This window comes from Pholcus phalangioides, unplaced genomic scaffold (assembly GCF_987345545.1).
Source record: "Pholcus phalangioides strain wild (caught in Gottingen) unplaced genomic scaffold, Ppha-v1.0 ptg000008l_1, whole genome shotgun sequence".
Taxonomy (NCBI): domain Eukaryota; kingdom Metazoa; phylum Arthropoda; class Arachnida; order Araneae; family Pholcidae; genus Pholcus; species Pholcus phalangioides.
The window spans coordinates 61654861-61799039 of record NW_028301601.1 but is presented as its reverse complement, the minus strand read 5'-3'; the positions used below and the strand labels follow the sequence as shown (position 1 = coordinate 61799039).

At 39.1% G+C, this 144179-nt stretch overlaps 1 protein-coding gene across 1 annotated transcript; it reads left to right on the top strand.

Moving 5' to 3' along the window:
* Positions 1–27470: 27470 nt before the first annotated feature.
* LOC149084714 (uncharacterized) lies at positions 27471–96213 on the top strand. The gene is made up of 3 exons (XM_089235522.1): positions 27471–28147; positions 89285–89445; positions 95288–96213. The coding sequence occupies exons 1-3, from the start codon at positions 27697–27699 to the stop codon at positions 95720–95722; spliced, it is 1047 nt and encodes a 348-aa protein (XP_089091648.1). The 5' UTR covers positions 27471–27696; the 3' UTR covers positions 95723–96213.
* The last annotated feature ends 47966 nt before the right edge of the window (positions 96214–144179 follow it).

Here is a 144179-nt window from a genome sequence, read left to right as displayed (position 1 = left end):
CCGTTACTATTGTCAACTTGATGCAACTGAACCACATTTTGATTAAATCAGAAAAAAAAAAAAAACATTTTTTAGTGATTCAATAAACGATAACTTATTATACGGGGGTGGCCCCCCCCCATTCCCCCTGTATCGCCAAGTTCGCTGTTTGGGAGACCCCCCCCCCCATTCCCGTGCATCTGACAATTTGTGGTGAATTATAATATAATAAATCATGTTTATCCCGTGCAACGGTTAAAAGAAAAAAATTAAATGTGATAAGAAATTAAACTTTTCAAACGAAGATGCTAGAAAAAAAAAAAAAAAATTGGATTTTTACGAAGGGACTCGAGCTCATAACCTTTGTTTTAAGCGTCTCGTGAACTTCCCACTGCATCAATCTTGGTTGCCGAACTGAAGTTAAATTTAGAATATCCATTATTAAATGTCGCTAGGGAATATGGTGGCGCCAAATGGATCAAAAGTTACGGTAGCCTCGCGGTCTACTCGCTTGAAAAAAAAATAGCGCCAAAGCCACATGCAAAAGGTTACAAGGAAGAAAATCCTGATTTTACGTCTATGATCACGCACGTCCAATCAAATTCGACACTAGAACAGAGTCGGACAAGGATTGAGGTGCTTTCCGTAAATTAGCGCTATTGCGGTGGTAAGCACGTGTAGAAGTTAGTTGTCTGTTTCAATGAGTATCGTGATGGCTGACAACACGAACGAGGAATACGCTGATATGCATCTGATTTACGGTAGAGCAGATGGCAAAGGGTGCATGTCACAGCGGATGTACCAACAGCCTGTGGACACACCGGAGGATCTCATACTTGTCGCTGCGGCAGACATCAAAAGCATACCTGGTATCTTCGAGCGTGTCCGGGAATCGTTTTTACGTCATTGTAGACGGCACAGTGCCGTCTTAAGGCATGGGCCCACCCTGTCACCTCACAAAAATGAGATCGGGTTGAAATTTTCGAGAATTTGGCTGGTAGGGCCTCAGAAAAATCATTTGGCCCGGGATCCCCATGATGCTCTTAAGACGGCCCTGACTGTGCAATGACGTCATCGGCCTCCACTTCCAACAACTCTTGTAATAATTATTGAAATAAATCTTTTTGTAGTTATTATATTGTACTTTTTGTTGTTCCAGCGTGACGTCGAAACCTGCATGCGTTTTTCGCGATTTTCACCCTCTCAACGTGGTCTGCGGCATCATGTTCCATTAGAATTTTTGTTCCTCTTGATGTCAAAGCATTTTCAAAAATTGTCAAAAGCATTTTATTTTATGTTACGATAATAATCTAATTTTTTTTTTCTAAATCTCAAGTAAGCCTCGTTGAAAAGGTGAAAAAACGGGACATTTCATGAAAATGTCCCAACAAAAATTATTGGAATGTCCCGTAAAATAACGTCAAATGGTCACTCTATACGGCGAAATGAATAGGGTGCGACCCGATCATCTTTTATTATTTTTCATACTCATGTGCGCCATCTGTCGCCGCTAAGAGGAAACTCTCCGGTGATGAATTGAATAAATAAAATGCACTCTATATAATTATTACACACACATACGTATTTACAATGTCGCACGCGACCTTAAATGGACGCTTTTTGCGACGACGTCGGGAACGCGCCTCGAGGACACGTGTCTCGCCTCAAATTGAGTGCCAACTAATTTTCGTGGTACATAATCGACGCGTGGCCGCGTCACGCGCCACGTCCTAGGTTTTCTCTCTCTCTGTCCCTTATGCACTTAAGTCGTGCGACGCGAAATCGACACCGCGCGCACTTGATGGAACATCCGTGCCGCCCACGATTACGACCGTTCGGGTATTATTTTCCGATCTTTTCCTTGGAAATACGATCCTCTTAAAGGCGAGTTGAAGTGGGCACCAAAAAAACGCCGGGATCTTTGTTTGGCGCCTTTCATGCTGTGAATTGGTTGAAAATAACACTGGTATATATAGATCATTCATTTAAAACATAGTGTTACAGGAATAATTCATTCAAAGTATTGTTGGAATGATGTTCATGGCGAAACAGGTGTCTTTGAGATAATAATCAACTTCCATAATTATTTATTTGACACTTACTTTGGTCTGCCATTAATAATAAACGTAGGTACAGTATTTATCAAACTCCAAAAACTTTATATGGCAAAATAATTGCTGGAAAATGATTATAGCTTTAATGATTATAGATTCTCGGCCACCTCGCTGGGCATTTTGCCTGTTGTGGTGTTGTATTTGTATAAAAAAAAAAATTGCATCCAACTCCAATGATGCACCCAAATACAAATTCTTAAAAAATATGTATTCACTTGAAGAAATAAAAATGCGTATCTCTACCATAAGGGGCCATTCAAGTATTACGCCAGCATCGATGGGGGGGAAGGGGTTTCCGATTTGCTGACTTTTGATGACAAGGGAGTGGGGGGGGGGGGTTTGGATAATGCTTACGTCATCAGCTACGCTTTATGAAAATACGGAATATTCTTAATGGCATCTTACTCGGTGAGCCAAAAACGAGAAAAACCTTTCGATAGTTTGTGGGCACTTGAAGTAACATCCCACCCATTAATAGTGTGATAGGGCACCCATAATTTAGTGATCCCTAAAGTTTTCGCTGATCTAAGTGATCTAGAAATGTGTCCGAGCCGCTTAAGTGCTCTAGAACTGTGCCACGAATCACTCAAGTGATCCGGGGGGGGGCACTTAAGTGCTCTAAAACTACGTCATATGTCGCTCAACGGATCTCTAAATGTGTCACGGACCGCTTAACTGTTCTGGTACAGTGTCCCGGGTCATTTAAGTGATCTGAAAATGTGCCACGGGCCGCTTAAATGTTCTGGAATTGCACCACGGGACATTTAAGCGATCTGTAAATGTGCCGCTTAATTCATTTTTACAAAATTAGGTTTGAGGAGGACAGGGCCGCATCTGATAACCCCCAGGACCATATTTGGTCCGTGGGCCAAGGGCCTTTATACGATGTATCATTATATGGCTTAGAGGGTGGTTCGCAATGAATTTATTAAAGAGAAATTTTGAGTTCATAGCCTCCAAATAACATTGAAATTAACAGAAATTGATTATAATAACATATAAAGGTATTTTCTTCCGAAATTTCAATTTTAAAAAAATATTTTTTTGCATTAAAAAAATAAATTTTTGACTGTCGGGGGGGGGGGGGGGGGTTTGGGGTAAAAAAATTACCCCCAAAGAATGTACTTGGATGAAAGACATGCTTTTTCGGTTTCAATCCTCCGAAATGACGTCACAAGTAATGTAAATTGTCACCATTTGCGTCAAATAACAAAAAAAAAATTATTTCATTTTCGGGGGGGGGGGGGGAGAAATAGACAAAATTCGCTAAATAGCCTGCGTCGATTCGGCCTTGTGGCATCCAAAATTGGCGATATGACATGTATTGGCTTTGACCGTATGTCCCGTTGAGACCGCGTCCCGTTTGCAGCCGATGTCAATTGTTTTGTTGGCGTGATTTGATTGGAAAAGTAGTAATGACAGGTAATTTAATGGTCGGCGATGATCAGCGACTCGGCGTGATATCTTTGCACTATGTCACGTTTTTGGCAAAAGGGGAAAATCCCTACAATTTTACTTTCATTAATGAAAAATCCCTAACATTGTTTCCAAAAAAAATCCTTTTATACTGATTTTTATACAGAATTTGGACCTTGCGTAAAAACCTCCCTAATTCTAATTCTCCAAAGTTGGCAGCATTTAACAAAAATTCCTTCCATAACAACTTATCCAATTAGATGATATAAAACCGAAGTATACAAAAAAAAATTTTTTTACAGAAAATGTGTATCTCCGGCAATACCTTGATGTGAAAAATTGTGTGTGAATGATTCAGCCAATTATGAATTCTTAAGAAATGTGTATCCAGTTATAACTTTGAAAGTAAAAATGTAGGCTATATACAACAATCTATCTACTATATAGAATTGATTTTCTGTCTGTGTGTGTGTATGTTCTCTATACAAATCTATAATTTTAAATCGATCGTCGCCAAATTTCGCATATAAATACCAAATGGGACCCGACTTGAACGATAGGCTACTTTACAATTTCGTCAGAGCCGGATAAATGCCCCAAACAGGCAAAAAAACTGTCGGGCAACAATGATTTCTCGGCCTCAACAATCACTTTCCGAACGTTTACTTTGGTTACCGTGGTTCCCTAGCAATGCGTTTAAGACGTGTATATGCCTTTAAAATGGTTTGTCATTTCTCCAATGCTGTACGTATATGTATGCCTTTATAATGGTTTGCCGCTTTATTCAATCCTCCCAGTAATGAGGGCTTTTTGAATAGACACCATCATCAGCATCATTTTGAGGGTAAGGCAAAGGATGATCCCCCCCCATAGAAATCAGTGTTAAAATTGCCGATTTCAATGTAGAAATGCGGAAATTTAGTGGAGTTTTCTGTCGCATCAATAATTTTAAAAATTGTATTAAATACTCGATTTTTGAAATATTGAGTTCGCTTAGAGATATATGAAGCCCAGAAAATTAAATATGAAGTAATTAAACCGGACCTACTTTCGAGTTGGATATTCATGCAATAACATTGACTTCAAATTTTCATTTATACGAGTATCTTCTCAAGCATGAAAATTAATGTCTCCGTTATTGTCTTTTGATATTCAACTGCATAAATATATCTTTCATATCAATTTATCCAATTACGGTATGAAATTAATTTAAAGAAAACACATTATTATTATTTTAGAAAATGTGCATCCAACAATAGTTTGGCGTAAGAAATTAAACAGAAATGTTATACAGGGTGATTCAGAAAAGATGAGGAAAAACTTTAAGAGATGATAGTGCAAACCAATTACAAACAATTGTCATTAAACAATGCATGGTCTAGCATGAAACGCACACACGCTTGCGCGTTTTGAAACGGCCGCTCAGCAAACGTTTTCAACGGCATCCGTGTTGAAATTTATCGAGAGAAAAACAACACCATGCATATATTATATCATGTATGCAAATGTAACCTGGGGAAGAAGAAACCGTATGCAAATCTGCGTCGTGGTGAATAAGAGGTGCGGACGCCAGCCCAATGAAGTTATTCCAGCGTGCAATAGAGTTCTAACAGTTGTAACGTACGGGATAACTTCACAGAGCTGGCGGTCCGCGCCTCTTATTCACTGCGACGCAGATTTGCATACGGTATCTTCTTCTTTCCTAGGTTGCATTTGCAATAATATAATATGCACGGTGTTCTTTTTCTCCCGGCAATTTTCAACAGGAACGCCGTTTTAACGTTTGCGGAGCGGCGGTTTCGAAACGCGCCAGAGCGTTTGCTCTTTATGTTAGGCCATGCATTCTTTGATGACAATTGTTTGTACTATCACCTCTTAAAGTTTTTCCCCCATCTTTTCTGAATCACTCTGTATTTAACAATAACTTCTTGAAAAACGATGCAGTCAAAAATTGTTTCTTAAAAGTGTTTTGTGCCCGTGAATCTACTTTCTGTGTAGTACACAAAAGGGTTGTGCGGTAAACTACTTTACAGGGTGGGAAAAAAAACAACTGAATTTTATTCAATTAAATCAATTAGGGGTCATTCAAGTATTATATCAGCATCGATGGGGGGGGGGGGTCCGATTTGCTGACTTTTGATGACAAGGGGGAGAGGGGTTCGGATGATGTTTACGTCATCAACCACCTTTTATGAGTAATTATTAATATGAAATATTGTTAATGGCATTTTATTCGGTGCACCAAAATAGAGAAAAACCTTTCAATAGTTTGTGGGCACCTCAACTAACATTACCCCCTATTGATAAGTCCCCTGCAGAGCCACTTTAGTGAGCTCTAAATGTTTCGCGGATCCAAGTGATATGGAAATATGTCCGTGCCGCTTAAGTGCTCTGGAACTGTGCCACGCATCACTTAAGTAATCTGGGAATGTGCCGAGGGTAACTGTAGTGATGTAGAACTGCACTGGGGGGGGGGGCGCTGAAGTGCTCTTAAACTGTGTCACATGTCACTCAAGGGATCTCTAAATGTGCCACGGATCGCTTACGTTTCTGGAACTGTGTCGCGGGTAAACTAAGTGATCTGTGAATGTGCACGGGCCTTCTTGAGTAACCTGAAAATGTGCCAGGGCCGCTTAAATGTTCTGGAATTGTGCCATTGGTCACTTAAGCGATCTGTAAATGTGCCACTTATTTCATTTTTATAAAATTAGGTTTGGAGGGGGGGGGGGGGGAGAGCAGGCAAATTTTGAGAGTTCATCAAAAAAATTAATTTTTACGAAGGTTTTTAACACGTGGCTATTGCGAAGATAAATTTTTTGGAAAAAGGGGAAATTCAACTGCCTTTGCGGAGAATCGAACCCAAGTCATTTCACTTTCCGGGTGAATGCCCAAGGCCACTAGACTACAAAAGCAACGAATCCCTCAATCTTTCCTTGGAGCTCGTGTGCACTGAACGGGGCCGTACATGGCCTAGCGCGGACCGCTTATAAACAATTCCTACGTTTCTAGCTACATTGTAGAAATTTTGCACATCGTGATTGGCCGAAATGAGTGATTAACCATTACGTCACTCCTGGTGAAATTTTTGCTGGCGACGTTTATCAATAGGTACATTTAATTGTGCTGGAGTCTAACATCCATGTTTCATTTTGGCTTCTCCGGCTGAAATATGTGGCGGAGAAATAAGTACAGGAACACCGCGCCCCGTGGTGGCAATTGTCGCGAGTGCGGCCATAGGACAACAAGATTGTATAAATTGTAATTTTCACTGAATAAATAAAAAATTTTCCGGGGGACTTTTGGGGTCGGGTCTTGGGTGGGGGTGCCCCGGGCTATCGCTCGAGTTTGTGGCCCCTCCCGGTGGCTGGATGGCTGCCCGAGTGGGGGGGGGGTGCTACCGTAGATCGAAGAACACCCTAAAGACCAGGGCTTGCGCTTGCAGCTAGGGTCTTAGACTGAGGGTTGGGGTGCCGGGAGGGGGCGTCTTCCGGACATTCTCTGGGAGGCGCCTCGGCCTGGCACTGGCACCCCTAACTCTCCCCAGCACGACTCAATCCACACGGGTGAAAGGCTTATATCCCTGGAGGGACAGAGCCTGGGTCATGTCTGGTCTGTCGGAGTCTAACATCCACCGCTGGAGTAATGGTTATAATACGAGACTCACGTACCGAAGGCTGTGTGGTCGATTCGATCTAAAACCCATCCGAATCTTTTTTTCCCCATCCTTCCATCTTTGCTGTCATTAACTGATTTACTAAAAAATGTTTCCATTTTTGTTTCTGATTCAATCAAATGCGGTTCATGTGTATCGAGAAGACAATAATAACTGCTCGCGAAGCTGGGCCCAACCATCATTTACTGATCCAATAAAAAATGCTTCCGTTTTTCGTCAATGAACTTTGAAATTCAGTTTCACCCAAAAACTCCGCCTCTCGTGACGTCTTGCAAGCTTTTTTGCTCGCAGTAACCAATCACCGGTGTGCTAATGCTTCCTGTGTTACTAAGAGAGTAGGGATTGTAATTACGCGGCCGGACCTGACTCAGGCCAAGCTCACAACTGCTGACGCTGCCACCAGATGGCGACTTATACAAGGATGACGTTCAGTGCACACGAGCTCCAAGGAAGGATAGCGAGATTCGTTACCTTTGTAGTCTAGTGCGTTCACCCGGAAGGTGAAAGAACGTGGGTTCGATTCCCCGCAAAGGCAGTTGAATTTTCTCTATTTCCAGATAAATTCATCTTCGCAACAGCCAGTTGTTAAAAAACCTTCGTATGGTAGCGGAGAGTGACGTCATCCTTGTATAGAACAATTTTTGTTGAAAAAAATATGTAAATGCAAAACAATGCTTTTCTGGTGCAAAAACCTGACTACATATTTCCACCGAGAGATGGCAGCACAATTTTCGGAATACGTGGGGGGGATTTAGTCAAAAGGGAAATTTTGCTTGACGAGGCTACCATTATTGAGTGGGGATGCTTTCTCATCCATAGGGGTGTTGAGAGTTCCTCTGCCTTTTGATAAGGAGGTCGTCGGGTTGCTCTAAAATTCTGAATATCGTTTTCTAACCGATCCGTAACGGGATCGTCTAGCACAGTGATTCCCAACGTGGGCGTTAACGCCCCCTGGAATTTTCCAGGGGGGCGGTAGAAGCTACGGGTATAGCATAAGATTCTATGGGTTAGATTGCGTTAGGGGACACTGGGAGAAAAAAAAAATTCCGAAGAAGGGGACGATGGGACAAAAAAGGTTGGGCAACTATGGTGTAGCAGAATCCGAATCCAGCGTGCACTATTACTGAACTGCGACCAGCCAGCAGGATCAGCTCGCCGATTGTACTCGTGGGTAACCTACGGAGAGGGACGTATAATGCGGAAACCATTAACTTGCCACAAATGACAGCTAACCCACAACACTTATATCAGGGGACAGAGACTACACATTTTCAATACTAAATTTTTTTTCATATAAAAATTTACTTTTATAAATATTCAAAGGGTAAGAGAAACATGAAATTGAAGAAATATTTTCTCGTTTTTAATCAAAAATTATGTAATTCTACTTACGAAATATTTTTCTAGAATTATCTAATAACTACACAGATATGCACATTTATGTCAATAAATATTATTAATGATTGAAGAGTAAGATTTTTTCATGAATTGAAAAAATATAATGTAGATGTCGCGCAACAAAAGTATCGAGATAATGAATATTGCAGGGGGTTCCCAAATTTTTTCCTCACCCGCGGCCTCCCAGACAGAGCAGTGTAACATGCGGTCTCTTCAATAAACCTTTGTCGCTGCCATTGCTTTGCGGTGCACGGTTTGAGGACCGTTGAAATATTGGGTCGTTTCGCAGGTTTCTGGAGGCAAATTTCTTTCATCAGTTGTTAAGCGAAAACACACACACACACAATTTCAAGACTTAACATATTTATTCTTTCAAGTGTTTTCTCTTCGCACATTACTGCGGTGACCATACGTCTCGTATTTCCCGGGACAGTCCCGACATTTTTTTGCAAAAATGTCCCGATTTTTCACGTGTTTTCAACGAAGCCAACTTGACTTTTTATTCTTCAAACGAACGTTTAAAATTATCTTTTCAAACTCAGAAATTACATTACGATTATTACAATGATGCGCTTCATTTCCCGTCATTGGTGACTTTTCTGCAATTTTAGCGTGAGTTGGCTACTTTGCTTTTCTTTGGCATCATTTTGGGCGATAACTGTCCATGTCCCGTATTTTTCCCGTGTTTTGCGAAGCTCAATTTCCCGTATTTTTCTCGAGTAAATATGTTAGCCTAACACATTACGATATTTTTTATATTTTTTTGTTTGTTTTTTACTTATACTTTACGTTCTTATATAAATGAGGTATTCGGAGGGAGTCGAATACATTGGTTGCATAAATGTTGAAAATGCACCAAGTATGATGAATTCAAGAATGAACATCTCCGCCGTTTTTCAACTGTCCGTATTGTATCTTATACAACTTTCTATGGTTATTTATTATCCGTGCACTTTGACTTTAAATTGATTAATTTGATTCTTCGTTTTACATAATTTTTAATTTCCTTGCGCTATAGATACATAGATAGATAGAACCGCTTCCACCCCCGGACTGATGCAAAGCACCTTATTTCCGTTACCTCAAAAGAGGCAGAGTTGTGTCGGAAAAGTTAGCAAAGATTTAAAGTGGTGGCTCCCCTTGCCCCGTGCTCGCAAGTTTCGAATCACTCGTGTCGTTCTCCCCATGAAGACAGCCATCAACTCGATGCAACGTACAAGCCATTTGACAAAAATGGGTGACTGAATCCAATGACTGGGGAGAAAGATTGCACGTGCGCGCGCAGTGGCATATAAGGGCCGGAGACCGCAGCCTGGGATTTCGAAGGAAGTGTGGAAAAGACTTGTGGGCAAGAAAGAAGAAGCTTCCTTGCGCGCTATATGTAATCTTTAACGTATCAGTAAATATTGGTTCGGCCGGAGATGCCCGGGGGGGGGGGGGGCGAAGAGCTTACGTTGCTTCTTGCGACAGAGCCTGGGTGTCTAGCGGTTCCTCCAGTTCTGTCCGTATTGTGAGCTAAAATCGCGTAAACGACAGAGCCTAGTCGTGCTCGATCTGTTCTGTTCCGTCCACATTTCCATATACGTAAATTTGATAGAAAGTCTCACCAGTCGCTTTAGATGAAACAAGATCTTGTTTCATAAGTCAAACAATACAACGTAGATGTGGCGGAAGAAAACTATCAGCCAATACATATTGGATCGTTCTGAAAGTTTCTGTGGATGTGATTTCTTTCATCAGTTTTTAAGACAAAATAATAATAATAATAATAATAATGACACAGAATTTGAAGACCTGGCATTTATTTTTTTCAAGCATTTTTCTCTTCACACATAGCATATTCAAAATTTTCAACGGGATGCATAGGATGGACCATGAACTAATTATACGGCGTCAGTCGACTGCTGAAGCTCTCTGTCGATACTTAGAATAAGACAACCATAAGTATTCTACATATATGGGCATTGTATAATATTTTTATCATGTATATATATTGTTTGTAATTGCATTTTTAATTGGGTTGCTTTTTTTTTTAAATACATGACATCCATATTTGTTATGGGCATCTTTTTCTCAGCCACCTCGTTGGGCATTTTGCCTGTTGTGGCGTTGTATTTGGTCCACGGGCCAAGGGTATACCATACATGGCTCAGAGAGTGTGGGTCGCAATGAATTTCTTAAAAATAAATTTTGAGTTCTTAGCCTTCAAATATCATTGAAATTAACAGAAATTTATTATAATGACATATAAAGGCATTTTTTTTTCGAAACTTTAATTTAAAAAAAAAATTTTTTTTTGGGGGGGGGGGGAATGATCTCCCCTATGCCCCCCTCCCCAGCCCTGTGTACGTCTCCGATTCCACCAATATGCGTTAGGAGGTGGGGCAGAGTTGACGAAATTTTGCTGACAAGTGATGGGGGGAGGGAGTGCGTCAAAATTGGCTGACGTAATACTTGAACGGCCCCTTACATTCTTTTGCTCTGATATTAAACGCATTTCATCGTGGTACTAACAACGCCAATTCAGAAGAGATGCCAACAACTGTATAAATACAGCGGCGTCTGATGATAATACTACGAACTCGATAAAACGATAATTCCTCTGCAACGATATGTTCTCTTAGCAGAATGCCGTTGCATCGTGGTTTCACTGTATATTGATGCTTATCGAGTGGTTTTTTAAGTGCTTCCAAAAAAATAAGACCAACACGTCCAAGAGATAGTTACACCGAAGTGACCACCCATATAACTAGACATTTCCTCATCTGTACAATGATCCCTAAGTCCCCCCCCCCCCCCCCCGCTACGCCCTTGTTCACTTGTTCAGAATCATTGAAAGAAATCATTTCACAATTAATGAAAGAAATAATTTCAGATTTCATGAAATTTTACCATGGGGAGGCAGGGCCGTCTTAAGAGGATCATGGGCCCCCGGGCCAAGTGGTTTTTCCGAGGCCCTATTGACAAATTCTGGAAAATTTCAACCAGATCTAACTTCTGTGAGGATCCCCTTTTCTCTTGAGTGCCCGGGTGGGTCCATGCGTTAAGGCGGCACTGTGGGGGAGGGGGCATATGGTCCCAATTTGAGAACCACTGATCTACAGGGGGGGGGGGGGGTTCCCAGCAACCTGGAAAGACAGGGAAATGAAAAACGGCCCCGAAAAGTGAGGGAAAATGTAAAATGTTTGACAAAAGTCAGGGAAAAATTTAGTGAAGGGGGAAAAAAAAAAAGATCTCTAAAAACATTTTTGGAGGGTTGAGATTTTGAGAAATATTTCTTACGTGTATACGGAACCCCTTGTTGCCAAAAAACTGGGTCCTGAAAATAGGGGGGGGGGGGGTTCTTACACATAGACAGTATTTTATGGATATGAACTTTTCAACTTTTTTTCCAAGTTTTTAGCCAAGAAAATCAGGGGAATTAATGAAATGTTTCTGACCATATTGCAGGTACATGCCACCAGGGCCGCAACTGGAGGAAGCGGGTGGGTCTAGTATCCCGTGCGCTGGACAACAGGGGGCGCAAATTTCACTGTTCAACTTCTCCTTCAACATAACAAGGGGGAATGCCAATATGTGTTATTGCCCCGGCTCAAATGTTGCGGCCCTGCAGGCTTTCACCGATGACAGACACTGCCTAGAAAGGGCCAGTTGGAAAATAAAAAGACGAACCAATTGTTGTCCGTATATAACTGACGAGTCCTTTAATTTACATGCATTACTAATGCAAATATGGGCGGCCTTGACTTACTGTAGTTTCTTTCGAAAGCTGCGGCTTTGAGCTATTAAATTTAGAAATAGCTCAAAGCCAGAAAATATCTAATATCCCACCGTCGCCATAGTTGTGGTCGGCTGAAGTTGGTTTTTTGTGGTTCAAGGCGCGAATGCGAACCGATCTCCCCGTTGAAAAAAGTCTCGCCACAGAGAGCAACAGAGCTACAAACAGCACAAATGTATAATTCAATCATAACACATCACTCACTTCACTTCCGAAGTATAGAATGCAGCGCAGAAAAATCAAACACAACATATGCGCTCAAGACTGTTAGGTATACACACAGTTACACTTCCGGCGCAACCCACTAGGTAGTAAATCGCTCATAAATGGTGATAGACCTGAGTTGTGCTCGGTTTGCATATACGGGGCAAGTTGTCACACGACATTAATTAGGTATTCACTCATTATATAACATTGAGAAAATGGTAGAACCAAATAAGCTTTATAAAATTGATCGTGAATATTTTATTGTCAACTTGACTATCAAAATGGGGGAGAAAAAGCTGAAATAATTGATTACTTTTAGGTTCTTATATGGATATTTTTTATGTATATTCCACTTCTCTTGCTTGTTACACTCGAAAATTATGAATGTTGAGAACGAGAATTATATGGCCGTTTATTACTTATGGCCGTTTTTGAACAGTGATCTTGGCTATTGTGCTAAGCTAGGGGTCTTCAACCCGTGGCCCGCCGTCGCTATTTTGGTGGCCCGCCAAAACATTTGGATCGATTGACGCAATATCATTCAAAAATGGGGTAAAATGCAGATTTTTCAAAAAAAAAAAGTGACCCAGCTTCATATAGACAAGGACAGACTGATCAGTGTACAGTATTTAGCTTTTTAATAAAGCCTTTAACGCAAAAGAAACCACACCATTCACTCAGGGCCGTCTTAAGAGTATCATGGGCCCCCGGGCAAAGTGGTTTTTCGGAGGCTCCACTTGGTATATCTTGGAGAATTTCAACCAGATCTCATTTTTGTGAAGCCCCTCTTCTCTTGAGGCCCCATGGCCGTGCCCGGCTGGGCCCATGCGTTAAGACGGCACTGCATTCACTTCTTCGCCATGAATAACTTTGAGTACACCTTGAGTGGGAGAAAGCAGAAATGAACGGAATTTCCCTGGTACCGTATTTTTTTGGTGTATAAAATATGTAGTACGCGTCGCATTTTAATTTGTCGTATCTGAGCGTACGTGGGATCAACCTTTGGCAGGGGGTGGGGCAAACTGAGATTGACTGGAGGCACAAGAAATCTCTGAGTAAAATCTAGATTTAACAACTTTCGAAAGCATTTTCAAGTAACAGAAACGTATTAATGTAGCAAAAAAGGCATTTTTGACACTATAATTTGAAATGTTTTTTAAATCATTGGAAAAATTAATATTTGTTAAAATTGATTGAATGTTTAAAATTTTTAAAATATTTTGAAATATATTTAGTTTGTGATCGTATCTAGTGGGGGACCCCCCCCCCCCACGCCGGCCCGCGGAACGCGACAAATTTTTTTTGTGGCCCTCGAGCTTAAAACGTTGAAGACCCCTATGCTTAGCGTTGTCACTTGTGCACAGTGGCATCTTAACACAAAAGTGGCGGGGGGGGGGGGGGTGTGGCAACGGGTCCCATACCCCACAGAGTGAAATAAAAGTCTCCAAATTATTGAGAATTTTTATTAATACACATACGCAGCATTTTAGATAAATTAATTCAAGGAGAATCCAAAAAAAAAAGAGAGATGGAATCCCCGTGCCCCCAAACTTAATCCTGGAACCAACGCTGAGGGCATATATCGGAATATTCTCTGAAATTGTAATTTCTCAGGCCATTGAAATAAAATTGACGCGAATTCACTATAATATATTATTATACTTTAATATTTCATACACAGTGAAATATGAAGCCCAAATTAACACACTGTAATTCCCTTAGGCAGGGGCGTAGCCAGAAATTTCGTTCGGGGGGGGGACCACTTTCATTTCGGGGGGGGGGGAACCAAAGTGACAGAACAATGGATTTGGCCATCTTTTTCCCCTTTTTCGGTCGTTTTCTCACATTTCGGGGGGGGGGGGCGGACCCCCCAAGTCCCCCCCCCCCCTCGCTACGCCCTTGCCCTTAGATCTTTTTTTAGTTCTTTTCGTTGTCTCGGTTTTTGCTTTATTTCAACACGGCATGCCTTTATTAATCGATTTTATCGAGTATGTATATTATAAAGTAATGTATAGGCTATTATTTTGCAGAGTTGTAAACTTCCTTGTTAACAAAAAAATCATTTTTGGATTTAAATTTTTTAGACATGTGGACCTGGGGCTGGTTGTTCCAGACGAAACGGGGTCAGTTGGCAAAAATCTTTCTAAAAATTTACGGAAGTGTCCGAAGCGGATGAATACTATAGGAAGAAGAAGAATCTCCCCTTAAAACAAGATGCACAAACTGTACCATAATGGACAGTGGGCACCGTCTACACTCAGAGAAATCAATTGAGCGTGTGGCAACTTATACCCGTGTGACGAAAATGCCCGGCCGGTCTCCCCCTAAAACCTGTCTTCAACGGATTCTCAGGATTCCGTTCACAACAGAGGTTATATTGATATAATGTGTAAAATTGTGTAACGATCTCGAAAAAATAGAAATGACAATAAATGAATTGAAAATGAAGTAAGTAATTTAAAAATAAATAAAGTAATTATTAATTGGTAATTATTAAAATTTATCACTTGATATGATGCATACATAGGCGTACGCAGAGTTTTCTCGAGGGGGGATTTTTAGATTTTTTTTCCCTTCTGGAGGGGGGGAGGGTTACGTTTATTCCTGTAAAATAACACTACAATCTTGGCTCAAGGGACGGGGTTAGAACCCCCAACCCCCCCCCCTTTGTGTACGCCAATGGATGCATACATACTGTATTTACTTCAACATTACACTATATACAGTCCATGGCGTACGTTAACTATTCGCGGAGAAAAAACTCGAAAATTTTAAAATTGAATTCTAATTTACTGTGTGTGTAAGTAAATTTAAATTTTTGCTCTGGCTCCCTCTCTCTCAATTATACAGAGTTTTCTGTACGCAGTTCAACCCCTTTGCTGCCTGAGTTTCAGTAAACAGTTTGTTTCAGACATCGTACAAAAAATGCCCAAATAGAGTCATTCGAGTATTACGTAAGCAAATTTGTAGCCATTTTTGACCCCGTCCCCCTTGTCAGAAAGAATTCGTCATCAGCTCTGCCCCTCTGAATCCTAACGCATATTTGTGGGATCAGAGACGTATACAGGTGGAGGGAGGGAATAAAGGGGGATGTTCGTGTCCCCCTCCCCCCCGATAAAAAATTTATTTTTTAATGCAAAAAATATTCTTTTAATTGAAATTTCGGAAGAAAATACCTTTATATGTTATTATAATCAATTTCTGTTAATTTCAATGTTATTTGGAGGTTATGAACTCGAAATTTATCTTTAATAAATTCATTGCGACCCACCCTCTAATCCATATGATAAACCGCATAAAGGTCCTTGGCCCACGGACCAAATATGGCCCGGGGGGTTATCTGATGCGGCCTGCCCTCCTGAAACCCAATTTTGTGAAAATGAACTAAGCAGCATATCTACAGATCGCTTAAGTGTCTCGTGGTGCAATTCCAGAGCATTTAAGCTGCCCGTGGCGCATTTTCAGATCACTTAAATGACCCGGGACACAGTTCCAGAACACTTAAGCGCTTCGTGACACATTTAGACACATTAACCTGCAGCAGTTTGCGTTTATCATGACGCATGATTGCACGGCATCCTGAGGAAGGATCGCAACTAGATACTTGGTCAGTACATAGTTAGATACTTGGTCTCAACAATACGTACTTGGAAAGTATGCATTTATGCGCCTCCCCCCCCCCCCGGAATGCTGAAAGAGAGGTTAATGGTTAAAAATTTGTACCCCCCCCCTTTTTGTCCTGCGCGGGGGGCACTAGATCCGCCTGCTTCCCGTTACTAGGTGGTATATCCCTCTTCTAAATGACAATACAGTCGGTCCCACTTATAACGTTTTCCCGCTTATTAGGCACTACGTCTTATTTTTCGTGGTCTCAACTTCTCATTAAGATTTCCCGTTTAAAGCGTTTTCCTGCTTCACAATGTTTTTTCCATAACGGTTTTTTGAAAAACGTTATAAGCGGGATCCACTGCATATTTAGGAAAATGATTATTATTATTGTTAATAAGAGATTTTTTTTTTTCGTTTAGCGGACCACTCATGATGTCTGCGGACCAGTAGGGGTTCTCGTATTCACAGGGTCCGTGGGACACACAAGTGACTTTTATCTTTCAATTCTAACGCTGCTGCCTATACATTCATTTCACGAATAAGACCATCTGTTGATCGTATATCAAAGAGAATCACGATTATTATTATTACTTATTATGGAATTCGCGTTGCCTTTCGGAAGAAGAGATTATAGACGAAACAAAGAAAAGAATCAGGAGAAAAAAAAAATCAAAGGAAAGCCCCTTTTTTCTCAAGGCTTTTTATCTCCTTTTTCTCCTAAAAAAAGCATTAAAGGAAGAAAAAAAAAGCGCTCTATTACTCACTTCCATGTCACGAAGTGTCAGGAGCATGTAGCTAAGAGAGAGAGAGAGAGAAAAAAAGAGGTGTGACGTCATAAAATGTGGGCGGAGAAAGTATTTTCGCTCCTCTCCATTCGCCAATATCACCGCGAGCAGGCGTGGCTACAGACCACGCCCACACACACGCTTGACGCTTGATCGGCGTTGAATAAAAATTGGGAAGAATAAGGAGTCTCTATGTTTTGTGTGTGAGGGGGGGAAGAGATGAGGATGGCAAGAAACTGTCATGGCGCTTAGAGATGAGGGAAAAGAGATAAATTTCTCTTTCTCTTTCCCCCCCCCTCTCCGAAATATATATAAATTTTATCTATATTCTCCTCCTCCTTCTCCAGTTGTGATTTTTCCTGTATTTCACCGGCGTTATTTGTTTTTTGATGGTAAGCGATCGCCGTTTACGCTGATCAAAACATATGACGGGTGATGCGTGAGCGATTGGCCAGTGGCGTAGACATAGGAGCGGAGGAGAAAATAAAAATGGAATATAAAAATAAACAACAGTGACCGGAAAATATATCGATTTCCATGGGAGAGAGAAAGAGAAGGTATAAAACATATATAATAGTATATAGTAGGGGGGGGGGCCCTACGCCACTGTATGAAAGAAAAGAGAGAAATCGACTGGATTCAGCCGCCGCCACTGGATATGGACGTGACCAGCCATTACAAATAGGATCTCTCTCTCTCTTCAGGTTTATTTTTATATATGGATCTAGCATTACAGAGAAATCCGAGTAATCACGGGATGAGCCGTTTTTGATTAATGGTGGATATTCTCTGCACTCCGATCTGATTGATGGCTTTGGCTGGATCCTACGTGATGGGATCCATATCACGATTCCGACAATGCTGAGAGGGATTTCATAGTGTGATGCAACAATCACTGTGCGATTACGGCTCGGGGGAATGAATAACAGTGAGAGAGAAGAAGAACCCGCAACGATACAAACATTCAATCATTGCACTTCACTCATAGTTAGAAAAATTGATGGCAGATGGCAGCGCTACGCATATATAACAAGTGTTACGCAGGAACAAATTTCGCGAAGAACGGTCCAGAACACGTACACGCACATTCCAACATTTACGTTAGAAGTTCCGCAGAGGAATATGGGTGAGTTGCATGTATATACATGTTCAGCAGTGGTGGTGGTGGTGGTGGTCATGGCCCCCAATAGGGGGGGGGCTGACAGGGCTCTAGCCTTGGGGCCCAGGACGGTTATCATCATTTTTTTACTTTTTCATGCTATAAATTAACTACAGAAGGGGCCCGCAAAGGATCCCAGCCTGGGGGGGGGGGGGGGTATTTAACGCATATGTGCTCAACCATGACCCGTAGGCCAAATATTTCCTTTGGAGTCACGTTACGTGGCCCGTGACTTGAAACCTTATTTCGGAAAAAAGAAAACCACTCAAGCGGCCTGCTGCACATCACTTGATAAACCCATGGCATATTCATAGATCCATGGCCTCCACATCCTGGAGTAGGGCCCCAGGCTGGGATTTTTTGCGGCCCCCCCCGACCAGACTTTCACGGGCCCCTTTATGGTGGGTTTACAGCGTGAAAAACAAAAAACATAATGAAAATCATCCCGGGCCCCAGGGCTAGAGCCTTGCCAGCCCACCCCTTGTGGGGGCCATGCATAGATCACTTGAGTGACCTGCGGCACAGTTCCACTCACTTAAGGGACATTCGGTGCAGTTCCACATTACTCACGTTACCCGCGGCACAGTTCCAGATCACTCAAGTGGGGCTGGCGGTACATTTCCAGCTCACTAATGTCATTCATGCTCCACTAAAGGCACTTGGGGGGGGGGGGCAAATGTGGTCCTCAGAGCCGCCTCACGTGGCCCGCGAGCTCAAACTTAATTTGGTAACAATGATCTAAACGATTATTCATGCAACTATTCTATGTAAAATTCAAAATTAGGAATTTCTCCTCCCCCATCTCTCTTGAAATCAGCCTAATTTTTCGTTTAGAGGGGGGGGGGCAGTGAGGGGGGGTGGCAACTGCCCCGAGCGGCAGTTTTAAGGTGGGAGCAAAAGAACACCATTAGAAAATTATCGAGTTTTAAAGCTCTGGGGGGCGGGGGCGGTGGCAAAAAATAATGTTTGCCCCGGGCGTAGCTGCAAAAATCCTAGTTACGGCCTGTTATTTTACTCTTGCTATCTAATTTTTCCAAAAACAGCGTGTAGAGCGGGTATCTTCAACAACCCGTTGAGATACTGAGAGTGCTCGACGCTTGTGTCGAATTTCGTGCTCGCGAGCACTCTTGATCAACGTTCCAATTAAACACCTTGAAGAAATTGCACTCAAGTTTTGTGACATCATCGTCATTTCATGCATGTTAAAGTTGCCGTAAGGGTGCTCTTCTTTTGATGATGGGTACAGGGGGCAGTGCTCACGATTGGAAAAAGGTTGAAACGTATATACATACCCAACCCATGGCTCGCGTTCCAAATATAGCCCCCGAGTCCAGTGCCGTCTTAACGTATGGGCCCACCCAAGCACGGCCCGGGGGCCCTCAAGAGAAGAGGGGGGCCTCACAAAAATGAGATTCGGTGGAAATATAGAATTTACCAGGAATTTACCATAGAATTTACCCTTAGAAAAAACAATTTTCCCGGGGGCCCATGATGCTCTTAAGACGGCCCTGCCTGAGTCATCTGATGTGTGGCCCATGACCTGTTTGCAAAAAAGAACCAAGCGGAATACATCTCCTGAGTACTTGTGTTACTCACGGCACAATTCCAGGGCACTTAAGCGGCTCATTTCCAGATCAAGGGGTGGCAGTTTCTCATCACTAAGGTAGGTAGCCCGCGGCACATTCCCAGATTACTTTAAGTGACCAGAGTCACAGTTCCAGAGCACTTGAGCGGCTCGCAGCACATTTAGAGATCACTCAAGTGGCCCGTGGCGAATTTATAGATCATTAAGTGACCAGCGACGGCCACATTCCGGCCACTGTTCTTGGAATTTAATTCTTCGCGCACATAATTGCAATGATGTATGTATGGTATATGCTTTCATGACCTTTTTGAAGTTTCGAAAAATGAGGCCGCGGTAGCATTAGATTTTTCCCACCGCGATTCGAGCAGAAGTGAGAGAGAAAGAGAATGAAAGATGGGAAAGCGAGAAGCTCTGAGTTTTTAGAGCAGAAGTCTTTTCCCTCCTAGTCGCGAGCACTGCCTGTACCCTGCATCGAAAGAAGAGCACCCTCACGGCAAGTTTGGCATACGTATATACGTGACAAATCAGTAGGCTATGATTTTCCCATCCTTGAATAACATCTATACAAGGTGTTTAATTGGGACGTTGTGATCGAGTGCTCGAAGAATTCGCAATCATCGAGGGCTCTAGGGTACTTCAGGGAGCACCGTCGTGCTCGCGAGTAGCAGGCTCAAGATGGCTGGTTTAGCGGAGAGAGGGTGGGGGGGGGGGTTGAAATCACAAACCCTTGAATTTTTTCATTGACAAAAATCATTTGATTTCGAGAGTTGCAGCAGCAGCAGCAAATTTCAACTGGTCCTTGGCGCCATCATTCAAACCAAGAGATGCCTTGTTCAAACGGTTCCCAATTACAAAAGCGTTTCGATTTTCAATCCAGAAACTTCAGATAAAAGATGCACCTACTGCGAAGCAGCACCTACAACTACGGTGGGGGCTTTAATTTCTAGAGTTTTAGGGAGGGGGGGGGGGCTTCGTACGTATATTTTTTCGCCTCAAGAGGGGAGGTGGTAGGTGTTATTTAGTTTCCTACTCGGGTGCAAAAATAAACCCACCATAATCTCACCCTTGCGTAGGAGTACCACAGTTGTTTTTCAACCGTTCTTATCTCTCGGCCCACTTCGACCCACAGTTGAACTTCCGCGGCACGCTTGAAGTTATAAAATGATGTCCGGATTTCTTTGGAACATTCCCGCATGTACCGATTCGTTGGGGGTTCCGCGGGGGTGGGGGGTGCATGTGTGGTGTAGCAGTAGTAAGTAGGGCCTCCAAAAAATGGCTCGGGGATCTATTATGTTCTTAAGTCAGCCATCTCGTTGGGCAATTTGCCTGTTGTGGCGTGGTATTTGTATTTGTATTAAGCTTACATAATGGTCAGTGATATAATCCTTTAACCCTTTATAAGCGGTTGAAGGGTTATAATAACTGCGAAGTTTTAACAACTGGATGTTGCGAAGATATATTTTGGAAAGAGAGAAAATTCAACTGCCCCTGCGGGGAATCTCTTTTCACTTTCCGGGTGAACGACCTAGACCACTAGACTACGGCGGCACCAAATCTCTCAATCTTTCCTTGTTGAAGCTTGGCCGTGTTCAAACAAGCAGTTGTGAGCTTGGCTCAAGTCTGATCCGGCCGTCCATGTACTGTCCCTTTCAGTGTACACGAGCTCCAAGGAAAGATTGAGAGATTCGGTGCCTCTGTAGTCTAGGGCGTTCACCCGGAAAGTGAAAGGATGTGGGTTCGATTCCCCGCAGGGGCAGTTGAATTTTCTCTCTTTCCAAAATATATCTTCGCAACATCCAGTTGTTAAAAAACCTTCGTATGGTAGCGGAGAGTGACGTCGTCCTTGTATAATAACTGCCACTGAAAGAAAAGGAAAAACAACATACGCACAATCTATTTTTCCCGCATTTTCACTTATCTAACCGTTAACAAAAGCTGACTCCACCCACTGACGTTTGATTGGTTGGGTGGGGGTGGGGGGGGAAATGGAAAACGTGTTTCACGGTAAAAAATACCTTCAATGCGTTTTTAAAAGACGAACTATTTCGGGGTGGCTGAAATAAAGCAGATCAAGGTTGGTGAGACATCTCGTGATTGTCGCCGAAAGGGGTTGAAATTTTTTTGTAGTACACCAACGATCTTCTCACGACACAGCGGTAGAAAAACCCTTGAAGCAACCCCCCCTGGTCACTCTCGCAATCTTGACAAGGGTATTAGAATAGCTTCAAAAGATGAATAGCCAACTTTGTTGACATAAATTTACTTATTTAAAAAAAAAATTATCAAAACATTGAATTTTAAAAAGCTATCAATCATTATAATAAATTTTTCCTGAAATGTATATTTTTAAATTTATTGATGTATTTTTCATTATGCATGATTGATATTTTGAATTGCATTATTTTGGCCGCTGTGGTGGTCGAGTGGTTATAGTGACGGACTCGCGATGCGAGGATCCGGGTTCGAACCCCACAGTGGTGGTCGGCTGAAGTTGGTTTTCTGTGGTTCCCAACTTCAAGGCGCAAATGCGAGCCGATCTCCCCGTTAAAAAGTCTCGCCACAGAGAGCAACAGTCCTACAACGATAAATCATTTAATCATAACACTTCACTCATAGTTAGAAAAACTGGTGGCAGATGGCAGCACTACACATAACAAGCATTACAAAAAACTTCACGTCAGGTTTCACTACACGTACACGCACATTCCCGCATGTACCGATTCGTTGGGGGTTCCGCGGGGGGGGGGTGTGCATGTGTGGTGTAGCAGTAGTAGGTAGGGCCTCCAAAAAATGGCTCGGGGATCCATGATGTTCTTAAGTCAGCCACCTCGTTGGGCAATTTGCCTGTTGTGGCGTTGTACTGTATTGTATTGTAATGAACACCAACCTTGGAAATATGGAATTTTTTTGGCATCAAAAGAGAAACAGGGAAGAAACTTTCTAATTGGGTTTTTTGGGCACAGGGTTGTCCGTATGAAAAGTTAATTTTTTTTTATTTTTTTTTCATAACAAAACTTGCAACACGAATGACGTATCTGAGTTCTACACGTCACTTGGGTAATTTTTCTTATTGTAGGCATGACCTCCAGTGTCAACGAGGGCTAAAATGCATCGAGGGGAATTAAGTAACCACCGTTTGTAATAACACTTCGTATGAAAAGTAAGCTGTGTAATAAATGAACAATTTTCGACATGTTCACGCTCTTCGGAGCAATTTGCTAAAATTGTGCAATCGGCAGACCTGACCGTTTCCGGTAACAGGGCTGCAACTAGTTGCTGGGGCAAGCACACATTTTGGCTCTTTAAAATGCAATTATTATTATTATCAATTATTATAATATTGCAGTGTCAATATAACCATACATTCTAATGTAATCTATATACAGCGTGGGCAAAAAGTCGTAGGTACTTTATAAATGAGTGAAAACCGGAAAAATAATCGAAATAAAAAACTGTCTGCAGGGTTAGCATCGCTAGGTCACGGGAATTTTTTTAAGGGGGGGGGGGAACCCCAAAATCTCAAAAACAGCCGATAGGTGGCGCTGGTACGAGAAATTAATGTTAATTAATGTTACAAGGGTTAGAACCCCGAAACCCTCCTTTGCGTACGCCAATGGAGAGAGCCATATGTAAATACCTTAAATTCTTTCTCCTCTTCCTCTCTCGAATTCCATTTCTAAATGCTAAATTTTGTATTGCTAAAAATGCTAATTTTTCAAATTTCTCTCACTTCTTAAAACTTCGACTTAAAGAAAAAAGTGCGGGAGTTGATAGAAAATTTAACACTAAAATTCAGAAAAAAGAGTTCTGGGGCTGAGTGAAAACTCTGACTTAAACAGATATTCGAGTTATCGGAGTTCGACTTATCGACTGTATTTGAGGAGTAGGCCTATATTCATTTTTTTAGCACAAACTTTTACTGTTAGAATAGCTATACATATTTGTTACTAACAGGTATCTCACTATTTAGCTTTAGACCAGCGTTTCTCAACCTTTCCTCAACCCAACGACCACTAAAATGTCCAAAACAATTCAACGGACCACTAACTTGCAGTATGAGGGGGTGAGACCATATGCTCCGTGATACGGGACGTTCAAATTCAGGAATGAAATACATACCATGCGAGAATGTGCTGTGTTTTCAGTGATTTTCGTATTTTTGGTAATCCTCTGTTTCGTAGATTTGTCCCGTTTTTTTTTCAACGAAGCATATTGGATTTGCAATCTTTACTGAAAACTACGATTGAAAATAATTTCACCACACATAATATAATTCACATAAAATAATTATAACATGATAATTACGAGATGTATGATTCATGTGAACATATTTGTCATTAAGTTCTTATCCGTGAACTGCATTTTTTTAAAAATTCATTGCGATTTCCAGTAATTCTTCATTACCCACTAGCTGATACTTTTTTAGCAATAACTGGCGATTTCGTCGACTTATGGCAACAGTTTTAGTGAAAATTGCCAATGTTCCATCTTTTAACGTATTTGAGCTCCCATTTTCCGTGTTTTTCTGAATGAAATATGGTCACGCAAGTCATAATGAAATCAATTCCATTCTTTTTATTGAAATTTGCGCACAGCACAGTTCTCTTTATTTCTTCCTCTTTCAGCAATTTCGGTAATAATTAGCAAATTAGTCGTATAAATTGCACTTTTTTGCCTACAACTATAGGTCTATCCCGTATTTAGTATCACAATTTACCGTATTTTTCTATTTGATATATGGTTGCCCTAAAAACGAAGGTCTAACTTTCTATTTTAAACCATAAAGATACAATCAAATCCCGTTTTAACGAATACCGTGATAACGAAAACCCCGTTTCAACGAACACTTTTCTAATCCCCCAAATAAGTTTGCATAGGAACAATGCAAAAACTTTGAATTCCTTTTCCAACGAAATTTCGTTATAACGAAGTTCATTATAACGGGATTCGACTGTATTACTGCACTTATTTATATTCATTACAAGAATTCTATAATTTTTCGGTCAGTTATGAAGTCAATTACCAAGCCTGTCTGCGGACCACCTGCGCCATCGTTTCGACCGTAGGGTGAGAAACACCGCTGTAGACCAGTGTTTCTCAACCTGGGGCCATATAGCCTCCTGGTGGCTCTGGGATGTTCTATGGGATCATGGGTGAAAATCACATAAAAGGTGAGCCACGACAAGTGCTGAAGTGGCCACAAAGCAGTGTGAAATATGGTGGACAGAAATGTGACTTCTTTCAGAATCTACCAGAGCTGTCTTCGGTACCAGAGCAACTTCAATCCATGTGTCCATAGTCTGGGGTTTCGTGTCCATCGGGCCTACAACACTATTTCCCAAAGTGGGCAATATCGCCATCTAGATGGAATGGATCGGGGGGGGGGGGATAGAAGTTATATAGAATACATAGAATCCCATGGGTTCCCTTGAGTTGGGGGAAGGGCGATGAGAGAAAAAATTTTCTGATGAAAGGGCGATGGAACGAAAAGTTTGGGAAACTATGGTCTGTACATGACAAAATCTGGTACTATGATTTTCGAGGGAAGTATGCAAAGATGTGAGCTTTTACCCAGATAAGTATGGGCCACAAGAACATCACTCTACCTGGGCACCTATGGTATTGAGAATGCCATGCTTACAACCCTACATGAAGGATGCTCACCGAACTCTAGCTCAGGGTAGGCACGGATCCAGGCTGAGGACCTAACGTGTCGGGAGGATTGATTTATTGCGTAGGTTCGTTCCGTATTTTACAGATACCTATTTTTCCCATACATAGGCGTACGCAGAATTTGCTCGATGGTGGTTTTCAGATTTTTTTGCCCTTCTGAGGGGAAGGGGGGGGGGAGGTTTACGTTTGTTCCTGCAAAATAACACTATAATCTTGGCTCGGGGGGGGGGAAGGGGATTAGAACCCCAAAACCCCCCTGTGCGTACGCCAATGTTCCCATACAATTAGACTATTAGGTGGGATCAAAAGTGGGCCTGTGCTTGGCCAAGGGTTCCAGAGATAGACTCTTCAAAAAAAAAATGTTCATTTTAAATTTAGTTCTGACGGAATTCAATCCAATAAGCCGAAAAAGTCTCAAATGAGAATGATGGGGGGGGGGGGGGGTAGATAAGACTAGGGGGGGTCATAAGAAGAAAATATGGGTCAAAGGGGCCACGCATGGCCTCCCACCTCTTGGAGCAGGGCCCCTAGGCTAGGATCTTTCACGGGCCCCTTTATGATGAATTTATTACGTGAAAAGGCAAAAAAAAAATGGTGAAAATCGTCCCGGACCCCAGGGCTGGAGCCTTGTCAGCCCACCCCTCGCCCTCGTGGTGGGGGGGCCACAGACTGTGTGAAAAAGGTTGAGGAAACACTGCTGTAGACACCATTACAGTACTATCTGTCCACACTAATGTTAAATGGCCGTAATCATTTCGACCTCTATCGAGTGTCTACCACTCTCCGAAAAGCCGGTTCACGCGGAGAGAGAGAGAGTTATTTACCTGTAGACTATATCATCATTATTATTATTATTATTGAAAATCGATTGTTTATCGAGAAAAACGGAAATTAATTGGTGAACAAAATGGATAGACAATAAATAAATTATTACAACGTTAAAAAACAAAACCGTCAACATCATACCAAAACCGCTCCTCCATCACACACCAATCATCCTTCAGACGGCAAAGAGCGAGAGAGGGAGCCATATGTAAATGCCTTAAATTCTTTCTCCTCTCTCACTCTCTCGAGCAGGTCTTTTAAAATTAAGCTCCGCAAATTAATTACAGCTATTTTTTTAACTAATTATCTATCCACTCGGTAATAAGCAGGTAGTTACTTAAAATCAGTATATTCTATTTGGTTAATTAGTGCCTTTTCAAGTGTAAATATTCTTAAATTGCCTCTTTCTCTCTCTCTCAAGGTCTGTTTGAAGGCGCCTCTTGATTTTAGCGCTCTTTTCCTTCTCCTCTTTACTCCTTCAAGCTGCTCTCTCTCTCTCTCTCTCCCCCATTATCGAAGGTGAGGGCGGAGGAGATTGTTAAAAAGAATTAATTAGTCACCAAAATGTGCAATTAGTGAAAAAGAATTTAAGCTCTTTCTCCGAGCGGAGAGAGAGAGAGAGAGAGAGAGAATTGTTGTACGCGGAGCGGGTAATGATTTTTCCTATCGAATTTTTAGTCTCCTCCGAACAAAAAAAAGAAGAGGAGAGCAATGTGAGCAATGTTGATGGAGGTTTTTCGGAGGAGAGAGAGAGAGAGAGATGGAGAGACTTGGGTCGATTTATAACAGTGCGTGTATAGTTCGAAAGCGCTGTCCACAGTAAATCGATTTCAGACCCATTTCGAACCATTCTCCTCCGTTGTTCTTGGACACATTAGTTGGATAACGGGTCTCGTTTCCCTCCCCTCCCCCTCCGCTACGTTTCCCCACACCTCTTTTACCACACCCCTTCCCTCGCTTCGAGGGAATAGGGAAAGTGCTAGAGGTGGGCGTGGTTAGAGTGCTGAGTGGGCGTCACCGTTACCCTCGTTTCTGGCACTTTTTTCCCCACCTCCTCCCGCCGTGTTATCTAACCCCGTCTCTGATTCTCCGTGACCCTCCTCTTCCTCCTCCGGCTCTGATAGCTGACGACCCCTCCCTCTCTCCTCCGTGCGGGAAGAGAGGACGGGGGTCGCTCTCTCTCTTTCTCGCCTCCTCCTCCTCTTCCGTCTTTTGCTCTCTGGGAAAACAAGGAGCGCGAAAAACATTAAACCGCAATTGCCTTTTCTCAGAGTTGCCGTGCTTTTAAAGGGGGGAGCAAGCAGTCGCTCTCTGTCGCTCCTTTTTCCACGATATTTATAAACTTTTAGTAAAAAAGAGGGGTGCGACGACCCCCCCTTCCTACTCCTCATCATCATCATCCTACCTTCAATGTTTGTTACTACTCACACATAATGGCGATATACGGAGAAGCAGCACCTGCCGCGTCGTCGACGGCCGACCGACGACCGTAGTGATGCCGGCGATGGCCGGCACGAAGGCCGCCGAACCGAAATCGTTTTGCATTGAGGCCCTGCTGAGGGAGGAAAATCACCATCACCATCATAACCACCATAACAGCAGCAATAACGGTTCCAACTCGGCCACGGCGGCCGGCGAGAGGCGCTCGACGCCTCCGCCCGACTGCGACCGGTGTCCCGCGGCGGCGCCGGCGAGGCCGCCGCTCCTGGGCATGGGGCTTCCGATTTCGGCGCACGTGGCCGCCGCGTTGCCCATTTTTTCGCCTCACCCGCTGTACCAGTACCACCACGGTTCGCACCCGCAGCTGTCCGTGCACCCGCACGGGCTGCCCGTCATGACCAGTGCTTTCCACCAGCCGATGGCCGAACAGCCCGGACTGAAAGCCGGACATTTCGAGTGGCTTGCCAGGAGTGGAATGTTCTACCCGAGGCCCGGAGACCCTCAAGGTAAGAGGAAAAATTCCAATTTCCTGAAAATTTCATTTTTGTTATTGTATTATTGACGAAGGGACAGAGAAATCACTGTTTAAAAAACTATTAGTGAGGAAAAGTATTGTTAAAAACACCATTAGTCACATGTTGAAATTAGGGAAATCATTGTTCAAAAAACCTATGTCAGGGAAATCATTATTAAAAAACCCATTATAGCCATGGAAATCATTGTTTAAAAAACTATTTGTCTTGGAAAGTATTGTTAAAAACCATTGAGAGAGAATCGGAGAAGCATGTATTTGTATTATGAAGTATTTCGATTGTTATCTCGATAAATGACACTTCAGCAGTGAAATTTATAGTGACGTGGGCCCGGCTGACAAGGCTCTAACCCATAGTTTCCCAACCCTTTTTGTCCCATCGCCCCCATCTTCAGAAATTTTTTCTCCCATTGCCCCCCCCCCTCCCAACGCTATCTAACCCATAGGATCATATGTTATACCTGTAGCATCTACCACCCCCTGGAACTTTCCATCGCCCACGTTGGGAATCACTGCTCTAACCCAACATTTCTGAAGCCCTTTATGTTTTTGTATAACCTACATTCATCAGAAAATACCCATGGGAAATCCTGTCTTCGAAGGCTTTCAAGAGATCCCGGCCAAGGAACCCCCGTTCCATGCTGTAAGGGCCCCTTTTACCACTTTATATTGTTGGAAAAAAAAACCGCTGGAATATATTTTGAATGGAATTATTGCAAGGAAAGGTTTCGGTTATAAATTCTTTCAGCATTCCGATTGTTATTCATTGGTTTGTAATTCATTGTTACCAAGCGTTTGTCAGCAAACAAAACTAGAAATATCAGACTTTCACAGGATACCTATCTGGAAATATTGTTGTCAAAAGCACCGTTTCAGGAAAAAACAAAAGAAAGTTCCCATAAAGTTGGCCCAAACTTTCAATGAATCATTTTAGATGAACGCATTGTTGAACGCATAGTTGAGAGAAATTGTTCTGATACATTCTTAATTGACTCGACAAAAATAATCATTGTCGTTGTAAAAAAAAAGTAGCCAAAAAAGGGGGTTGTTTTTGGAGCATTGTTTGTTCTAACCAAGAAAATGAAATGCTTCTCAAGATATAATAAAAATGTACTAAAAATAGTTGTTATAAAAATAACAATTGAAAAAAAAACAACAACAACAATCGCCTGGAAGCTTTTATTTTCTTTTGATTATTATATGTAAAATAAGAAAAGGTTTGTTGTTTTGCTGTTGCGGGAACTGAAATTATTCAACAGTCATTCTTATTTGCAACAATTGTTTGTGTGAGAAATAATTTTGTTTATGCGAAATTGTTGTGTTTTTTAAACGTCAGTCACACAAAGCATTGTAGAAAATAACAAACATCAGAAAATAATGTTGGGAAATTGTTAGTTACGGTAAAAAAATCACTAAAAATTAATGTCCTGGAAATCATTGTTAAAAATAAGTCATCAATCATTGCAATCATTATTAAAAAGAAAAAAAACCATTAGTTATAGAAGTCATATTGTTAAAAAAGTCACTAAAATCATTGTCAAAAAACATTAGTCATAGAAATCGTTGTTAAAAAAGCAATGTCATGGAAATCATTGTAAAGAAAACCCTTATATTCATGAAAATCATTATCGAAAAACAATGGGCCATTGAAATCATTGTTAAAAACACTAGTTGTGGAAGTCAGTATTAAAAGCAATGCCCGAGTGGCGTGGTGGTAAGATGCTCGTCTGCCATTGTGCAGGTTGTTGTCAGGGTCCCGGGTTCGAACCCAAGGGAGGATATAGATAAGATATTTTCCCTAACGAACTCGAGCCGACCACCGATAGACAGCGCCTGCTGTAAATTGCAATATAGCGATATGGCCAGAATCGATGTTTGGTGAAGTAGTAGCATTAAAAACACTTGTCATGAAAGTTATTATTAAACAATATTGGCTATTGAAATCATTATAAAAGAAAGCAATGTCATAGAAATCATTGTTAAAAAACACTATTCATAGAAACATAGGCGTACTCAGAATTTTCTCACGGGGGTTCAGTATCTTTCCCTTCTCAAGGGGGGGGGTTACTTTTTCCCTGCAAAATAACATAATCTCGGCTTGGGGGGGCGGGGTTAGAACCCCAAGCACCTTCCTCCCCCCCCCCCCGCTTTTCGTACGCCAATGCATAGAAATCATTATTAAAAAATTACGTCATAGAAATCATTGTTAACAATATTTGTCATGAAAATTATTGTTAAGGGAACAATTGGCTATTGAAATTATTATCAAAAAGCAATGTCATGGAAATCGTAAAAAAAACCATTATTCATAGAATCATTGTTAAAAAAAAACTATTAATAGAAATCATTGTTAAAAAAAACTATTAATAGAAATCATTGTTAAAAAAACACGTCATGGAAATATTTGTTAAAAAACATTAGTCATAGAAATCAGTGTTAAAAACATTTGTCATGAAAGTTATTGTTAAGAAAACCCTAAGTCATTGAAATCCATTGTTAAAAAAACACTATTCTTATAGAAATCAGTTTAAAACAACCACTATTCATAGAAATCATTGTTATCAAGAAAACACTTGTCATCAATGCATAGAAATTATTTTTCATCAAAAAATGTGTATCCCATGATTCTTGTTTCACTGATGCAAGTTTCTAGATAATTCGAGACAATATATTTCCAGAATTATTGGAAGAAATATTTCCAGAATTATTGGAAGAAATATTTCCAGAATTATTGGAAGAAATATTTCCAGAATTATTGGAAGAAATATTTCCAGAATTATTGGAAGAAATATTTCCAGAATTATTGGAAGAAATATTTCCAGAATTAATGAAGATTCACATTTAATGAGAGAAATGTTTACGGAATTAATGGAAAATCATATTTAATGGGAAAAAACAATGTATTAATGAATGTTGAAGGGGAAAATATTTTCACAATATTGATGGAAGCTCACATTTAATGAAAGCATTAATTTCATATATATTCTCAGAACGCATAAAAACATAAAATTCTACATTAATATAAGGCCCCTGTTTGACTCGGAGCCCTGGGGTCCGTTGGGCCCACCTGTTAAGACGCCAAAATGCGAATCTACACACTGCAGTATGACTTATTGACCCTTGGGGTTCATGGGAATTTTTTCCTGCCCGCAGTATCTGAATGTTGTAGATAGGGTTCCATGAGTTCAGGACCCTGGGTAAATATGAATTTTCTGCACTAGACACGTGCCCCGTTTGCCCATGCGAGAAATGGCTCTGGTTGTTGACCCCTTTCCCCCTAGGCTAGACCCGTTAGGACGGAACAAAACACTAGACTGCTTCAAATTGGAAACCTATCCTGCGGTCTGATGAGTCTCAGTTTAGTCTTATAACAAGGGTTCTTAACTTTTCGTGTTCCACGGACCCTTTGTGCCAACAAGAAGAAGGCCGGGGAACACCCCCCCCCCCACATTATCAATAAGATGAAGGATTCGGGGTCCCTGTAAAGAATAATATTCAGTTCATAATAATATAAAGCAATAAGTTAATCGTTTTCTATCCAAGCTCACGGACCCTCTGGACCAAAATGTCCGTGGACCCCTTGTTAAAAACCACTATAACACGATATGTAATTTAATGTGACTATTTTTACGGATTATTAAATCTCCGGCTCATGAAATCACGTTCTCCATGATGCCGTCAACGCTCGTTATAACAACTATTCCATTACAATGACCGGTGGGATAAGTACCAAATGTTTTCGTGTATGTTTTGTTTTCGATATAACGACCCTCCCAATATAAGGTCCGTTTTCGACTGGACGAGGGGAGGGGGTCGTTATATCGAGCGCCGACTGTATTAGGGAAATACATGAATGTAACCAAATATTCATTCAAGACGGACGTAGCTTGGTATGACTTTCTGGGGTGACATTGTGAAGGAGAAATATCCCTGGAGCAGTGGTTCTTAACTAGGATAGTGGAACTTTTGGGGGTCCTTGGAGAGGTTTTAAGGGGTCCCTTAGCTTTGATGGCATAACAATTAACTTATTGTTTTTAAACTATCGTGTGCTTTATTTATACGGTATAGCCTATATGGTTACGCTCGGTAAATGTAATAAATCCGGTAATTATGCATAATCACCGACCATTTTGGTAAGGTTTGATAAATTTCCCTACATTTATCACCTTCACCGTTGATTATGCATAACACCCAAGCGTCGCTCATTTTGATCATTTTTATCGCACCACGGTCATTTTCTGCACACGAGGGCTAATTAGACCGGGACCTACAATTTATTGCCGATTCCGAACGGCAGGCTTGTTTTTTATACTCATCGAGAGGTTGGCGCGCTAACCACTCGATGGGGGACTCCCTGCGGTAGCAACTTTATGCTGCGGTCAAATCGCCGTTTTTTGTTGTACCCCTGTGTCAGGAAAGTTTTCTGACAAGGATGAACCGGGTATCGAACTCGCGACACCTCTATACATCCTTTGGTACTTTAGGCAAGCATCTTACCGACCGGGCTACCGCGCCCTCCCAAGCGTCGCGTTGGTAAATTTGGTGAATCGTATTATATTGATGAATCGATAAATTGATCACAGTTGGCTGTTACCATGCATAATCACCATTTTCTATTGGTAAGTACTGTTTATCATTTAGATGACCGTACTTGCGAGCAGAGTCCGAACCGGATATAACAAGCTCTGAATCAACGAAATTTTTCGAAAAACCCTCGAAATAACTCCTATTTGATGAATTCTGAAATCGGACCTCGATATCAACACCTCCTATATGACTAATTTTCTGATCGTATCCCGATATAATATATCTATATTATATAGTCTCTCATTTGCACATTCTATCATCGCACCCGGATATAACGAATTCCAATTGAAAAAATTCTTTGATCGGATTTTTGCAAGTTTTTTCTGTGTGTAGGACTTTATACATATAGATCCCGATATAACAAACTCCTATTCAACGAATTCTACAATCGAACCTCGATATAGCTAAACCCCCTATTTGACAAATTTTACGATTCTGCCCCGATATAATGTTAATTCTCACTTAATTATCTTAACTATAACAATCAGGGCTTGGAAATATTTCACTATAACCAACGATGCTTGGGGGGTGTTAAGCGTAATCATCGGTAAAAGTGATAAATTAATCAAAGTTACCGAGACGGTTGGTGATTATACAAAATAACCGGTTATTGTGTATAATAACCGATTGATCAGATATATATATATATACAGTCGAATCCCGTTTCAACGAATACCGTCATAGCGAAAATCTCGTTTTAACGAACGCTTTTCTAATCCTCCAGATAAGTTTTCATAGGAGCAATGCAAAAAAACCTGGAATTCCTTTATAACGAAATTTCGTAATAGCATAGTGAAGTGATTTCTCCGGTCTCTTGGAGTTCGTTATAACGAGATTCGACTGCATATATATATATATGCTTTGGCCCCGGAACTTTGGAGCTGAGGCTGTTTGAGACCCTTCCCCTCCAATACATTTTACGGGTAGGAGTGACCTTCCCAAATAATTAATGAATATACAGAGCAACGTACACCCCCCCCCCCGTTCCGTTGCATAAGGGCTTGAGGCCCGTACGTACGGGACAACTGGCAACTTTCAGCCCCCCTCAATGTTTTCTTCATTTCGGCACCAGAGACTGTGTTGGCTGCGTGGTGTTCACCTTACATGCGAGGACGGGCGAACAGGGTCCGTGGAAGGCAAAAAAGGTTAAGAACCTCTCTCTCTCTAGGGACACAAATGCGGCCGCAAAATGAACGATCCCGGCTCTTTATCTTCACATTCCCGTCCGATATTCACAAAGTTCTAGAGAACTTAAGAACTTAAATTGCCATCGAATTTGTTAATGGAAATTCGATTTGGTCAAAATTCATGGAAATATATTGGCAAGCAATAGTTGATCTTGAAATTACGAAATTTGACTGTTTCGGACGAATATCAGATTGTGATTAGATGCAACAATAACACCAAAGTATCGAACAATAATAGGTCTGAACAAATCGCAAAAAAAATCTAGGCGCAGGAAAAAATTTTTAGGTGCCAAAAATTTTTTACCGGAAGAAAAAAGGTAATACAAAATAACGCTTCTTTTAAATTTTTAACAGGGCAAAGTGACCCTCTTTCATGTTGGCAGATATGATAGGGCAGTAACTAGAGGGAGGCGGGCAACTGCTTCAGGTGAGAACAAAGAACACCGTTACAAAATCATATGCGGAGGAGGGGGCGACAAAAATCCCAGCTATTACGGCCCTGACTATACTGCTATAAATTCCAAACATTTTGGACTGCTTTCAGCCTGCAATTTAGTAAATACACGAAGGAATTTTTAGTCGCCATGGTGCCTGGGATTTATCCATCCCCCTTAAAGATATTGGTTTTCTGACCACGTGCACGCAAATTGTGACGACATTGGAATTCATACCCATTCTTAGAGAGTTGCCTTGGTGAGAGTTTTAGCTTAACTCAATCTTAAATCGGATTATTTTCACATAAACTAACTACTGTATGATAACATTAACTGATAAATTTGTTCCACCAAAGATATCAAAAATGAAACAATGAATAAACAATATGCTCATTTAAATCATAACTATTCTAGACTCGACGGAAAACTATACAATTTTGTTGATGATTTGATAAAAACTAACAGTTAATATAAACTGTCGCTAGATGGCAGACTGAAATTACGAAGTTATAATGGTATTATGCAGAATTGTTTTTTTTTTCAAAAAAAAAATTTGTTTGTTGTTTTTGTTCAAAAAGTTTTTTTTGATCATTTTCAGTAGAGGCTACTTATAAACGCCACTGGGAGCAGCAGGCTTACAACGGTACAATTAGTCAATCATTACACTTCACTCATATTTAGACAAATTGATGGCAGATAGCAGCATTTAACATATAACAAGCGTTACACAAAAACAGACTTCATGTTAGGTTCACAACACGTACATGCTCATTCCAACACATACTAATTCGTTAGAAGTTCCGCAGAGGAATATGGACGAGGTGCATGTGTGGTTCAGTAGTAGTAGTAGTAGTACTTATTTCCGCTTTTCGAGGTTTAGTTCGTCCTGGACTGGAGTATGCTCTAAGGTTTTGGAGACCATACCTACAGAGGGACATAGACTTGGTTGAAGGGGTGCAGAGAAGAGCTACGCGTGTCCTTATTGGCACACAGGGCTTGAGTTATGAAGAGAGACTTCAATTTTTGAATATGTTTACATTGGATGAACGCAGGTGTCGAGGAGATATGATCGAAGTGTTCAAAATTTTCAATGGGATGGATAGGATGGACCGTGAACTTTTAGTACACTGCCAATCGACTGCTTTTACAAGGGGACACCAGTATTGATTGGTGAGGGACAATAATGCAAGGTTATGGTGTCGCAGGGAATTTTTCTCTAATAGGGTTGTTAATAAATGGAATAGCTTAGCCATTTTTGACCCCCCCCCCTTGTCAGCAAAATTTCGTCATCAGCTCTGCCCCTCTGAATCCTAACTCATATTTTCATAAAGGGTAGTTGCTGACGTAAGCATTATCCAAACCGCCCCTTGTCATCAAAAGTCAGCAAATCGGAACCCCCCCCCCCCCCATTGATGATGACGTAATACTTGAACGGCCCCTTACCCCCGGAGGTAGTAAATTGTAACACAATTGACACGTTTAAAAAGAAATACGATAAACATGTTGTGGTAAATCAAGAAGCTATCCATTCTTAGAATAAGACAACCATAAGTATTCTTTATGGGCATTGTATAATATTTTATCACGTGTATATATATTGTTTATAATTTGTGTTAATTGCATTTTTAATTGGGTTGCTGTATTTTTGAAATATATGACATCCATATTATTATGGGCATCTTTTTATCAGCCACCTCGTTGGGCATTTTGCCTGTTGTGGCGTTGTATTTGTATTTATAATCGCACAAATTTTAACCTTTGCAGTACACGGGTGAGGAAAATGTTCCACGAGTGCACGGGTTGAGTCTCGCAGACCCACAAACTGAATTACATATTACATAAAACATAAACAGTATTGCAACTTTTTGTTGTTGATGTTTTAGATTTGAAAGCTGATATAAACTTGATATAACTGAAACAACTGATAGCAAAATTGATGATGGCAAGATACATAATTGGGAGGTCGAGTGCTTTGTTTGGCATGGCTCAAGCGCCCCCAGAATCGTTTTGCGTCCGGTCAGGGTAGGGGTTTATCCCCCCTTCTTCCCTAATGAAGAACCCAGGCGCAGGCTTTGATTATTTTCAAGAGTTTTTAAGTTCGTAAATATTCATATTCTGCTAAAAACTATTGATTCAAAATTTTGCGTAAAAATTCTATGTTTTATCGTCAATTTTGCCATCATTTATATCAAGTTTGTATCAGCTTCCAAATCTAAAATTTAAACAAAAATTACAATTTAGGCCTATATGTATTGTACTATACACAGGATGTTGTCTTAAAGTAGAGACAAACTCAAGAGCGGTGATATTAGGCATCAAGAGGAACAGAAATTGCCATAGGACATGGTATCGCAAACTACGTTTAGTCGGTGAAAATCGCAAAAGTGCTTATGAAGTGTGACTTCAAGTGGGACAAAATAAAGAAAACAATATGTAGAAAAACATTTCTTTGACAGCGTGATTATTACAACACAGCCTGTGGTGTACAAAACAAAGTGCAATAATGAGTTCAAAATCTCCTGTAATCATTTCACTTCGCCTACTCTCCGACATTGAACGGTGCTGCACAGGCCGTATTGTAATCATGCTGTCAAGTGTGTGTGAATGGTTTTTGCACTTATTTATTTTACTTTTCTGTATTCATTATTGCAGTTTATTTTGTACCACACAGGCTGTGTTGTGATCTCAAGCTGTCACATAAATGTTTTTTATACTTATTATTGACCTGTTTATCTCGCCCTTAATAGGCATTTTTGCGATTTTCACCGACTAAACGTGGTTTGCGATACAATATTCTATGGCAATTTTTGTTCCTCTTGATGCCTAATATCACCCCTGTGAGTTTGTCGACACTTCAAAGCAACACCCCCGTGTATTTCAGCTGCCTGTGGTACCGGTATTGGTGCGATTAGACAATTATTACATGATCCGCTATTATTTTCAACTTTCAAGTTCATTTTCAACATTAATGTATTACATAAAATAATACAATAATAATAATATAATAACGAAAAATAAAAATGATAGGCCTGTAGTAAAAATATATATTTATAACATTTTTTTTATTACATTTATGAAAAACATCGTTATAGCTACAACATGAACATAAAATGAACGTAATCAACCATTGTTGTACTATTTTATAGTACATTTCCAAATTAACAGTTCTGAATTACTCCCAACGTCATTCTGAAACAGAAACTCAATGATTAAAACAATAAAATGATTTTTTTTTAAATGTATGTAGAAAAAAACCCTTGTAATAATGAAAATATCTCAACAGTCATATGTCATCTTAACAGTGATTTTAAAATTGCCATATCAGTTAGCATTGAAACAAAAAATGTTGCTTGACTGCACCGGATGGGTCTCACAGACCCCGATACAGATAAAGCGTTCAACAGTTCCGGGGGCGGGGGTCACAGCCGGCGCCCAAAGTTGGAATAGTGAGTTTCAATACGAAATTAGCGAGAGAACCTGATGAAAATTGTTCCTCCCAGTCAGCAAATGAGAGAAATACATGTGCCAACCGGAATACATGTGCACGAAATCCATGCACTGAAGGGTTGTAAATAGAGCCCAGAGGGGTCCAGGCGAAATGCCATAAATGCCTTTTATTGCCTATTTGTGAAAAAATGCGTTTCTTTTTAACTTTTCCTGCGCATAAATGACTATTTTAATTTTAGTTTTAAGTTTATCAGCGAATTTCAGACGCCATAATCTTGAATGTGACCCCATATTACATACTTCTGCGTATTTTTACATACGGAATTTACACATTAAAAAAAAAAAAAAATTGAAATTTCTTATCGCGAATGAACAGAAATTTTTTTTCCTCAAGAGAAATTGAAATAAAAATTAAAATTTTTAAATGCAATTACCTAATTTACCAAATGTATAATTTTTAAATCACTTATCGATATCGTACAATAGAAAAAAAAATTCTGTAAAGAAACGTGGCCAATAAACCATTCTATTCAAGATTTCATTACTGGTGAAACAAAGGCGCCGACACGAAGAAAACATTGGAGGGTCTGGGAGTTGCTGGTCGTCCCGTATATACGGGACTCAAACGTTTATGTAGGAGAGAGGGGGGGGGAGGGTACATATATTGCATTGTTTCTTCCTAAATTATTGAAGGGGCATTCACAACATAGGAGCCGGCTGAGGCCCCTATGTTCCGTCTCCTATGTTGGTGAACGAAATTCGCATTTGCGGACGATAACATTTTTCTCCTCAATTAGCTGAATTCGCATTTTGGCGCAGGAAATTACGACGATTTGTGATTTTACCATTTCACCTTCACAACACAGACGTTTTATGCGTTTTTTCGGGGATGTTATCCCTATACTAGGACCATCTCCAAGCTAAATTTGAACAGATATTGTTCCATTCTATCATTCATCAGACTTTATATATATAGCGGGCTATACCCTAGAGCGGCAAGTTCAGGGGGGCGGGGTGGCAATTTTGAGGAATGAATGGCCAAGAAAATTTGAAGGGATAAGGGCCGTAAAATTTGCGCAAACCTCAATAAATCCGCCTCTGCACTGACAGCAAGGGACTAGGTCAGTTGAATGACCAAAAAGAGTGAACCACGTAATTGCAAGCTCGTGAGCGAGCAAAAGAGTGAGTGACCTAGAGGGCGTGTAAACATAGCCAAAATAGTCAAAAGTGTGACCTATGAAAGCAAGGAACTACGTCAGTGAGCGGATAAAACAAGTGACTTATGCAAGTATTAGAGCGACCAAAACCGTGTGCTAGCATGACTAAAAGAGTGGTTTTATTTCAACACAAGTGTACTTGCTGAGGGGGTGGACCAAGCTGGTTATGCACAGGATGGCGAATTCAAGGAAAGAGTAAACAAGAAAATTAGGCTATAGATTGGGAGAAGGGCGACAAAATCCGCGTAGCCCACAGGCGGCAAGACCATAAATGCGCCTCTGCCCATGGTCAAGCAAGGAGAGGGTGGGGTGAGGACGCTTTCTGTAAGCTTTAGGACGATAATAATTGGACTTACCGAGGGTTAATCTGCCATAAAAAGGTTTTTACAAATATACGTGTACGTGTGTGTATTTGCGTCAAGATAACATTTCCAAAGAGCGTATTTCCCCTCAGTAACTCCAGCAGCTGATAATAATGGACAGTTTAGTTCTTTTTGCGGAGACATTTGAACGTGTCACATTTCACGCGCTGTCATTTCTGTGTAATGTGGCTGGCATTAATGTTTGCGCATTTTATCAGTGTTTGGCATTTTTCGATTTATGGCGATTTTGATACAAAAAATTATTCCCCAGGTGTCAAATTCTCTCTCTCTCTCTCTCTCGTCTATGTCTAATCAGACACACCTGTTTAATGTGACACCACCTGGCTTCGAAAAGACGTGACATTGGTGACATGTCTTTTTGTAGAGATAACCGTGAAAATATATAGACCATCTTTCACTGTTTTCTTTTCGATTTTTTCGTAATTTTTTTGCGGATTTTGTCGATGGCGTAACTTGTTGGCACTATCTCCCAAGCAATAATTTGTTGGATTCAAATAATAATCCCGGTTGATAGGATGCTGAAAAAAATGCCGTTCTTGTAAGCAATTTTATTGCTTTTCTCTTCTTGATAATCTGGATTTATGTGCTGAATTATCATTTGCTTGTCCCTCCTTTGAACGTCGATAATTTTCACCGTTCATTTTTAGATAATTCGAGCTCATTGGAGAAATTTCGGTCGAGTTTTATCGTTGCAATAATCTCTCCGCTACTTCACCGCACACCAACTCCGATCACATATTCGCCAATTTCCAACCGGTCTAGTGGGGGGGGGGGATGAAGGTGCTATCTATCGGCGGTCTCCCCAGGGTCAGTTGGTGAAGAATTTGTTTCGGATGTTCTGACTTGGATTCGAACGTGGACCTAGATGGTAATCTTCATGGTGGAAGACGAGCACCTTACCACTGCGCCAGTCGGACACAATAACCCCCCACTGGTCAAAAGCGGCCCTCGGAATCATCCAATATTGTTCATGAATTTAAATGGATTGCGATACATTTGCAGATCACTTAAGCGACCCGCGGTACGTTTCCAGATCACGTAAGTGTATCGCGGCACATTTGAAAATCACTTAACCCTCCAGCCGCATGTGGTTTTTGATTTTTTTTTTTTGTTTAACATCGCGGGGTATTTCCATCCGCTGTCTGTATATACAACGCAAAGCATTAATAGCGTGCCTCGCGAAATTTTATAGAATATATAAAACGCGGTATTCGCGTTGCCCGCGAGTTAAGCTACAAACGACACATTTACAGATACACTTGATTGTGGCGCATTCCAGATCCCATTACTATTGCGCAGCATAGTAACACAGTTCCGGATCACTCAAGAGACCTGCGACACGTATCCCAAACCAATGAAGTGGCCAGCACGCTCCAAAGGTCGACCATACATTAATGCACTAGAGCAGTGTTTCCCCAAGCTGTGAACCAAGGACCCAGGGGCGTAGCTCCCCCATCCTGGAGCAGGGCCCCTGGAGTGTGACCTTTATCGGTCCCCCAGATCAACCAATCATCATTTTCACGGGCCCCTTTATATTGAATTTATAGCGTGAAAAAAAACAAAAAGTGATGAGAATCATCCCGGTCCCCAGGGCTGGAGCCCTGTCAGCCCCATCCTTATGGCTTCATGTCCAGGGGGTTCCTTGAGTACTTTGCAAGGGGTCCGCGGGATCATTTTCATTTACTGCCCATTGCTTGAATGGCGCATTCAGTGTCGGGGAAAAATTGCAACTTATCCCTTCAATTTCATTTTCAATAAAAAAGCAATACAGTTTGGCTTCCAAATTGAAATTCACAACACGGGGACTACCTTAACTGCAGGGAGTGCGCGATATCGGAAAGGTTGGGAAACACTGCCGTAGAGCAAAGGTCTCCTACCCTAGACCAGTCGCGAGCACCATTTACGTCCGAAACGACAAGAAGAGCACCCGCAACACAAATTTATCAATCTATTCCCAAAAAAAAAGCCTAAAAATAATGCTTTTTCCTCACACTTCTCTCTCCTTTTATCTGCTCGGTAATACGCATACAGCACGCAAAAGCGTTATTTCAATCGCATTTCTAAGGATATGAAAGGCCTCTTTCACATGTCAGGATGCGCATGCCTGTAGGGAGGGACGGGGGCTGGTAAGCCAGCCTCTTACACATTTCAATCTCTTAGGCAGCATTGGGGCTTAGACTGGTCAAGAAATGCTGCAATATGTAGTATGCTCATAATGGAAAACAAACTGCTCATAATGGATGCCAAACTGTTAAATGGATCCGCCAAAAGGAAAGCGGATCCCCGATTATTAATCGTAAGATAATCGGCCAAAAATATGAAACACACGAAAGAGAAGTAGGAACCGAATCGAGACCGGAAGCCATTGTTAAGTGCTTTTCATTGTTACATGTTTCCACGGTTTTCCCTCTCATTCTCGTTATCGAACGAAATGACAATCTATCGATAATTCTGGGTGTAACGTTATTATTTGTCTTAGAACTTCCTTTCGCACCTGCGATAATACTACTACGAGAGTATTTATTTCTCTGACGAGAGGTTGACACTTTCAATGGTCATCACCAGAGTGGGTGCGAACAAATTTCGCACCCACTTATTTTCCAAGAACTCGATAAAAATGCTATCAGTACACGGGATCATTACACGCCATTTTATTCTCGACTCAGAAATTATTCTCCCATTGTTTCCGTTTTCCGAAACTGACGTCTAGCAGGTCTTTCCAGAATTAAAAACCTATCATTAATGTGGCAATTACCGTTGATGATAGTTGCCAGAGGTAGATTTACGGCAGGGAGTCTTCAATCCATGACCCGCGAGCTAAATGGCCCTGCGAGTTTTCTGCTGTGGCCCGCCGACTGTTTTTCTGGCCACTGCAATCTGTACTGCTGTATTTAGCTGCGAGATACTTTCCAGATTCGATAGTAATGCTATGCATTTGATACATTAAAAGGGCCGTCATAATGGATACAAGGGGATCAGGAGCCGAAGCAGTTTTTGAGGCCTATCATAGGCCTCAAAAACTGAAATTTCGGCATCCAAAGGTATTTAAATAATTAGTTCATAATGGATGAAAATCTATACTTATAATGAAAAAACAGTTACACAGAATTAGGGACCATTCAAGTATTACGCAAGCAGATTTTCAGCCATTTTTGACCCCCTCCCCCTTGTCAGCAAAACACTAACCCTCCTCCCCCCCCTTGTTATCAAAAGTCAGCAAAGCCGAAACCCCCTCCCCCCCCCCTCGATGCTGACGTAATACTTGAATGACCCCTTACTGAAAGAAACAACTTCAGACTTATTAAAAGCGGTTTTAAGAATTATTAGAAGTAATAATTCATAAAAAGAAGGAATTTTTAAAAGAAATAATTTCATAATTAATGAAAATTTAAAATTGATGGCAAAAATAATTTCAGAATTATCGGGCGGATTTCAGATCTGATAAAATAAATAATTAAAAATAATTAATCAATGAATTAATCGATTAATGAAAGGAAGTTATTTGAAAATAAAGTAAAAAAAATTCAATTTTAATGAAATAAATAAATTTGGAGTAAGTAAACGCGTTCAAAATAATTTGGAGAAACCCGTCCAATAACGGAGAAGACAACAACGGTATGACTTGGTGGCCTGCGGGGCCTTGCGGGAAGTTTAATTTAGCCCGCATTGTCTGAAAGTTTGAAGACCCCTGATTCATGTTTTCGCCGCTTTTTCCCCATTTGCAGTCAAATTTTCTTCACTACCCATTCCTCAAATTTGCCGCTTGGTGTAAAGCCCGTTCAGCCCACCGCTCAAAAAAATTTGCATCTGAGAACCATGAGCAGAAAAATACGGTATTACGGTAATAATTTCTAAATAAAGGTGTTCAAATTATCACAGCAAAATTTACCTTTATTTTTTTGGAGCTTTTTCATATTTCCCTTGAATTTTGAAACGATCCATAGGTATTTTGTTCCTTACGGACACTCTTGGTGAAACAACCCGTATACCAGTGGTTTCTCAAATTGAGCGTCGCTGCGCCTAGCGGTGCCGCCAACTTTTGTCCGAGGCGTTGCGGCGAACTGGAGATATTGATTTGTGTGTATGTGTGTGTGTCTATTTATGCTTTGAAATTTCTCTCTTATATGGGAAAATATCTACCAAACTGTACTGGGGAGTCACAGATGAATCACGAGCAAGGGCGCAGGAGCCGCGGGTGACAACATTTTGAGAACCATAGTGATATAGTGACACAAATAACACTTCCTAATAACGACTTTAACACATCGCAACCTGGGAGAGGGGAGATAGAGATAGATAGATAGAGTACCCTGGAATTTAAAACTCATTTTTCAGCTACAGAAAGTTGTCGAATGAGTGTGGAATCCTTCACCACATTTTTGACCCTTTAAGCAATAAATGCTCAACTCATGGCCCTCGGAGTAATTTGATGTGGCCCGCGACCCCAAAACTAATTTTGTAAAAATAAATGAACTAGGCGAGTCATTTATACATCACTTAAATGATCAGCGGTGAAGTTCCATGTCTCACCTCAGGGACTTATGGTGCAGTTCCAGAGAACTTCAGTAACCACTGCACATTTACTCAGATGGCCCGCGGCACATCTGCGGATCACTTAAGTTCCACATCACTTTATTGGCCCGTGGCACATTCCCACTCCAATCAAGTGACCCGAGGCACATGTATGGATCAATGAAGTTGCCCGAGGTACGTTCTATCTTCGTTCTCACGCCACATTGACAGGTCAGTTATGTGACCCGTGACACCATGGGCGGAGATATGGGGGGGGGGGGAGCATCCCGACTTCAAAGGTGGATCTAATGTATATGTGTATATATGAATTGACATCAACATCATTGTGCCCCCCCCCCCAGACTTCCAAGTCCATCACCGCCTATGCGCGACACGTTTTCAAACCAATGAAGTAGCCCCCTCTCCCTCAAAAGTTCAGCACCTTTGCGTTAAGAGGCTTTATTAATTTCATTGACCCGTATCATAACACATACAGTGGAAATAACCAAACCTTCTGTAAAATTTGTTCCGATTTGGTGCGGGTGACAGTGTTCGCCCTCCCAAAACTCTTAGAATAATAGTGAAAAGAATATCAAGGCAGAGAAATATTCTTATACTGAACTCACTAAGATCTTTTTCTATCACTTATACCATACGGATATTCCTATACTTCCCTTAAAGAAAATATTTTGAAAATTTTTTGTTTCAAACACCGTTTCCTCCTCTTCTTTTGTTATAAAAACGGGAACAATAGCTGATTTCACCCACTGACTATTGATCTACACAGCAGCGTTTCCTAACCTTTTTTGTGCCATCGCCCCCTTTTCTACAGACATTTTTTTCCCTCTCGTCGCCCCTAAACGCAATCTAACCCATGGGATCTTCAGGGGGGCGTTACCGCCCACGTTGGGAATCACTGATCTACAGGTTGGAGTGGGAGCGTTTGAAAAACATGCTCCAAGATTAAGCCAACAATTAAAAAAAATATCTGGGCCCGTCAATGCCGAAATTAGAGGGTCAGAGCCGAAATCAGGGAGACGAGATTGCCGCTGAGAGGGTTAAAACGGGTCGAAAGAAATGATGTTCGGGGATATTATATTTTTTCCCCTTCTCTTCCCTTTGTGTAATTCAGGTTGACACTCTAGAGCAGCGGTTCTCAACCGGTGCTCCGCGTGCACTCCCCAGGGGCTCCGAAGCCACTCCTTTTTAAAAACCGGGCTCAAGGATTTTCGCTAAAACCTCGTTTACATGGAGAGACAGGCATTTCAACTCCACTTTACTACAGTCGTCAGAGGTTTGCACGCGCAAAGGATTATGGGAAAGGAGGTTGCAACCTTCAAAGATCCACATGAAAGAATGGGCAATACCTGCTCCCCAAATTTTCGCTACGAAGGAAAAAAGTCAAATGGGTCCGAGACTTCCAATGCTGCCGTAATATTGCACGTAGTATATAAACGGGGGCTTAAACAGAATTAACTCTGTATGGTCCCGTGTATCATCATCATCAACAACCATTTTCAATCCACTGCTGGATGAAGGTCTGCTCTAAATTTTTCCATTCTGCTCTGTCTGATGCTTTAGCCATCCAGTTGACTCCTGCCACTTTCCTGAACTCGTCAATCCATCTTGAAGGCGTCCCTACGCCTTCTCGGACGTAACACCACGGGGGTAACAATCTAGAATACTTGTGGTCCATCTGTTGTCCTGTCTTCTTGCAATATGTCCAGCCCATTTCTATTTCAATCGTTTGATTCTTTCCATGATATCATATACCTTTGTGTGGTTCCTTATCCAAGGGATTAGTTTTCTGTCTCTCCTTGTGATGTCTAGAATACATCCTTCCATGCTCCTTTGTGTTGTCTGTAGCCTTTGTGTCATTTTGCTTGTGAGTGTCCATGTTTCAGCTCCATAAGTCAGTGCTGGTAGCACGCACTGGTTAAAAACCTTTTTTTCAGGCATAATGGCATGCAACTTTTCAGAATTACACAGTTTTTGCCAAAAGAGTTCACCCAATCCTGATCCTCATTTTTATTTCATTAATGATTCCGTTGTCCATGGTAATTTCTTGTCCCAAGCATACGTAGCTTTCTACTTCTTCTATCTCTGTGTTGTTGAACAAGATTGTCCTCTTCGACGCAAACGGGTTGAACATAACTTTAGTCTTTTGCAGATTCATTTTCAAGCCCACCTGAATACTTGCCTTCGCTAATTCTTGTATCATTTCCTCTAGTTTGTCTGGATTACTACTGATAACAAGAATGACTTCTGCAAAACGCAAAAGGTTGAGAAATTCTCCATTTATTTTAATTCCCTTTTTATCCCACTCTAGTTTTCCGAATACTTCTTCTAAAACAGCAGTAAAGAGTTTTGGTGAGATAGTATTGCCCTGTCTGACTCCTTTTCCAAGTTTAATCTTTGCTTCTCCTTTATCCAAACTAATCTTTGCTTCTCCTTTATCCAAACTAATCTTTGCTTCTCCTTTATCCAAACTAATCTTTGCTTCTCCTTTATCCAAACTAATCTTTGCAGTTGCTTTGTCATATATTTTCTTGATGATATTGATGTAAGTCTTCTCTACCCCAATTACATCTAGAGCTTTACATGTCCCGTGTATATTTGGATATACATGGTAAAACCATGGTAAAAAAAACCCATCCTACCTAATTTTCTTATTTTTAGAAAGTATGTTTTCTAGTGTCATTTCAGTACAAAATACAGCCATATATGTACAATACATTTTAAATTAGAAACAGCTGATTCTTTATTGATGTCATTTTTTGAGAGCTGCTGAAATTTTACGTCTTCAAAGATTTATAGAATCTCACAAAATTGAGGGGATTGAAAATAAAATTCAAGTTTAAAAACTATTAAACTTTCGCTTAAGCAAGATTTTATTCGTAAATTAAATGAATAACATCACAATCAAGGCAAACTGCATATTTTACCCTTAATTAACAACTGTAGCTAACTAAAAAAAAAAATCTACTCCAATTAATTAAATTGCTGTGCTGATGCATTATACAAACACAAATACAAATGCCAAACGAGGTGGAGGAAAAAAGATGCTCTTAAATTTTTTTTTTAATTGTTTAAAATTAGTTTTAATTGTTAAAAGTTTGTTTTCATTGTTTCAATCCCAAAATATGCTAATAGCCAGTGCCGGAAGGGGCCGTTCAAGTATTGCGTCAGAAAGTTTTTAGCCATTTTTGACCCCTCCCCCTCCCTTGTCAGCAAAATTTCGTCAGCACTGCCCCCTACCTCCTAACGCATATTGGTGGGATCAGAAAAGTACGCGGGAGGAAAGGGACATGGTGGGGGCTCGTGCGCACCCCCCCCCCCCACACGGAAAAAAACATTTAAAAAAATTAAAATTTCGAAAGAAAATACCTTTATATGTTATTATGATCGATTTCTGTTAATTTCAATGCTATTCGAAACGTAAGAACTCAAAATTTCTCTTTAAGAAATTCATTGCGACCCACCCTTCAAGCCATATGTGGTAAACCCTTGATCCGCGGACCGAATGTGGCCCTGAAGTTTATCTGATGTGGCTTGACACCTCAAACTCAATTTTGTAAAAGTGAACTAAGCGGCAAGTTCACAGATCGCCTAAATGACACGTGGCACAATACCAGAGCATTTAAGTGGCCCGTGGCACATTCAAAGACCAGTTAACCCGCGACGCAGTTCCAGAGCACTTAAACTATCTGTAGCACATTCCCTTGAGTGACATGTGACACAATTTTAGAGCACTTAAGCGCCCCATCCCCCATTGCGGTTCTACATCACTCAAGTTACCCGCGGAACATTCCCAGATTACTCAAGTGATCCGTGGCATAATAACGGATCACTTGGTTTATGCGTTGCACAGTTCCAGAACATTTAAGCGGCCCGGGCACATTTCCTGATCAGTTGAGGGATCCGTGAAACATTTAGAGATCTCTGAAGTGGTTCTGTAAGGGATTTATCATTAGGGAGAATGTTAGTGCAGGTGCCCACACAGACACTAGCGAAATAATTTTCCCGTTTTTGGCGCACCGAATAAGATGCCATTAAGAATATTTCATATTTTCACAAAGGGTGGTTGATGTGGTAAGCATCATCCAAACCCCCCCCCCCCTCCGTCATCAAAAGTCGGCAAATCGGAAACCCCCCCCCCCCCCCCCCATCGATGCTGACGTATTACTTGAATGATCGCTAACTAAGGAGATGCACAACAGGTGCTTTGCACAGAGCCCACTGGGAAGGGTGGCCAGAAGAGGCCTAAACGGGCCATTCTGGGCCCAAGAATAGGCCAGAAGAGGCCTAAATGGGCCATTCTGATCTCAAGAATAGGCCAGAAGAGGCCGAAATGGGCCATTCCGGAATTTCTTCAAGAATATTCCGGAAGTGGTTTAAATGGTTCAAATTCCTGCACAGGGCACAGAAATGGCTAGTTACGGCAGCATCCATTTATATCAGGTTTTTTTTTTCTCGTGTTTTTCCTTCAAATTTTGAATACGTTTCTATCGGGGGAACGAGAATCAAAATTCTAAAAGATCAACATCCCAGAGAGAAAAAGAAAATTAGAAAATCTTTGTATTTCTCGAATTTTCATTAGCATAGGTACAGTAAACTTACATACCAAATCAGTCCAAAAAATCATCAAACGTACAATCCAAAAAAATTAAATTCCACGATCTTTAACTTAATTCCTTGAAGAAAAAAAAATCATCTTTTTATCAAGAAAATTTTCTCTTGATTCTTTACATATCATTATGCAGAATAATCAATTTCCGAGGTAAAAAAAAAATTCATCAATTCACGGATTATTTTCGATTTTAGCCAAAAAAAACCCCGATGATAAAATCAAAAAAAAGGGAGACATTTCTTAACTCTTTTCTTGAAGAAATAAGAATAAATATACGGATTTTTCCTCTTTCTCTTGTATTGTATACATCACGAAAGGTCAGCACATTGTGTTTTCGAACACTTTTACCTTTTTTTCCCCAAAAAACTTGATTTTTTTTTACTGTTTTTTTCTTCCAATTGATAAATGATAGTTGTTTTTTTTTTGCCCCTTTTGTTTTCTGTCAGATAATACTTTTTTCCCCTCTTTTCCCTAAAAAAAGAAATGAATGGAGAAATTCTTTACATACCATTTTTTCTTTTGCTCCTGTTTCCCATATATATACATGTAACATGCTTTCTTTTGTCTTCAATGTAAAAAGAAAGAAAAAATATATAAATTATTTTATTTTTATATAGGAAATGTTTTGTATTGTAATTCCTACATTGATAAATGCTTATCTGATTCGGAACATGTTCAATTTTGATCTGGTTTTTGTTTTTTCTTCCCTGGGTATAATAATGTTAAAGGGCTTGGCCTTTGCATTTTTTTTATATTGATTTCTGCATTTTTTTTTTTTGTAATGACGTTTTACCTCCATTTCACTGTAACTGAAGGAAAAAATTGATCGATTTTGTGCGGAAAAAAATTTTTGAATGCATTTTTTTTTTGGATATTTTATTGTGGATGAATTATTTTTACGTTACAAGAAATTTACTTTCTTTTAAATGTTTTTTTTCCCCCTAGAAATTTCCTAGATGATATAATTTTTTTTTGTTGATTCCGCATTTTATGATCATTTTCATGATTTTTTTTCAAGTCTTTGTTCTCTCTAATCACCCATTTATTCTCCGATAAGTGGAAAAAATTCACGACAAGATATTTTCGATGAAGTTAAGAGTTTTTTTTTTTATACGTATAAGATCGTAAGTTTAAGTTTGGGATGGGAAAAAATCGTAAAATTACCATATTGAAGGATATATATATATATATATATATTTTGTTCTTTTTCTGGAATTATGCAAAAAAAAATTGAGTTTTTTTGGGGGATTTTGTATTGTTTTCGGAACTAAATAATAATGGAGACATTTATTTCCTACCAATAGCGGAGAAGTCGTTAAGTTTATTGGTGGTTCGATGGCAACGGCACTGATAGGATGTAATAGTGTGAGTTATTTGCCATCTTATTGAGAGTCATTGGTTCCGAGGAATAATAATAATGTTGCCAAGTGTATATGCCAAACTTTCCAATGATTAAATAATAATCAATGATCACCAAATGGTTGCTATCTCTCTCGTTGTAATGACTATTTCTAATTACCTCCACCCATAGTTGTCGAAACCGGGGGGGCTAAGGCCATTTGAACCTCCTCCAACAGTAATTAATGAATATACTACACAATGCAGCCCTTCTCCTCCTGCGCATGGGTTTGAGTCTCGTACATACGGGACACCTTACAACTTTATTTTACCCCCGCTCAGTGTTTTCATTACGTTGGTGCCTCTGCCTCCACCAGTTGGCGCTAAAGAGATTGATCGTGATCAATTTCTGTTACATTATGCAAATATCTTTCGATGCACATGCTCTGTAAGGTGTATAGACAGATGCGCGCGGTGTTATTTGTGACCTAAGGGAATTTGGTAGCATTTGCGCAAAACGCATACCTTTCTTGCCTTGTCGGGTGCCTCCAACCGAGCCACAAAAAGGTGGCTAGAGGCCACCTGTGGTCAACACAGATTATGCCACCCCTCTCCCATTATAGTCTAATTTCGCCTGGCAATCGAGTGGTTAGGGAACTAGCTTCTCACTGTGCAGGTCTGGGTTCGAATCCCGGTTCGGGCATGGATGTCTATTAACCTAACACTAACAAATTCCCTGGACGGGTCATGCTGATCCCTTGGGAATACGTGAAGATCACGTTATTAATTATTTCTCGAATTGACCTCTCTGTGCTATAACCCACTTAGCCCCTTAAACGCCCCCCCCCCCCCGTCGGTCAATAAAGTAATTTTTTTGGTCCCTAAAAATGCTTGTACATTTTATTGGTCACTCTTTTGGCCGGTCATTGCACTTTTCCCTACCACTCTACGTCACTCTTTTGGCCAATCAAGTTTTTTTCACATGCCCTAGGTCACTAACTCGTTCTCTAGGCAGAGGCGGAGGCGGATGTTTCATGGCATGTGGGCTAAACAGATTTTGCCGCCCTTCTCCCATTTTACTAGTTTTCTTGACCATTCGTTCCTGAAATTTTCTGCCCATCCAAACTTGAAGCTCTGGGCTATAGTTCGCTAAACCCCTCCACCCGTAAATTCTTCTCTGGCAGTTGCCTTTATCAGCCTCTGCATTAGTTTATGTTCACTTCTTCGAGATGTGAAAAATCCGGTGAATGTGATAAATCCGATATTATGCATAATCGCCGACCATTATGGTAAGTGATAAATTAACCTAAATTCACCACTTTTACTGGTGATCATGCATAGTATCCGATCATCGTTGGTAAATTTTATAAGTACCAACAAAAATTTTTACTCACGCACACTTTTATTGGCGATTATGTATAATACCCAAGCGTCGCGTCGTTGGTATAAACACGATAAATCTCACTAATTTCATGGCATTTCGCTGATTATTATGCATAATCACCATTTCGTGTTGGTAGATATGACAAATCGGCCCCATTGCCGCGATAAACTTTATTATTTAGATGACCGTACTTGTGAGCCAGAGTGTGAACCGGATATAATGAACTCTAACTTAACAAATTTTTCCGAACAACCCCGAATAAACACTTGTTCGACGAATTCTGGAATCAGACCTCAATATAACGAAATAAGTTTACAAACAATATAGTGAATTTTACGATAGTGCTCCGATATAACTAACCCTAATTTAACAAATCCTTTGATTTAGTGAATTTCTATAAGTTTTTAACACATGCAATTCGACACAAATTTAACGAACTACTATTTAACAAATTCTACAATCGGACCCCGATATAGTTGACTCTATTTTACAAGTTTTATGATTACACCTGGTATGATGAACTCTCATTCAATAGATTTCACAATCGTACCCCGATATTACGTATCATTTCATCAAACTATCATTGCGTATAATTTTTTTAGCATTTATCAAATTCACCAACCACACTTTGGTAATATGCATAACTGCCGGTAAATGTGTTAATTTTTTAGAATAATTAACAAATTCACCAACGACGCTTGGGTATTATTCATAATACCAACTTTACCGAGCACATTTACCGTAGCGTGTATATATATATATATTTTTTTTTTTTCATTCTAATTCACACTTTATCATCAAACACTTAAACCTCTTGCAGTCAGGGCCGTCTTAAAAAAACCATGCCGCCCCTACGGGTATAACATAGGATCTTATGGGTTAGATTGCATTGGGGGCGATGGGGCAAAAAAGGTTGGGAAACTATGGTTTAACCTATATTTGGACATAATTCATGGCCAAATTACACAAATTTTTTTTGATAATTTGTTACTTCATGTTTGAGAAGTTTCAAAAAATTGGACATGAATGAATGAATGTCCAAAAAATTGGGAAAATCATGTTTTTCTTTGTAATGTAAATTTCCAGTTAACTTTTTATATATAATTAACATGAATTACCGTAAAATGCACCGCGGAAGTTTAGACACTTATAGAATTCATACTTAAATTTAAAAAAAAAAACGAATTATCGATTATTAATAAAGATTATCAGGTAATTTTCCCTCTTTCTGTAAAAATAATATTCGAACATTTGAATATCAAACTAAATGCTGTAATCTTTTATGTATGCTTGTTCTTTATACAAATTTACAATTTTATACCGATCTTCGACAAATTTTGCGTATATAGACTATACTAAACAGGACCCCGGGATTGAACCGTAGGCTACTTTAAAACTTCATCAGAGCAGGTGCGAATGCACGAAACGGACGAAAAACCGTCGGGCAACAATGGTTCCTGGACCCCAACAGTCACTTTCGGGATGTTTACTTCGTAATAAAAATGAGTTCTTTTTTGAAATTCGTGTTTACAAAAGTTTAGACACTGTAAAGAATTTTCGCGATAGGTCGTCGAAATATACAGATTAGCCACCGGCTAATGACGTCACCGGCGACAGCATCAGTTACTTGAGATACAGTGAGCAGTTCGGAAAAACTAATAATTTGCCGCTGTGGTGGTGGAGCGCGAGGATCCGGGTTCGAACCTCACTGTCACTAAATGATTCCGTCAAAAATTGGTTAAGAGCATTTCAAAATTTTACTGATTCACATTATATAACTGGAATGAATGAACGTCAGAACTTTGCCACTGGACTTGTCCCGTTGCCGAGATCTCTAAAAAAAAATTAGAACCGGTTGAAATTTTCGAAAATTTATTCTGTAGGGCCTCAAAAAAATCCCTTGGCCCGGGAGCCCATGATGATGATGATGTTTAAGACGGCCCTGATAACTGGCAAAATGTAAATTACTGAATGCTCTGTGAAATTCCCAATCTTTTTTGTTGAGGATAACTACCTTTTCCAATTATGTACAGGTCATCATAGTGCTTTCTGCGCCCCAAACTCCGAGAATAAACCAAAGAAGAGATGTAGTACAGCCTTTCCCATTTTTTATATTGTTGAAAATTCCCAGATTATTCCGAAGAGAAGAAGAAAAAAGCACTATCTCTCTCTCTCTCTCTTCTTCTATTATCAAACTTTGAATAAAAGCTGATTTCGTCCTGAGGCAGTTGATGTGACAGGTTGGGGGGGGGGGGGAACGGAAAACACGTCTGAAAAAAAAAAAATCAATTTTCCAGTGATTTTTGCTGGTATACGTAAGAGGGTTTTAAGGAGGCGAGATATCTCGTCATTTGCTGCTGAGAGAGTTAAAGAAAGAACATTTCGATGTTTTTTGATCCGTAAAATCAGTTATCGCAATGTAAATTGTCTTCGTATATCGATAAATGTTCATCCTACGTACCTTATATGCTAGACCAGGGCTGCTTGAGACGCTCCTTCCAATAACATATATGTTACGGTAAATGTGATAAATCGGTTATTATGCATACTTACCAATCGTCCTGGCAAGTTTGATAAATTTATCATTTTTTTTATCATCTTTGGTAAATTTGATAAATAATTGAAATTTATCGCGTTTAACTGGGATTACACATAATACCCTAGTGTAATTAGTAAATTTGATAAATATAAAAGAAAATCCAAATGAATCTGGTATGTGTGGTGAATACAGTCAGAGCCCCATATAATAATAATACAATGCATGTATGAATTATCATGTGTATGGTATATCATATAGTATGATTCACCTTGTTTAGCGACGACGCGACACTAGTGTGCTATGCATAATCACCGGTGAAAGTGATTAATTCAGGGAAATTTATCCATCTTACGAAAATGCTCTGCAATTGTGCATAATAACCGGTTTAATCACATTTACCGTAACATATACATTGCAACAGACGTTATAACCCCCCTTCCTTCAGATGGAACTTTTGAAATATCAGGCTGACGTATTCACCATTTTTGGAGCAAAGGTGCGACGTTAGTTTTGTCGCTATAATCAATCACCGTTCCCTATCGTGCTCTTTTTTTCAACGATTAGACGTCAGTTGGAGTAAAAAAAATCATTTTTTTTTTCAAAGATAGAGGACGAGGATTCTGCTTTTCTTTATAAGAGCCTTACCTACGGACGTCTTCAAATCCCGATTTTGAAAATATTAAAATACTAAAATAGGAATCGTTGAAAAAATCGGAGGAAAACGGGACATTCAGTTACTTTCATGCAAAAGGTCTTGAAAGGCAAAATTGCTGGAAAATACGGAAATGTCTCGTTAATGGTCACAACTACAGTCCAGATTATATGCACTAAAAAACGCTGAAATATGCTCTAGAAACGCTGAAATATGCACTAGAAATGCAGAAATCTGCGCTAACAATCTGTATTTAAAAATACCGAGGTATGCCATTAAATCACAAATATGCGCGAGAAACGAAAACGAGTCTAACACAAGTCTAAAACAAGGCACACTAAGTATAGCACAAAAAATGAACGCGAAAATGAGGGAAATGCATTTTTAAAGTGCCAAAAAAAGGAGAAAAAATCATAAAAATTGTGAAAATATACATTTAAAACACCAAAATATGCCTTAAAAATTATTAAATATGTTCCAAAAAACATTATACTAATATATACGTGAAATGAAAAAATATATATATGTGCAATTAAAAATGCCGAAGTTTCCCCAAAAATTAAAAATCATGCACAAAAAGAAAAAAAATGCATATAAAGAAAATTATGCACAAAAATTAACAAAAAAGAAATTTACAGTAAAACTAAAAAACATAATAAATGAATAACATGTATTTAGAAGTGGAAAAATATGCATTTAGAAGTGCAAACGTATGCATTTAAATATGCTTAAAAACATGCATTTAAATATGCTTAAAAACATGCATTTAAATATGCTTAAAAACATGCATTTAAATATGCTTAAAAACATGCATTTAAATATGCTTAAAAACATGCATTTAAATATGCTTAAAAACATGCATTTAAATATGCTTAAAAATATGCTTAAAAATATGCTTAAAAATATGCATTAGAAGTGCAAACATATGCATTTAAATATGCTTAAAAAGAAATAGAAGTGCAAAAATATGCATTAAAAAGCGCCTAAAAATATGCCTCAAAATGAAGTGTTCAACGGTAAAATATTTTCTTGCAAAAATTAAAATATGATTGAATTTGAAGAATGAAAAAAAATAAAAATAATCTTATGCAAACATTTGTACAGTGGAATCAATAGAAAAATTACTAAAAAATACGCATTTATTCTAAAATTTCAGTGATTTTATGCATTTATATGTATCAACTATGAAAAGTGGTAAAATATGCAATCGCATATGATTTTGCATATAATCATCCGGGCTCCAGTCATAATAATAAGCAAGTTTGAGCGTGAAACACGAAATAAATCGTCTTTTCATCGTTAGGTATTGATAAAATAGCACACGCAAAGTTCCCTGCATGTGATCAGCTCTAATTTTGAGATATTTCTTGGGGGAAACACCATAAAAGCAGAAGCAAAAGCGTCAAAAAATGTCTCGTTATATCCAGGGTTGTTCGCTTCCATCTATGAGGAAAGGAATTAATGTCGTTATAACCGAGTTGGATTGTATTATTATGCAATTCGATGCACATCACAAGCCCTTAATTTTCGCTCCTTAGCGTCATGCAATATACGCATAAGCCGTGGTTACAAATCGAAAGGTTTTTTCTCACCTATCACTTAGTCCAGGTGGTCTTCAACCTTTTCAGACACCACGGGCCAAACTGAAATTTCCCACGAAGCCCACGGGTCACTAACTCATGCTGAGGTATTTATAATTGTAAGAGGGACCAAGATTTGCGAGGACATCCTCATGTAATTTACAGTGATTACAATAGAAGGGGCCAATGGGGCTCCGAGTTGAACAGGGATAAAAGATAATCGAAGACTTTTATTTATACTGAAACTATTTTATTTATTTTCAGTTTTACTTCGATAATTCTGAGGTAATTTCTTTCTCAATATATCTTGAGATAATTTCTATAATTATGCAATTATTATTTTATTAATTGTGAAATGATTTCTATCAAAAATTGCGAAATGATTTCTATCAAAAATTGCGAAATGATTTCTATCAAAAATTGCGAAATGATTTCTATCAAAAATTGCGAAATGATTTCTATCAAAAATTGCGAAATGATTTCTATCAAAAATTGCGAAATGATTTCTATCAAAAATTGCGAAATGATTTCTATCAAAAATTGCGAAATGATTTCTATCAAAAATTGCGGAATGATTTCTATCAAAAATTGCGAAATTATTTCTCTCATTAACTCTAGAATTATTTCTCTCATTAACTCTAGAATTATTTCTCTCATTAACTCTACAATTATTTCTCTCATTAACTCTAGAATTGTTTCTCTCATTAACTCTACAATTATTTCTTTCAGTAATTCTCTCAAATTATGTCTTTCAGTAATTCTCTCAAATTATGTCTTTCAGTAATTCTCTCAAATTATGTCTTTCAAATGCAAATGCAAATGCAAATACAACGCCACAACAGGCAAATTGCCCAACGAGGTGGCTGACTTGAGAACATCATGGATCCCCGAGCCCCTACCTACTACTGCTACACCACACATGCACCCCCCCCCGCCCCCGCGAACCCCCCAACGAATTGGTACATGCGGGAATGTGCGTGTACGTGTAGTGCAACCTGACGTAAAGTTTGTTTCTGTGTAATGCTTGTTATGTGTAGTGCTGTCATCTGCCCCCAGTTTTACTAACTATGAGTGAAGTGTTATGGTTGAATGATTTACCGTTGTAGGACTGTTGCTCTCTGTGGCGAGACTTTTTAACGGGGAGATCGGCTCGCATTTGCGCCTTGAAGTTGGGAACCACAGAAAACCAACTTCAGCCGACCACCACTGTGGGGTTCGAACCCGGATTCTCGCATCACGAGTCCGGCACTATAACCACGGGAATTCGGGAATTCTAGAATTATCTCTTTCATAAATTTTAGAATTATTTCTTTTATTTATCCTGGAATGTTTTCTTTCATTTATTCTAGAATTATTTCTTTCATCAATTCTGAAATTATTTCTTTCATCAATTCTGAAATTATTTCTTTCATCAATTCTGAAATTATTTCTTTCATCAATTCTGGAATTATTTCTTTCATCAATTCTGGAATTATTTCTTTAGAAAAATTCCTAATTTTCGTCAATTCTGGGTTTATTTCTTCCACGTATAATTCAGAATTGCTATCAATTCGTTCTGCAATTTTTTTCATGAATATTCTAGAATTGTTTCTTCCACCAATTTTAGAATTATTTGTTTCATCAATTCTTAAACTATATGTTAAATTGATTCCGGCATTTTTTATTCTGAAATTATTTCTCTTACTGATTCTGATATTATTTCTTCCGTGAATTCTAAGATTATTTCGTTTATTGATTTTAGAATTATTAATTTCATTAATTTTTAGATTTTTTTTTCATTAATTTTTAGATTTTTTTTTCATTAATTTTTAGATTTTTTTTTCATTAATTTTTAGATTTTTTTTTTTCATTAATTCCGAAATTACTTCTTCCATTAATTCTAGAGAGAATAAATCATTTTTTTTTCAATGTTTCCAACCATTTTTCGAAAATGATCTGCGGCCCACGACAAAAAGCTGAGTGGGACTAATGTGGCCCGTGGAGTTATGCGTTATAGACCCATAGCTTAGTCAATAGGAGCCAGATTCCTCTGGGGAAAATCGGCTTTCTTTATAAAATTTACATTCACAAAGTTAAAAAACAAATAAGTAAACCATAATATATATTTGGGTATTAGTACTTATGCAGCAATTAAAAACAATCAAATGCTTGCCAGTAATCATGCGAATTTCTCAAGTAAACTACTAAAAATCAAAATTCGGCAATAAATGCATGATGACGAATCTATTTGGAATTTTCATGAAAATCAATCAAAATATTAAAATAGAACTAACGTTAAAGTTCAACAGATGGCGATAAAATATTATTCGCAAGACGGCATTACCAATAAACACATTCTTTGCCAATACTTTTTTGTAGGCGTACATTGTATTTTTTTTAGAATTTTTAAGGACAATAATGAAAATATAAATTACTAAACTACGTGGAAACTAATTTTTTTTGTTTGCTTTTATGTTAAAAATATTTTTTCAAAGGGATTTTCACACTTATTTTTTGCAAGTAACAATCATTTTTAATTAATTGATATAAAAAAAGTTCCACGCAATTACAGTCGCTGATTTTAATTAAGTAAAATTTATTAAGTTGCAAATCTAGTTAATTTGAAAGTTTTATTGAAACAAAAACAAAAAAATGAAAAACACATTCGATTAAATCCAATTTTTTTTTTCAAAATTCGCAAACAATGTTATTAGTTATCGGTAACAATGTATATTTTATGATAACAATTATCTGTATTTGAGACCGCAATTTGTCTCAAAATGCAGTCAAAATTAAGTAAAAATGTGAAAAAAAAAAATTTTTTTGAACGTTATATAGGTGTGTATTCTTCTTCTAGAGAAAATAATAATTTGGCGAGGTGTATAAAAATTGAAAAGATTTACGGCTTTCTATAGAATAAAATGTCAATTAGTAACAAAATTTGTGCCTTTTTTTATTGTATCTAAAGAAATCCGTATTATAACATACAAAGGAAAAGTTGGCGAGATGTAAATATTTAAAATTCTGGATTTTTATGAATTTTAAATTATAGTTCCCTATATCCATTTTCCTATAGTTACCTGAATTTTTGCTAGAAAAAACTAAGAATCAAAGAGGGCTTAGTTACTTAAAAAAAGTGCTCGAAATGACAATAAAATATTTATGTAAAATATTAAAAGTATTTTCCAAAAAAAAAACTACAACTAACGACAATTAAAGGAAAAAAATGCTCTTTTAAAAGAATTTGGTAATTAATGTTCGAAGCAAAAGTATTATTTTAACAAAGTCCCAAGTAGAAGTTCGTTTTTTCAACAAAAAATGTGCAATCAATCGCAGTTTCGATCACGATTGAAACAATGTGTTAAGAGCATAAGTTTTTTTCAGCGTTCTTTACGGCTCCAAACTTAATTTATTAATAGGTCGGCTTAAACAACGTTTAGTGCATATATGCACAATCCGTGGCCCTCGGAGTCATCTGATGTGATCCGCGGCCTCATACCACATTTGTAGAAATGAACGAAGCGGTTGCATTCCCAGATCACTTAAGTGACTCGCAGCACATTTAAAGATCACTTAAGTGACTCGCAGCACATTTAAAGATCACTTAAGTGACTCGCAGCACATTTAAAGATCACTTAAGTGACTCGCAGCACATTTAAAGATCACTTAAGTGACTCGCAGCACATTTAAAGATCACTTAAGTGACTCGCAGCACATTTAAAGATCACTTAAGTGACTCGCAGCACATTTAAAGATCACTCAGGTGACCTGAGGCACATTTATAGATAATTTAAGTGACCTGGGGTACATTTATGGACCATTTAAGTGACTCGCAGCACATTTAAAGATCACTCAGGTGACCTGAGGCACATTTATAGATAATTTAAGTGACCTGGGGTACATTTATGGACCATTTAAGTGACTCGCGGCACATGTCCAGATCACTTAAGTAGCATCGGCACATTTTCACATCAACTAAGTAGACAACTGACACACAGATCACAAAAGTAGACCGCCACATATTCCCAAATCACTTAAGTGACCCCTCGGGACATATACAAATCGCTCAAGTTACCTGGTGGCACAGGTTGCCTTTACAATCGCAAAATTTAGTGAAAAAGCTCCGATCTTTTAAAATTTAAATTCAACTTTTCGAATGTAGCAGTACTATTTTATTACAAAGCTCCTAAGAAAACGTTTCTTTTTTTTTTTTTCAATCAAAACAATGCTCCAAATTCAATCAATAAATTGGTCAATTCAATATAGTTTCAGTCACGATTCAAACAATGTTTACAGTAATAGTTATATTTAGATTCACAACTAACAATGCTCCAGATTCAATTAGAATATCGATCACGATTCAAACAATACTCAAAGTATAACAGTTTTTCTTTTAACATTGTTTTTACGAACAACGCTCTAAATTCATTCATTGATTGCATCAATTCATTAATACAATATGGATTCAATTACGATTAAAACAATGTTTAGAAAAACACGATTGCTTTATTCTAACCACAGCAAACTTCAGATTCGATCTGAACTATTTCTGTAAAAAAAACCCCATTTTTTTTCAAAGAAAAGATCGTTCATTTGACACTAAATCCTAAAATCATAATTACAAAGATACAATTTTAATCAAAACATGAATAATTTGATTACCTTTTTTTCGCCATCTTTTTTCATCCAAAATTAACTATAATTTAATTTATGGCTAAGTGAAAAATTTAAAAAATTGCGCACGAAAATTCCATTAGGAAAATACCTACCAAATTAAATTCTAACTAAATTAAGTAAAAGCTTGGAATTTTTTGATTTAAATTCTTTCAAGACGTCCCGCTTTTACAGACACAGTAAAATAAAATTGCCGTGTACATGGAGAGATGCAAACGCATTAAATCATTCTATAATTCCCATTCCAGTTCCAAGCGAATTTTTTCATTTCTTTCCCAGGGCTAATGATAACGTACCTCGTCTTTTAAATATGTGTATTCCCACGTGTTTCTCTTCTTGTCACGGCGACATTTTCGGATGTTGCGTCTGATATGGCTACAGGTCCGTCGTTCATATTTCGATGTTCCAAATCATTCATTGAACGGAACAATTCAATATAGTTTCGATCACTATTCAGACAATGTTTAGAGTAATCAGTTACTCAGAGATTCATAACCAACAATGCTCCAGATTCAATTAGTTTCAATTATGATTCAAACAATATCCAGAGTACAACTTTATTTTTTAACATTGTTTACGAACAATGCTCCAAATTCAATCAATTAATGCACCGACCCAAACAACGTTCCGAGAAACAGAGTTGTTCAGTTTCAACCAGCTATGCTCCAAATTCATTCAACGACTGCATCAATTCAATATGGTTTCAATCACGATTAAAACAATGCTTAGAATAACAGTTGCTTTATTCTAAGCAAAACTTCAGATTCAACTTGAAATATTTCTGTAAGAAATCTATTTTTCTTCAAAGAAAATGACTCATTTTATAATGAATCTTAAGGTCATAATTATAAGATTCAGTTGATGAAATTTCAACCAAAAAACGTGTAATATCATTATATTTTTCCACATCCATATTAATTATAATTTAATTTATGGCAAAGCAGTTTTATTTAAAAAAATAAATCGTGCACGAAAATTCCATTAGGAAAATATACCAACCGAATTAAATTCCAACTAAATTAAGTAAAGGCCCGGATTCTTCTGATTTAAATTTCCAAGAAATCTCGCTTTTAAGAACACGGTAAGAAATAAAATTTCCATGTACTTGGAGAGATACACACGCATTAAATCACTCGATAATTCCATTCCAGTTCCAAGCGGATTTTTTTTTTTTCATTTTCAAGGGATGTTACGATAGAAAAGTTTAGTAATATTCAAATTCTTTATCCACACTCACTCTCTCTCACTTTACCAGAGCCGCCACTGGTAACATATCTTGTCTTTTAAATATGTGTATTCCCATGTGTTTCCTCTTCTTGTCATGGCGACATTTTCCGATGTTGCATCTGATATGGCTACAACAAGTCCTTCGTCCATATTTCAAGATACACACACACACACATACACACTCTCTCTACTATTGCTTCTTATGAGTTATAAGTACGCCACTGCGCCACCCGACTGCAAAAATTTTCCAATAACTTTTGGCCACACGCGGCTCTTCTCCTACCTCTCTAACATTGTATAAACATTTTAGGCTGCTTTTCGCGTCAAGTATGCAAATGAAGTAATCAAAGAAACAGCGTAAAACTTTAACCGAAGGGGTGGATAGAGGAATAGCAAGCTAGAGAGAGTTAAAAGTGCTAGAGGAGTCAAGACTTTAGTAGAAATCTGTGGCGGGAAAACCTCTCTCTTCTCTCTCTCTCTGGAAAATTGAGTGGATTATGCAAATGAGGCTTAAGGGGGGAGCGTGGGATGAGTGTGGGGACGGGAGAGAGTGTTCACCTTTAATTAGAACTTCCCGGTTACTCTTCCTATTCCTTAGCCTTCATGGTAGTATTTTATTATGTAACAGGGGGTTGGAAGTGGGATTTCCCACTCTCCTAAAAATGGTGGGAGGATGGGGAGGGGGGGGGGCCAGTGACGCCCCCAACACCATCTATCGACTTTCATGGCTGGGGATCTTGTACGATATAACTACGTGCATTCGAAGGGGGGGGGGGTGAGGGTTTTTGAGGTGATCTTCGTGATGGAAATTAAATAAAGGAGCTTGGAATGGAAATTCAGTGGCGTATGTTGAGTCGAGGGGGGAAAAAAGTGTTCAATCGCGTTGTCGTCGAAACAAATGAGATATGAGCGTCGTTTAGTGTCGCTAATCGACACTTTCTTTCATTTTTATTTTGTTTTCTCTCTTCTCGCTTCGATGTAGTTTATTAGCGTTATATGAGGAAGAAAGAGGGAGAGGGAGTTAATCCACAGAATTTTCTTGTTAAGAGATACATACATGTGTCGATTTCTTGGATTACCACCATTTAAGAGAAAGGAGGCGTCGACAACGAATTGGCCGTAAAAACAATATCAGTATCGACCCGTTTCCATCAACGGCATTTACGAAGATGTCGTACTTTTCCTTTTTTTGCCGGATAATCGGATAATATATTGTGCTTATGGTTGGATGAATGGTCATGAAGCTATTTGTGATCGAAATGGTCCTTTGAGATTTTTAAGCCATTGATATTTTGCGCGTACATTGATTGAAGCTCACGTTTTTAGCAGGTATGAATTGACAGCAAACGTCGTAAAAATACCTTTCAGATATTGGCGTTGTTTTCTTTTTTCGAAGGGAAGGAAGAATATACAGTCAAACCTCGTTAATGAGTCACTCTTGGGAGAGCAAACTTAGTAAGCGGAGTGACTCGTTAAACGGAGCAAGCCATAGCTGTGCCAGTTCCTGCCTGAGGACAATTGGGACTCCCAAAAAGTGACCCGGTAAGCGGAGTGACGTGTTAACCGGGTGACGCACTAACGAGGTTTGGCTGTATATGGAAATGTCCTCTTGGGGAATGTTGTGGATATTTATTATTTTTTCATCTTGAAGTATGGTGGGGCTATTTTAACCCCTTAACGATCAGGGATGAGATATCTCGTCCTAACGCAAAAAGGAAGAAATTCATTGCTGGTTTTTCGAACCTCTTTCCTCATCATCGCGAAAATATATTGTAATCCTAAGAAAACGGGAGTTGTTTTTTTTCCTTGCTCTCTCTCCGTTCTTCCCATACTTCCGTTGAGGGATTCTCTCCCCCTCGCCGCGTATATAGTGTATTTTTCTACTTTAAATGGTGTATATCCCTTTATCCTGGAACAACTTGTGAACCGTTGATCCTAGAAGCATACATTCAATTGGAAAAAGTATCTAATCAATGTGTAGACCTCATATACGTCATTCATATTGAAAGGGTTCCATGGGCATCAGAATGAAAATGACAAAAAAGTATGTTTTGTTTGATTACCCTGTACTTAAAAAAATACCCAATTAAAATGTTGTTGCCCAATCTGTTCTAAAAAAAATACCACGTTTTCCAAGGGCAATATTCGCTTAGATATTTGAATTCGAAAATCGCTGAAGAATCGCGGAAACTCTCTAACGGAAAATCTCATTCTGCGCTTCATATGCTGTTCTCTCCCTCATTCCCAGTGATTTTCGAATACAACATCTAAACAAAGTTAATATAGCACTTTAAAAACATGGATTTTTTTCTTTTTGTTGGGCTCGGGAGAGACAAGGCAACAATTTTCTCTCAATTAGGTTTTTTAGGGCAGGGTGACCAAAAAAAAGTTAATTTTTTCATTTAAAAACAATGCAATATGGATGACGTCTGTGAGGTCTGCACGTTATTTGAATACTTTTTTCACAGTTGGAAGTAGACTTCTAGGATCAACGGTTCGTGAGTTATTCCGGGAAAAGGGGACTTTCCGATGTACCCTGTATATATATAGTTAAGTGTTTGCAACGTAAGTGCGGTGACTGAAGCCCGTTTGAGATTTTTATCTGGCCCACGAAAGCTGTTTAAAAAAAAATTATTGCCGTAGAAGAAAAAACTTACGATGTGAAGAATGAAATGTTATTGCGCATACAAAATGGAGTTAGAAAAAGTACGGATATATTTTTGAACATTTATAAAAGACCTCCAAACGGAGGTCTTTGTATTGAAGATATATTGAAATTCTGTGAGCAAAGAAACAGGTCTGTGCAGTTGTAATAAAAGTCAGTGTGCCCCCTATCTGGGGAAAAAAAATTAAATGGCACATTTCATATGTAATAACGTTTTTCCTTTTTATTGCGAGCATCTGGGTACTCATCATTACCCTCCTCCGCCATCCTGGAGCTGAGCCCCTCCCTCAAGACTGAGATCTTTGGTGGAGCCTCCTCTATAGTGAATTTATAGTGTAAAAAAAAGAAGAACAATGAGGTTTGTCCCGGGGCCCCTTGCTAGAGCCCTGCCCTTTTAGGGGTCATAGTGCTGACTTGAAACCATTGAGGATAGATGCTTGATTTCATTCTCAGGAGATGATTACTATAGAATTTATAGTAATGTACAACAGCCAACTTATGGTGTAGCTACAGCCAACAGCGGCCTCCGCGCGAAGCTCGTGACATCACTGAAGGTCATCTCACCTATAGCCATTGGATATAGCAGGCCGACGCATGCGCCACCTTTACCTTTCTTTTGTAGTATGCGACGTCACGAGCTTCGCGTAGAGGCCTCCTGCTACAGATGGTGTTGGTACAGCTCAATAATAACGAAAAATAATATTTTTTTTAAAGCATAATGTAAACGTGACGTTGAGTTTAAATACAGTCTAACTCGACGATGTAACGATCTCGATTGTAACGACAACTCGACTGTGACGTCAATAATTGGCCGTCCGGGCTACAGGTCCGGATCCTGGACGATGTGGTGGGTGAGGCGAATTGTGTGAGTTTTGATCGTCCCGTATTTTACGAGACAGACAAATTTCCTCCACATCATTCAGCTCTTGGGAGGGATCATAGCCACTTGCATAATTTATAATTTGCGCCATAATCGATATGACTATAAATATTCATTTCAAGTAATTTTCATTTTCAATTTCCCGTGAAATACATTTAGCAGACTTGATGTAGCGCTGTATTTCTCGCCAAGGGTTATTTTCAGGCAATGTCAGGTGATTTCACCGACAATCGGGAACGCGTTTGGTGGGAATCGTGGATATGTCAATTTCCCGTATTTTTCTCGATCAAAATATGGCAATATGGCAGGGGGGGGGGGGTTTGGGCCACCTTGAGCCAAGGTTATAGTGTTGTTTTGCAGGAAAAAACGTAACCCCTCCCCCTCAGAAGGAAAAAAAATCTGAAACCCCCCCCCCCCACCCACCCCCCATCGAGAAAATTTCGCGTACGCCTACGATGGCCACCATAACCATAATGAAGTAAAATCTTCATGCCCACAGTATTCGATTTCATCTGGATTATATTTTTCGTCAAAAAAGGTCTTAAAAACATCAACCTCAGTTATAACGACAAAATTTCGTGGAATCTTCACTGTCGTTAAAACCGAGTTTAACTATGTTGTGTACTGAACCGTACTTTCGGGTAAATAAACCGCAACCAGAATAAGTAGATAAAAAAGGTCCCATAAAAAACACCGCAGTTTCGTATAAAAGCCTAACGAAATTTTGATACAGAAACGGGAGAAAACGAAACTAAATTTTGTATTTTCGACTTACATTTCAATTTAATTATGTTTATTTACTTTTGAGAATTTTATAATACTACTCATTGAGTATTATCTTGGATTGAAAATTCAATTTTTACAGTGTGTTCAAAGGAAATAAAAATTGAAAAAACGATAAAAATTCATTGAAGAAGTGATCATTACTATATCACTGTATTCATATACTCGTCACTAGATTATCACTATTCATATACTCATCACTAGATTATCACTATTCATATACTCATCACAAGATCATCACTATTCATATACTCATCACAAGAGATGATCACTATTCATATACTCATCACAAGATGATCACTATTCAAGACTATCACTATTCCTATACTCATCACAAGATGATCACTATTCAAGATTATCACTATTCATATACTCATCACAAGATGATCACTATTCAAGACTATCACTATTCCTATACTCATCACAAGATGATCACTATTCAAGATTATCACTATTCATATACTCATCACAAGATTATCCCTATTCATATACTCATCACAAGATGATCAATATTCATATACTCATCACAAGATGATCACTATTCATATACTCATCACAAGATGATCAATATTCATATACTCATCACAAGATTATCACTATTCATATACTCATCACAAGATCATCACTATTCAAGATTATCACTATTCATATACTCATCACAAGATGATCACTATTCAAGATTATCACTATTCATATACTCATCACAAGATGATCACTATTCAAGATTATCACTATTCAAGATTATCACTATTCATATACTCATCACAAGATGATCACTATTCATATACTCATCACAAGATGATCACTATTCATATACTCATCACTATTCATATACTCATCACTAGATTATCACTATTCATATACTCATCACTAGATTATCACTATTCATATACTCATCACTAGATTATCACTATTCATATACTCATCACTCAATCTTAATTCATGATCTTAATTTTAAATCTTAATTTCAAATCTTAATTTTAAATCTTAATTTCAAATCTTAATTTCAATATCTTAATTCATGATCACGTATCATGAATCAAAATATTTTTTTATAAACTATGGTACGTCCTCGGTTGGAGGACTTCCACTATTCATATACTCATAAATACAGTAGATCGCCACTATTCCTATAGCTGTTTCCCAGTTTAAGTTTTGTCCCGTTTTTATCGGACTTACATTTTTGATAGTTAAAGCAAAGACATCTTCTAGACCAGTATTCTTCAACCACTTATTCTATGATTATGAAATAATAAATACAGTTTCACACTGTTTATGTTTTTTTATTTTGCCGGTTCACAAATTATTTCTCCTATTTATATGTTTTTTACCGGTCCGAAATTCCCCCCCCCCCATAAGGGTATTTATTGTTTGCCGGGCCGCAAATTATTTCTCTTCATTATGTATTTTTTTTGCCCGTTCCACAAACTATTTCTTCTGTTTATGTATTTTTGATTCATTTGCAAGTTGTTTCACTTATTTGCGTATTTTTCCGGTCCGCCAATTATTTTTATTATTCATGTTTTTTTTCTTGCCGGTCCGCAAGTCATTTCTACTGCTTATGATTTGTTTGATAGTCCGAAAATTTGTTCTTATATTTATGCTTTTTCGCCAGACTTCAAATTATTTCTCTAGTTTTTGTATATTTATTGCGGGTCCTAAATTTTTTTTTCTCCCATTTACGTACGTATTTAGCTTTTGCCGGTGCGCAAATTATTTCTCCTACTTATGTATTTTTTGCTAGTCCGAAAATTATTTTTACAATTTCCGTCGGTCCTCGAAAATTTCCAATTATTTTCTCCTGTCCGCTGTTGTAAAAATATTGATGAACATTGCTCTAGTTCAGTGGTTCTCAATGGCTAGTGAAGCCCTTTCTAGTGTATAATTTCCATGGCGGAGCCCCATAGGCTCCTTTCTATTACTTATCTACCAAATTTACATTTCATTTAAATTTCATTTTATTGTCCTAGAGCGGAAGCGGGCTACTGAGAAGTGCACATGGAGCACTGGTTGAGAACCCGTCTTTCCAAAAACTTTAAACTATTCCTTTCACTTTTGGACGATAGGAAACGCCACCGAATGGCTGTAAAAGTAGGCCCCGGGAAGTACCGTAAAGTGCCTAAGTACTTTAAAAAATCAATTAAAACATGTAATGATTAAAATAATATAATAAATAATAATACATACATAACATTAAAATATTACTTCTGTCAGACAATCAATCAACTTTTGCATCGATTCCGAAAATAATCATCGCTAATCAATATAATAACGATAAATTCTAAAACCGTTGATTAATGTTATACAAATAATATGATACAATACAAAAGATATTTATAATCAGTTTATATATTACCGATACTTATATAAAAAAAATAATTTTTATAAAAACCATTTTCTATAGTTTAGACCAGTGATCTTCAACCTGTTGCTCGCGAGCACAATGGTGGTCCCGGAAGCATCAAGAGTGCTCAATGCTCGTGTAAGATTTCACGCTCGCGAGTACTTGATCAATTAAACACCCTGTGAAAACTTAATCCAAGGATTACAATTATGCAGACTTGAGGCATACTCATGCCAAAGTTGTCATAATAGCGCTCTTCGTTTGATGACTGAAACAGGTAGTGCTCGCGACCCAAGAAAGGTTGAAGACCCCTGGTCTAGACCATAGCTTAACAAAAATTTTGTTTCATCGCCCCCTCTTTATCAGAAACTTTTTCCCTCATCGCCTCCAACTCAAGTGAACCCATAAAATCCTATGTTAAATCAGTAACTCCTATCACCCCCCCCCCCCCCCCCGGAACATACCATCGCTCACACGAGGGACTATATTGCCTAGTTTCGGACACCGTTCTAGACCAGTTTCCGAAACTTTCTGGTCCTTCGCCCCCTTCTTCAAAACTTTTTCTTCTCATCGCCTTCAACCCACACACACACCAACCCATAGGATTTTATACTAACCCCAAAGCTTCTACCGGACCTCTCCATCGCCCCCAGGGGATGATATTGCCTACTTTGGGAAACACCGTTCTAGACAATAGTTCCCAAAACTTTCTCTAGTCCACACACACACACACACACACACACACACACACACACACACACACACACACACACACACCGCCCCCTTCTTCAAAAAAATTTTCTTTTCATCGCCTTCAACACACACACCAAACTCATAGCAGTACAGTGTTGACGCGTGGGTCCACACGGGCACGGCCCGGGGGGGGGGGGGCTCACAAGTGAGATCTGGCTGATATTTTCCAGAATTTACCAGGCAAAAGGCGCAGGAAAAATTACTTGGCCCGGGGCCCATGATGCTCTTAAGACGGCCCTGACTCATAGGATCTTATACCAACTCCAAAGTTTCTACCGGGCCCCCGGACCTTTCCATCGCCCCCAGGGGACGATATTGCCCACTTTGGGGAAACACCGTTCTAGACCATAGTTCCCAAAACTTTCTGGTCCGTCGCCCCCCTTCTTTAAATTTTTTTTCCGCTCATCGCCTTCAACCGTGACCTACGTGAGTGGCATTACTTTCGAAGGTCACGCTTCAACCCACACACACCAACTCATAGGATCTTTTACTAACCCCAAAGCTTCCAACGGCCCGCCCCGGACCTATCCATCGCCCCCAGGGAACGATATTGCCCAATTTGGGGAAACACTATTCTAGACTAATCAAGGCATTTCTTTTCAAAACTTTTAAACTTCTATCCCTTATGCAACGATAACCTATCTACTGAACAGCTCCGGCCTAAACAGTGCCGAACATGCACGAAACGTCCAAGACATGGGCGGAGATACGGGGGGGGCGTCAGGGGTGGAGTCGACTGATCTAATGTATATATGTATATATGAGCTGACATCATCATCATCGTGCCCCCCCCCCCAGACTTCCAAGTCAATCTCCGCCTATGACTCCAAGAACGGGCCTCCTTACTATAAATGCTTGGACAATAAATACAAAAATCAAATTATAATTACCGTAAACCGATAAGACAATCGATTTCAAAAAACATCGATTCCAAAAATAATCATCGCTAATCAGATAAAATCCCAAAAAAAAAAAAAAATAATAATAAATTCCAAAATCGTTTTAATTGTATTCAATATTCATCGCTGAAGATATTTATAATTCATTTAACTGATGAGTATATATTGTAATGATAATTACACACATTTTTGTGTGAAATTATAACAGTAAAAAAAAAAAAATTAATTAAAAATAAAATAATAATTCCAATAAGAATCGAATTTTGGAGGGGGAATTTTTTCTCTTCTTATTCTCTCCAAAAACATAATTAAAAATCAATGGAGTTAATTATTAATCTCTTCTTTCCATCACATAATTATTAATTTTTTTTTCTGGCGGAAAAAGAAGATATTTTTCCGCGAATAATTCAAATTTAATTATTTCTCCATTGATTAACGTTACTGAATATAAGTAGATTCAATTATTATTTTTATTTTTTTGCACAAAAATGGAATATAATTAAAATTTTTGTTAATTAATTTTTTTTCTTTCGGTTATTGATAGCTTCCATGTCGTTTGTATGATAACATCGTATTGAAACATTTTCCATTGTTCCGGTTTCTAAATAATATTATAATATTACTAAAATAATTAAATATATATATTTTTTTTCTTTCAAAAATATTTCATTAATACGAGAAGAAAAAGTTCTCCGTAATATCGAATACAATAGGGAAATAATTGAAAAATTAAAGTTGATTAGGATCGAGGAACTTTCTGAAGATAATGGTAATAATTAATAATTCTTTTTTTTCCCCCCAGCGTGATTGTGTGAAAATAATTGGATATATCTGATACAAAATACGCGCGTTAATACTTGAATAATTGGAAAGAATAATTTTTTTTTTACGGTATTGTTTTTTTTTTTTAAATTATTTGTGTAATTATTATATTGAAGCTTGTATTATGTATGCGTGGGGATAGAATTTGTTTAATAATTATTTTTGAGCATTTTATTTGATTAGGGTGTATTTTGAATTTTTTTTAGTAAAAAAACATATTGGTTCTCGTTTATTTGATTTATTGTTTCGGCTCGTGCGGTATGCTAAAAATGTAGACGTAATAGCCTATCATAGGTCGGTACAGTAGAACCTCTCGATAACGGGCACCTGTGGGACCAAGGATTTTGTCCGCTAATGGGGAGGTAGATGCACAGTGGAACTTCGTTTATATGACTTTCACATTTGTAACGGCCCCCAGCCTTTACTGCAAAGAATGGACCGTCTACTGACTGTCACTGCAACCCCCCCCCCCCACCCCAAATTCAACTGTATGGTAATTTCTAACAAATGTCACAGGGACCGTTCAAGTATTGTCAATTCAATTTTTAGCCATTTTTGACCTCCCTCCCCTCCCCTCCCTTGTCGCCAAAAGTCAGCGAAACTCTGGCATTCCCCCTCATCAGCAAAATTTCGTCAGCTCTGAGCCCCCACCCCCAATGCCAATATGTTAACATTTCCGTGTTTCGTCACGCTTAAAACACAAAAAACGCTAAAATGAAAAAAAAATTTTAGGTTTTCTGAGAAGCCTCGGCGGCCACTGTGGTGGTCGAGTGGTCATAGTGACGGACTCACATCGCGAGGATCAGCGTTCGAACCCCACCGGCGCCACAGTGGTGGTCTGCTGAAGTTGGTTTTCTGTGGTTCCGAACTTCAAGTGCGTGAATGCGAGCCGATCTCCCCGTTAAAAAGTCTCACCACAGAGAGCAACAGGCCTACAACGTTACAAATATTCAACCATTACACTTCACTCACAATTTGAAGCATAGATGGCAGCACTGAAATATCAGACACAACACTAGCTACACACTCAGACTGTTAGGAGCACTCACTTTGTTCCAAACTCTGCCACGAAGCTGGGCTGGAAGAGATCTTGGCAACGGGATAAGTCCGGTGGCAGAGACCCTGGCGTTCATTCATTTGGAGGCCTCGGCCACCCAACTTTTGGTTGCGACCCATAGGTTAAGAACCCCTGGGCTAAGTGAACATTTGAAACCACTGCAGTGTTTTCGATGTTCCGGCCAGGACGTGTAAATAAGCAAGTAGGTGTAAAAAATGTGGAAAACACTAGCCACTTGATGGTGAACTGCGATAGGAGTGTTTATTGTGTTCCTGAAAATGGAAGCGAGCGCGAAAGCAGATTGGGCCGTGGACCATTGGTGCACGAGTGGTGACTGTCAAATTCCGGAGAAGGAAGTGGCAAAGACAAAATTAGGGACTAACTATCAGATTAGATAAATTATTGAGGAGAACACTAAAAGCACGAACTTGCGTTGCTGCGGGCAAGTGTCTTTAGACAAAAGTGTAAGGCCACGAGTATAGACTTGTAAATTATGTACATAAACTGTCATGCGTTAATTTAAAATTCGAGCTACGTAAAGTTTGTTGAGCTCTTTTAATTTGTTAACAAAATAGTTCCAGTCACGAGGTTGAGTGGTGACCACAAAGCAGGGACTAGTTAGGTTAATTAATTCAAGTTAGGTAACAGGCTACCAGTACTTGAGTTAATGCACAAGTTTCGCATTGTCTCTCATGCTGGGCTGGATTCGATCCGGCGCGTCTGGCCATCAGATTCAAGGGCATATCCTTCGGGACGAGACACGTAAACCTATGGGTTATGATGACTTCAACCTTTTTCCAGTCGCGAGCACTGCCGGTACCTGTTATCAAAACAAGAGCACCCATACGGCAAGTTTGACATACCAATGCATGAAATCAGGATGACTTCAACCCATCAATACAATTTGTACAAGGTGTTTACTTGGGACCATGACCCCCAAATGGGGGGGGGGGGCCGACAGGGCTCTAGCCTTGGGGGCCTGAGACGATTATCATAATTTTTTTTTTGCTTTTTCACGCTATAAATTAACTACAGAAAGGACCCGTTAAAAGTCTGACCGAGGGGCCCGCAAAAGATCCCAGTCTAGGGGCCCCGCTACAGGATGTGGGGGCCACGCTTGGGACGTTCATCAAGAGTGCTCGCGAGCACAAAATCGAACACTAGCACCGAGCACTTTGGGTGCTTCCGGGAGCACCATGGTGCACGCGAGTAACGGGTTGAAGATGCCTGAATTAAGAGCACTGCTGAGAAGCTTAATTCATAGTCGCCTTCTTGTGATCGTAAGGGGCCGTGAAAACAGTGAAGTACTGTTTCTTCATGAGATGTCGATTCCACCTCGACGTAAAGCATAGTTTCCCAACCTTTTTTGTGTCATCGCCCCCTTCTTCAGAATTTTTTTTCTCCCATAGCCTCACAACGCAATCTAACATTTCCCAGGCACTTTTACCAAGTTTTGCATTACATTTACGCAACAGCTCTTTGTTGTCTTAGAGGGGTGGGTTATAACATCTTAATAATTCAAGATGAAAAACCTTTTTACTTCTATAATGAACGACCGCATCGTTTGAGTTGGCTTAACAAACGCGCAGAACTTTTGCCAGTGCGCCAACAGACGGTAGAGGTTTATCACGCACGTGCGATTGCACTGATGACGTCACTATGGGCTGAGACCTAGGGCCAGTCTTAAAAATTTTTTGACATACTGTTTATCTCGTCTTCTTAAAACCCTTCTATTCTAGCTATTTTGGGTAGGTAAGTAAGTGATTTCAATTCACGCATGCGCAGGAAATATTAATTTTGTTTTTTCATAATCTGGTTGCCACGTGTAATTATAGTGCAAGGAACTTATATAAAAATTCCAGTTGAATGTCATGAAAATTCAGAAAGACATCGACGCTACAGTGAGCAGTAATTCCAGTTACTTGCTGAAAGCAGCTGGGTGTGATTAGGGATTTTACACAAATAGATTATTTTCTATCGTTTCATTATTTCAAGAATAAGCTAGAAGCATTATGCTAATGAGCAAAGATGCGTGTCTGATGCTATATAAGAGAAAAGGCTGCTACACACTACTTGCTAATGACATGTTCACATCGCAAAATTCCCATGAATCAGAATTCACCATGTCACTGACGCGACGTGGCGTGGTCTTACGTCACGTCAGAGTAGTGTGTGTAGCGGTCTTGCATCTGGCAACCAGGTTATGAAAAAAAATGAAATTAATATTTCCTGCGCCTGCGTGAGTGAAAATCATTTACTTGAAAAATACTCATGTCTCATCGAATACTTGATTGCTGCACTTTAAATTTCTTTGCAATGTGATTCTCTCTCTCTCTCTCATGAACAGTGTCAAATTTTGTGTACGTTTCGTGAAAGTTGGCCGAAAACTCCGCACGTTATGAGTAAAAAAATAAAATGAAATTGAAATTTTTTCATAAGAATTTTTATACTTTCGTGCCATTTGCACGAAAATGCATACAAGTATTGTACAACGCGAGTAAAGTATTCTGCGAAAGTTACATACCATTTGCAGCTTTGATCAAAAACATTTCTTCCTATTTCAATTTTCTGTCTCTCGATCCCCCCTTAAAACATTCGTGACTTCACTGAAAAGTGTGAGTTCAAGTATTACAATTACATGCCCGGAATTACAGAACAGCGTGACGACATAGCCCATTTGCTTAAAACTGTCGGGTGGTCGTAATAAAGTGGCCACTCGGTGTATTACAGAATTCAACTTGTGCGTTCAGTAATAATTGTGTACTACGCATGTTGCCATTTTTTATCTGCAGAGCTCATACGTATCTGTTACTGCCAAAGTCCGAAATTGGCCAGTTTCGTTGTAAATTGACCGCCGATGTCCGAATTTCAGGCTTTGGACAGCCAGTTCTTGAAGAGGCCAGATATCCCCCGCCAAAGTCCGGAAAGAAAAGGCACGGTTACATTTGGCGCATTTTTTAATGATAATTATGTCCCTGTTAGCTATGGCAACCCATACTACCGCAGTAATGGTAGATGAGACCATGATTACCGCAGTCACGATGTGGTAATCCAACCCCCCCCCCCCCCCAAAAGATAGTAGTATATAGAATAATGTACAATATATGAAGGAAAGATTCTGATATACACTGCTCAAAACAATTAGGGGAGCATATGGTTTTAACAAAATTACGCGAAGATGTATACCGATAAGTAACATAAAATGAATCATCCATAATTTAAAGCCTAGCAGGAAACGGAAGAAGAAAACTTCATATGCAAATCAAAGTCCATGACGTCAAAAACCAGAAAAAGGAGATAAGGGCAGAGATGTTGCAGAAACGTCTGTTTTACTGCCGTAACTGTGAAATTCGATTGCGCAGTATTTTTTTTTTGAGACAAGGTGACTTGAGGATGTCTCAACAACGTGATTTACCGGAATTCATGGCATGGCGTGTTATAGGCAGACTGGAATCCGGGCAAACACAACGTAGTGTCGCGGACGCTGTTGGAGTCGCCAGAAGTGTTGTTGCAAGGCTGAGGAATCGATTCAAGAAACAGGAAATGTTAGACGTCGACCAGGGCAAGGTCCGCCACGCGCCACTACAGCAACTGATGACCGGTATGTACAGTTAACAGCCCGTCGAAACAGAACAGAGAATATAGATGGCTTTTTTCTCAGCCAGAGATATCAAGGAAACAGTTATTTTCCGGATATTATGCTGAGGTGAGCTCCCCAGGGCCTGGGTTCGAGTCCCGGCGGAGACGTGATGACTTTTCTTTCCGAGCTCACCTCAGCATAATATCCGGAAAATAACTGTTTCCTTGATATCTCTGGCTGAGAGAAAAGCCATCTATATCTCTCTAAACCGTCCCACCCGGGGGCCATTTCCTGAAGTTAAGAGAGGCTACTAATGCCTCTACTTCAGCGCCTCACGACACAGTGCGTGAAATTTGGAAGGCAGATTCATGTGTCTCCAGTGGTGTAGATGGTAGCATGCTTGCCCGGTATGCAAGAGGGCCTGGGTTCGAGTCCCGGCGGAGACGTGATGACTTTTCTTTCCGAGCTCACCTCAGCATAATATCCGGAAAATAACTGTTTCCTTGAGAACAGAGAATGCTACGCAGCTTCAAAGACGGTTGCTCTTGGCAACAGGACGAAGGATGTCCAGCCAACAAGTACGTAATCGGCTTCATGAGGGAGGGCTCTATGCACGTAGGCCAATGGTCTGCATTCCGTTGACCCCACGCCACCGTGCGGCCCGAAGAAGATGGGCTGCTGAACATCGAGATTGGGAGCAACATGATTGGAGCCAAATGCTGTTTACAGGCGAGTCCCGATTCAGTCTGGAGTGTGACATCCGACGTGTTCTGGTATGGAGGGACAGGGGCACTCGAAATAACCCCGCATTCGTTCGTGACAGGTCACAATACAGACGAGCTGGTTGGATGGTATGGGGTGGAATAAGCATAGGCGGACGTACGGACCTGCATATCATTCGGAATGGCACTTTGACGGCCCGAAGGTATGCAGACGAGATACTGCGACTTCATGTCATCCCTTACGCTGGAGCCATTGGAGATTCCTTTGTTTTCCAGGATGATAATGCCCTACCGCATAGAGCTCGTCTGGGGGAAGAACATGCTTGAAGCTGAAACAATACAGCGTATGGAATGGCCAGCGTGCTCTCCTGACCTGACGACGCATTGCTGCGCGACCAAGGCCGCCTGTTACTGTCCGAGACTTGCAGATTGCACTTCTTGAGGAGTGGAACAGTATTCCCCAAAGTCTGATCGATAACCTCATCGCATGCATGGCAAACAGGTGTGCAGCAGTCTTAGCTGTTCGAGGAGACCACACGCCCTATTAAAACTCATGCATCATGTCTAAACAGTACTTTTTTTTATCGTTTACATGTAACCAAATTGTTGCCCTAAATCATCTTTTCATGTTTTTTCCATATTTTCAAAGAATTAAAGCTTAATTCCAAATTTTTTTACGTCTTTTTTCTGTATTGCGCATTGATACGCGTGTACTATCCATTGTATGCCAATACGTGGCTGTCTCGCACGGTTTTCTTCACTTTTTTGTTTGCTCCCCTATTTGTTTTGAGCAGTGCACTTTATGCAAAGGAAGCGTATCTCTTCACGAGATACTCTCCGATGATACACAGCAGAGGCCAAAAAAATAAAAAAAGGGGCCCTAACGAACCTCCTCTCCAGAGATCGTTTTATTTTTGGTGATAATTACCTCTAACACATTGATAATAATCTCATATTTCATTAAAATATGTGCATTATCAAAGTATTAGGTCATTATCGTTATTTCCCTAACTGAGACAGCGTTTTGCAAACCTCTCTACGCACCGACTTCCGACTTCAAACGAACGGATACATTTTAAGAAATAATCAGTTTTCCCGGCGATTATTTGTCCATTCGAATGAATATGATCGAAGGCCGAAGCCTTCTAAGACATACCTTGACTCGCGGGTATTTAAACCTCTGCTGCTCCATCACCGTTTTGTTTTTTTTTTTAAGTGAGCGACTCGGTTCCAAGACATTTTTGAGAACCGAGCCATTCGTAGCGAGTGGCACCGAGCGTCACCATAGTTATAAGACACAACCATGGCGACGCCCCAGGCGACAAATCGGGATGCGCTTTACGCCCCGGACGTTTCGATCGCACATATCTATTAAAGAAAAATCGATTAACAAGAAATTTGAAAAAAAAAAATCTATTTTAAGAAAAATTCTATTTAAAAAAAAGTGCTTGTATGGAGAGGAGCCCTTGGAGAGGCAACCTAAATGCTCAGCCTGAAGTGAACCAGTATGAATCGCCAATTTATCATGAGACGGGGCCGTTTTTTTGATCGAAATAAATTTTCTCTACTATTTGCTCATGGGAAGAAAAGGCGCAAACTAACACTGCCTGAACCAGCACCGACAGCGCCACTGTATTTATATTCTTCACTGGATGCTGTTGGAAAAAATCCCTTTGTTGTCACCTATTGTTGCAAGTTTCATTGACAAACTTCCAAAGGCATTGTTGTTGCGTTCATTTCACTGTTTAAATACTGTTGTTTTTCATTGTATCGCAATAAACTTGGAATACCGCTTAACTCCGATTTAATCACAAAGTACTGAAAATTTTTTTGGAACACTTCAATGGGCGAGGCTGTATACATTCGGTCAAGAAGTCAGAAGGACACTTCCTTGAGGGAGTCCAAAGAAGTCCGGAGGAAACTTCCTTGGTTATGTTCCATAAATTTTGCACCTTTGTGATTAAATTGGAGTTCAGTGAAATTACAAGGACATTTCCTTGGAGTCCCTCAAGGAAGTGTCCTTGGGCCTATAATTTTTCAATTTTTATCGATAAACTCGATCAGGATATCGATGGGATTGTTAGCTAATTCGCAGAAGACGCGAAGCTGATGGGGGTAGTCGGGAATCCAAGCGACAGGGAGATGATCCAGACGAACTTGAATATGATTGCAGGATAGGCTAATGAATCGAGCATGAGCTTTAGTGTTGATGAGTGGATGGTCGCTCATTTTGGTTCGAACAACCCACGAGTTGAATGGTGATATTATTCCGGATGCAACTATGGCCACCGATCTGGGTATTCTTATGGACGAGAGGCTTAGGTTTTTCTGAACATTGTTCAGCGGTGGGCAAAAAAGCTAATAGAATGATGCTCGGTTTGATACTCGTGAAAAGGTCTTTTCGCGTTCTCCTAAAGTAATTTTTCCGGTTTTCCGAGGTTTTGTTCGTACTGGATTGGAGTATGTCGTCAGGGTTGGGAGATTATACCTACAGAGGGACATTGACTTGGTCGAGGGAGCGCCAGAAAAGAGCTCTGCGTGCTCTTGTTGGCACACAAGCTATGAAGATGTGAAGTCTAACATAATTGGCACGTTCAAAAAGAAGTACGATAAACATAGTGGGATAAATCGAGAAGATATTCATACTTGGAATAAGGCAACCATAATATTTTCTATGGGCAGTGTATCATATATTATTAATTATAGTTTTTTTCCCTGATATATACTCTTATAATGCGTTGCAGTATTTCGATTATATTTGACATCCATATTCTTTATGGACATCTTTTTTCAGTCACCTCGTTGGGCAATTTGAATATTGTGCCCTTATATTTGTATTTTTAAGAAAAACCTTTTTATTTCACCAGTGGTAAGTTCAGATATTTTTTAAGCCTAATTTCTCAATGGAGCACATTTTTTCATCCCCTTCATTTTGCAAAGTGGGTAGAAAGCCGACTAAAATCGGTAGAAAGCATATTTTGTTGAAAAAAAAGATATGCATTTTGAAAGGGGTTTAATTATTTCTACTGTGCCGCTTAAAGTGTTGGAGCAGTGATTCCCAACGTGGACGTTAACACCCCCGGGGGGCGGTAGAAGCTACGGGTGTAACATAGGATACTACGGGTTAGATTACGTTGGGGGGCGATGGGACAAAAAAGGTTGGGAAACTAAAGTTAAAGCATGTTTAAAGCAATGGGGTTAAAGCATGGTTTTTGATACAGTTTGCGGTAACTATAAATTGAAGATCCAGTGTTTCAATGATAGGGGATGTAAGTATATTGCAAATAGGGATTTACTAGAATTCTAGTGGAACTCTCCAGTGTCAAATGTATCAATTGAAAATAATGTACTTGAAAAAGCTCAGTTCAACAGTGCGATATTATGTTATTACAATGTTATAGAAATCTATAATTCAATATGAATCGAAACATCCACTAATGACAGATGACAATTGATTTTATGCTTTTTTTTAGCATAATCATTTTCATAATCGTAATCATTTCATTACACTAGTAAATAAATTTCAAATTATATCTGGAGGATAATTTAAGTCAAATGCAAGCCGTTTTAAAACGAAGAATCATGTGTTTCAAACGAAAGCCGTGTTTCAAGTGGTGCACCATGTTTCGAGGTGTGGTTTGTTATGTTGACATCAAATGAAGACTGTCAACATGATCATGCTAGCCAAACCAGATGGGTTTGCCTTCTTTGTAATTGGTGACGCAACTCCATCTGAGACAGCCTTCTCTTCGTTGATGTGTTGGAAGATAATGTTTCACCTCAAATTTTACGTCCCTGTACATTGTTTGCCTTCAACAGAAGATTTCATTCAGCTGAAGTAGAACCAGCACCTTCACATGGGGATCAAATCACATTGCGCAGAGCCGTCTTAAAGCATGAGTCCGACGTCCATCGCATACAGTGTCTCCCAATCGACTGACGGTTTTCGAAATGGGATAGAGCAAGAAAACGGTGACTGATATTAATCATTCTTGTAGAATATGAATGTGCGAAGTCGGGAATTTCAATTTCCAAAAAAAAAAAAAACCCAATTACCTGCCCTGTCTCTCCTAAGGCCAACAAAAGAAATTCCGCGTTTCAACGCGCAATATCCGCAGAGCTGTCAGAATTCAAAAATCGGAGGAAAGTTAGGAAAAAAGCAGCAGAAACTTGCGGACGATAATTCAAATATCTCTGCGAATATTGCACTTAGAAACATGGAATTTTTTTGTTGCCGTCAGGAGAGACAGGGCAACTAATTAGGTTTTTGGCTACACAGTGTCTGCATAAAAAGGTTTATTTTTCTATTTTAGTAACTATACAACCCTTTGGAACATCAATGACGTATCTGAAATTTCTGACTTCGCATATTTATATTCCGCAAGGCTGACTTTAATATCTGCCACCGTTTTCTTGCATTTTGATAACCGTCAGTCGATTGTGGGACACTCCGTATCGCTGCAGAATATTTCCCGTAGGTTGAATCCGGCTTCCCCTAGCAGTTTGCAAGTCTGGCCATACAGCACGAGAGAAATTCATCAAAATGCTGCGTACCTGACAATATTTACAAGGATGTACACTGAAAGGACAACTTTATTGTACAAGCCTGCGTAGGAATATGTAAAAGAAAATACATAAGAAAATTTCGAATCAAATTAGATCTTTAAGCTGACTGTCAAGAGGTAGAATATATGTCAGAGCTTCAGATATCACGAATGCGATTTCAGCATGTTTAAAGAAGAATAATTCCGATACCATCTTGAGAACTAGGGTATCGTTTTGAGAATTCAGGTATTATCTTGAAGACAATTCAGACATTATCTTGAAGACAATTCAGATATTATCTTGAAGACAATTCAGATATTATCTTGAAGACAATTCAGACATTATCTTGAAGACAATTCAGATATTATCTTGAGAATTCAGACATTATCTTGAAGACAATTCAGATATTATCTTGAGAATTCAGACATTATCTTGAAGACAATTCAGATATTATCTTGAAGAGAATTCAGACATTATCTTGAAGAGAATTCAGACACCGATATCTTGAAGATAATCCAGTTCAGATTTCATCTTCAGGAAAATCGAACTATCATCACCGTGAGAAGTATCCGTATACCATCACCTTCAGAAGTATTCGGATATCATCATTTTGAGAAGTATTCGGATATCATCATCTTGAGGATTCAGATACCATCATCTTAATCAAAATTCGAATACCATCATCTTGAGAAGAATTCGAAAATCATCATCTTGAGAAGAATTCGAAAATCATCATCCTGAGAAGATTTTAGATACCATCTTTAGGTGAATTCAGAATAATCTTGAAAAGCATTCAGTTAAGTTCATATAGCATTTTTGGGAAAACTCAGTTCAGATACAATCTTTAAAAGAATTCAAGTTGAGGAGAGTTCAGGGATCACCTTGTGAAGAATTCAGTTCCGATTCCATCTTGATGCGAATCCAGACACCATCATCTTGAGAATAATTTAGATACCAATCATCTTCAGAGAAACATTCAGATACCATCATCTTCAGAAACATTCTGATACCATCATCTTCAGGAACATTCAGATACCATCATCATAACCGCCTTGAAGGTACCATCATCATAACCGCCTTGAAGGTACCATCATCATAACCGCCTTGAAGGTACCATCATCATCACCGCCTTGAAGGTACCATCATCATAACCGCCTTGAAGGTACCATCATCATCACCACCTTGAAGGTACCATCATCATAACCGCCTTGAGGGTACCATCATCATTACCACCTTGAAGAGAATTCATCATCATCTTCAGAAACATTCTGATACCGCCTTGAAGAGAATTCATCACCATCTTCAGAAACATTCTGATACCATCATCTGCAGGAACATTCTGATACCATCATCTTCAGGAACATTCTGATACCATCATCTTCAGGAACATTCTGATACCATCATCTTCAGGAACATTCTGATACCATCATTTTCAGGAACATTCTGATACCATCATCTTCAGGAACATTCAGATACCATCATCATGACCGCCTTGAAGAGAATTCAGTTCAGATACCATCATCATGACCACCTTGAAGAGAATTCAGTTCAGATACCATCATCATGACCGCCTTGAAGAGAATTCAGTTCAGATACCATCATCATGACCGCCTTGAAGAGAATTCAGTTCAGATACCATCATCATGACCGCCTTGAAGAGAATTCAGTTCAGATACCATCATCATGACCGCCTTGAAGAGAATTCAGTTCAGATACCATCATCATGACCGCCTTGAAGAGAATTCAGTTCAGATACCATCATCATGACCGCCTTGAAGAGAATTCAGTTCAGATACCATCATCATGACCGCCTTGAAGAGAATTCAGTTCAGATACCATCATCATGACCGCCTTGAAGAGAATTCAGTTCAGATACCATCATCATGACCGCCTTGAAGAGAATTCAGTTCAGATACCATCATCATGACCGCCTTGAAGAGAATTCAGTTCAGATTTAATCTATAGAAGAATTCAGTTCCGATTTAATCTATAGAAGAATTCAGTTCAGATTTCATCTTGAGGAGAATTCAGTTCACATTTCATCTTGAGGAGAATTCAGTTCACATTTCATCTTCAGGAAAATTCAGATACTGTCCTGAAGAGAATTTGTTTCAGATAACACCGTGAGGAGAATCCAGATACTCGAATACTCGGCTTCATTCATGGCTTTTTCCAAAGTCATCAAATCTCGTCACATACGAGGCTATTGGATTGGTTCAGACCCTCTTCATTTTCATGACAGATAATCACAATATTCAGAACGTGACAACAAACATTCCATTTGAAAACATCCTATCTCCACATTAATATCGTATTCATGAAGTCTTCCCACGTAATCTAATCTAAAATTCCAAAGTCTCTTTCAATTCCGTCCGGAGAGAGAAAAGGCAATAATTAACTAATTATCTTCCATAATTAATTAGTCATTCTAAAGATTCGTTACTTAATTACTAATCAATCTAGCCCCCCTTTATCGCGGTGATAATAACAATCGAAAACTACTTCATTTATCGTTCATATCCCAGAAATGAATCATTTTCGTCCGCCATTTCTCATCTTAATAATCATTTTCAATGAGGGGATGGCGGGGACAATGAAATCAATTTATTCGTCGGCCATTGAAATAGAAAATAAAAGGGGGGAAATAACCTACGATAATACGTATCCAGGCCGGGAAAAAAAAAAGGATAAAGAGACGAGGAGCAAACAGGGACCCTTAGGAGAAGAATACACAAAAGGACCTGACACGAACCCATAGTTAAAGTATCCACAATAGAATAAGACCAAACACACACACACACGTAGACAACAAAAGAAAAACCAATTGCAGTGTTGAAAATTTTACCTCCGAAACATTCCAACCACTTAGAAAAGTAAAAAAGGTCCCTTTTTTTTCCCCTACTTTTTCCAGGACTTTTCACGAACAGGAGGAGTTGAGGGGTGTTTCCACCCTAATCAGAGATATACTGTTGACCCGGAGCTACTTACCCAGCTGGGCCTATGCCATCTAATGGGATTTGGGCTCCGCTTTTAAACACCAACCAAGGGATAATATTATAAAGGGTGGCCCTGGAAAGAAAGAAATAGACAGATAAATTGGGCTTGAGACGAGGATATTGAGTAAGAGTGGGTAGGCTCGAGCAACGTGGTCTTTCCACCTTTTTTTTGTTGTTGATGGCTCGTATTTTCCTCAAGGGACTCCAGGTGGCGTAGGAGACTTTCTTCCACTCTTTCTCTGTCTCCTTTTTACTCCTTATTCTTTCTTATATACAGTGGAACCTCGTTTATACGACGTTTAAGAGACCGGGTTAAAACGTCCATTAGTCGCACAACTGAGACTTCTTAGAAAAACGACACACCCCCCCCCCTCCATAGACATAAAATTTTTTTATAAAATTAAATGCCTTCAATTGCATCTGTAATTATGTTTTAAAAAGTCGTTTCATTCATATTTGTGGGGGGAAAAACAAAGAAAAAAATTGAATTTTAAAGTCGCATTTCAAATCGCTTAGAGAAATGAAATTAGAAGAGCATTACCTTTGCTTAAAATAGCATCGGAACTTCTTTCAAAATTGATCTGAAGTGAATTCTTCCGAGTTGGTTTCTGAACTAAATTCTTCCGAGTTGGTTTCTGAACTAAATTCTCCTCAAGATGGAATTCGAACTAAATTCTCCTCGGCATAGTATCTGAACTAAATTCTCCTAAACACAGTATATGAACTAAATTCCCTTCAAGATAGTATTTGAACAGAATTCTTTCACCTTTATTCTCATCAAGATGAAATCGGAACTGAATTCTTTCACCTGGATTCTCATCAAGATGAAATCCGAACTGAATTCTTTCACCTGGATTCTCATCAAGATGAAATCCGAACTGAATTCTTTCACCTGGATTCTCATCAAGATGGAATCAGAACTGAATTCTCATCAAGTGGAATCAGAACTGAATTCTTCTTAAGATGGAATCAGAACTAAATTCTTCTTAAGATGGAATCAGAACTGAATTCTTCTTAAGATGGAATCAGAACTGAATTCTTCTTAAGATGGAATCAGAACGGAATTCTTCTTAAGATGGTGTTCTGAATTTTCTCAAGGTGGTGTTCTGAATTCTCTTCAAGATGATGTTATCTGAATTCTCTTCAAGATGATGGTATCTGAATTCTCTTCAAGATGATGGTATCTGAATTCTCTTCAAGATGATGGTATCTGAATTCTCTTCAAGATGATGGTATCTGAATTCTCTTCAAGATGATGGTATCTGAATTCTCTTCAAGATGATGGTATCTGAATTCTCTTCAAGATGATGGTATCTGAATTCTCTTCAAGATGATGGTATCTGAATTCTCTTCAAGATGATGGTATCTGAATTCTCTTCAAGATGATGGTATCTGAATTCTCTTCAAGATGATGGTATCTGAATTATGTTCAAGATGGAATCGGAACTGAACTCTCATCAAGATGGAATCTGAAGTGAACTCTCATCAAGATGGATTTTGAAGTGATCTCTCATCTAGATGGATTCCGAACTGAATTCTTCTCAAGCTGATAATATCTGAATTCTTCTCAAGCTGATAATATCTGAATTCTTCTCAAGCTGATAATATCTGAATTCTTCTCAAGCTGATAATATCTGAATTCTTCTCAAGCTGATAATATCTGAATTCTTCTCAAGCTGATAATATCTGAATTCTTCTCAAGCTGATAATATCTGAATTCTTCTCAAGCTGATAATATCTGAATTCTTCTCAAGCTGATAATATCTGAATTCTTCTCAAGCTGATAATATCTGAATTCTTCTCAAGCTGATAATATCTGAATTCTTCTCAAGCTGATAATATCTGAATTCTTCGCAAGCTGATAATATCTGAATTCTTCTCAAGCTGATAATATCTGAATTCTCAAGGTGATGGTATCTGAATTTAATTCTCCTACCTTGGACTCTCATTTTTTTCCCCCCACCTCCTGGGGAATAATACCGAAAACTATTGGGAGAAAAGTTTATGAAAGGACGTATGGCCGTCTTTCAAACAATCGAAACCCGTTTTTTGGGGGGAGGGCGGGGGGATTGAAGAGTCTGCGTATCCTCGGAAACAAGCGACAAACAAATCACCAATGTCCAATCTAAATGGTCATCAGCCACCTCAATGACAACCTTCGTATATGTCATAAATCACTCTAAAATTAATGGCATTTACAGTGGCAATACGCAAGAACGACTTCTTCAGCGTGCAACGCGTTTTCACTGTCTATAAAAATTGCGCGTAGTTCATGGCTTTACATGCCGATTTTTTTTAAACATTCGGAGTTCGAGTCGAATAATTGAGGTTTTGCGTGGAATAAATGAATTATTTTAACATTACGATGTATTGCGGCTGTCAATTGCGACCGAAGCCAAACGTCGTATAAATGTGAAAGTCGTATAACTGAGCGACGTATAAACGAAGTTCCACTGCATATATATATATTTTATTGTTATTGTTATTATTATTTAGCAACCATTTCGAGAGCTCTTTTCTTCGAAAAGAATAAATAAGGGAGGAAAAATAGAAGAGAAAGATCACCTTACGCTATGGGAGTTAATCTACGAAACGCTGCCTTCTTGTTGTTAAAAAGACGCTTTTTTGGGGCAAAACCTAGAGAAAATTCAAGTTGAGGAGGAGGAGGAGGGGAGAGAGAAAGAGGGAGAGGCTTATAGGCAGATTATGGAGCTGGAAAACGGGCTCAATTCATCGAATTATAGGAAAACGGAGAAGAGATTTTCTTGGAGCAAAAAAATAAGAAAATGGAGCGTTTGGGAGAAACTGGAGTGTGTGCCGGATTGAAAGAGAGCGGCGTATAAGAGAGTATGTGTGTGTGTGTGAGTGCTCTTTTTTTTTTTTTTTTTTACAACGTCCATAGTCCTGGAGTCTCTCTTTTGTAGTCCTTTTGCCTAATAAAATCTTTTGTGAGACTTACTCGAATTGCGCCGGAGAAAATAGTTCCGAAGGCTTATTACTGTGGCAGCCATTTTGAATAGCGGAGCCTCTTTTTTGAATGGGAAATGGTTAGGGGTATAGAGTATAGACTATGTGTGTGTATATATATCCGAAGAGGCGTGGAAAAGATCTCTTAAAACTTTTATTAAGGTGTTTCGCATTGGCGCTTTCTGTTCCTTCCCCCTCTTGCAAAAATCTGTGTGGAGATCTTCTCTCCTTCTCCTGTAAGCGGAGCTTTCCAGCAAAATCACGGTTTGCGAGGTATCGGATATATAACGCTGCTATTTTATTTTTTCTTCTTGAAAGGATGGATACGGTTTTTTTTTTTTGGACGTTGATTGCTTCGAATGGTTTTTCTGCCGAAAAGGTGTCTTTTTTTTCTTCTTTTTTTTTGAATGAATTTCCATGAATTTGGAGAAAGGAACCCAATCAGATTCGAGTTTCATTGCCGATTTTGAATAAGATCGGTTCTGATTGGTTCTGGAGGATATCCCGTAACGTATTACACGAGGGGGATTGAAGAATGTATTGTATGGTTCTCTCAAATGGAGTATAACACGCATTGAAGGATCGTTATTTGTATGAGATAATTACAGTTGTTACGGATTGTATTTAGCTGTAATCGACGTTAAATTGTTTAATCACTCGAATTTTCTGATACGCTTTCACGATTGCGATAGTCATAGATATACTACATTTTGTGGTAAAATGCGATACAAAAATACAATAAAATCTCTCTTATATCTCCCCTTTATCTCTTGTTTTTCAGAAAATGGGATGGGAAGCATACTAATATTTAGGATAATATCATAATGTCATAGTACAACAAATAGTTAGCATTCGTTATAAATATACCATAGCAATTCCCATCGCCAAATGTGGAACTAGAAACAGTGTGAATAATTTTTATCTCCAACCTTCGAGAAATCTTCTTGTCCGTTTTCTACCTAAAACAAAGTTCTTTGCTTTTGGTCAATGAAATTTTTTAAGGGGAGCAAAATACATAAAATTCATTTTCAAACTTCGACTAAATTTGTTTGGAGAAGTAGTTTTAATATAATTAGTTAAAAGATAGAAACATCAAAGTATCGGAGTGTAAAAGATGACCAAACTGCTGTGCTTTTCATGGACTTGTCTGAAGCATTTGACACAGTAAACCACGTAATTTTATAATGAGAAATTTTAATATGTCGGTTGTTGGGGGCATTTTGCCTGTTGTGGCCTTGTATTTGTAGATGTGATGTTCTCTTTCGTTATAAATTATATTAAAACCGCAAAATAAAATAAAAAAAAACTTTACAAGATTTACAACATACAAGTACTCTATTTAGTATATACTTTTCAAACACCATTGGCGGAATTAGGTCCGCTCCATGTTAGGTCCATTGCGTATTACGATTTCAATTAATCAAGGAAACGGATATTTTCCGGATTTTATGCCGAGGTGAACTCGGAACGAAAATTCATCTGGTCTCCACCGGGACCTTTTTAATATAATAGGCTGAGAAAAAGCCATCAATCTCTATCTCTACCGTCCTACCCGGGGGGGGCTATTCGCTGAACTTGAGAGGCTACTAATGCTTCTTCTTCAGCGCCTCACACCGCAATGCATGAAATAAGGAAGGCAGGGCTGTGTTTTCAGTGGTATAGATGGTAGCATTCTTGCCCGGAATGTCAGAGGACCTGGGTTCGTGTCACGGCGGAGACCCTTTTCTTTCCAAGTTCTCCTCGGCATAAAATCCAGAAAATATTTGTTTCCTTGATATGTTGGGATAATAAAAGCCGTCTATCTCTATATTTTAATTAATGATCTCATTTTTGAAGATTTTTCAAAAGTGATTACACATAAATTTGTATACAGATGATACTGATATTCATTATTCCTGGGGTGATCAGAATAAATTAATGAATCAGGTTGAGCAAGATTTGTGACTTACTAATGAATATTTTACACATGCAAAAATAGAATTAGACTTGGGGAAAAAAAATACTGTTGCCTGGTAAAAGAATCAAGCCTTTGCCATGGTTTCAAGTAACATACGGTAGACCGTTCATAACACGACTAGCTTTCATTATCCAAATAAGGTCTTTCCATTAAAATATGTCTGTTGATTTCTGAGGAAAATAGGACCTTACGCGGGCGGTTTTCTTCGAGTAGGCTATACTTGCGGTTATTAAGAACTGATTACTTTCTTTAACAATTTCTTTCCAGATTCTTTTTACGGAATACAATGATGGTTTGAATGGAATATATTTTATTTAATGTGATTAGCAGGATATGTATTAATGGTACTTAATCAAATTTTATTCTTATAGGTCAGGGCCAACCAGCAGTTTTAGGCAAGACCAGGCGACCGAGGACAGCTTTCACTAGTCAACAGCTGCTCGAGCTGGAAAATCAGTTCAGAATGAATAAGTACTTGTCCAGGCCAAAGCGGTTCGAGGTCGCCACGAATCTAATGCTCACCGAAACGCAGGTAAATAGACCAATTTTATTAGCATTTATGCTTATGCTATACATGTGCATTACCTATATATCGTATCCAGATTAACTCTTTTATGTTAACGTATATTTATCTCGATTCACAAAAAGTGATTAATTTCTATTCTAGAGTAAATTATAAAATTCAATCTATGAAAGTTCAAAACACTATTATTTTTGGAAACAAATTACTAATGAATATTTAATTGTAAGAGAATTTTAAAAAATTACGAAAACTTATCTCTTAAAATATCAAATTATTAATTTAAAGAGAAATTTAAAAATTATGAAAATTAAAGCATGAATGAAACCAAAAAAAAGAACAATTTCTAATAAGAAAACCAATAATCAACTCAACGGGTGTCTGGGTGCACGGACCTGGTTTCCTATGCGAAAAATCGTCTATTTTTAAGAAACATTTGAAATTTTTTATTGCTTTTTTTTTACACATTTAGTTTTAAAAAATGCAATGAAAAAAATGACTAAATTTTGCTCATATTCTTACCATATAACTGCTTAAAATAATTTCAATAAAATTTTCTCGCTAAAAAACATAATTTTAATAAACCGTTTAGTCTCAAAAAACACGAAAATTTCACGATATTTCAATGAGAAGTTTTTGAAAGAATGTTCTTTATATGATGAAGAACATAGTCTGGAGAAAAAAATTAATGAAGTCAAATGACATGATCCACGTCACATCAGTATAATGCGTTAAAGTATAATTAAAACCACGTTCAAGATAGATTCAACAAAACTTGAATCGCAGTCGAAAGGAAAACAGTTCACTTATAGATTATTTTAAAAGCTAATTTATTGTAATACTTTATTTCTAGAATCACCCTTTATACCAGTTTCCCAAACTTTATGTTCCATCAACCCCCCTCCCCCCCCCCGCCCCATCTTCAGAAATTTTTTCCCTCTCATCGCCTTCGATTCAAGCAAACCCATAGGGGATCCCATGTTATACTCGTAGTTTCTATCGCCCCTGTGGATCGTTCCATCGCCCACCAGGGGGAGATAATGCTCACTTTGTGAAACATTGCTTTATGTAATCATAATACAGGGTGTCCCTGAACTCGTGGGCCAAATTTTCAATTTTTAAATACACATAAAGAAGCATTTTCTGAATAGCAAGGTGGGGGTCGGAAATGAAAAGTGTTGGCGGAAAAACGCGACATGCTGAGGAAATGAAGAGCTTTTTATTTACATTAATAGTTACGGGAAGTGCTATAATGTGCCACCACCAACATCGATACAAGCCTGGCAGCATTTAATTGTATCAAATCATTCTTAGTAAGACTTTCACACAATGATGTAAATAAGAAGCTTTCTTGTATTTCCTTAGCGTTTCGCGTTTTTCCGCCAACACTCCTCATTTCCGACCCCGCATTGATGTACAAAAAATGCTTCTGTATGTGTATTTTTCCACCTTCTCCTTAAAGTTTGGCCCGCGAGTTCAGAGACACCCTGTATACAGGGTGGTTATTTAATTCCCCTTGCTGCATTTTAATGGTGAGCCGTTGATTATAGCGGCATGCTTCCCAATTAGGAAAAAGTACCCCCCCCCCAAATAATATGTATGACTGAGTCAGATACGTCATTCATATTGCAAGGGGTGTATATGTGTTATTTTATTAAAATAAAAAAAAAACTAACTTTTTATTTGGCCACCATGTCCTAACAAACCCAATTAGGAAGTTGTTTCCCTGTCTCTCCCGAGGCCATCAAAAAAAAAAGTTCCACATTTGTAAGTGCAATGTTCGCTGAGATACTGGAATTCAAAAATCGGAGAGAAGTTGGAAAAAGGACAGCAAAAACTAACGGACGACACTTACAAATACAATACAATACAAATACAACGCCACAACAGGCAAATTGCCCAACGAGGTGGCTGACTTAAGAACATCATGGATCCCCGAGCCATTTTTTGGAGGCCCGGCCCTACCTACTACTGCTACACCACACATGCACCCCCCCCCCCCGCGGAACCCCCAACGAATCGGTACATGCGGGAATGTGCGTGTGCGTGTAGTGAAACCTGACGTGAAGTTTTTTTTTGTTTCTCTGTAATGCTTGTTATGTGTAGTGCTGCTATCTGCCACCAGTTTTTCTAACTATGAGTGAAGTGTTATGATTGAACGATTTATCGTTGTAGGACTGTTGCTCTCTGCGGCGAGACTTTTTAACGGGGAGATCGGCTCGCATTTGCGCCTTGAAGTTGGGAACCACAGAAGACCAACTTCAGCCAACCACCACTGTGGGGTTCGAACCCGGATCCTCGCATCGCGAGTCCGTCACTATAACCACTCGACCACCACAGCGACTTCTTTTCCAACTTTCCTCCGATTTTTGAATTCCTATGTCTCTGCAAATATTGTACTTAAAAACGTGGAATTTCTTTTGTTGGCTTTAGGAGAGACGGGGAAACAACTGTCTAATTGGGTTTTTGAAGACAGGGTATCCATATAAAAACTTATTTTTATTTTTATTTTCATAACTATACAACCCCTTGCAACATGAATGACGTATGTGAGGTCCACACATCGTTTGGATAACGTTTCCTAATTGGAAGTACGTCTCTCTAGGATGAACGATTCTCCAGTAAAATGCAGCAATGACGTAATCAATTTATCACCCTGTATATTTGCATAATAATTATTATATATACTAGTTTCTAATATATTAGTAAAATATTTTGAAAAATTTCCAAAAATTGATTTTTTTTGTAAATTTCTATGTGCGAATCCCCCGTGTCTATGAATTACTATTCTTAGTCAATCATTATAATCACGTATATAATTATTTTTAATTTGCGGTCGTACATATTAATTGCATTGTAACACAGAAAAATAATCCACAGATATTATTTCAATAATAATAATCATAAATTACCAAAACAAATAATAATAAAAATTCTCGTGAATTGCATTTGAAATTAGAAATTTCCCACGACAGCCAGCAATTCGCCTCAATGATCCACAATCCCACGCGCAGTCAATTCGAGTCGGAATCGGAAAGTTTTAAAGTGAAAATTTTATTCAAAATTAATTAAAAATCAAATTAAAAAATTACCACTCTCTCATCTCTCTCACCACAAAAACAAAAAAAAGTCGCCGAAAATTAGAGCCGAACGTAATTAATATATAGTCCCATTTCCGATGGAGAAAATTCCAAAGACATCTTTCAATGGAATTTTCGGCTGCTGAAGGAGGGTCTGATGAGAGAGAGAGAGAGAGAGAGAGAGAGCCTCATTTTATATGGAAAGAGAAGAGAGGAGAGAGTCAGATGGAGCACCCTAGGAGAAAGAGAGAAGGCGAATGGGAGGACCGGGAGAACTTGGTTAAAAGTAGCCCTGGAAATAAGCTTTCGGAGGGAGATCGCGAGAGTATGGTGTGAGAAATACCCCGCGAAATTAGGAGAGTGAGCATAATTGAATGAGCCCGGCGCCTCCGGCTGGCTAATTATCATTTCAGCGGAGCCCCCCAGAGACCCCCACTGACAATCAATCTCGCTAATTTACTTGTAGATAGCCTAATCAGGGTGGATGGATGGAAGGGGGGGGTCGCGGGCGTCAGCCTCCTCTTGCGACTCCCGCTTCTTTGCGGCCCGCTCAAAGACCGACCCCCCCCCCGCCCCCTTCTCGGAAAATTTAATTCATAAGGAGAGGCAAATTTTATTACGGTTTCTAGCTTGTTATGAGTTTAACTGCGACGATGGGCTTTAACTATACACACATAAATGGAGGGAAGGCTAAAAGATGTTGGAGAGGAAAGAGAGGAGAGAGAGCCAATGATGGTGATGATTATGAGAGCAGAGAGAGAGAGCAAAGAGCGCTTGAAAATGTAAGGAAAAGGGCTATGCGAGTGGAGCAGGGATATGCGGGGGAAGAGACTGACTCCATAGCCGCTTGGGAAAAGGATCGCATGACCGTCGAGAAGAATATCGTCGCCACGACATGTTTATTGAGCCTAAATCGCGTTATTTGCGCGGTTTTTTTTGTTTTTTTTTTTGGGGATAATGTCCCGTATTTTTTGTTAAGTATATTATAATTATTAGAATTAACGTGGCATTAGTATGAATAATAAACTTGATTGTTAAATATATATTGTTATTATTTTACTGTGCGCGTAAATAGTCATATTCTACTTTTATGGAAGAAATTATTTGAAATTTTTTGTAGATATAGTTTCCGTGGTTTTTTTTTTAAATAATGTCCCGTATTTTTTATTAAGTAGGTCTATATTATAAATTAGAAACTCTACGGTTTTCTTGTATTTTTTGTTAAGTACAGTTGAATCCCGTTATAACGAGCTACAAATGACCGGGGAAATCATTATAACGAAATTTCGTGAGAAAGGAATTCCAGGTTTTTGCATTGTTCCTATGTAAAATTATCTGCAGGATTAGAAAAGTGTTCGTTAAAACGAGATTTTCACTATAACGGCATTTATCAAAACGAGATTCGACTGAATATTATAATTATCAGGAATAACGTAACAGTATTGTTAGTAATAAACTTGATTGTTAAATGCATTGTTATTATTTATTGTACGCGAAAACAAAGATTCATTCTCCTTGTTAGAAAAAATAATTGTTTTTGAAATTATAATTCACGAAGTTTTCTTTTGCTCCAAATAATGTCCCGTATTTTTTAAGTATATTATAATTATTAGGATCAGCGTACTTGCATTAGTGCGAGTAGTAGACTTGATAGTTAAATATTTTATTATTATTTTATCGTACACAAGACAAAAATTCATTTCCCTTTTATAGAGTTAACATGAAGAGTTATAGAGTTATGGAGTTAACGATGACACAACGTGATAACACGTTGTCATCGAAAAAACCTTTCTTATTAGTCGTTATTCAAAGGCATTATTATATCAGACATCAAATATATCATTGTTATTAGACATCAAGAATCTCATTGTTGTTAGTGACTAAAATCACCATTTATTGGTCCTCAAAAGACATTACATGTGGCTATCGAAAAATTACTTATGTTACGAGTTGTGTTATTGAAAGCCATTGCTATCAGTCACCGAAAAACTCGGACATCAGTCCCTAGAAACGTCATTATCGCTCATCAAAACACATTACTGTATTTGGCCATCGAAAAATTACTTATGTTATTAGTTGTTATTAAAAGGCATTGTTATCAGTCATCAAAAATCTCATTGTTATCATTGTTGTCATCAATCACACATCAAAGAATTTATTTTCATCACACGAACAACACATTTTTATCGGTCACCTCAAAAGACATTATTGTAACTTACATGGCCATCGAAATTACTTTTACTATTAGTTGTTATTACTATTTATATTAATTTTACTAGTATTTGTTAAAAGACAGTGTTATCAGCCATAAAAAATCTAATTGTTATCAGACATCAAATGACAGAGTGGTTTTTGATGACCACTAAAACAATAATGGTTTTTGGATGGTTACTAACAGCAATGATTTTTCGATGACTTCTGAAGAAAAAATTGCGATGACTGCTAACAACAATATTTTTGTGATTCCCAAATTGTTATCACAATTATTATTATAAAAATAAAATAACAATTTTTTGACTTTCCTAAACAAAAAAGTCCTTCATTAATGAAAATAAATGGGTGAAAAAATTCATTGAATAGATCTCATTCAATAAAATGAGTGCCTAATATAGGCGCGTGGCTTATGGTGCTCTGGCGAATCACGTGATTGGGCTGAACACCAATCAAATAAAGGGTCTCTACGACAAGGCTGGTAATTGAATTATCTGATGAGTGTGGTCTTTATTTCTCCTGCCGTCACTGATTAATATTAATCTCGTTAACTTCGATTCCAGGTGAAGATTTGGTTCCAGAACCGGCGAATGAAATGGAAGAGGAGCAAGAAAGCTCAACAGGAGTCCAAAAACCGGACGGACTCGGACAAAAGCTCGAGAACATCTCAGGACTGTCTAGTAGTCGCCAAAGACGTCGAACACGAGCACAAGATGCCATCTAGTGGTGGTGGTGGTGTAGTTGTGAGTGGCGGTGGCGTCGTCGGGGGCATCGCCACCGAATCCATGGACGACGACGACGACGACGAGGCCCCGTCGTCGCCACCCCCGCCCTACTGCGACGCGAGGATGGTGGTCAATTCGCCGGACTTCGGATCGTCCGTGTCCATCAACTGCACCCCTCAGATCGACGTCAACGGCGACTGCAGCGACAACAGCTCTAGCGGTGGACCTTGCTCTTCGCCAAAGGACACAATATACAGGCCTTACATTGTGTGAAGACACTTTTTTTTTTGTTTCATGTCTGAACATGTTCATGTGTGTAAATGTGCAAGTGCGTGATGTGTTGGATGGGAAAAATAATTCGATACGACAGGGCAGCAGGGGCAAGAAAAAACTAATTTCTTGATAAAAATCGATTTATACACCTTGATGACGTCAAATGAATGGTCATTGTTTTCAGGTTTGATATACCCATCATTCTCCAGTTCCCGATCCTGATGATTCAGTTCACACATGAATAATGAGTTTCATTATCTTCATAAACGATTCAAGACAAGCCCCTTCCTCCCTCCCGGTTGAGATTCAATGGGATCGAACTCATTAAAGCAATTGGACATCGAAATATACGTCAGTGGACTCGTTATATTGCATAAAAAATGGACAAATAGCAATATATGGCGATTGAATATCTCGCGCTCATCTGCTGAAACCATGTACAAAATGTAATAAATAAACGATTGCGTGCATATAAATGGACGACAGCTCTTAAAAAAAAAATTGGTTTTGTTTTATTTTGATTCAGTATATCGATATTTTTCTTGCAAAAAATCATCATAATATCAACATTTGACCTCAACAATGGCAATTACGAGATATCTCGTCTAACTTGATGCTTTGTGTTTCGGCAATCCTCAGGTATCTTTCCTCACTTGATGTTTTTTGTTTCGACAATCCCGAGATATCTCGTCCAACTTGACGCTGTGTGTTTCGGAAATCCCGAGGTATCTCGCTTCTTTAAAATCCTTTTATTTTGGCAATGATGAGCTTGTTTGCAACGATACTTCTCTTAAGAACACGTCCCCCCTTCGGTGGCGGATTTCGGCTATTGTTCACGTTTTGATAACAGAAGTAGGGAAACGGTGTTTGAAATGTATATACCTACTTTCCCCCCTTTCCTTTGTCGGTGATATAAGAATATGCATACAGTATATAGTGATAAGGGGAAAAAAACCAATATATAGTATTTCTCTTCCTCGGTTTATTGTCCTCGAAGTTGGTAGAGAAAGTACACTTTGACCTGCACAAAATCGGAAAATGTGTTGTTTATGAAAAAAGATGTGGCTATTTAAGAGGGTTCGTGCAGGTAAATACCCCTGTGCCAATTATATAATGATGATCAGGGAAATTTGTAAAACCACTGAAAGGGTTAAGTCGGCCTTCTTGAGTGTTAAAGGATTAATATAAAGAAAAACAGAAGGTGTTGCGTGTTTTTGTTACACGTCCGCTAGGTTAAAGGAGTAGAATACGTGTCTGGGGCAAAATCGTGAATGAGAATGAAAGAAATAATCTATTTCAACACAAATAAGGAATTTAATTTCATACACTTACAGATGCACTAAGTGGAATTATATCCTGAATAACAAATCAGAAATTGAATCGCAATCAGATGTTGAATTACCCGATTCAGGTATCGACACATTAGGAAGAATGATTACACAACCCAGTATAAATCTTCCTACACCATTCTATAGCAATGTTACCGATGTACCAGCGTCAAACAATTTTTTACAGTCTTACCAATTTATCATCAAACTCCGACACAACTAATACTACTTCATCCAAACATCAACCCTGGCCATATCGGCATATTGCAATTTACTGCCATTGATGAATTGGGTTGGAAACGAAAGCACCAAATGTCGGTGGTCGCCTCAAGTTCATTTTAGGAAAATATCTTATCTACATTCTCCCCGGGTTTGAACATTATGAACGACGCAACTACTGAGGACGAAATCCTCGGCTGCTCAAACCCTGCTGCGAACGAGTACCTAGAACGAGCATCCACAGCCCCAGGGTCTGAAGTAACTGGTAAAGACAAGCATACAATGAGCCCTGGGCTCTTTGTTACTGCTATACACAAGCATCCAGAGCCACGCGACCCCGATGTCAAGGCTCAGGACGAGCTCCCATGGGTCCTTTGCTTCTACGCCACTGATGAGAACAAACACCCACAGCTCTATTGGTTCGAATGTTGGCTTGTACGCAGCTGCCGAGGACCTGCATTCACACTTCCTGACTCCTACACCAACTGGTGAGAACGAGCACCCAATGCCCACGGCTTATAGGCAGCTGCAAAGCACGCAACACCCACGGCTTGTACGTTGCTGCTGAGGACAAGCACTCACATCCTCTGGCTCCTACACCACTGTTGTTGTCTAACACCCGCAGCCCTCGGGTTCCGAAGCCACCTCTGAAGAATCACTTTGCTTGTAGACTACTTCACATACTCTTCATACCATATTTTGTAATAAGCACTGTGAGGATTTACAGATTCACTATTATGGTCCTGTTCAGTCGCCAAATTCTATTGTAATCCGGGAATCTTCGACTCAACGAAACATTGGTGAGCACAGCTATTCACCGAGTGTATACTCAAATCAAGGGAATGTGCAGGTTGGAGTGCGTTGCATTTTACAGTAGAAACTCCCATACCGGACACTCCCCCGTTAACGGTTTTTGAAATATGACAACGAGATTTTAACGTATTTTACCATGTAGTGTCCATTACCGGACACTACTCGTTAGCGGACAAACTTTTCGGTCCCGTGGGTGTACATTATTGAGAGGTTCTACTGTAATATTCATGAATTTATTATTGGGATGCGCTCAGCCACTTTCAATGGGAGTACGGCTCAAGTAGCCTGAACATCTTAAGTTCCAGCTTCCATCACTGTAATTGCCACTTTTAATTAAAAAATAATCAATTTTCAGTCATTAAAAATCATTAATTTTTAGAATTTAAAAGTAATTTAATTTCAAATATCAAATCATTGATTTTGATTCATTAAAAATAACTAATTTTGAATGGCTATTAAAGTCATTAGGAATAATTAATTTTTTGTGTCATTAAAAATCAATAATTCATTAATTCTGAGTCATTAAAAATCAATAATTCATTAATTTTGAGTCATTAAAATCATTAATCCACATTCATTAAAAATCATTAATCTTCATTCATTAACAATCATTAATTTTGAGTATTTAAAAGTAATTTATTTTGTAATAAAAAAATCACAAATTTGGAGTCATCGAAAATCCAAATTTTGAGTCATCAAAGATCAAATTTTGAGTCATCAAAAATCATCAATTTTGAGTCATCAAAAATCATCAATTTTTAGTCATTATTTTAAATCATTGAATCAATCATTTGAATCATTATTTTAGTTATTAAATCATTAATTTTGAATTACCATTAAAGTCAGTAAGAACAATTAATTTTGAGTCATTTAAAATAATTTTGAGTCATTAAAAATAATTTTGAGTGAATAAGAATCAATTATTTTATCAATTCTAAACCGTAAAAATTCAATTTGGGATGTTAAAAGTCAATAACTTCAAATCATTGACAAAAGTAATTGATTTTATATCATAAAAACCGCTAATTTTAAATCATTAAAAACAATTAATTTCAAACCTTTAAAATAAATTAAATCAAGTGTTGGTAGTTAAGAATAATTAATTGTGTGTCATCAAGAACCATTAATTTCCGAATATTAAAAATGATCAATTTCAAATCATGAGAAATGATTGAAATATTTCTACTTAGAGCTGCTATTTAATTTTGAAATGAAATTTTAAACGACCAACTTCCTATATAGAGCCAGTATTTTCTTTAGTCTAGAATTATTTCCTATGTATTAATTCACCTCTTCCGAAGACCTCCTATATAGGTCTTTTAATGTACTCGCGTATTTCTCAGAGACGTTTCGATAAATTTTACGTTGGTTGGCAGAGAAATTAAATAATGGCAAGCCATTTTGGCGGAAAAAGTAATTAATTTTACATTTTGAAGGAAGAAATAAATTGATTTAACATTTATTTGGGGGGAAAAAAATGTATTAACATTATTTTTTCATTATTTTTGAAAAATTCTTAAATTTAAAATACATAGTTTTTCATATTTTGACGAGAAACAAATTTAATTTTCAAGACAATCGATTAATTTTTCTATTTTTTTTCAATTATTCTTTAAAAATGTCACGTTTTTACAGCATTTTCGCGCAAATTTTCCACGGATTTCTTATTTTAAGAGAAGCATTTCTTATTTTAAGAGAAGCATTTCTTAGTTCCAAAATTAAATCATACATTATACCAATTAAATAATATCTATAATTAATACTAATTTTTTTTGTAACAAAACACTACAAAAATTATCAACCGAACTAAAATTGAAACTGATCCCATTATCAGTTCCTTCCATTGACTCGATAATAAATATCGATATAAAAGTCGTCATAGATTTATAAAATATTCCCTTAAAATTTTTTCTTTTTTAAAAATGCGAAGAGAATCAAATAAAAATTTATATAAGAAGTTCGGATTATATATATAAGAAGAATATCTCTCCAAAAAAAATTCCCGAATATATAGATATTTGAGAATCTTATTATGCAGTGAAAATATCAGAAAGAAGGAAAAATATTTTTCGAAGGAGGCGTTCGTGAATCTGAAAAACCCTGGGGAAGGCGGAAAATACCCGGATGTGAAGCTTCTGAGATAGCGATACATTTTTGTATCATATCGATATTATCGATTGTTATTTCACTATTTCCCTCTCCCCCCCCTCCCTCTCCTCCCACTCTTCATCCTCCGCGTATTCTTCTCTTTTCAGCGGTCCCGTATTTTCGTAGTCTGTATCCATATTTCCTCCTAGAGATTTCTCAAACGTTACATGGAAGAATATTTCCATGTTATGTTGACACTGATTTCGTTTCAAGTATAATTCTGCGTGGATGTTTCCTATCAAGTCTAAAGCTACTTCAATACCGTGGAAACTGAAAACTCAAATTATTATTATCGATAAGACGAGCTCGTTTAAACCTTCAAGTGGCAAGGACGAGATGTCTCGTCTCCATAAAAGCCTTTTATTCTGGCGTTGACAGGCCCAGATGTTTCGTGAAGTTGACTTCTCAGTGGAAAAATTTTCCCTACACCACTTAGTTCATAGATTTCCAACCGGTGTTCTTCGCGGAACCCTGGGGTTCCGTGAGGGTTTCTTTTTATTTTTTTGTTTCGTGGAATCAAACGTCGCGGATCCCTAAAAATGAAATCCGGAGAGCTTGCAAATATATATAGAAAGAAAGGAAATTCATGTTACCGATGCTGTTTCTCATTTTGCATTTTGATGAAAATGTAGGACATATTTTAACGAATTCAGGCAGATTTCGTTAGCTACAAAACTACACCGAACAGTGAAAACGGTAACTGCAGTAGTTTTTCTCCTGACCCCGAATAGATTTTCTGAATGTAAGTATGTAAATATGTAAGCTGTGTTACTTCCAGCCAAGTATGGGGCCACAGATCACATCACTTTGTCCTGGGAACCCATCATGGGTCACCCATAATGTTGAGAAAGCCACGCATACCCCCCCCCTCCCTCCCCAAGAAGAAAGCTCATTCAACTGTAGGCCAGGGTAGGCAGCATGGACAGGGCCGCAATTAGAGGAGGGCAGGAAAGGAGCTCCCCATAATAAATGTGGTAGATATTTTCCCATACAAAGAACCATTTCAATGCGTAAATAGGGCACACAAATCAATATCCTCAGCTCACCGTGACGCCCCTGACAATGGTTGCCGACTCCCCTAGGAGCCGCGACGCACACTTTGAGAAACACTGCCATATCAATGCCTCCCCATAGGAAATGGGTTCATTAGCAAAGAATTCCAGGATATTCCAGTGAGCAGAGCAGCGATGCTCGCGAGCAACAGGTTTAAGTTGCTCGCTGCGTGAGTAGAACTTCCTTCGCCAATTCCCTATCCTGTTGACTTGAAGGTTCATAATAGTAAGTCTAAGAGCTAAAGGTTCTTAACCAGGGGAATAGGAACCCAAGGTTCATAGCCTTAAAGAGAATTCGGGGGGGGGGGGAAGTCCCATCAGCTCAAATTAGAAAATAATTAACTCATTGTTTTTTAATATATTGCTATTTACTGAATATTATTTTGTAAAGGGAGAACATGGCCCTCATTTTATTTTCATCGTGGGTCCACGGATTTCGTGGCTCAGGAGGGCCCACGGATTTGTGATTGGCAAAAAAGGTTGGCGGGGGAAACAAGAAATTAAGAACTTCTTCACAAGAGGCATATAAATAGTGCAATACGCATATTTATTTTCGTTGTCAGCATTTATCAAGTTCAGAATAGTGAAAAATGGTCATTATTTAACTAGAATAGAGTAGTTACCTTCCTATTTTAAGGATTAATTTACGTAATAAAATCACTGTCTACCGGTTAATACGCAATTTCTTTAGTACGAAACACTTTCTGAGGCTCTCTGACTTCGTCTTAACGAGGTTCGACTTCGAATGACAACTTCGTTGATTGTAAAGATGGCTCGACACGTTTTTGTTTTGACATATATAATTTCCCCATATTCATATCATTACATATACAAGATGTCTCAAGAGTCAAGAAACATACTAAGAAATGCTATATTTTGAATAATAAAGACATTACGATCAAATACGCTTGATATAAAGTCACAAAAAAAAATGGATCATAATATGTCCAACAGATAGCGCTAAAACCTTATTGGCGCTTTTCGGTGAGCATGGACAAATATGTTGAGCAAACTCTCACCGTAGACATGATAACTTGCATCAAGTCAAGTTTCACAAAGTGTGCGATACACCTCTGACTAAAATAAAACTATATATATGTTACGGCCAAAGCCCGAAATTGACCAGTTCTTGAATTGGCCAATGTTCCAATTTCGGGCTGGGGTGGATCTGGACAAAGGGGATCATCATCATCATCATCAAGTTGGTGCATTTTTTCAAGATAATTATGCCCACGTTAGCATCGGCAACCCATCATATCACAGCCACGATGCGGTAATAATTTTTTTCCCTTCGAAATTTGGCAAATTTTTTTATTCCCACGTTGTTCAAACCATTTTTCAGGTAGGCATATGTCAATAATGGATGTAAGGGGACAATTGCCCTCTCCCCTCTCTCGCTAGAGGGGTCTAGAATAGGGAAAAATTTAAGCATGTGTAACGCATTCAATGAATCTTTCGAATCAATTTTTGATAGAGAAGGGGATATTCTAAGCACAGTATGGTTCTCAACGATGTTCAAGTAGAAAATGTCCAAGTCTTAAAACTTCTAAAAAATGTATGTGCAAGCACACCAGGACGTATTTATCCTAGGGTCCTTAGGGAATGTGCTAATGAACTCTTGGGGCCAGTTTTGCATAGATTTGCAGAAGTAGTGTCGCTGAGGGTATCGTTTCAGGAGATAGGAAGTTTTCTAATGTGGTTCCGATATTTAAAAAGGGTAGCAGGGAAACCGTGTCGAGTTATCGTCCAGTGAGTTTGATGAATCCCCTCTTGAAAATTTCGGAAATTATTATCAAAAGGCATTTGGTGAAGTGGATGGACGAGAATAATGTATCGTCGGATAATCAGTGAGGTAAGGTGAAGTCATGTGTAACTAACCACGCTTTGCTTCTATGATCATGTGACGAGGGCTTTGGATAAGGGCGAAAATGTAGATGTTGTTTACCTGATTTCTTGATTTCCAGATGACATTCGATCGCGTCCGACACGTTAAACTCTTGAAGCTCTACATAAGATTTTCTTTGGGGTGGGGGGGGGGGGCAACTTGTTCAATTGGATGGAATCGTGATTGAGAGATAGGTCACAGCAGGTTATGGTGAACGGGGGATTTTCTGATCGGACAAGTGTCACAAGTGGAGTCCCTCAAGGAAGTGTCCTTGGTCCAATACTTTTTCACTTTTTATCGATAAACTCGACCAGGGTATCGACGGAATTGTTAGCAAATCGCAGATGACGTGAGGCTAATGGGAGTAGTCAGGAATCCAAGGGATAGGGAGATGCTCCAGACGAACTTGAAAATGATTGCATCATGGGCTAATGAATTTAGCATGACCTTCAGTGTGGATGAGTGCACTTTCGCTCATTTTGGTTCGAACAATCCCTGTTTCACTTACGAGTTGAATGGGGATATTATTCCGGATGCAACTATGGTCACCGCTATGGGAATCCTCATTGACGAGCAGCTTAGGTTTTCTGAACATCGTTCAGCGGTGGTCAAAAAAAGCGAATGGAATGATCGGTTTCATTTTAAAAGAGATCTCTTCGCGTTCTCCTTAAGTGATTCTTCCACTTTAGGAGAACCTTTTGGATGCCATATCTGCAGAGAGACCATGCCGACATGGTTGTGAGGGGGATGCAGAAAAGAGCTACGCGTGCTCTTGTTGGCACACAAGACTTGAGCTAAGAGGAGTGACTTGATTTCTCGAATATGTTTACACTGAGGGAACGCAGGTGTCGGGGCACATAATCGAAGTGTTTAAAATTTTCACCGGGATGTATAAAATTTACCATGAGTTATTAATACATCGTCAATCAACAGTTTCGACAGGGGGGGCACCAATATCGTCTAGTAAGGTACAATTCCAGGTTGTGGTGTAACAGGGATTCTTTTTTTCTTTGACAGGGTTGTTATTAGGTGGAATAGCTTACTTTCGGGGGGGGGGGGGTCATGAATTTTAATGCAGCTAACACGTTTGAAAAGAAGTACATTTAAACGTATTGGGATAAATTGAGAAGCCCCTTACTTAGAATAAGACAGCCATAGTCTTTTTTATGGGCAATATATTATGTATAACAGTGATTCCCAACGTGGGTGTTAACGTCCCCTTGGGGGCGATGGAAAGTTCCAGGGGGGGGGGTGGTAGAAGCTACGGGTATAACGTAGGATCCTATGGGTTAGATTTCGTTGGGGGTGAGGCGATGGGAGAAAAAAATTGCTGAAGAAGAGGGTGATGGGACAAAAAAGGTTGGGAAACTAAAGAAGGGGGCGATGGAATGAAAAGGTTGCGAAACTATGATGCGTAGCATAGTTCACCAAACTTTCCATTCCATCGCTCCGCTTCCTCAGAATTTTTGGTTTCTCTTTTCGCCCCAAACTCAAGTGAACTCATAGGATCCCATGTTAAATTCGCACCCCTGGACCACTTCATTGCCCACAAGGGGGCGATATTTCCCCTTTTTGGGAAACACGCCTTATTAAGACGAGTTAGCTTGTTGGCTCCGAGAAAGAAATAAAAACCCTGAGGCAAATGAGTTTCAGAAACTCTGCCGTACATAATCATTTGAATAATCCCACGCGATAATAACCAGAAATTCCACCGTAATTTCCAAGAATCTCAAGTAAGTTCCTGACACTGAATATGATTAATGCCCTCCGTCCAGCACTGCTTTTTGACACATTTCCTGCCGTGAATAATTTAAAAAAACAGAAGAGGCCGGCGTGAGAAAAATTTATAAAAGAAAATCTCCTCATTAAGAATTTTCAACACCTGAGGTGATATTAATTATCCAGAAAATAAGAAGAGCGGGAAAAAAGGGCGAAGGCGGACAAAAATCATGGAAAGCATAATTTTCTCATGAGGGGAGGGGGGGGGGAAATAGCGTCTTTCATGCCTTGAGAGGAAATGACTTTAAAACTCATTAAATTAGCACCAAGAGGAAAAAAAGATAAAGAAGGGGGGGGAAAAAAGTTAATTGCAATTAAAAGAAATCTTCTCCAATTAGCAGCGTAAGTGCAGATTAACATACCTTGGTAATTTGAAGAGAGAGAGAGAGAGAGAGAGGGAGAGGAGAAAGAGAGAGATGGGAAATAAACGAGAAAGAAAGAAAGAAAAAGGGAGATAAATGAAGAATGTGAGCGAGAATTTAAATTAAAATTAGTTATTCTATTTTATTTCAAAAAAGAGATGGGGTGGGGGAGGGGGTTGTTGAAGGATGAGAGGAGCGTGAGGGTTGGTGGGGAAAAAAAAAGAAACCGGAGTGGGAGGAGACAGAACGCGCGGGACACGAGGAACGGGGCGGGGTCACGTTCCACTCCAGTGATTCTTTTCCCTCCGTTGACCCCACCCCCTTTCTCTCCCCCGTTGAACCAACAACATCACATGGTCTTCTTACCGCTGAGTTAACGGGGGAACCCCCCCCCCACTCGCTCATTTTTGCTTTCAACGCTGTTCGCGTGGGGGTGTGGGGGAAGGGGGGCACGACACCCACATGAGAAGTGTTAGCTGCTCTTCCCCCCCCCCCAAGAAAAAAAAAACCTACACATACACACACTCTTCGAACATCCAAGTCGGTCCGTCGCCATGATTAATTTATTGAAGGGATGAGCGAGAGGGGTACCCCCCCCCCCACATCGTAGAAAAGGTTTTCGACGGAATCTTCTAGAAGACTGTATACTGAGGCGGGGGGGGGGATGGGGGTGCCCTGAATGAAAGTGACTTGGTGCTTTGCATGTATAGACTCACGTGTGTGAGGTGGTGGTTGAATCTTGGAAGGGAAAGCGGGGCGTTCAGCTGGCGAACCTCGGATCGCCATCCCTTCGGCAAACATGGCAGGGCCGCCTCCGATAATTGGATGATTCTCGCCCTTACCTCCCCCCCCCCCACTGCCAACATTCCTCTTTTACCCATCTCTCTCATCTTATCGTCGCCCCCCCCATTCACCACCCACCTCCAACAACGTCGAAGACTTCCCCGTGCCCCCCGTTTTCGCCCCCCAGATTAACTGGCGTTTCCTCCTAATTAGGTAATGTAGCGGGACGGTGTTGGTGGTACATCGGGGGTTGTGAGGGCGGAGGGGAGGGGTCCTCCTGTAGTAAAAGAGCAGGGCGATTGGCGTAGGGAATTCTGATTCCATGGCTTTGGCTTCCTTTACACACACATACATAGTATGAGCAGTGACGTTGTATGTACTGTGTGTACATACATAGGGAGATAGAAAAGGGATGAAGGAATCGGAGCGAATATGCGTCGATAAAACGTACGAAGAACGGTATAAATACGTCATTTAGGCGTTTAATGAGAACCGGGGGATAGTAAATTGGAGGTGTGGGGGGGGGAGTTATGTGTGACGTGTGATGCGGGAGGGGGCGATAAAGTCATTTTAGTGTTTTTATGTAACTTTCGTTGCATTGCGTATGTGGGAGAAGTTACTTGATGTTCGTCTTTTATTCTATATTGTAGTCTTTAACGCATGGCCCAAATGTGGCCCCCGAAGCTTTTTGCAGTGGCCCGATGATGAAAAGGGTTACATCATAGTTTCCCAACCTTTTTTTGTCCCTTCGTCTCCTTCTTCAGAAATTTTTTTTTCCCCATCGCCCCCCAACGCAATCCAACCCATAGGATCCTATGCTATACTCGTAGCTTCTACCACCCCTCTGGAACATTCCATCGCTCCCAAGGGGACGTTAACGCCCACGTTGGGAATCACTGGGAATCACATATTACGTAGAACTTAATGTAAATGCTGAAAAAAGGATTTTCATATTCAATAGCGCGTGCACGCGCGCACACACACACAAACAAATGCGTAATCAATGAAAACTTATATCTAGTGGAAAAATGATCTCAGAATAAATAAAATTACCAGATAATATAGGGCCTACTGTTTGACTAGGACAGTGGTTCTCAACCGGGGGCCCTATGCCCCCCCCCCAGTGGTACTGGGATACTTCAAGGGGACTACGGAAGAAAATGGAAAAAGGGGCCGTGACAGGTGGTTTGGACGGATGCAGAGAACTGAGAAGAAAAATTAAGGTGTGAAGAAATAAAGCTTTTATACAGTATTAGTGACTATGCACTTACAGAATACAATTAAACCACCCATAAAACCAGGGCCGTCTTAGGGCATGAATCCAACCGGGCCTCACCGCTTACATTTTGCAGCAAGTTCCCTAGGATGGGGTCTTTCGCAGGCTTCCGGCTACATTTTGCAGCAAGTTCCCTAGGATGGTGTTTTTCGCAGGCCCCGGCTGCATTTTTCACAGACCCCTCCTCTATATTAAATTTATAGTGTGAAAAACAAAAAGTGATGAAAACCATATCAGGCCCCGGGCTGCAGCTCTGTCAGTTCCACTCTTGTGAGGGGCCATGCCCGGGGATCTCATGTCCATAAGTGATCCCACCTTATGATATTTTGTATAGCACAATAAATTTTGAAAATGAGTAGGAAATATGTAGGCTGTTTATTTCCAGCTAAGTATGGGACTACCATAGCATCACTTTGTCTAGGGCGCCCATGATGTTGAGACGGCCCTGAACGGAACTCGGACTAGCGGGGAGCTCAATAAATTCTAGGCCAGTGGTCTGGAGGCCAATCTTATTAGCAAAATTTTCGTTCAGTATAAATTCACTGAAAAAACTCAATTCAATACGTATAAAGGATCTTGCTTCTAGATGAGGATCGGAAACTCTGGGTAAGACATGAAAAAATATGGTTCAAAGGGGGGGGCCACGGGCAAAAAAAAGGTTAGGAAACGCTGGACTAGGAGACACGGGATCTGTTACAACCACCCGTTAAGACGCCACTGTGTGAATCTAGATACCGCAGTAGGACTTGTTGGTCTTCAGGCTTAATGGAAATTTTAATTTTTGTCCAGAAATGTCCGAAAGATCGATTTATACCCTATTATTATGGGAAAATGATGTCGAACCTTTAGGATGGTGGCTCTAAAATTGTGTTACCAACTGCCAAGACAGACGTTATATGCGATCATTATATGGCAAAGGACCAGCAGGTTAACAAGGGATAGGATAACGTTGGTGGTCAAGGATTCCTATCTCAGATTGTTGCTATTGGTGAATCCCATCGGCAATCTTGACTGATCGAACTCACGATAGCGATGGTAAAATTTGTTTTGAGTTCTAATGTATTTAGGTTCAAAGCCAAACGTTAAATTTCAATTTTGCTTGATGTCTATGAGTACGTAGAGAAATGGCATCACCGTCGTCATCCACATTTGCTTCTCTTCAAGGAAAAAGTTATGCAAATTAAATTTTTTTTCCCCTCCAACCATTTCGAAAAAAAAAAAGTAGCAGTTAATTTTGAGGTTTTAGTTTTAAATAAAAAATTTCTACCTGAGCAATTCAAGAAGGTGAAATAATTCTTTCAAATATTGGAGGGGGAAATTTAAGAAGAGAATTTCTAGAAACATTTTTACAAACATTATTTGAGGAAATTATTAAAATTAGAAGCAATTTGCATATGTTTACTTGATGACGTTGTACGATACAAAAAGAAAATAAAAATGAATTACATCGTGATACTTCGTGGTAGAAATATTTTGCAACGTTAGGGGTGAACGGAATTTTTCACACTCACGCTCAGACGTGAAATGTAATGAAATGTTTTGCAGATGATCTGAAAAACAAAGGGGGCAGCACCTTTTGATCATTCTTAAATACGCACAGACACCCGCCAATTTAAAAAAATAAATTTCACCAATAACAGCAAATAATAAACATATATAGCAGCTCTAATAACACTAGTCAGCAAAATAAAACTTTTTTTTTTTTCTGCACCTACTTAGCACATAGGTGTATTCACCTATTTTGGGGGTGCTGAATCACGTCACAGTTCTGAGATACCTACACAACTATCATTGTCCAATATTGACTGGTTTTGAATACATTTTGGTATTTTGGAAAACTTCTCAGAGTTCACTGACGTTTTGAAATTAATGTACACGCACAAGCACTCTTGAACTAATAATATTTATCAAAAGTTTCAGATGCATTTGATGTGGAAAAATGAAATGAGATTGCTTTTCCCTCTTGTGAAGCGCATCATCAATCTACCTGATTAAAAACCAACAGTGATACCCTAAAAAGGAAGTAGCGGCATTTTGTTAATCCACCCTGCAAACATGTATAAAAGGAAGCAACAATCGCAGCATATCTGCAATAATGATCATAGATCTGATTGCCTCTAGTAGCAGAGTCATGCCTTCATGTGTCCACTGCATAAGTCACAGGCACCTGAAGTTGTTACCAATACGCAATAATACTGCTTTTAGGCTGAATTTAGATGAATCATTAAATAGTCACTCCTCCTGGGGGTTATGCCGAACATCATTTCCCTTACCAGCTCTTTTATATTGAAACACAAATTCAGTTCTACATTTCAAAATATATAGAAAGACAGTCAATTCTTAATCTGAAACTTGAAATCTCTGTTCTTTTTTCAACCTAGAACTCAAAAATTCATCTCGCTATGTAGAAATCTTTGAATCGGAAACGCAAATCATTCAGGTCCTGCTTTTCTATGAAGTGAGGTGATGTGTTGTCACTCCGGTCCATGGCCCCAATATCCTGATGCGGGGCCCCTAGGATGGGACTTTTGGCGGGCTCCCAGACAAGACTTTTCACGGGCCCCTTTATAGTAAATTTATGGTGTGAAAAAACAAAAAAATGATGAGAATCGTCCCGGGCCCCAGGGCTGGAGCCCTGTCAGCCTCCCCCTTGTGGGGATGATGCTCTGGTCTGTACTCTTCTGGTGATTGTACGTCTTCTGACATTTGAGATTCAATGCTTTCCAAATAACACACTCACTATGTGTGATTATTAATAGTGTAGGATAGCCGAAGATTTAATTTTACAAAAGAATTTCTTCGCACGAAATCTCCACACAAGCAACACCAAAACCATTAAAAATTGTTTGAAAGTTTAAATTACGTGAAAACCGTCCGTGCTAACACATTTTTAATAGCACATTCGGATTATCTCTCTACTCTCAAAAATCCATAAGAATTGATGTATCACACGCCAGATACAAAATGGCGCGAATATATGCAAGCCGATCTCCCAGTTAAAAAGTCTCGCCACAGAGAGCAACAGGCCTACAACAGTAAAATATTCAATCACAGTTCGAAAAATAGAAGGCAGATGGCAGCACTATAACAAGCATTACACTGAAACAGGGATCACATTAGGCTCACAACACGGACACGCGCATTCCAACATGTACCAATTCGTTAGAAATTCCGCAGAGGAATTTGGATGAGGTGCATGCATGGTTAAATAGTAGTAGTAGCAGATAAATGGCTGGTGACTAATGTAATTAAAGCTCATGCTTTTTCGTTCTTGGGCCGGCATTACGCTATATAAGTTTTATAAAACTTCATTTATAAAACCTAAAAAATTCAACCAATAAAATAATTGGTTACATTCGAGCAAATGCAACTGATAATTGGTTGAATTTTTCAAGTTTCATAAATGAACTTTTATGGAAGTCTTATAGAGTAATCCCGGCCGGCCTAGTGGTTGTTTTATTAAATATTTAATAAGACAACCATAAATATTTTTTGGGCATTGTATTATGTATATATAGTTTCTAGTTTTTATAATTGGGTTGCTGCATTTTAGGGGAAATATATGGCATCCTTATTTGTTATGGGCATCTTTTCCTCAGCCTTCAGCCACCTTGTTGGGCATTTCGCCTGTTGTGGCCTTGTATTTGTATTTATGGCGTTTTCCCAAGAAATTAATAGGTTATTTTCTATTAATTTCTTAAGAAAACACCATAAAAACTGAATCGAAGGCGACAAAAAATGTGTCGTTATATCCGAGGTCGTTACTTTTTCATTGACGTTATAAACGAGGTTCATTGACATTATACTCCACGGGAATCAGTCCTTACAGCCAATTATCGACTTTGAGACGTTGAAGCCAAGGCTCGTTACAACAGAGTTCAATCAAGTTTTTGACTGTGTATTTTTCAATGTTAAATAGCTCAGTTAAGAATATTTTGGTTCAAATAAAAATTACACCTTTATACTTAGGTTCACCATACATCATCGAGGATAATGCAGAAAATTGCGATCCTAGATACGGGACGTCACTAAATTTTGCCAAAAAAAAAAAAAATGCAATTCATTGCCTTAAATGCATTCGGTAGTTGCTATTGTTGAAATTGCTGAAAAGGGGTGCAGAAAAGAAGGACTGAAAATCGCGGTAAAAAATGCATTTCACGAAAAATATACTCAAATCATCAGATGACCATATTTCATTGAGAAAAATACAGTGATATCTTAAAATACGGGACATCGTCAATAGTGATCAAATACGTTGCCGCAAGTAGAAACAATCACCAGTTGTTATTTGCTGAAAAATTGTGAAAAAAAAAGTTGAACCTGACAAATATCTGAAATGAATGTTTATATTTTTTGCCATAATTATCATAATATAATTTATACATTAGGGGGAAAAAAAAACTTTGCATTCACACGCGACTTTAGTAAATATTAAAAATCCAAATGAACTTGAAAAACGGGACAAATGTATAAAAAAATTGAAACAAACCAAAATTGCAGGAATGCCCCGTAATACGGGTCACAAGTGGTCCGTCAATTTGTTTTAGATATTTTACTGGTTCTTGGACTCAGAATGGTCGAGAAACGCTGACCTAGACCCTGCATGCTCAAACCACCGCTCGCTGGCCAAATCGGAGTCATCTGATGTGACCCGTGGTATGAAACATAATTTTGTAAAAATGAAGTACGATGTTGCGGAGACTTACGTCCGAATAACCTCAGATGATGCCTGCCACAGATTCGGGCGAAACGTCAGGAAGAAAATCTCTCAGACCATGGCCTAATACCTCGGAAACCGCTTGCAAGTCATTGAACACCGGTCATGAAAGCCTCAAACAATATTACTGCGGACCACGTTCGGGTCGTGTACGGGAATGTACGTGTAGTGAAACCTGACGTGAAGTTTTATGTTTCTCTGTAATGCTTGTTATGTGTAGTGCTGCACTCTGCCACCAGTTTTTCGAACTATGAGTGCAGTGTTATGATTGAATGATTTATCGTTGTAGGACTGTTGCTCTCTGTGGCGAGACTTTTAACGGGGAGATCGGCTCGAATTTGCGCCTTGAAGTTGGGAACCACAGAAAACCAACTTCTGCCGACCACCACTGTGGGGTTCGAACCCGGATCCTCGCGTCGCGAGTCCGTCACTATAACCACTCGACCACCACAGACACAACACTATATACGCACTCAGCGACTGTTAGGTACATACACTCACACTTCCGAACCAGTTTACTCAGTAATATCGCCCATGGCGATAGACCGGAGTTGTGTTTGGTTTGAAAGGAAGAAAGAGAGGTTAAGAACCCCTGAGGTAAGTGGATGCGATGGTGTGCCTCGGCCCTAAACTCGCACAGGAGGGGTCCTAAAAAATGCGAATATGAAAAAAAGAATCATTTGATAACAGCCAGCGTCATCTGTTGAACAGACTACTATTTAGTGAATAATTTTACTTTTTTTTGTATTAAAACTCTCAAAAATCTTCTCAAATACCAAAATCATTGTTTTGTTTTTTATTTTTACAATCACAATTTAACAATTTAATAATTGATTGTAGATTTATTGTCATTTAATTTGTGATTAAAATACATGAATTCATGAATTCGACTAGCTGATTCGAGAGCGTATAGGCTGTGTCAGAGATGCGGCTTCAGTTTCATGCCATGAATCTTCTGTGCCCAATAAAAGAGAGTTCACAGCCGCCGGACGAACTAATCGTAAAAAATAGCGAATTACAATTTTACTGCACCCTCTTACTGTAGTTTCAATGAGTAGTGAATATTTCCAATATCACTCTATTTTTGTGGGCTGTGTTTATAACTGTGTGATTTATTTACCTCTCTCACCATTTTTTGTGATTATCAGGGGCCCTGATGTTGATAAAATTTGCACAGCCTAATATGTGTACATTCATCCGTATTAACGAAACAGTATGTTGTAAAAATGAAAAAAAATCTAATTTTTTCAGCTCTTAAAAATCTTTTCAACTCTTACTTTACTGATAGAACTCAAATAGTCAAACGTGGGGGAAAGTGCCAGTAGTCCAATGATAACAAAAAAGGGCATTCCTCAGGGAACAACTTTAGGACCCCTAATTTTCACAATATTCATCAATGACTTTCGTAACCTCAATTTAAATGGCAAAATAATCACATTCGCCGATGATACAGTACTTTTATATTCATCAACAGACCACCACTTACTGTCTAACAAAATTAATCGTGATTTAATTAGAGTTCGTGAATGGTTTTTTTGTTAAATGACCTTCAAATTAACAAATCTAAAATATTTGAATTCCTCTTTCAGGATAATTCCGATTCTATAATCACCACCTCGTTTTCCATAACTGCCTTCCTAACTCACACTGTACCTGCTTACCATTAGTGCAAACATCCACCATCAAATATCTCGGTGACAAAAATTTTAAATCACATGTGAAGTATATTCAGTCAAAACTTCTTTCAGTTTTTTACAAATTTTACCACGTCAAAAAGACAAAGTAAACCTTTCTTTCCTACTTTTCATTTCACTACTCGTTTCTTCACTCCCATTTATTGTATGGCCTCGTTATCTGAGGCAGTGATTACATTAGTACGATTCACCCTATTGTTCAAATGCAAAAGAAAAAATAATTAGATCTATTACTAGCGATTACACCAACCCTATACATGAACTTTTTTGTCATTAAAATATACTTCCACTGAGATATATTTGTTCTTTATAAATCTATAATACTTCTTTAAAATCAGATTTGTACCATTGCGGTCCACTTGAATGATCTGGAACTTGTCCGTGGGTCACTAAGGCGATCAGCAATTATGCCACCGGTCACTAGAGTTATGTGGAAACATGCCACCGTGGGCCACGTGAGTCATATACTTCACCGAACATCGGTCATATCGCCATTCAGCAATCTTCAACTAGTGGAGTTGAGTGGGAAATAAAGGCGCCACCTATCGGCGGTCACCCCAGGTTCGGTAGGTAAAGAACTAAAAGGTAAAAGGAACTAGAAGGTAAAACTTGTTTTCGACGGTTTTCCCTCGGATTCGAGCCCTTGGACTCTGACGGTAGCGCCCCTTCATGGTAGAAGACGAGCATCTTACCACTACACCACTCGGGTGCTACTACTTGAGTGATCTGGAAACATGCCGTTGCGGACCACTTGAGTGACTGCGAACATGCTACCGCGTACCACTTAACACATTGTTCAGCGATCATGAGTTCACTAATACGTAGCCGATGTGATGAGTGAGCTTTCTTTAAAAAAACCGATCTGCATGTATGTTTAATGATTGTGTGTTTAATGAGGTGCAAATGTGGGCTGATCTCCCCGTTAAAAAGTCTCGCCGCAGAGAGCAACATTCCTACACATCGATACAATTATTCAATCATTATGTGTCTCTACGCTTCACTCGTAGTTAGAAAACTAATGACAGATGGCGGCACTACACAGAAACAAACTGAACGTTTAGGTTCACAGCGCATACAAGCGCATTCTAACATATACTAATTCGTTAGAAGTTTAGCAGGGGAATGTGGCGCGTGTGGTTTAGTAGTAGTAGTGGGGTGTTTTATGATGTACTACACCGTAAGTCATTTAAGTTACCTGAAAATGTGCTGCTTAGTTCATTTTTTAGCAAGATTATGTTTAATGTCACGGGCCCACATTTGTCCCGGGATCATCACCTAAAGCAAGCATGAAATCTAGACCATTTAATTACAAGACTTGTACACATGTATACGAGTATTAACACGCACATCATATCAAAATACCCAGGGTATTCCAGTAAGCGAGCGAGCGAGCGAGCACAAGCAGCTTTTCTCACCTGTGCCCGCCGACAAACGTGGCCACCATCATCTCCATGTTACAAGAGCCGCGGCATTTTAGACAAATCTGTTTAACCCGCCGTGTTAAATTCGCTTTCACAGCGCGATTACAAACACGGCTAACGAAGTGTTGTGTGTCTCTACGTACGCGTGAGGGAGAAGAATGTACGTTGAGTGCGACTGAGTGTGGGGAGGAGGAGGGGGGGGGAATCAGTCGTTGGGGGCGCCGGTCCCGATTCCTCGCATCATCTCGGAAAACCCTTCCCCGGGCACATTAGTATTCAAATATTCAGCACCAAATAAACGAGACACAGAATGAATTGTACGGGAGGATCCACAGGCGTAAGATGGTTAAGGGACCGTGTAACCACTATTATAGCCCTTTTCTCTCTTACCCTCACAGCCCCTCAATACGTACGTACGTACCACCACCACCAGTGAGTCTTGATCACTTCATGGCATAGCGTGGAGGGGAGTTAGGACGAGAGAATAAGAGCACATAGATGTAAGAGTGGGGTTTATAGTGAATTGGTTTGTGAGGGGGGAGCCCTCTCTCTCTCTCTCTCTCCCCGCAAAACGAGGAAGAATCTCCCCCCGCATCATTCCCTTTTGCAAGTCTCTCATGAAATCGTTTGTATAAATACAGTTGGGGCTCCCAGAACGCGCTGCGGGCGCAATGATGATCGTGCTCGTTGGCAGAAGCTTCTATTTATCTGCTCTCTCTCTCTCTCTCTCTCTCCATTTTCTATACAAGGAGGATTGGTTGCGAAGAACCCGTCTGGAAGATTCGGTCTTGCGTTTTATTAGGCGCCAGTTAAATCCAATTACGTGTAATCGGGGGATTGGCTCTGTAGCTGTTGCGACGCCATCTGCCTTGGGAACCCTGGTAATTAGATGTTCGGCGTTGAACGTGGGGATTATATGGCACGGGGTGTTGAAAGAGTCCTTTTATTATTATTATTTTTTTCCGGACCAATGTACCGGGAACAAATGTGGTGATGAATGTGGCCTTTTTTCCCCCTTCTATGGGTGATATGATGTCGGAAATTATGTACAATGTCCTTATTTTAAATGAATTTCATGATTCAGCACTATATGAATATTTCATTCCAGATTTTTCATGTAAAAGTCCCAGTATATAATACATCAAAGAGTTCCGAAATTTTTGAAAGAGTCTTTGAGCAAAGTGAAGGTGTCTAAGATTATCCTTATAATTTTTAAAATATCTTCAATTTTTTCCCCAACAACTTGGAGATCAATTACCATAAAAATTCAGATTTTGTAGTTTTTGAGACAAAAGTTCAAATTGTGTGGCTTCTCGCAGCTCTAAATTAGTGGATGGTTTTTCCTGGTAGAAAAATTCCAAGTGAGTATCAGATGAAGTTTAAATGATGAAATGTTTGTTCTAAGTCTGAGATATAATCCAAAAACAATTTATATTGAGACAATACAGAAATTCCAAATTCTCCTCAGAATAAAATCGAGACGATTCCGGGAAACTGTAGGCTACTGAAATTCTGGCATCCCAAAATCTGGCATCCCGGAATAAAATTGAAACAATATCAAAATTCGGAATGACAAAAATCAAAACGATCCCGATACACAAACATTGAGACGATACCGAAATTCCGAAATGTCAAAATCGTGAAAATACCGAAATTCTGAAAAAGACTGAAATCGAGACAACGCTGAAATTCTGAAAATGACCAAAATACTGACAATTCCGAAATTCGGAAAATGAACAAAATCGATGCAATACTGAAATCCCGAAACACAACACTTGAGACAGTACCGGAATCCCAAAAGACCAAAAATTCGAGATAATACCAAAATACACAAGGATGACGTCACTCTCCGCTACCATGCGAAGGTTTTAACAACTGGCTGTTGCGAAGATATATTTTGGAAAGGGAGAAAATTCAACTACCCCTGAGGGGAATCGAACCCACGCCCTAGACCACTAGACTACAGAGGCACAGAATCTCTCAGTTTTTCCTTGAAGCTCGTGTACACTGAAAGGGACCGCACATGGACGGCCAGACAAGACTCGGGCCAAGCTCACAACTGCTGACGCTGCCACCAGATGGCAACTTACACAAGGATGACGTCACTCTCCATACGAAGGTTTTAAGGTGTACCTCTGTAGTCTAGTGGTCTAGGGCGTTCACCCGGAAAGTGAAAGGACGTGGGTTCGATTCCTCGCAGGGACAGTTGAATTTTCTCTCTTTCTAAAATATATCTTCGCAACAGCCAGTTGTTAAAACCTTCGTTAATACCAAAATACTCAAAAAAAATCAAAATCGGGACAGTTCCGAAATTCTAAAAGAGGGAAAAATCGAGATGATACTGAAATCCCGAAGGGCCGAAAATTTTGAACCATAAAACATTTAATTACTCAATACTATTTATTAAGAATTTTTTTAAATTCGAAACAGACCCGTTGGTCGCAAAGATGATCGTGTTGCTGAGCGGGTCGCGACTAAAAAAAAGTCAAGAACCCCGATATACGCGATTGGCTATTACGAAAGGTAACAAACCTATTTAAAATTACACTGTTCTCTCTGATGGTCTAATTGATATTCGAATGGCTCCGTGATTTTATCTCACTCAGTCTCAATATGTGTGTAATTAACGATTGCCACAAATAATTGTGGTATTCGTTTTCCCCTCAACACACACCCGTAGAGTTGTCTTCTCCTCATAAAGTGGCACTTTGCAAGAAAACCAACTCTTGACGATCTTCAAATATTTGAAACCAAGAATTATTTTTTTTCAGAATATATAATTTTGGCATAGCTATGGCCCGAAACAGGCGTCTTAAACGCATTACCCACGGGCCACACGTGGCCCTCGGAGTTTTTTGTTGCGACCCACCTACATCTTTTTTTCGAAAAATGGCTGAAAAGATTGAAATGGGATTAAATTGAAAAATAATTTGATAACGCGCGCTCGCGGGGTCCCTGAGCAAATTGGATGACCCCGATGCCAACACAATTTTTCGGATCTCTGATATCCTATACTTCAGGATAGAAAATTCGGCATCAAAAAGACCTACCTAATTGCATAAATTACAGAATCACTGAAAAACACCTTTATGCAAAAAAAAAGTTTTCAGAGAGTTTCCAAAAAAGTGTTGAAATTGATGAAAGAGTTGATTTCAGAATTGTTGAAATTATTTCATAATTCATGAAAATATCTAATTAATGGAAGTAAAAGATAAAATCCAGAATTACTAAAAGTAATAATTTCTGGAACAAATAATTTCTCAGAATTAATGAAAGAGATAGCTTAAGAATAAATGAAAGAAATAATTTCTTAAATTAGAGAGAAAAATTTCATAATTAATAAAAGAATGATCACAAAATTAATAAAAGAAATAAGTTGAAAATTTATTAAAAGAAATAATCTAAATATATAGTGAAAGAAATTATTTCAAAATTATTATAATAAATAATAACAGAACCATTCAAAGTAACTTCAAAGTGATTAAAAGAAATAATTGATCAAAACTTTTTTCAGAATTGGTGAAAAAGGATTTCAAAACTACTTAAAACTAATAACTATTTCTCGGATATTTATGACCTAAAGATCAAACGTCGTTGCTGATAGGTTAAAAAACCTGAATTTAAAGTTTTTTTAACCGATCAGCAACGACGTTTCATCTTTCGGCCATAAATATCCGAGCCCTACTAATAACAAAAGAAGTAATTTCAAAACGAATAAAGTCCCCAATTATTTTTTGGCCTCGTTTTTAAGTTGGGGGTCCCGTTTTTCTTAATACGCAAGAGCCCTGCATATACCCCGTTAAAAACTCCAGCCCCGGAGAAAAACAGCAACTTCCAACGGTGCAAAAAATTCAATCATTACGCTTCACTCATAATTTGAGATATAGATGGCAGCACTAACTTCACATACTTTAAGTACATATACATACATCCAGCACGTCTCTCTTACACCTGAAAATGTCTAAAACGGTAGTGAATTGCCCGAAATAGGGATAGGCCAACACTGTGCTCAGTTTAAAAGAAGACGGAGAAACCTGTCATTTAGAAATGGATACCAAAAAAATATTTACAAAAATATACTTACAAAATGAGCAAAACTTACTATTAGATCATTTTTAAATTTAAATTTTAGTTTATCATGAATATTTAAGGAATTTAACTTTTATATTTTGAATAACTGGTGTTATCAAAACATTTCATTCAACTGTTAATAGTTTTTATGGCCAAAAGATTATAGATATTCACTGGAAGTTTCTTTCTGAGGGCTTGGGTTAATTTTTAATATCGGGGAATGCCGAAGTAAAGCGTTTCCAAGAGACTACCTTAAGCCAGATCAACATCCGCAGCGCTACGCGGCTTAAATCCGTGGAAAACCCGCTTTTATTAGGTGTGTGGGTAGCAGCAGAGCGCGGGGTATTTCAATGGTCGATTTTGCCTACCCAACCCGCCAAATCCGGTTTTGCGCTGGCTCGGAATCGCGTAGCGTGGCTGGTGCGAACCCTGCTTTGCGTGATCGATCAGTACTGTACCTACGAACGTGGGTCCGCAAACCGGTGCTGGTCCGTGAAACATCTCCCCCAATTCATGTACGTAGTCTCGCTACATAATTTTAGGTATTTAATGAATAAAGTACATACTTTTTGCTGGTTATTATTTCTACCTTAGCCGTCAGAAAAAAGTTCTTCGAATTTTATCTTCTATTTCTGTTGTTTTTTTTTTCCGGTCAGCAAATTACTTTCCTTTTTTTTTTTTGACGGTCTGAAAAATTGTCCTTTTTTCTATTTACTTATTTTTTACTCTCTCTCATCCGCAAATTCTTTTTACTGTTTATTTATTTAATGACGGCCCGCAAATTATTTCTGCTATTTATGCATTTTGTTTCTGGTCCGCAAATTATTTTTTCTATTTATTTGTTTACTGCCGGCCCGCAAATTATTTCTGCTATTTACGTATTTTCTTGCTGGTCCGCAAATTATTTACATTGATTTGTTTACTGCCGGCCCGCAAATTATTTCCATTGATTTGTTTACCGCCGGCCCGCAAGTTATTTCTGCTATTTATGTATTTTCTTGCTGGTCCGCAAATTATTTTTTCTATTGATTTGTTTACTACCGGCCCGCAAGTTATTTCTGCTATTTATGTATTTTCCTGCTGGTCCGCAAAATTTTTTCTATTGATTTGTTTACTGCCGGCCAGCAAATTATATCTGCTATTTATGCATTTTGTTTCTGGTCCGCAAATTATTTTTTCTATTTATTTGTTTACTGCCGGCCCGCAAGTTATTTCTGCTATTTATGTATTTTCTTGCTGGTCCGCAAATTATTTTTCCTATTGATTTGTTTACTGCCGGCTCGCAAATTATTTCTGCTATTTACGTATTTTCTTGCTGGTCCGCAAACTATTTTTCTATTGATTTGTTTACTGCCAGCCCGCAAGTTATTTCTGCTATTTATGTATTTTCTTGCTGGTCCGCAAATTTTTTCTATTGATTTGTTTACTGCCGGCCCGCAAATTTTTTCTATTGATTTGTTTACTGCCGGTCCGCAAGTTATTTCTGCTATTTACGTATTTTCTTGCTGGTCCGCAAACTATTTTTCTATTGATTTGTTTACTGCCAGCCCGCAAGTTATTTCTGCTATTTATGTATTTTCTTGCTGGTCCGCAAATTTTTTCTATTGATTTGTTTACTGCCGGCCCGCAAATTATTTTTCCTATTTATTTGTTTACTGCCGGCTCGCAAATTATTTCTGCTATTTACGTATTTTCTTGCTGGTCCGCAAACTATTTTTCTATTGATTTGTTTACTGCCAGCCCGCAAGTTATTTCTGCTATTTATGTATTTTCTTGCTGGTCCGCAAATTTTTTCTATTGATTTGTTTACTGCCAGCCCGCAAGTTATTTCTGCTATTTATGTACTTTCTTGCTGGTCCGCAAATTTTTTCTATTGATTTGTTTACGACCGGCCCGCAAGTTATTTCTGCTATTTATGTATTTTCTTGCTGGTCCACATATTTTTTCTATTGATTTGTGTACTGCCGGCCCGCAAATTTTTTCTATTGATTTGTTTACTGCCGGCCCGCAAGTTATTTCTGCTATTTATGTATTTCTTGCTGGTCCGCAAACTATTTTTCTATTGATTTGTTTACTACCGGCTCGCAAGTTATTTCTGCTATTTATGTATTTTCTTGCTGGTCCGCAAATTTTTTCTATTGATTTGTTTACTGCCGGTCCGCAAGTTATTTATGTATTTCTTGCTGGTCCGCAAGTTATTTCTGCTATTTATGTATTTTCCTGCTGGTCCGCAAATTTTTTCTATTGATTTGTTTACTGCCGGCCAGCAAATTATTTATACTATTTATGCATTTTGTTTCTGGTCCGCAAATTATTTTTTCTATTTATTTGTTTATTGCCGGCCCGCAAGTTATTTCTGCTATTTACGTATTTTCTTGCTGGTCCGCAAACTATTTTTCTATTGATTTGTTTACTGCCAGCCCGCAAGTTATTTCTGCTATTTATGTATTTTCTTGCTGGTCCACATATTTTTTCTATTGATTTGTTTACTGCCGGCTCGCAAATTATTTCTGCTATTTACGTATTTTCTTGCTGGTCCGCAAACTATTTTTCTATTGATTTGTTTACTGCCAGCCCGCAAGTTATTTCTGCTATTTATGTATTTTCTTGCTGGTCCGCAAATTTTTTCTATTGATTTGTTTACTGCCGGCCCGCAAATTATTTTTCCTATTTATTTGTTTACTGCCGGCTCGCAAATTATTTCTGCTATTTACGTATTTTCTTGCTGGTCCGCAAACTATTTTTCTATTGATTTGTTTACTGCCAGCCCGCAAGTTATTTCTGCTATTTATGTACTTTCTTGCTGGTCCGCAAATTTTTTCTATTGATTTGTTTACGACCGGCCCGCAAGTTATTTCTGCTATTTATGTATTTTCTTGCTGGTCCACATATTTTTTCTATTGATTTGTGTACTGCCGGCCCGCAAATTTTTTCTATTGATTTGTTTACTGCCGGCCCGCAAGTTATTTCTGCTATTTATGTATTTCTTGCTGGTCCGCAAACTATTTTTCTATTGATTTGTTTACTACCGGCTCGCAAGTTATTTCTGCTATTTATGTATTTTCTTGCTGGTCCGCAAATTTTTTCTATTGATTTGTTTACTGCCGGTCCGCAAGTTATTTATGTATTTCTTGCTGGTCCGCAAGTTATTTCTGCTATTTATGTATTTTCCTGCTGGTCCGCAAATTTTTTCTATTGATTTGTTTACTGCCGGCCAGCAAATTATTTATACTATTTATGCATTTTGTTTCTGGTCCGCAAATTATTTTTTCTATTTATTTGTTTATTGCCGGCCCGCAAGTTATTTCTGCTATTTACGTATTTTCTTGCTGGTCCGCAAACTATTTTTCTATTGATTTGTTTACTGCCAGCCCGCAAGTTATTTCTGCTATTTATGTATTTTCTTGCTGGTCCACATATTTTTTCTATTGATTTGTGTACTGCCGGCCCGCAAATTTTTTCTATTGATTTGTTTACTGCCGGCCCGCAAATTTTTTCTATTGATTTGTTTACTGCCGGCCCGCAAGTTATTTCTGCTATTTATGTATTTCTTGCTGGTCCGCAAACTATTTTTCTATTGATTTGTTTACTACCGGCTCGCAAGTTATTTCTGCTATTTATGTATTTTCTTGCTGGTCCGCAAGTTATTTCTGCTATTTATGTATTTTCCTGCTGGTCCGCAAATTTTTTCTATTGATTTGTTTACTGCCGGCCAGCAAATTATTTCTACTATTTATGCATTTTGTTTCTGGTCCGCAAATTATTTTTTCTATTTATTTGTTTATTGCCGGCCCGCAAGTTATTTCTGCTATATATGTATTTTCTTGCTGGTCCGCAAATTATTTTTTCTATTGATTTGTTTACTGCCGGCTCGCAAATTATTTCTGCTATTTACGTATTTTCTTGCTGGTCCGCAAATTTTTTCTATTGATTTGTTTACTACCGGCCCGCAAGTTATTTCTGCTATTTATGTATTTCTTGCTGGTCCACATATTTTTTCTATTGATTTGTGTACTGCCGGCCCGCAAATTTTTTCTATTGATTTGTTTACTGCCGGCCCGCAAATTTTTTCTATTGATTTGTTTACTGCCGGCCCGCAAGTTATTTATGTATTTCTTGCTGGTCCGCAAGTTATTTCTGCTATTTATGTATTTTCCTGCTGGTCCGCAAATTTTTTCTATTGACTTGTTTACTGCCGGCCAGCAAATTATTTCTACTATTTATGCATTTTGTTTCTGGTCCGCAAATTATTTTTTCTATTTATTTGTTTATTGCCGGCCCGCAAGTTATTTCTGCTATTTACGTATTTTCTTGCTGGTCCGCAAATTATTTGTTCTATTGATTTGTTTGCTACCGGCCCGCAAGTTATTTCTGCCATTTATGTATTTTCTTGCTGGTCCGCAAATTATTTTTTCTATTGATTTGTTTGCTACCGGCCCGCAAGTTATTTCTGCTATTTATGTATTTTGTTGCTGGTCCGCAAATTATTTTTCCTATTTATTTGTTTACTGCCGGCTCGCAAATTATTTCTGCCATTTACGTATTTTCTTGCTGGTCCGCAAACTATTTTTCTATTGATTTGTTTACTGCCAGCCCGCAAGTTATTTCTGCTATTTATGTATTTTCTTGCTGGTCCGCAAATTTTTTCTATTGATTTGTGTACTGCCGACCCGCAAATTTTTTCTATTGATTTGTTTACTGCCGGCTCGCAAATTTTTTCTATTGATTTGTTTACTGCCGGCCCGCAAGTTATTTCTGCTATTTATGTATTTCTTGCTGGTCCGCAAACTATTTTTCTATTGATTTGTTTACTACCGGCTCGCAAGTTATTTCTGCTATTTATGTATTTTCTTGCTGGTCCGCATATTTTTTCTATTGATTTGTTTACTGCCGGCCCGCAAGTTATTTCCGCTATTTATGTATTTCTTGCTGGTCCGCAAATTTTTTCTATTGATTTGTTTACTGCTGGCCCGCAAATTTCTTCTATTGATTTGTTTACTGCTGGCCCGCAAATTTTTTCTATTGATTTGTTTACTGCCGGCCCGCAAGTTATTTCTGCTATTTATGTATTTCTTGCTGGTCCGCAAATTTTTCTATTGATTTGTTTACTGCCGGCCCGCAAGTTATTTCTGCTATTTATGTATTTTCTTGCTGGTCCGCAAATTTTTTCTATTGATTTGTGTACTGCCGACCCGCAAATTTTTTCTATTGATTTGTTTACTGCCGGCTCGCAAATTTTTTCTATTGATTTGTTTACTGCCGGCCCGCAAGTTATTTCTGCTATTTATGTATTTCTTGCTGGTCCGCAAACTATTTTTCTATTGATTTGTTTACTACCGGCTCGCAAGTTATTTCTGCTATTTATGTATTTTCTTGCTGGTCCGCATATTTTTTCTATTGATTTGTTTACTGCCGGCCCGCAAGTTATTTCTGCTATTTATGTATTTCTTGCTGGTCCGCAAATTTTTCTATTGATTTGTTTACTGCCAGCCCGCAAGTTATTTCTGCTATTTATGTATTTTCTTGCTGGTCCGCAAATTTTTTCTATTGATTTGTGTACTGCCGACCCGCAAATTTTTTCTATTGATTTGTTTACTGCCGGCTCGCAAATTTTTTCTATTGATTTGTTTACTGCCGGCCCGCAAGTTATTTCTGCTATTTATGTATTTCTTGCTGGTCCGCAAACTATTTTTCTATTGATTTGTTTACTACCGGCTCGCAAGTTATTTCTGCTATTTATGTATTTTCTTGCTGGTCCGCATATTTTTTCTATTGATTTGTGTACTGCCGACCCGCAAATTTTTTCTATTGATTTGTTTACTGCCGGCTCGCAAATTTTTTCTATTGATTTGTTTACTGCCGGCCCGCAAGTTATTTCTGCTATTTATGTATTTCTTGCTGGTCCGCAAACTATTTTTCTATTGATTTGTTTACTACCGGCTCGCAAGTTATTTCTGCTATTTATGTATTTTCTTGCTGGTCCGCATATTTTTTCTATTGATTTGTTTACTGCCGGCCCGCAAGTTATTTCTGCTATTTATGTATTTCTTGCTGGTCCGCAAATTTTTCTATTGATTTGTTTACTGCCAGCCCGCAAGTTATTTCTGCTATTTATGTATTTTCTTGCTGGTCCGCAAATTTTTTCTATTGATTTGTGTACTGCCGACCCGCAAATTTTTTCTATTGATTTGTTTACTGCCGGCTCGCAAATTTTTTCTATTGATTTGTTTACTGCCGGCCCGCAAGTTATTTCTGCTATTTATGTATTTCTTGCTGGTCCGCAAACTATTTTTCTATTGATTTGTTTACTACCGGCTCGCAAGTTATTTCTGCTATTTATGTATTTTCTTGCTGGTCCGCATATTTTTTCTATTGATTTGTTTACTGCCGGCCCGCAAGTTATTTCTGCTATTTATGTATTTCTTGCTGGTCCGCAAATTTTTTCTATTGATTTGTTTACTGCTGGCCCGCAAATTTCTTCTATTGATTTGTTTACTGCTGGCCCGCAAATTTTTTCTATTGATTTGTTTACTGCCGGCCCGCAAGTTATTTCTGCTATTTATGTATTTCTTGCTGGTCCGCAAATTTTTCTATTGATTTGTTTACTGCCGGCCCGCAAGTTATTTCTGCTATTTATGTATTTTCTGCCAGTTCTTAAGTTATTTCTTCCGTTTATATTCATTTTTGTCGATCCACAAATTATTTCTCTTATTCATTTAATTTAATATTTATTTATTGCCAGTCTGTAAATTATTTCTGTATCTTTCATCAGCCCGCAAATTATTCATTCTATTTCTACCGGTCTGCAAAAATGTTCGACTATTTTCACCGGTCTGCACCGAAAAAAATGTTGCAAAACATTGTGTTCATATGAGGTAGCCAGATCAAGCGGCTGAGAAACTAGGAAATCTTGAAAAATCTAATTCAGAAGGCGTTGCAGTGTCATACGTCAGGGCAATATGAGGATCCAGGTTCGAACCCCATTGATGGCATAGTGGTGGTCAGCTGAAGTTGGCTTTCTACAGGGGGAGAAAAAACAGTTCAAATTTTTTGCCGATTTGCACGGAAGCAAATCCTTGAAAATATAGGAATCCCATAGAATGCGGGGCGTACGATTAGCAGCTCATTTTTTCTGTTACTGGTTTTCATTGCGATGCTGACATTGATGGATAAATCACTATTGGTTAAGTTGTTTTACCGCCGGCCAATGCTTTACGAGCGTTTCGGGTAAAAAAAGATAGAAGAAAGGTTCGGGAGTCCTGAATTCTGTGATTTAATTTCGTGCAGCGCCCTCCATTGACAAAAATTCGAGTAGAATTTTTTTTTGGGAATAACGTTTTCTGCACACAAACAGCATTTAAATATAATAATGCCTCCAAATTTTTAAACTATTTAAAAATTTACGAGGCACCCTATATTTTGCTGCCTGCCAACAAACCAAGCGCGGGTCCAGGGGGGCGATCGCCCCTCCCAAGAGCTGAATAATATGGGGAAAATTCGTTTGTACAGTAAAATACGGGATGATCCGAAGCACCTCTACAAGACGTCGCTTCTCCGACATATTGCCCTACCTCCACTGCATTCACAGCTGAAGATGTCTATCTCGACCTCATTCGCACAGCCAAAGATATCTGCCTTCTCTCAGGCACCGATCCGGGGGGGGGGGGAGTGATAGGAACGACCACCCCTCCTAACAGCCGAATAATATTGAAAAATTTGTCTGTTCCGAAAAATACGAGATGTGCCCCAGAAGCACCTCTACAATAAGTCTCTTCTCCGACATATCGCAGCGCCTCCGCTACATTCACAGCTGAAGATTTCTGCTATCGCTCCATTCGAAGCTGAAGATGTCTACCTCGGATTCATTCACAGCTGAAGATATCTGACTCAGCTCAATTGCAGCTAAAGATGTCTGCCTTCGCTCAGGCACGGATCGCGGGTGGGGGTGGGGAGCGGTGATATGAACGACCACCGCTCCTAACAGCCGAATAATACAGGAAAATTTGTCTGATCAAACGAGCTTAACACAATTCACTCTTCCCGTCATATCGTCTTGGACCTGAGCCTGTAACAAACATTTCCCGTTTGCGGACAAACTTTTCGTTCCATTGTGTATCGGGAGGTTCTAATGTATTACCATTTATCATCATTATTATTCTCAATTAACACATAAAAAAAATCGCATTGAGACGAGTAAAAATTAGAACTCGGTGACAAATGACCGGCGCCTTGTTGACACATGACATCTCGCCATCTCCGATCCTAAAGACAAGGCACGACCTATCTCTTGATTCGGTAAAACCGCGTGATTTATATGTATACACTGCGTTATATAAGGCAAAAGGGCACACAGGGGGGAAGAAGACTTCAGAAAATTCAATTTTTCAACCACCCGGCCTATCATCGGTGACAGCAATAACCCATCCCACCATTTAGGAGTTCTAATTGACAAGGAAGGGAGCAAAAAAAAAAGAACAACAAAGTCACGACGAACGACCCGTGAACGACATCGTTGATCCGGATAACGATCTGTATTCCGAGCTGATGGTTTTTCATTCTGTTTTGTGGGACCGACCCACCGACCGGCCTTCAATACTGCTCAAATTTATTTCAGTGTCGCCCTCCTCATGTATATAAAGCTTCTTCTCCCCACATCGGCTAAAACTCATCACATTAACCTTCCCCACGGCTATAAGCTATAATCGCATACAGTGGATGGATATAAGTGAGCAGATGGTCCCATGTTAACTATAAAATAGCGCGACGCGTCCCACCTCATTTCTCTTTACCGCGGTTTTTTTTTTTCGGGACCGAGTGCCACTAATTGGATGGCACTTGGAATGGCTTCTGATATGACAAATGGTGCCCCCGTGGGTTTCTGTGACTGCGAAAATGAGTTCTTGGGGGTTGGAAATGAGTTCTCTTCATTTTTTTAATGTTAGTTTCTATCGCGATATTTTCAACATTGAGAGATTTTTAAAAGAGTCGGTATTTTTTTTTTTTTCTCGTGATATGGATGTTTATTTGAAGAAAATGAGGGAATATAAAACCAGGTTTAATGGAAAATTTGAAGGAAAAAAGATGTGTAAGGTAAGGTGATTTTCGCTCAGGTCTGTATTATAAATTCTTAAAGACAGATTTATTTATTTATTCATTCACGTCTCAACAGGCAAGTATTGCCCAATTACAGAGATGGACAAGAGAAGAAAAATACAAAAACGCAAATACAATAATCTACACAAAAACAAAAACGAGTGAAACAATAGAAATACATACGGAAAAAGATAATAACATGAATATTCCATACTCCCACATAACTTTTAAGAAATTCTCGAATTGAACATATCGGGTTTCACATCGCACTGATTATATATATTGCACATCTGAAAAATAGGGGACCGTCGTAAGATATTTGTTCGTGGTTTAGGGAGGCGAAAAGTTCGCCGAACAGGCCTATTTCCAATTGGCACAGAAAAATCAACAAGTTGAAGAAGGTGGCGGTCATCAATTATATTATTGACAATTTTATACAAAAAGCGAAGGTAACTTCTTCTTCGGCATTCCAATGGTTGGAAATGGAAAAAAACGTCGCAGTTCAGTTGTACTTACATCATTGATGTAGACGTGAAATTGCCTGTAAAACATGTAACGTAGAAATCTGTTCTGGACTCTTTCTAGTATCAGTGAGTCTAGATTGTTGTGCGGACTCCTTATAATGGTGCGGTACTCTAGTGTCGGGAGCACATAAGTCCTGAAAAGTGTTGCGATGGATTTGAAATTATTGCTGCTCCTCGCAACAAATCCTAGCAGTTTTAAGCATTTATTGGTAAGATCATATATATGATCGGTAAATGCAAGCTTGGAGTCAAAGAAAACACCAAGGTCTTTGATTACGGAAACACGAGTGATCGAGACAGCATCAATGGTGTAGTCGAATTCGGTCGATGACAATTTTCTTGTATAGCTGATGACATGGCATTTTCAAAAGAAACATACTCTTCGTCCAGAAAATAAATTTCATAAGCTAAATTAAAATAATGAATACAAAATTTAAAATTTTGCAAGTTAATTAAGAGACACGTTGTATAGGAAGATAAATCCATTTTTTTCTTTTCTTATTGGATAGAAATTAAAGAGGGGGGGGGGAGGGACCCTGAAGACCTGGTCACATGAAATTTCTGACAAAAAAAAAATTTGTACTCCTACACACGCAGTGAATGTAACATACCTTGCCATGAAAGAAACCAACCTGTCAACTATTCTGAAAAAACTTACATGACAGATAGAATTTTATACAGATTATGAAATTAAAATTACTGCAGTTGAAAAACATTAAAAACTGCACATATATCATGACTTACGAACTAAAGTTGTGAAACCATTGAACCTGAGAAGACATTCAAATGCATCGTAAGAAAATAACGTGATTTTTCGAACGACACTTCCGGCAAAATACGGTGAATTGGATAGAAACTATGCATCGTCCAAGCAAAAAAAAATAGATAATGTTCCCGACCGAGCAAGCAGCTGCACAGGCATAAGTATTCTAAATATCAAATTCCGGTCTAAAAAAAACAGAGAATTGGCCATATTACTATCAGACACCTTATTAAGGTTGAGTTCACACTACCTGCACTTGCCAGGCTCACGATAGTCATAAAATTCATCGCCTGGCTTCTGTTAGTTGTCCACTAGATTGTCCACACTACCATAGCTGTCCGGCAGACTTTGGCTTGGAAGAGTTTCAGAAATTCAAGCATCAATCATTAAAAACATCACCAACTAATAATGTTCTGCATCGGTCTGTCGCATCCTCATGAATCAACATCGACTCGAAAATATTTGATGTACCGACAAAATTATCGAGTTATCCGTCCGTAAAAAAGACCAAGTGCCCCCCTTGTGGTCGTGGGATATTTCTAAAGGGGACCACAGATAGCTGGTAGGAAAAAAAAATGATTGGAGAAGTAAATATATGAAGGGAAAAAAGTTAGCATATATACTTCATAATCCAGCAGAGAAATCCCATAGAACCTGGTCCATCTCAAGAAAGAGAACCTGGACCATCTCATCTCCACCCGGGCATGGCTCTGTGGGTCTCATGACCACAGGAAGTCTACATGTTGATATCTGATAATATGGTCCTCGCAAGTCTGTATGTAAATGTATAAGTTCTTCGCGAAACATCACTTTACCCGGGGGGCGGGGGGCATGACGTTGAGACTGTCTTGCATAGAACTCCTACAGTTAGAAGAAAGCTCACTGAAATCTAGCTCAGCCCAGGGTAGTCTCCAGGTGATATGCCAGGAGGAGCAATTTATGGTGTAGGTTCGTTGGATCATCCCGTATTTTATAGAAAACTAATTTTCCCGATATAATTCGACAGTTGGGATAGATGGATCTCCCCGCCCCATCGCTTCCCCCTTTTCTGGGACTGCACGTGGCCCAGGGCTCTAGACAGATCGATATATCTCGTAAAAAAGAATTTATTTATTATCAATTTGGTTTCAAATTCATTATTACATTAAATTCATCAAGTAGAAAGAGTCTCGCTCCTGAATGAGGGAAGGGGGCGGCTAGATAAGACCATTTGGCCATGGCAAAAATATGGTTCAAAGAAGTCATGGGCCAGAAAAGGTTGAGCAGGAAAAATAACTAGCGAACCCGGCGAAAGAAAAATATTAGGAGAAAAATTTCCTGACCTTCTCTGACATTATGATCCGCATTTTTAAACTTTTCTATAATAAATACGGGAAAACGCGCCAAGTTAGGATCCCTGCCGCCATCCATTGAATAAAAACAGAACTATCTGTTATAATTCTTAAAACTAAATGGTAGTTGGTTTTAAACCGATGTACATCACGAAAGTTAACATGTGGTATGCTTCTTTTACGGCGCGTACCGATGTACATTTTACGCGCCAAAATGACGGTTACTCCGTTTATGTTAACAAAAAGTGATTTACGACAAACAAAAAAACATATTAACCGGTAATTTGGCGCATAAAATTTACACCGGTATGTAGAATAAAAAAAATTATGTACAATATCATAACACATTTTGTTCGTTTTCATGCGGCGTACTGGTTTGAAACCGACAATTAATTTACTCAAAAAATTACGATATATAGTTCAGTTTATATTTGCTAGGTGGCACTACTCTTGAGCATGTCTTTGCCCAGGGACCCAATGTTGTTTAGACCAGTGTTTCTTAACCTTTTTTCGCCCATGGCCCCATTTGAACGATATTTTCTTCTGCCCCCCCCCCCCGCCGTCTTATTCAAGGGCCCCTTACTCTCATCTGGAAGTGAGATCATTTCTAGCATTTACTGCATTTATAGTAAGCAAAAGTAGACTAATAAGGTAAGTCTCCGGGACCCTGATCCCTAGAGTAGTGAGGGTTCTAAGCTATGCTGTCTCAACACCAGCAACCCCCCCCCCTAACCCCAAGATTTTTCTGGAAGCCCATTAGCTGGTAGTAACAGTTAATGTGAGTTGCATATTTACATACTTAAAACTCAAGAATCAAAGCACAAGATGTCATTATAGGCTATATCTCCCCCATGGTCACGAGGCCCCCATCACAGGGGCTGTCTTGGGTCCCCGCATACTGCAGTAAGGCGTCTGTGTTGAAATATTTGGTGGGTCACGTGTCTCGTGGGCCTTTCCATAGTCAATTTATAGTGTGAAAAAAATATTGGATTTGTCTCGGCCGCTCGATTGGAGCCCTGTCAGTTCCACCCTTCTGGGACCATGGGGCTGTCTGAACAACATGGGCCCCTCGGGCAAAACGGTAGTCTGTTCCTACCCCGCCTTTATAGGCTGGAAATACCATCCCACCAATTTAAATTCTTTAAAAAATTATAGTATTAGATCTCATTTTCATGGATGCTCGTTATGTATACGAGCCCGCGTGGGTCCATACATTAAGATGTCCCTGATTCTAAGAGCATTTCTGCTAAATTCTAAAAAGTAGCCACACTTTTTCTCACCATATTTTATTTAGAAAAGGTTTACCCCTTCACATCTGAAAACATTATTATAGCTCTCTGTGCCCCCCTTCCTCAGCATCCTATCGTGGATCCTTAACCATTTAATATTTACCCGTGCCCCCCCCCCCGAAAATATCCCAGTACCACAAAGGGACCATATGACTCCAGGTTGAGAAACCCTGATTTAGACGGACCTGTACGCAGTTAAGCTAATTAGATACCAGGGACCCTTAAAGCCAACTATTCGGGCTTTGAGTACACTATACAACTTTGATCATTTCACTACGTTCAGTTAAGAAAGAAAACAAAACTTTCTCCCATTTTTTCCCAAAACTTAATCACTATCATTTATCACGAGACGGAGACACACTGCACGACACGTGACACACGCATACATAAATAAAAATAGAAGTAAAAAATTGGTACACACCGAACGACCAAAAAATGCAGATTAAAGTCAGTGCCAACATTAAAATAAATAAGCACCGGCCATAAACATAATCTAATGGACAATAAAACCTGTTTTTCTCCACCCCGTTCCTTATTTATTCCAAGAGAGGGGGTTGCCATCCTTATATATATTACGTATACGCATTTCCAAAGTGGTAATTACTGGAGCATCAGATTTCAAAGTAAAAATATAAGAAAAAGTCATTTCTTTCTTAAGAGAGAGAGAGAGAGAGAGAGAAAGCTATAAACGAGGGAGTGATATAACACGGAAACATGGCGGATGCGGATGCGCGATTCGCCTTCAATTTTCACACGCACCCACACACATACACAACGCCTTGCCCTTCCCCGCTCATCGTCGTCATCATCATCCCAATGGCCTCATCTCGACTCATCTTGCCGGCTCTTGAATGGAAACTAACTAGCAATAAATTGAAAATGTCTCCGAACCCGGAATTTCTGGCCCCGGCTTTAATGCGTTGTGAGTGTTGTGTGCGTCAGTTTCATCGCCTCTGGAGGAGCAATGACGGCAATGGCCGGTGGAAAAGAGAGAGAGAGAGCCAGAGAGATGGAATCCCAAAGTTATTAGTGGGAATGATCGAAATTGACGATGCAGGAGCAAAAGAGAGAGAGGAATCCATGTAGATATATACGAGGAAAGTAAAGGACATTACCATAGATGCTAACGGCAAGTTAACATACTTTAATCATCACAATCGCTCCTCTGGGAGCGATGCTTCGATCTAAGTGCCTGATGAGCTTCCTGATTACAGTGCAGATGGTTTCCTCTCCTCTCTCTCTCTCTTGGCTCATCACTCTCGCTCATCCGACATTCCTTTTGTTGAAGAAAGGAAAGGCTCCTCACGCTGGATGAGAGAGAGAGAGAGGGAGCTCCACATTATAACCTTTTCCCGCCGTGTCTGTGTCCTCTATTCACCACCACCGCCGCCGACCTCGACCGACACCTTCCGTCCCCGAGTTTTCAATTATCTCTCTTTCCTCGTGAATTTTCCACGAGAGGCGCAAAATTCTCGCCCCCGTTGAAATGTGTGTGCAAATGGTCTAAAACAGAGTTTTAATTCGTGTGTGACCTGGATGAGAAAATTTCACAGGATGCGTTTAAATGGATGTGTATAATGGGACGGGTAGAGCAGTTCGTGTTGTTCATTCCGCGTTTTGAAAGAGCATGGACGAGTCGCGTGTTTTAATAAAATTACGACAGTGATGTTAAGACAATTTGCGACTCTGTACACGAGAAATATCTGGATACCTGGAACATAAATGCTTAACGATAATTGTGTACTTGAATACCCCGGGAGTGTATAAATGCATAACAACGCTTGCGTGCATGTTTGAATATCAGAAGTATAAATGCGTAACGATGCTTGTATACTTGTGAAGACCGGAAGTTTAAATGCGGTACGGCACTGTATGCTTGAATATCGGATGTATAAATGCGTAACGACGCTTCTATACTTGAATACCGGAAGTATAAATAAATGCTTAACGCCGCTTGTATAGCCTACTTGAAGTATACCGGAAGTATAAATGCATTACGACACTTGCATACTTGAATACAGGAAGTATAAATGCATTACGACACTTGCATACTTGAATACAGGAAGTATAAATGCATTACGACACTTGTATACTTGAACACAGGAAGTATAAATGCATTACGACACTTGTATACTTGAATACAGGAAGTATAGATGTTTAACGACGCTTTTATGCTTGAATACCGGAAATAGGAATTCGTAACGATGCTTGTATATTTGAATACAGGAAATATTGGTGCGTAAGAATATGCTCGTATAATTATGTGAATAGCCGAAATATAGACGCATAACAACGCTTGTATCGTGTAGATGCGCAATAATGTTCGCATGCGTGAAGAGCCGAAATAAAGATGCGTAAAAACGCTCGTCTACATGAATAATCGGAATAAAGATGCGTAGCCATACGTTAGCAGTCGAATTATAGATGCGTTACAGTGTTCGTATGCATGAACATCCGAAATATAGATGCCTAACGATCCTCGCAGCTACGATGCTGAACAGCCTAAATGCAGGGTGATTCAGAAAAGATGGGAAAAACTTTAAGAGGTGACAGTACACACTGATACAAACAATTGTCATCAATGAATGCATGGTCTAACATGAAACGCAAACGTGCGATGGGAGGGGGGGGGGGGGGGCGTTTCGAAACGGCCGCTCCGCAAACGTTAAAATGGCATTCCGGTTGAAATTTATCGGGCGAAAAAGAACACCATGCATGCAAATGTAACCCGGGGAAGAAGAAGAAACCGTATGCAAATCTACGTCACAGTGAGTAAAAGGTGCGGACGCCAGCCCTGTGAGGTTATTCCGGCGTGCAACCGTTCTAACAGTTGTAACGTACGGGATAATATGGAGCACTTAGCACTGAAAAAACAGACATGCATTTCAATTTTGGAGTGACAAACGGAAGTACCACAGAGGCAGTACGAATGTGCAGTGATAATTTTACCCACAGGCGATTGCCCAGTCCGAAAACATTTGCGCGCCTGCACCGGCAGCTGTGCGAAACGAAGTCCTTTCTTGCTTCCCGGCCTGATGCACTATGACGCAGGCTTGTGCATACGGTTTCCTTCTTCTTTTCTTCTTCCCCAGGTTACATTTGCATGCATGGTGTTCTTTTTCAGCGCGTTTGCGTTTCATGTAAAGGCGCGTATACATTAACGCGCGGATCATGCAATGAAAGCATTCACAATTGGTTGTTCAATAATTTGTACGGTGTTGTGAACGATTCTTGAGCTGTTTTAAAACTGGACCCACCTGGAATCAGTTTCTTCAAAGAACACAAAGGACGTTTGTGTAACTATGAGTGGATTAGAACCGCTTCAGGGGGGGGGGGGTGTCGTACGCTACAAGATCGGTGCGTTAGTGCATACGCACCTTTAGACCATGCATTTTTTGATGACAATTGTTTGTATTGGTTTGTACTATCAGTATCACCTCTCAAAGTTTTTCCCATCTTTTCTGAATCACCCTGTATAGATGCGTAGCAATGCTAGTATATGTGAACACCCGAAACGTAGATGCGGAATAGCCGAAATATAGATGTGTAACGATGTTGATATGCGTGAGTTCCCGAAATGTAGATACGTAATAAAACACGCATGGGTTAATAGCCGGAGTGAAGAGATGCGTGAAAATGCTCGGATTAATATGTGAATAGCCAAAATATAGATGCGTAACGATACTCGTATATGTGAATAGCTGAAGTACAATATAGATGTGTATCGATGCTCGTATAAGTAAACGGCAAAAATATAGATGAGTAACGATTTTGAAGAGTTAAAATACGGATGCATAACGTATATAGGAGGATAACCAAAATTATTGATGAATAACAATGCTCGTATGCGTGACTAACCGAAATATGGATACGTAAAAATGCTCGTATATGCATGCAAATAGTCGAAGTATAGATGCGTAAAAATGCTTGCATACTTATTATAAAAAAAATTCAAGATATACAGAAGACTGGATGTTGTGAAGATATTTATTATTTGAGATGTTAATTTTTTAAGGAAGGAAAAAACTCATCTCTGCCTCTACCGGGAGTCGAACCCGGGTCCCTCGAGAGGCAGAGGCAGAGATGAGTTTTTTCCTTCCTTAAAAAATTAACATCTCAAATAATAAATATCTTCACAACATCCAGTCTTCTGTATATCTTGTATTAACAAGTGGAGAGCGACATTCATGTCATATAAAAAAAATTCTTGAATGCCTAGAGTAGAATTGAATAAAGGCACATTCATACCCGGAGTATAAGATCTGAGATATTGCAATTCGTATTGTAATATCTTTGGAGTGTGTATAATGTGAATGTATTTGTTTCATTTTGTAGAATTATGGCAGCTCATCGTATACGCACATCAGATTCATATTCCATAGCAAATGGTCTTTTATGGATATGGTCAACTAGAGTTACTTTCCTGTGTGCTCCTAACATTTAAGGCACGAATGTGAGCTGTCTCACATATCCAAGCTTCGATATCTCTCGGAGATGGAAAGAGGGGGTGTGTCCAGTCCTCCAATGTTCAATGTCTCACATATCCAAAAAGTTTTGCAACCACCGATTTACGACACTACAACAGTTATATTCGTTTCAATACCACTTCCATTCATTACCGCAGCATTGCTTTATGAAACGTTGTCTAATTGCATGTGGAGGTTTTTTTTTTATATTGTTAAATGATACAAATTGTCTCTCTAGTAATTGTTTTTCTTCAAAAAGAGGCGTCTTACGGGACATTTCAAAGACGTGTGGGCAGAGCCGCAGTTTCAAATAATAAAAAAAATCATCAAAAGATTAGAATAGAATCTAAATAGAATTATAGAATAGAAATTAGATCATAGAATAATCAAAAAAAATATTCCAATGCATAATTCGATACGATATGATTATCATATTAACCAATACTATACATCACGATTCAAACTGCGGTTTTGGAAATCATCCAACTATAAATTCGGTTCAAATTTCAAAATTATATTATTATAAAATAATAGAAAAACTATTTTTCTTCTCAAGGAAATATGATTATTGCGAAATGAATATCATATTATCCAATAATATCGACATTCGTTTCTGGAAATATGCAAATAACGTAATATCTCGACAAATAGAGAAACATATATATATATATATATATATATATATATATATTCTTTAAAGAACGGAATATAAACGAATATCAAATAAATTCCTAGTAGAATTCTTCATTTTTATCTTTTTAAAATCGATGTTCCTTTCGGAATCGTAACGATTCGATTGTAATGGAAATAAAACCTGTGAAAACGACGACGACGGGGATAGAAAGTACGAAAAACGGGACTTGTACGGTTATAGGGAAAGAATTGCAGCGACGGAAAACAAGAACTTTTATCGGGTTCTTAGATTCTTTTATTTAAGGATCTTCTAAGGCACCCCCCGGGGGCGAACTAATGCTTAAAGTAAAAATATAAAAAAAAAAAAAACTAAAAAGAAATAAAATAAAATTTCGAAAAGAAACAGAAGGCGCCATCTTCCGACACGAATCCAATCAAATATACTTCTTTTGATCAAATCAACTTTCGACGAATTTGGAAAACATTTTTCATTCATTGGAGCGCAATTTCTGACTGGGTTTTGTTTTGTTTTTTTATTTCTGGAAACTGGATTAGGGACTTGTTTGACGCCTCGTAGAGCTGTTTCATTCGGAATTTTCCCAAATTCTTATGCCTTAAAATAGGAAAAAAAAACAGATATGGGAGTGAGAGTTTTTATTTTGTTTTAAAGGGAATGCTTTCAATGATATTGGGGAGGCGCGAAAAATGAAAATTGAATAAGATATTGAATTCCTCAGACTTGATATTCATTTTAATATACACCCGCGCGATGCGAAATTGCGTTTTTATTTCGGAAATTTTTCTGAGGAGATTCGTGAATTTTTCTTTTGTAATTGAATTCGGATGAAATGGAATGTCGGTGAGAATTGCAGGATTATGGAATTGATGAATTGTCTCTTTGGTGATTGTTTTAATGGGCGATGACAGTCAATAACAATTTTTTTCCCTTTCTTATGAAACCTATACTAGTCAGGATCGTGAGAGAGGTTAGCGTGTGTTACAGCTACTAGTAAACCCCACACGCACCTCGTTCATATTCCTCTGCGGAATTTCTAACGAATTGGTGCAGGTTGAAATGTGTGAGTGAACCTTCCGTGAAGTTTGTTTCTGTGTGATGCTTGTAATAGTGCTGCCATCTATTTTTCGAACTAATGAGTGAAGTGTAATGGTTGAAGATTTCTATCATTGTAGGCCTGTTGCGCTTTGTTTCGAGACTTTTTAATTGCGAGATCGGCTCGCATTCGCACCTCGAAGTTGTTTGAATTTATTCCAAGGGCGTTTGGACGCAATATTACGTGCTTGGTCGTAAAGGGGTTAAAATAGTAGATATCAATATTGTACATGACCTAAAAATATTCTCACTGGCCTTACTTGAAAAAAAATTAGAAACAAATTGATTTCTGCATAAAAATATCGAATGTGATATAATTTTTTTAAATACAAATACAACGCCACAACAGGCAAAATGCCCAACGAGGTGGCTGAGAAAAAGATGCCCATAACAAATATGGATGTCAAAAATACAGCAACCCAATTAAAAATGCAATTAACACAAATTATAAACAATATATACACGTGATAAAATATTATACAACGCCCATAGAGAATAATTATGGTTGTATTATTCTAAGTATGGATAGCTTCTCGATTTACCACAACATGTTTATCGTATTTCTTTTTAAACGTGTCAATTGTGTTACAATTTACTACCTCCAGGGGTAAGCTATTCCATTTATTAACAACCCTGTTAGAGAAAAATTCCCTGCGACACCATAACCTTGCATTGTCCCTCACGAATCGATACTGGTGTCCCCTTGTAAAAGCAGTTGATTGGCGGTGTACTAAAAGTTCATGGTCCATCCTATCCATCCCATTGAAAATTTTGAACACTTCGATCATATCTCCTCAACACCTTCGTTCATCCAATGTAAACATATTCAAAAAATGAAGTCTCTCTTCATAACTCAAGCCCTGTGTGCCAATAAGGACACGCGTAGCTCTTCTCTGCACCCCTTCAACCAAGTCTATGTCCCTCTGTAGGCATGGTCCCCAAAACCTTACAGCATACTCCAGTCCAGAACGAACTAAGCCTCGAAAAAGCGGAAGAATGACTTTAGGAGAACGCGAAGAGACTTTTTTGAAAATGAGACCAAGCATTCTATTCGATTTTTTGACCACCGCTGAACATTGTTCAGAAAACCTAAGCCGCTCGTCAACGAGAATTCCCAAATCAGTGACCCTAGTTGCATCCGGGATAGTGACACCATTCAACTCGTAAGAGAATCGTGGGTTGTTCGAACCAAAATGAGCGACCACGCACTTATCAACGCTAAACGTCATGCTCCATTCATTAGCCCATGCTGCAATCCTGTTTAAGTTGGTCTGGAGCAACTCCCTATCGCTTTCATTCCCGATTACCCCCATTAGCTTCACATCATCTGCGAATTTGCTAGTAATCCCATCGATACCCTGATCGAGTTTATCTATAAAAAGTGAAAAAGTATGGGGCCAAGGACACTTCCCTGAGGAACTCCACTTGTGACGTCTGTCCAACCAGAGAATTCCCCGTTCACCATAACTCGTTGCGACCTATCTCTTAACCACGATTCTATCCAATTCAGCAAGTTGCCCCCAATTCCAATCTCGTGTAAACGCTTCAAGAGTTTGCCATGTTGGACCTGATTGAAAGCCTTCTGAAAATCAAGGTAAACAACGTCGACATTTTTGCTCTTACCCAAAGCCTTAGTCACGTGATCATAGACGCAAAGGAGGTTAGTTACACATGACTTCCCCTTCCTGAACCCATGCTGATTATCCGACAATACATTATTCTCGTCTATCCACTTCACAAACTGCCTTTTGATGATAATTTCCAAAATTTCCGAGAGGGAGCTCGTCAAACTCACTGGACGATAATTCGACACCGCTTTTCTACTACCCTTCTAAAATATCGGAACAACGTTAGCAAGTTTCCAATCTCTCGGGACGATACCCTCAGCAACATTAATCCTGTATATCTGTGCGACTGGCCCCAACAATTCATTAGCACATTCCCTGAGGACCCTAGGATAGATATCATCTGGTCCTGGTGCTTTGCTTGCGCATACATTTCTTAGAAGATTTAAGACCTCCACGTCTTCTACTTGAATATCGTTGAGGGTTTTATTATCCCATGAAACACCCGTATATCGAATATCATTATCTCCATTGAAAACCGACGCGAAAAAGACATTGAAAGTGCTACACATGCCTACATTGCTCTCTACCCTAGAGCCTCCTATCGAGAGGGGGGCCAACTGTCCCCTTACATCCATTATTGACGTATCGAAAAAATGATTTTGGGTCAGAGCCAATGTTATCGATGATTGAATAAAATTACCGAAATACAGTGATCTCACACTTATACACCTATTAGTTAGTTATAAGGTGATTTTCTGCACTCTAGGTCCAATATACAGGGTGATACAAAATTCATGGGACAAACTTTAAGAGGTGACATAAGACTCCTAAATAAGCATTTTTTCGGTCGTAGAATGTGGTGAATCGCAATAGCAAAGGGAGGGTTGAATTGCGATCGGTGATAGTGCCTTCTTTTGGCCATGACAATTGCCGTGGCCCGTGTATTTTACGGATTATTATTTAAGATCTCAGTTTACCGCATTTTTCTCAATGAAATATGATCATCAGATTATATTTGAATATTCTTTTTCGTGAAATACTGTGCAATGTACATATTTGTTAACATATATTTTTTTTGGTGGTCTCTTTATTTCCGCACCTCGTCAGCAATTTTAGCAGAAATTATCGAATGCCATTAAAAACAATAAATTGCAATTTTTGGCAAAATTAAGTGATATTCCGTGTTGAAGATGGCAGTTTCCTGCATTCTCCTCGATTATGTATGGTGAACCTAAGTACGAAGGTGTAATTTTATTTGAACCCATATGTATATAACACTAATATCAATTACAACGGATGAAAAATTTCATGAAGTCTGTCTGCCACCTATACCATCGTCGCGGACCACAGGTGGTGGGAAAGGGGTTGGTTGAGTCGTTGTTACCATTGGTTGAGAAAGGCTGCGGTAAAGGGTGTTTTTCGAGAGTGCATTGCTGCAATAAGTGCGATCAACCATTCGAGGGTGAAGGGTATTGCAATGTGGTAGGTCTTCTCATGGTGCATCCTGATTAACGCAAATTCTAATTTATTGTACAGCTTGATTGATCATTGGCACATCATAACTTTAATGGTCCTCGTGCACCAATAAAAAACTAAATCCAACCAATTCAATCCGAAGGTGCATATGGTTAACAGCACATATCGCAGCAAATTCGTCAGAAAAATAGATTTTATTTTGGTGAAGTGCACTCTTTGAAGTTGTGCAATCTCTAAAAGCACCCTGTACCGCTTTTAATATTGCGATTCGACCGTACATTCTATAATCAAAAATGCTTGTTTAGGTGTCTAGGTGCCTTATATCACACCTCTTAAAGTCTACCTCATGAATCAACCTGTATAGCTTAATAATGCCAATCAGTCATACGCCTCTCTCACTTATGTGTCTTTTCCCTTGTTCCCTTGCACCGACGCATAAGTGAGAGATCACTGTAATTATGTTTACCTAAACGTCTTGGGAAAAAATCTTAAACTTCCTCTGGATATGTAGGTGCTGTACTTGTGTATTGTCTAAAGAAAAATACACAAGTCGGGGAAAAGGAATGCGTCTTCAATGATAAAGCGCTTTGGAACATGTAAGTAATACGCGATAAATACGAAATCCCTCAGGCTTTTACGTAGTTATCAGCAAAGACAGAAATTATTTCTCCGATTCATCTCAAGGGACAAGGCACAACGCATTACTAATATTACTTTACCGTGTTTTATAGTGGAAACTCCGAGAAAATCGACAACACACCCCCCCCCCCGACACCCTCTCTTTCTCTCTCTCTCTCTCGCTTTATGTCCCACGTTTTGCCGATATTCGATAGTCCAAGCCAAACAACTCCCGACGCGACTAAAATTCCATCAGTGTCCAATTGGCTCGACATGTCCTAGTAACTACCCTAAGCCAAACTTCCCATTCCAACATCCCCCTCCCTCCAATTTTCTGTCACATATTTCTCCCGATAACTCCCACCAATCCCGTGGAATGGATGTGGGGTAAGATAGAGAGTCAGAGGATATACCGGATAGCCAATCAAGCTTAGTATAAAGGAGCGAGAGAGAGAGAGAGAGAGAGAGAACTCTAACGTGGCTTGAAATACACTGCAGGCTACGCATACAGCTCTTACCCTCCACATCCCCCTCACACTATAAAACTCCTTACGTTCATCTTTGATTACGAACGCAACGCCGCACGGAGTTATTCATTGGATCTCATTGAATTTAGGGCCTGAAATGGGCACTTAGATTTAATTAAGTACCTTTTGACGTTTTGTTCGCCGTGGAATTTCCCTTCGACCGAACGAACTTCCACGTCAACTCCACACTCCGCCGCAGTTTCCAGGGGTAGGAAGAACCTCCTATCCATCTATCCATCCTGGAGGACGCTTTTCCTTGTAACTTCCCCTCCCTGGTACCCGCCAGCCTTCACTTTTTGAATCGATTGCCTCTACGTAAGTGGATTAGAGATAATGTGGGGCTTGCCTTGATTACATGGTCCGTTGAGGCCTACCCCCTTACCCGCCAGCAGCTCCTGTGCCACAGCTCTCACTTTCTCTCGCTCTAACTCTGGATCCCGCACGCTTTTCCAGAAAAGCTTCGCCACCTCCTAACACGTTCGCAGCAGAATCTTTCCCGACCAATCGCGCAACCTCCCCAGCCCATGGTCTTTTCACTGCCACGTACGCACACACACACACACACACTCGCATGTATATATACGGTTTTCCGCTCATCCTTTTCACCGCACACGCACTCGCACTCTTCTCCTTTTAAGCTTCCAGACTGGCTCTGGTGTGTGTATATATATACGCCAAAGCAACCGTGTTTGCACTCGAGTTCACAATCAGCGGGAAAAGCGGCGGCTACGGAGGCTCGGGCAATTAGAAAATTACATTAAATATGTCCTGTCGTATCTCTGCGAAAAGCCAAGCGTGTGTGGCAGTGGCGTCGGTATAGAGAGAGAGAGAGAGAGTGGCAAAGATCTCACTCTCTCGCACTCCCTCTAGAATCCAAACGGCAATGCCATGGCGTGTGTGTGTGTGTGTGGATGTGGACCGACCTTCTCTTGCCTCCACATTTGCCATCAGCTAGCTCCGTGAGGCTTCTCCACCAAGGCACAACGCGTTTTTCCTCAGTTTCCTCTATTCAATTCCGAGCGAAAGGACATATCCAACGCGGACAAGGGAATGGTTGGTGGTGGTAGATGGTGGAAGATCCTCTCTTGTTTTTTTTTTTTTCCTCTGGATGTTTGAAAGCTGTAGAAAAGAAAAAAAAATCACCAGGTTTTCATGGCTCTGTGCTGCTTTTACCTTTCTTCTTTTTTGCGTGCTCCCCATCTACATATTGTCTTCGTTTTTCAAAAGATAAAAGACTTTGCAAAAGGAAAAAGTGAAGGTAACAGGAAACGTTGCTTCCTGAGGCCTTCTCCCCTTGGCGTCCATACCCTAAATGAAGAGAATTTTCGTGTCAGAAGGTACATCAGTACGCGATACTGATGACATAATGAAGGGTTTTTAAAAAAAAAAACCTGCATTAGTTATTAGAGATTTCGTGATGAATATTTCCTATGGGATGGACTTGACGAATGATTGATTCAATAAAATCTTATTGAAAATTTTTTACTGTGATTAATGAACGATGTGATAT

Excerpts from the sequence above, each read along its gene's own strand:
- LOC149084714 (XM_089235522.1), top strand. The coding sequence starts at position 27,697 with ATGCCGGCGATGGCCGGCACGAAGGCCGCCGAACCGAAATCGTTTTGC. Across the intron at positions 28,148-89,284 it reads GAGGCCCGGAGACCCTCAAG|GTCAGGGCCAACCAGCAGTT; the intron begins GTAAGAGGAAAA and ends TTATTCTTATAG. Across the intron at positions 89,446-95,287 it reads TAATGCTCACCGAAACGCAG|GTGAAGATTTGGTTCCAGAA; the intron begins GTAAATAGACCA and ends CTTCGATTCCAG.